This window comes from Physcomitrium patens, chromosome 22 (assembly GCF_059467195.1).
Source record: "Physcomitrium patens ecotype Gransden chromosome 22, ASM5946719v1, whole genome shotgun sequence".
Lineage (NCBI taxonomy): Eukaryota > Viridiplantae > Streptophyta > Bryopsida > Funariales > Funariaceae > Physcomitrium > Physcomitrium patens.
The window spans coordinates 12685816-12810980 of NC_143431.1; the positions used below are offsets into that span (position 1 = coordinate 12685816).

The 125165-nt window shown below is 35.6% G+C and overlaps 3 protein-coding genes and 1 pseudogene across 8 annotated transcripts; 2 read left to right on the forward strand and 2 right to left on the reverse strand.

The window, feature by feature from the left end:
- Positions 1 to 11731: 11731 nt before the first annotated feature.
- Positions 11732 to 14262, reverse strand: LOC112274879 (galactan beta-1,4-galactosyltransferase GALS1). Its single transcript, XM_024504711.3, has 2 exons — positions 12686 to 14262; positions 11732 to 12545 (listed from the first exon to the last, which is right to left on the reverse strand). Exons 1-2 carry the CDS (start codon positions 13957 to 13959, stop codon positions 12191 to 12193), a joined length of 1629 nt encoding a protein of 542 aa, XP_024360479.1. The 5' UTR covers positions 13960 to 14262; the 3' UTR covers positions 11732 to 12190.
- A 3594-nt stretch (positions 14263 to 17856) lies between these two features.
- Positions 17857 to 73973, reverse strand: LOC112275009 (zinc protease PQQL-like; annotated as a pseudogene). Its single transcript, XR_016500033.1, has 15 exons — positions 73749 to 73973; positions 23900 to 23937; positions 23525 to 23766; positions 23159 to 23272; positions 22647 to 22785; positions 22244 to 22387; positions 21903 to 22080; positions 21466 to 21600; positions 21086 to 21155; positions 20713 to 20923; positions 20342 to 20447; positions 19957 to 20190; positions 19686 to 19811; positions 19325 to 19519; positions 17857 to 18920 (listed from the first exon to the last, which is right to left on the reverse strand). The product of XR_016500033.1 is annotated as a zinc protease PQQL-like (transcript).
- Positions 73974 to 74092: 119 nt separating this feature from the next.
- LOC112275048 (uncharacterized) lies at positions 74093 to 107680 on the forward strand. Of its 5 annotated transcripts, none has more exons than XR_002967630.3 (69): positions 74093 to 74536; positions 75241 to 75344; positions 75619 to 75753; positions 76455 to 76514; positions 76787 to 76884; positions 77137 to 77254; positions 77810 to 77911; positions 78092 to 78295; positions 78563 to 78723; positions 79200 to 79370; positions 79565 to 79651; positions 79913 to 80240; positions 80461 to 80565; positions 80767 to 80862; positions 81066 to 81133; positions 81416 to 81539; positions 81722 to 82114; positions 82360 to 82569; positions 82757 to 82866; positions 83053 to 83149; positions 83270 to 83368; positions 83781 to 83951; positions 84222 to 84296; positions 84613 to 85257; positions 85449 to 85985; positions 86204 to 86347; positions 86822 to 86935; positions 87107 to 87291; positions 87420 to 87528; positions 87694 to 87837; positions 88403 to 88756; positions 88941 to 89191; positions 89520 to 89943; positions 90127 to 90327; positions 90871 to 90974; positions 91384 to 91676; positions 91892 to 91985; positions 92089 to 92481; positions 92756 to 92973; positions 93355 to 93541; positions 93665 to 93998; positions 94220 to 94381; positions 94771 to 94934; positions 95184 to 95367; positions 95626 to 95922; positions 96141 to 96338; positions 96549 to 96591; positions 96750 to 96886; positions 97080 to 97613; positions 98125 to 98433; positions 98709 to 99185; positions 99471 to 99538; positions 99893 to 100229; positions 100630 to 100728; positions 100841 to 100996; positions 101192 to 101373; positions 101719 to 101968; positions 102301 to 102599; positions 102716 to 102890; positions 103151 to 103287; positions 103465 to 103591; positions 103907 to 104128; positions 104307 to 104666; positions 104775 to 104933; positions 105216 to 105509; positions 106162 to 106286; positions 106475 to 106536; positions 106812 to 106923; positions 107116 to 107680. XR_002967630.3 is itself a non-coding variant. In XM_024504993.3 (69 exons), exons 1-69 carry the CDS (start codon positions 74440 to 74442, stop codon positions 107425 to 107427), a joined length of 14043 nt encoding a protein of 4680 aa, XP_024360761.1. In that variant the 5' UTR covers positions 74287 to 74439; the 3' UTR covers positions 107428 to 107680. The 5 variants fall into 5 exon arrangements, 3 of the variants coding, with proteins under 3 accessions (XP_024360761.1, XP_090102425.1, XP_024360762.1); XR_002967631.3 differs by having other exon boundaries at positions 74287 to 74536; positions 106028 to 106286; XM_024504993.3 differs by having other exon boundaries at positions 74287 to 74536; positions 106044 to 106286.
- Positions 107681 to 118416: 10736 nt separating this feature from the next.
- Positions 118417 to 119203, forward strand: LOC112274641 (small ribosomal subunit protein uS9). Its single transcript, XM_024504295.3, has one exon. The coding sequence runs from the start codon at positions 118470 to 118472 to the stop codon at positions 118902 to 118904; it is 435 nt and encodes a 144-aa protein (XP_024360063.1). The 5' UTR covers positions 118417 to 118469; the 3' UTR covers positions 118905 to 119203.
- The last annotated feature ends 5962 nt before the right edge of the window (positions 119204 to 125165 follow it).

Consider the following 125165-nt stretch of genomic DNA (forward strand, 5'->3'; position numbering starts at 1 on the left):
GCAAGTGGCAGGGTATTATAGCTGAGTTGACTAAGATCCAAGTCATTTATCATGGATTGGAGCTTCTTTATGCTTTTGGCATACAAATAATTAAGTCATTGATACCAAATTTCAAACTTCTTTTGATCTTGTGAAAAATTAGCAAATGCTACCACTTCAACTTCATTCACCTTTTTATAGTTGATGAAGTAGAGATTTTTATATCTTAAGCCTTTGGTAATATTTAGTCTATCTAATATCTTTATAAAATATCCATTCATGTCAAATTGAAACTTATAACCATGTGATACAAGTTTTCTCATCAAAAAGAACTTCTTTTTTATTTAGGCACATGTAAGATTTATCTCAATTTGATCTTCTTGATTTGGTCCTTCACAACAATCTCCACCAAAATGGACCTAGATCTAATGGCTTGTACCATGTTCTTGTCTTTCAACCAAACTTTTATTTCTGAAATTGCTTCATTAGTGTTAGATGAATACTTGTATGGTGTCATGTGCTTAGTAGTACATGAATCTATAATCCACTTAGACATGGAAATCATAGAGGCTCCTTCACATGCCATGAAAGCATAGTCATTTCTATCAAAATAATCACGAGTATTGTTTGTATTCTTCCTATCTCTATTCTTAGCTATATAGTAATTTTTAGAAAAGTGACATAATTTTTTATAAATATAGTAATTTTTTATGTTGATTTCTAAATTATTTTTTTAGTTAAAATAGCTATATTTGCCTTATCTTGAAAATAGAATCAAAACATCACTTTAAAACTTCTTTTCTTTCTTTTTAGTCACTTCATGGACAAGTCTTTACATGACATAATTCATAGTAAGTTCTTTCATGTTGAAAGATTCTAATGCCATAATGAGATAGTTCTAAGACTTCACTATTGTTTTACGTGAAGTCTTGCATGAGAATATGCCAAGCCCTTGGCTATAGAAGGTAAAAAAAATATTTTCAATAAAAAATCTTGATAACTCTAATAGAATCATATATAAATTTTAATTAAGTTTTAATAATTATAAATGGATATTGATCAAATTTAATTAAAATTTTAAAGAAATTATAAAAAAATACAAAAAAATCTTAAAGAAAATTTTAAAAAATCATAAATAATTAATAAAAAAATACTCAAGAAATACTAGAATTTTTTTAAAGAAATCATAAATAAATTTAAAAGAAATCCATAAAAACCTTAAAAAAATCCTGAAGAAATTTCAAAAAAATCTATAAGAATCTTAAAGAATCTTTATAAAATTCTAAAAAAATCTTAATTAGATCCTATATCCTAAATCAACCGTAAGTAGATTCTAAATCCTAAACCAAATTCTAATCAAATCTTAAATTATATTATAATTAAATCCTAATCTTAAATTAAATTTTAATTAAATCCTAAATAAATTCTAACTAAAATCTAACCAATTTAAATTAAGCCTAAGATAGTTTAGAACCTTAGTATCTATTGACTAAATTTTTGATCTTGCTTAATTTTATATACCTCTCAATCTCTTAGTTAATAACAAACACATCAAATTTGAAGAAAATTAAACTTATAAAATGAGAGAAAAACGTTATAATCTACTAAAGTGTTGGCTGGCCTCCATCTTTGACCTTAATGCTGATCTTTTAGCAACAATAACTCCTAGTTGAACTATTAACTTGCTCTCAAATTTTGAATTAGTATTAGAAGTCAAATCAACTATCAGTTCTAATAAAAATCACATCAATCCAATTAGTAGATTGTTGCAAATCTTAGATGACCTTGTTGGGCTTGATAATCTAATTTTGAAGACCCTAATCCACTTGATCTTCAATAAACTCCAATCCAAACGTCGAATTAAGCTCAAATTCACAACATGAATTCAACACAATTATATTCACAATTCTACAAAATTTCATCCATAGATTTGCTTCCAAATTCATGAAACTTTTCAAATTATAAATTCTATTTTATTTTATAAGATCTAAAATCATCTAAAACAATCTTAAATTTGTAAAGTTCTTACAAAGTCATTACAAACTCAAATTTCTTGAAAATAATGCTTTAAAAAACTTTATTAAGTCTTCTTCTAAACCTCATTCTTCAATTTATAAAAGAATCCTAGAGTCATTGTAGGTACATGATTTTATACTTAAGAATCTAATTTTGATCCTAGTTGACAATTGGTTCTTTTTAAATATCAAATCTTATTTTCTTAAAGAAATTTCTATAATCAAGTATTAATTTCTTTATATATATATATATATGCCTATATTCTTAATTTTTTATTATATCTTATTGTACTTTATTTATAGTCCTACAAAATAAGTAGAAGCCTATTTTATAAATAGTAGTATTTATATTTTTAGTTTTATTATCTTTTGATTATTATTTATATTTTTAAGATAATTTATTATAATATTATGAAATAAGATCTTCTAAAGTATGATATTTTCTTTACTCTTTTACCTATTAGCTATATTTCATCACAAAATTAGAAGGCTCATGAGCAATGTCAACACAATTTATTATCATCAATTGGCTTATCAAGAATTGTTAGTCATTTTACAAGTGCTTTTACCTTATTGACATGAGCCATGAGATCATCTCCTTCTTCCATCTTTATCTTTAAGGACTTTCTTTTTGTCTATAGAATGTTAGTAAGGTTTCTACTTTCATATATATTACAAAAAATCTTCTATGCTTCTACAAGTCTATTACAAGCAATTACATGAAAAAAAATTGAGATCATCAAGATTTGTTGCAATCATCTCAAAGGCCTCTTTTTTGCAATATTTATATTCTTTTTTCATCTTGACATTAGCATCATGTCTTGGAGGCTCTTCACTTTTATTGATAATATTTGATAAGTCCAATGAAGCCAACAAAAGCTCCATTTTCTTCTCCCAATAGTAGAAGTTGTCACCTCTAAAATTCTCAATTACTCTCAAACTCTCTCTCTCACTTAATATTATGAGTTATAAAGGGATTTATAAAAAAAAAACCAAAGAAAGAAAAGACAATATTCTTAAAATTAATAAGAATGTATTATTGCTTTAGAAACCCAGAATGCCTTCTTTGTAAATAAACTTATGATTTCACTCTTTAATCATTTTCAACTTTACTTATAAGTATCTTTATAAGTCTTATATTCTATCTAAACCTCTTGAATATTCTTTGCCACTCTTCAATCATTTCTCTTCTTTCATAAAATACTTCTAACTTCATAAAATACTTCTTATGATTATAAGTAGATCTCTTGAAAAGTTTATCACATAAAAGTACAATGTTAGATCATAAATGATATGACTTAGCAAAGAAATACAACATTAGTATTCTAAAACATCATTTTAAGTAATCTAACAACCTTCAAGATCATGAATGTACTTAACAACAAATAAGAACAAAATTAGATGTAAGAATGAAGTTAAATGATACCAAATCCTAATATCAGCAAAAATCATAAGATCTACTCCTTACAACAAGAAAGACTTCAAAGAACTTCAAAATTCACAATTAAAGGTGAGTGGGATCATAACTTATTGAATAAAAAATACCTTGAAGACACAATACTTAGTATTAGTAAAGTTGTACATAAAGAGAGTATGGAATAAAATGTCTCTCACTTCTAACACTTATAGATAGTGGTTGTTGCTTTTAAAGACAACTTCCATTTTCAAAATTTTACTTACATGGTCATAAGATTTTTTGGCATCTTACTAACCATGATAGTATCCTATGTCAAATATTAATTATTCTTATCTAATCTTTGGATAATTCCTAGTTAATATTTTTTCTTCTTGACTTTGATTCTTGATCCTTGACTTCGTCCTATATCCATAAAATTTTCTTTCCATATACCAAGTAGTAATCCTTTGATCATCTATAACTTATTTAAGATAATATTTTTTATAAAGTAACTTATTTTATTTTTAATTTTATTTATTTATTTTAATAATATAATGAGATTGACCACTTCTTTAAATACAAAGACTTTAAATCCAATATATGAGAATATAATTTATATAAAAGAACAAAAAATCATAACATTGCCTTACTAACTCTCTACATAGATAATCTACTTATACTTAGGAATTCAATTGTGGTGATCAAAGATTTGAAATTATAACTGAATCTAAGGTTTTTTATGACAAAGCTTTTGAAAAAGAATATTATGATGAATCTAAAAGAAAAATGCATCCACATGCAAAGAGAATTTTTTTTTCACCTAAAAGATGTATGCTAAAAAAATATTTACAAGTTATAGCATGAAATATTTTTAGCTTGCTACTATATTAATAAATGAACAATGCAAGCTTATTATTAACAAAGCAGAGGGAGAATGCAATCCAACACTCTACTAAGGTCTAATAAGTTCATTGCTTCATTTAATAACCACAAAATTTGACATAAAAGTTTGTATAGGAGTTTGTAGTAGATTCATACAAAAGCTTCAATTATTATATTTTCTTGCTACAAAAAAGATCCTAAGATATATTAGACATATAAAAGACTTTAAAATTTTGTTTACAAATAAAAGAAATAATAACTTCCATAGCTACATTGACTTTGATTGTGCCAGTAACTATCAAAATACAAAATCAATTATTTGATTCATCTTCAAGCTAAGTTCTCGTCCAATCATATGGCATTCAAAGAATAAGCCACAATGGCCTTGTCATCTTTCAAAGCAAAGTATTAAGCATTAGTAGAAGCCTCCAAAACCACAACATGATTTCTTAAATTTTTTGAAGATTTTCAGTTTGTAATACAAAAATTGATTCATCTCTACTATGACAATCTTAGCAATATTATTGTAATGGAATATAGATAAGATATTTGCATTGTCGACATATAGAGGTAGGAATTGAAGCTATATTTGAGAAGTTTTCAAGAAGTTTTTAGAAGTTTTTAGAATTAAAACTAAGTTGGTGGTTTATGTGAGATTCATTGTAGAATATTTTAAAAAAGGCTTAAGGCAATTATCTAGGTAGAGCCTACTATTATAAATATTCTAAAAAAAGTTATGGGATGGTTGAACAAAGTATAAATAGGACTAGCTATGGATATTTGGATATTTGGTCAAATATGACTTTGGTTCTTTTTTCTTAGTAAAGTTTGATTTAACACTTTCTTGTTTGATTTTATTCTATTTTCTTTTACTTTTTTTGACCTTTTATGTTCCATAATATTTAATTTTATTCTAATCTATGTTGTCTTGCATTGTGATGTGATTTATATTCCTATTATTTAAAAGGATTTTAAATCTTAGAGATAATTCAATCGTATTTCATTGGTATCAGAGCAAATGTAAGTGTGTTCTTTGGTAGTGAGTTGATAGCCATTGTCTTATTAGAAGTCAATTGTTATAGCTATATAAGGTATTATTTTGATGCTATTATAAGATAATTTTAAGAAGTCAATTAGAAGAAGATAAGATATTATAGTAGCAAAATTAAGTAAAGAAATTATAGCACGGGAGATATAGCAAAGCAATCCCAAATAGAGATTCAAATACAACACCTTTTAAGTGTGATAGCTACTTTGTAAGGACAAATAGAAGCCTGTAGAATAAGAGAGTTAACATCTACTAGGCTGAAATTAAGTAAGTCCGATACATATTCTAAGACTTCAAGACAAGAAGATATATATCAATGGCTCTTTAATATGCAACAATACCTCCAATTATCTGAGGCAAAAACTATTGAAGGAATTTGAGAGGTGTCGTAACCATTTGGTGGCAACATCAAGTTCAAAGCTATAGAGCTTAAGATCGAATTTATGATTGGAAGGAGTTTGAGACCAAGTATAGGAATCAATTTTGGTCTATTAATATAGAGAAGATAACATGCAATCAATTGGCCAACCTTATGTAATTTAGTTCAATGGAAGATTATGTCATCTAATTTAAGTCTTTATCTCTTTAAATTGGCAATATTTTAAAGGCAAAGGTGATTGATTGGTTTATACGAGGGTTAAAATTTGTTGTCCAATAAGAAGTAGAATTAAAGGATCTACAAATATTTGAGGAAATAATTAGGATTATAGAAAGGATCAATGCTATAGATTTCAAAAATTATCAAGTACAACTTTTAGCACAAAGTCCTATGCTGCTATCTAGTATTATGGCACAACAACCAACATCAATGGAGATTGATGCCCTATAAAGATCATTGATACTATAGAAATGATAAATATTCACATAAAAGAGATTATGTTTTTATTGTCAGGAATCAAGCTAGTAAATCAAAGGTTGTTTAAAATATCAAAATCTATGGAGAAACAATTCAAGGTAGATTTATAATCTTGAAATTCACCAAATTGATAAAAAAAAAATGGAATAGAAAAATGGGGCTTCTTAGTAATAGCATTGAGGGTCAGTATTGGAAGTAGCTATTGTCTCTTAGAAATAAATGGCATGACTTCAAATAACTATTAAAAAAATTAATTAGTGTATCTAATGAATTAACTAAAAAGACAATTATGTTAAGTCCTTGTGGATTGCGGTTCTACAAAAAATTACAGCTTGAGTGGGATTACCAATTGACTTGGAATTAAAACCAAGGTGATTAAAGGAGAGAATATATACCTAGCAAATTACTAAGAGAATGTATTGAATGAGATTTGTGAGAAAGAAATTTTGAGGTTAAGTGATACTTATATCTCAAGAGAGAAGTTCAGGGTAACAAAGCTTAGATATGATATTATCCTTGGTATGCTATGGCTAGAGGTAGAAAATAAATAAGTTGATTGACAAGCAAGGACAATCTCCTTCAAAGATGGTAGATGCAAGATGAATCTTCATACCTTTGCATTGAGTGAAGTAGAAAAATATTCTACAAATAAAGGCTTACATGTAGAAATAATCTTTATGAAGAAGCAAATATAGCATAAATAATCAATATATAAGATAGTTCCAAAGCTTGCTTCAATGGTAGAAAAGACAACCAAAAGAATAGAATGAATAAAGCAATTCATACATGAATATCAAAATGTCTTTTCAACCGACCTACCTAGTAGTATGCTACTTGATTGAGGTGCCTCCTTCCAAATAGAACTATTGTTGGGAGCCAAACCAGTAAGTTGGCAAATTTATTGCCTAATATCAAATGAACTTGAAAATTTGTAAAAGATATAAGATGAACTCCTAGAAAAGGGCCTCATTTGAAAAAGCATGTCACTATAGAAAGCACTTGTACTCTTTACACCTAAAAAAAATAGTGGACTTTAGCTTTGAATTGACTATTGAGGCTTCAATAAGCAAACTATTAAGAATGCATATCCACTTCTATGTGTGGATAATCTTCTTGACCAACTTTGAGGTGCAACCATCTTTAGCAAATTGGACCTTTGGAGTGGCTATTGATAGATACCTATTTTAAGAGAGGATAGAAAAAATACAATCTTTTATATGCACTATGGATATTCTGAATGGCTTATTTTATCGTTTGGCCTCACCAATGTTTCAACCTCCTTCATAGGTTATATTAACAAATTATTTTGAAATCTTTTGGACAAGTATGTAGTTGTTTTAATCAATGATATCTTAATCTATAGTAAAATCGTTAAAGAGCATGAATAACATCTATAAAAAATACTATGTCGGCTATAAGATAGTCACTTTTATTATAAGCAATCAAAGTATAAACTTTGAAAGTTGGAGGTTATCTTTTTGAAGCATGTCATGTCCTCCAAAGACATGCACATGGAGTAGAATAAAGTGAAAGTGGTGGAAGATTGGCCAACTTCCAAAGATGCTTCTAAAGTTTACTTATCCTTAGGCCTTGCTAGATATTATTGCCATTTTGTTTGACAACTTACATACATTGTTGCCTCATTGATAAGCCTATTAAAGAAGAATATTCTATTTAAATAGAAAATAGAGCACAAAAGGACCTTTAATAAGTTGAAAGAGACACTCATTACTACTCTAATATCACAATTGTATGATTCCAACCTTCTCTATATACTTGATATTAATGTGTCTAAATTTATTAGTTGTATACTCTTTTAATAAGACTTTGGTAGGAGCCTTTAATGTGTAGCATATGAATCATGCAAATCCAAAAGAGCAAAGTGCAATTATTTTGTTTGTGATTGAGAGCAATTAGTAATTGTATATGCCACAAAGATGTGGCAATGCTATCTGTTAGAGAAGCTAATGACTATTTGGACTCACCATTGGTCCCTACTACATAATTTATATTTGAAAAATTTGAAATCATAACATCATCTTTGAAAAGATCAATTGCAACTCTTCAATATTCAGCTTGAATAGAAGCAAGAATGATAATATATTGTGCCAAATATCTTATTGCACAAATCAAACTTAAAGCTTAAATGAGAAGACAAGGCAAAAATTGCTACCATTTGTAGTGTTGTTTCAAATCTAATTAGAGGAGTAAAATAAAAAAAAGCTATGGATGAAGATGCTTATTTTAAGTTGATTATTGATTGGTTGAAAGTAAACAATGTACAATATCAAGATTACTATCTTAGTGATGGCTTGCTCTATTTTAAGAAGAATATATATATATATATATATATATATATATATATATGACAATGCTATACTTTGGACATGTATTTTTCAAGAAGGATATATATTCTAATATCTGGACATCTAAGGCGTGAGAAGACTCTATAATGGATCTCAAGCATATAATTTTGGACAAGTTTAGATTATGATGTTTGAGCTTTTGTGAGCTCTTGCGAGTCATGCCAATGAAATAGAGCATACAATACAATATCTTCTAGACTATTGTAGCCAATTCCAACACTTATACGTTAGAAGCAAGTAATTATGGATATGATTATGTATTTGTCCTAGATGCCTCACAATCATACAATAGTTGCTATCTTTATGGATCAACTCTTAAAGCAACTTCACTTAGTTGCAATGCACTTAAATATTGATGCTTTAATACTTCCAAGGATCTTCTTTGATATTATTTTTTGTCACCATAGATTACATCATGTTATCATTTTAGATTAAAATCCATGCTTCATGAGAAATTTTTAGCAAGCTTTGTTTAAGCTATTGGGCACACGGCTTGCCATATCCATAGCTTATTATATCCATAACCTTCCATCTTCAAATAATTGGAAAAATAGAACTTGAAAATTATACCTTAGAAGATATATTATAGACATTTATGGCGATTCATCATAATGACTAAGATAAATATTTGATGCCTTTGGAGTTTACTTACTTTGATGGTAGTATTCAAGCAAATACCACTCATTCACTATTCTTTCTTAATATTCGTCAACATCTTATTATGCTAGCAACTTTCCATCCTCCCATTGATACCAACAATCCAAAAATGGAAGAATTTATATAATGACTTACAATAGCCCTATAGGAGGTACAACATTGCCTTTTTATTACATAGAATTGATAGAAGTAGTATGTGGATAACCACCGACAACATAAGATCTTCCAAGATGGTTATTGGGTGTTACTTTTCAGTGCCAACTTTCTACTTGTTATATCAATCCAATTTCGTAAGTTGGCACTTTAGTGACTTGGATCTTTTTGTATTTTTGTAGTGATTTTTGATGTTGCATATTGCCTTGAACTTCCACCATATATTTGAATTCATTTGGTCTTTTATGTTTTACAATTCAAAGAATTTCATATTGAGGCAAGGCACTTTTTGGATCAATATCAACCACTACTACTACCTCTAGTTGTAATTGATAACTAACAAGTTTATGAAGTAGATAGAATTTTGGACCATTGCTTTTTTTGTCATCACAATGGATATCTTCAACTTTAGAATAAAGTCCTCTAATAAGATTATCCTATCTATGATGCAATGTGGGAACCTGCACAAAACCTCATCTATTGTTAAGAAACACTTTAGAAATACCATTGGGAGCAAAACAAAGACATTTTGCATTAGTAGACAGAGATTAATTGTAATGAAGTATAGATAAGATATTTACATTGTCAACACATAAAGATAGGTAGTTGGAGCCATGTTTAAAAAAATTCTAAAAGTTTTTAGAAGTTTCTAAAATTAGGACTAAGTTGGTGGTTTATATAAGATCTATCATGGAACATTCTAAAAAGAACTTAAGGTAATTATCTAAATAAGGTCCACCATTAGAAACATTTTAGAAAGTTCGAGGATGGTTGGACAAAGTATAAATAGGATTGGCCATAGCTATTTGGATATCTGATCATCTATGGCTTTGGTCCTTTTTTCCTAGTAAAGTTTGATTTTGTACTTTTCTGTTTAATTTTGTTTTATTCTCTTTTGCTCTATTTTGCCTTTCATGTCCTATCTTTTTAGTTTTATTTTGGTCTATACTATCCTATGTTGTGGCTAGATTTATATTACTATAGTTTAGAAGGGTCTTAGAGCTTAGAAATAATCCAGTCTCATTTCAATTCCTATGGCAATTAATCTAAGAGTAAATCCTCGCAATCGCCATATAGCCATCTATTACCATTTTACTTGTAAAAAAATAGGAAGTGGCAACATTGAACTTGAATATATTCCTTTTCTTGTACAATTGGTAGATATCTTTGCAAAACCTATAAGAAAAAAAGTTCAAGAATAAACTTAAACTAATGGATATTAAAAAAATAGTTAAAAAATTCTAATCTTCCTTCTTTTTCCTACTCAATATCTTTTTTTTTTTATAATAAATATCTTTGATCACAACAATATATCCAAAGATGATTGTTTAAATTTATACTTGAATAATATTGGCAAAACATAATAGATCACAATATTATTCTATATTTATCAATAATTATACAAATAAAGATTTTAGATCCACTAAATTATAAACTAACTTCCTTGCTTAACATTATCAAGCCTCTATATCATAAAATATTACAAGACAATCAAAAGAAATCATTATTAGAAAAATATCACACTTGTATGTTTCAACTAGAAGGAAAACATGATAATATGATGAAGATTATAATTATTTTTGATTTAAATAATTATTCTTACAACATAGATATATAAATCCAATTAATTCAATTCTATAAAGTTTTGATCTATAAGATTAAGAATTTTGGTGCATCTTTTTAATAAACATGGAAGTTGGAGTCTATAGTATAGCAAGCTCAAGTAGATGAAACTTTGTTGATTGCTATTCAAATTAGTCCACTAGCACTAATTCTTCCATATCATTATTTTGTCAAATTTTCAAATCTATTTGATGATAGTGTATTAAAAAGTTATCCTGTCTATTACAACAACTATAATCAAGTTGAATTAGATGATATAAAGGTATAAAATCTTATAGAGGTAGTGATACATAAATCCAACTTTGTCTTTTAATGTTGTAGTATGAATAAAGTAAGATCTTGTATCGGATATTATATGGAGTCAAAATCTTTTGCAATTTAAACAAGCCAAGGCAAGAAAGTTGATCCCTTCCTGAATCTTTGGCATTGCCTCAACTATCTATTTATTACTTTGTAGATGAAATGAAATATTAGATTCTTTTTTACCTCTCAAAATTAAATAAGAACTCTCAACTTTACATGCTTGCAACAAAACCCTTGATTATACTAAAATACAAAACATCCTTGTAGGCAAGGCCAACCAACTTCTTGGCCTTGCCAACTTGCAAGGGATCACTAGAATTTGATATATTAGTGGAACTCTTTAAATGTCTCTTCAACAAATGAGTTGTGGATAAGTTTTGCTCACTTATATTTGCAAAGAAAAGGTGTGTTGCTCATGAACTCTCTAAGCCTTGCTTTGATACCATGTAGAAATTCACTTGCGTAATAAGAGAGAGTTGTTTTTATCCAAGTTGAGAAAACATTTATACATTCTGAACACAATACGTTTGAGAAAGTTCACATGCATTCTATTCTTGTAAATATGCTGAGTCCATCCTCGAACATATCTCACTTACTGTGTTGATCACTGTAGGTATTAAGTTCATCCTTGTATCAGCTAGGTATCCGCCAAGTATCAGCCCTAGTATGGGGGAAACCCTAGGCGCTTATTTCGCCAACACCTTGATCATCACGACTGCTTTGGTATTCCCATCTCATATGAACACCTCGTCCATACAGAAATAAACACTGTTAGTTCCTCAATCTGAACTTTGCCGGGCCACCGAGGAAGGGTCCCCTGAGCTTCTTCTGATCGGAGGTCAGGCAGTGACAAGCTCAGCCAATTTCCAGAAATAAAGACAGTAAGGATGTGTGGTAGAAATGGATTCTAGATTACAAGATGAATGGTAGCTTTCCCACCATGGCTTGTTCAAACTGTTTGATGTCCTTGGCAAGGCGAGCAATGGTGTAGTCGCCGGAGTATTGGCTCTTGCCGACAGCGATTGCCTTGTTCTCCGACGCTTCAACGAAGTCGCGGCACCCCTCGGCGCGGTTGATTATGAATCCATGGAAGTGATGGAACCAGATGTGGTCTCTGTATTGCAGGAGCCGATTCTGGCCACGCCTAGCCAAGACAGCGTTATGAATCTCCACCGCCCACATGTGTCTTGCCTGGACGGCATACTTGGGGTCCCTTGGGCCATGCTCCCAGTGCCAGTGGAGGAGAAATTTCTCGAAGCCCCACAATCTAAGGCCAGTTCAAAGAACCGCGAAAAACAATCAGGACTTCGTGCTCCATTTAAATCCAAGTTCCAAGGACTCTATGACCAGTCTAAGTGTGTGCGAAAACAGAAAAGGAGAAACAAAGTGATCAGAAACTAAACCGACTTGGAATTGATCGCATCGCGAGTGGCGTTATCGACATTTGCTTTGGGCAGGCTGCACATCGAAGTTGACATCCGCTTTCCAGTGTATCTGATCACGGAGACATCCTGCTGGGTTTTTTCCTCGAGTAACTTGGTGATGGAGTGAGGAGGTTCCACGAACAAATACTCGTCCATGTCGAAGAAGAAGGTCCAGTTGGCCAGGAACTGGGACTTCATCAGGCAGTCGTTGACGACCGTGTGTTGGTGGTGGTAGTAAGCGGGATACATTTCGATCTGCTGAATATTCTGCACAGTGACGCGGCCCAGCTTCACCCATGGCTCCAACACCTTCTGCACGTCATCGTGGAATCCACCTGCATCGTACAAGATAAAGTGGGAGCGATTGCCAAAGACGTAGGTGTGGTAAGCCACCCACTCGCGAACTCGTTGCGGACTAATGTCTCCGTAAATGGGAGAGCCGCAATAGACAATGTCGTATGCAAACGGAGGCTCAAACATGCTAGCGTTGTATTCGGAAGGAGCTTCGACGAGAGCCAGAAAGGTCTCGGGAGTTCGGTACTTGTCGACTTGGTGCCAGTACTTCATGTAGAGCTTGCCTCCAAGCCCATCTGTTCCCACGTCTTCATCGAAATGGCAGATGATGATGAGGGAATCGTAGAAACCTTTAAAGGATTGTGCTGGTCTAATCTTTTTTGCCTCTTTAGCCCTTACCGCTGTCCCATTACTGCCGATCCACTCGCACTGAAACCGAGGTTTAAACCAGTCTTCAAAACTTCGTTGAATGCTCCCGGCGGTGGAGAACGCTCTTGGGCTGCTCCGGTACGTCCCAAGTTGCAAAAAGAAATGCGCCGCCACTCCATGTGGTCGGTAGGCACGAATCTCTCCCCGTCTAAGGTCGAACTTGCTAGCATTAATGTTACTCTCCCGTAAAAATACAGTTGACATAACAGTTTTCGGATTCAGAGGGCGCTGCAGTGGATAAGTTTCATCTGATAACCTCTTCGGATTTTGACCATGCGCTCGACTGAGGAATTTTCTTGCTGTTTCTGAAGACTCGCGTGGACCTTGAGCCTGAGACCGTGAGGTGGAAAGCCAGATGCCTGTGCGGAGCCCCGAAAGTTCATGTAATAAAGTCACAAGCAATACCAGTGGGAGAATCACGAGGAATAAGGTAGCAGTCGCTCTCTTAAGCGAAAAGCCGGTCGTTTTCGAGTTAAGACTGAATCTACCCAAAAATTTCCGGAGCCGACATTGTGTAAAATCTGGCTTGACCATCGTGCAATCCCGGTCACTCTCGCCGTCGGCTGCACCGCGACCCTCGATCCACACAGATCTAACCGGACGTCCACTAAAATATGATCAAACATGTGAAGAGATCCTCACAGATTGCGCATCCACTGAATCGCAATAAGACAACAATTTCAGTCCTGGCTTGTGCATGTATATCAGCTAGGCATCCTGTGGCATGGGCCCAACTTTTGCATCAAGGCTTCGATTCTCTCTCATCACCAGAATTTATACGCACCTTCAGCTCGCTTCTGCAGCTAACCCAAAGAGAGCAACAGAGAGAGATAGAGAGAGAGAGAGAGAGAGAGGCTCATTTCTCAGCTTGTTCTATGACATTGTGTTGTCATATACACCGCAAGTCACAAGCATTTGCGTTAGAGGATAGTAAGTTCGGGGACTGCAAGAGGGGCATTGTGCTCGACGAGCCTCGCACGTCTCATGCCCACGATCTATCAGTTGAACTGGATCACACCTAACGCTACACCAGTTCATCACGTCTGTGTGATGACCGCAGCATTACGTCTCACTAAGCAGCAGTGACTGAGCTTGAATTCGCAGCTAGATACGGTTCATTAGCCTCCCAGGAAACCCAGCTTTCAAGTCATCTCTGTGAGCCACTGCGTGGCTTCTCCGGTGACCATATTGCCAACACTTGTTGCTGTCAAGTTGCTCTCAGGCATTGAGTGCTCTCTTTTAAGGGGTTCTGAGCATTTGACTCTCTTGACGTATCCAGTTCATAAATGTTGCATCATTCATGAGCTTCTTTCAATCTATATATATTTGTTTAAATATTTGTCGGTATCGTGTCTCAACATACCCTGCAACACAAGGAAGGCTTGACTGAAGGTGTTCGAATATGTTTTGGTGGGTCACGTTCAGTTGATAACTGTTGCTACATTTATAGCTACCAATATCGATGGCTCTTGTCATGGGTGTTTCAATACAAAACATGATAATTATAATAATAATTTCATATTTATCATTCTTGACCATGTTCCTAAACCAGTTCGTTTTATACTTTTCATAATACAATGGTGATAGGTGAACAAAACCCCAAATAAATGGAATAAAAACCGTAGCATTATAAACTCTATTTTCTGCTTTTCCTGGATGCATTCAATGTTCACTACCTAATGGTTCTGGAACTTCAGGAAGATTCCATGCCATCATACACATCTCAGTATTCACATATTTATAGAAAAAGAAAATAAATAAATAACTTAAAGCATAAACAAATCCATAAGGATTCATTCATAGAATATTCAAAATATAATAATATTAATAAGAATAATCGAAATGTAGTAGTAGGACATTACTCCTAGTAATGACAACCTTTATATAAAAATGCAAAGAAAGAGTTTCTTTTTCTATCAAATACAACTTTTATTTGCTATATTCATCACCTTGATCTATACAGCTCTCATTCCCAATTGCTATTGACAATATTATCCCTTAGATTTTGTACACCAATATCATATGTTAGCTTTAGATTTTGTACACAAATATAATTTATTGATTGCAATCTCTATAGTTCTTGAACTTTAGGTTATTGTTCCCACCTACCAATTTAAATCTAAAAGGGTCTCAACTTCTAAGAGATTGTCTATAATTGTGAATTTGTACTAGATCAAAGATTTTGCACACACTTTATATTAATTTGTTAGTGAGATAGTAAGCTCTTGTATCTTTCAACAATTTTGCTAAAAAACTCTTGTTTATTAATCTATATTTGTTGTTTCGAATTGTCTTTGTTTAATAGAATTAGAAACATTAAGAACAAATTTATGTTTTTTACTATTAATATATTTGAAGGGTATTAGATATAGATCCTATAATCTTTTGATAAGATATTGTTAGAAGATTTACTTCTTGTATCTTCTAAGACCATTGAAGAAGCTCAAAAGACAATGGAACACTTTCCAAAAGAAAAATGATACATGGTTCAAAAGTAACAATTTGAAAAAAAAATATATATATATATATATATATATATATATACATATATATCTATATGAAGAACTAAAAATAATAGACTTTGTTTGCATATAGAGTAAGAAGCTTGCAATAAGATAGTAATAATTGAAGAATACAAATAGTATAAGAATAGACTCTTCTTTTAAATAATTCTTTAATTTTTTTTTAAAATAGATCATCATTGGGATGTCAATCATGGGCTACTTATTTTCAACGCAGGCTACTTATTTTCAATTTTGTTACCAATCCAATTGAAAATAAGTAGCCTAAGTTGTTGCCAAGAAGATAAATGCCAACTAGAAGCACATAATAAACTATATTATTGAAAGTTGATATTGCTTCTAAGGTCATTGCAAAAACCCTCTACCTTACCAATTGTCCAATGGTATATAAAGACATCTATGACTAAAGATACAAATTGAAGGTAGAAACTATTACAAGTTGACAACCAATCAAAGTTTTGGTAGATATACTTATCAAGAAAGAGATAAGTATGACATCAAAATTAATAAAAATGACAAGGTCATGCAATTCTTTTTATACCAAAAATTGTTCATAAGATTGCCAAAAGAAATTCATCAAATTCTATCAATCTTCTCAATTACACTTACAAAACAAACCTTTAATTTTCTTAATTCTAAAAGATGGTGACATATCAATTGTGTATAAGAAATTATTATTTACTTTTGATTGTTGTTTTTTTGAATAAGTATCAAATATTGTTCCTATATGAAATGGATTTTCTTTTGCCAATGTCATTTTCACTATTTTATTGATTCATAGGTGGTGAAGAAGAATTTCACTATAGATGGACTTTGGAGCAAGTGAAAAAATTATTTTGAAACTACCTTCTTTAAGACAACTTGATTTTTCTTACAAATCAAGAACTAGCTTTGATAATTGTCATTTTAGAGTGCTTCCAAATGCAAAAGTGTTGCTATGTATTTGACATATGTAAAAAGAACATCCTTACAAATTTAAAATCTATCAATACATCAAATGATGAATTTGATGAGTTCATGAAGATATAGCTAGCATTATACTACAATAAGAGAAAGAAAAATTATATAGCTATTTGAACCAAATTTATAACATTAATGGTACTATTTGTGTGGAAATAAATTTAAAAATCATGGCTATTTTACAAGAAAAAAAATTATGGGAGCTTAAATGAAGAACAATTTTATTTGGGCCACATCACAATATCTTGATTTGAAGGAGAGCATGCTATTGTGAAAGCGTGGATTAAGGTATTGACATAGGTTCTTCTTGTTATATAAGAAAAACTAGAACTTGTAAACTTTCAATAATAACATGCTACTACTAAGAAAGTTTTGAGACTTAAATCATACATCTTATCTTAGCAAAAAATAAATCTATTTTTGATCAAGTGTTGCTAAGAGTGTTTCATTTTGTATTCAATGAGGTATAATTAGAACTTTTTTTTGTTATGCATTTCCAATTAGATTGTAAGATTTTAACTACTAAAATGCTCTAAAATACCTTCTAATTGATTCTATGATAATAATACCATAAATCCCCATTTCTTGACTAATAGATTATTGTATTAATATATTGTCAAAAAATACTTGGCATACCTTGTGTACATGCTATCAAGCAAAGTTATAAGCAGAAACAAAAGCCTGTGGTGATGGACTTTCTCTAATATTGGTGGCTATATAAACCTATTTTTGATGTTTCAAATTTCATAGAACAAAGACAACTACAAATGATGAATTCAAGCTTATGAAAGCTTTTTAATAGAATTATATAAAAACATAAGAATTTGATTCTTTTCTAGCAAGTTAATCTAAAGTAGGCAATTCTAGCACTAGATTTTGACATTGTTGACAAAATCCTTAATCGAGCATAAACTTGCTCTTTGAATTAACCTTTGGAAGTTCAATATATAGAGATCATTTTGAATTCAAATTGATAAAATGGGACAATCCAAAGAATAAAAAGTGTGGAGCTTGTAATCAAATTGTTACCCACAATGTTTGCACTTGTCTTGTTTATGGAGTCTCTCTAGCAAGCATGCAAAATCTAACACCAATATCATTGCAAAATTCAATACTATTGGATGATACTAACAATAACAATAAAAAATGAGAATAGTGTAGTAGAGAAAAGTGAAAAATTAGTAAATAAGAGTTACATTCAATCAAAAAAGAAATTATTTTTGTGCATTTATATGTAAATGCAATCATTATTGGAAGTAATGTCTAATTTATGTGCAGAAGGCCACCTTCCTATCCAATGTTATATGGATGTTATATATCTTTAAATCCACAGATAGTGACAAGAAGAAAAAACCTTGAAACTCAAGAAACTAAGGCAGTGAAGCAGAAAGATGTTTTGCAGAATCTTAACACATTTTTCCCGTCTTGCGAAAACAATGTACCAAACAGATAAAATGCAGGAAAGAACACCAGCAGCCATGAACATAGCAGATTGACGACCCTCGAATCTTCAACTCTGGTACAATAATTCTACTGGTACAGCTAATTGTTATTACAAATGTGTTGTAAAAAAAAAACGATGAGGATACAGCTGCTAAATTTCCAGAAGAGACGTGACTTTCACAGCAAATAGATTTGCAAAAGAATTAAGTTAAGCCGGACGCTACATTTAAGGGGACAGCTTTTTTATCCTAATACACGTTGATCTTCTAATCGAAAACAGAAATCAGCCCCGAAACCCCTTCAATGTGTAAGACTTTACAGAGATACAGCTAAGTGAAACAAATTGGCATAACTACAAATTACAAACTCTAGAATTTTACAGTTTAAAGCGTCTGATTCCAATGTCAGCGGAGAAGAGTGGACAGATACCGACTTCGGAGTCAGCGGTTAAGTGGCACAGATAGTGAACAGCTCGGCGTACAAGGCTCGTTGTTATTAACTTCATCGTCGAACAGTATATCTCCAAATGGCTGTTCCAATAACAACAACACCAGCTGTCGCTATTGCTACCTGAAAGACAAATAAGACTTTAGCTACTGTTCTTCATACTAGAATTCAAGCAGGCAGAACGGGCAAAATTTATAACGGCTTGCTTAGAAAATATGCTAAGTCTCGATTACGTACGCTCAGTGCACAGATATTTCACTTCTACAAAAGGAACCAATTCATACGGAAAGTAACAAGCAGGGATTCATGAACTACCAGTAGATACAAATATGAGTCCTGTATAGAACCAATCATCTCAAAATAGAACATACTGAATGAAAGCAAAATAAATAAATAAACAAATAAAGGAACAAGTTTGGACACGTCATGTATTGACAAAGAAAGATCCACCTACGTGACATAATTGCACCTGACACAACCTACCACATCAAAATAACTTAGGAAATAATAGATCGTCCTTAGTTTACCTTACTCTCTTTACTTAGGTTCTGCTCCAATCTGGCGAGGTTTGCAAGTATCAGTTGCAGCCGTGGAGCCCTAGGAATCAACGCAACTGCGGTGTAATGTTCTTTGCATGGGACTGAGAGAATACGAGAAAGAGCATCTTTCATAGTCACAGCCGTTGCTTTAGACCTTGCTGAAATTCTCCATTGTTCTTGAGCCTGCAGACCAAATCTTCAGCATGACTTGCACAATCTACGCTTTCTATCCTCAAGTGTTCGACTCTCCTACCCGATTGAAGGAACAAAGCAAATTATTTACTTAGAATTATCTAGCAATTTAGATATTATGTTCAGAATATGAATTTCCATAATTGAGCTCACGAACTCTATTCGCATATGCTGTGAATGGATCTCGTTCTTGTGCTTTGATCCCTTCAAGAAACATTTGCATCACAAATTGCACTTCCTCATTGGAAGGCACTACTTCCGCCACAAAGTGTTGGTAGACAAGCTGCGAAAAGCAAGCATGAATGTCAAGCTATACATTTTGAGAGAACTTTATTAGTACTGTAACCATACTAAATTATCAGATGAAAAGAATCAACTAGTTGATCCCCTGAACCAACCACAAGGGTTCACAATTAACACAACAATACCTGAAGAGCTCTATCCAGATCAGTTGGCGAACATTCTCCAGAAAAAGTGCGCACATAGGCACCTACTTTGGTGCCTACTTCAGCACGTTTGCGTGCTAGAATTTCCAGCAGAACTGCTGGCTTGTGTCCGAAAACACCAATTTCACCTGCAATGATTGAGCCCATGGAACAAGAGATAAAATCACTTTCGTCGACCTCAGAGAGACCGCCATAGGCATAATCAATTATGAGCACCTGAGATCACCAGAAACCACTTGAAAGTCATGAAAAATTATATCAAAACAATCGTAGAACGGAAAAAAATTTAGAAAATGTCCACGAAATGCCTGAGTTGTCAAAAGCAAATACGAGACGACAATTTATTCATTGGGAAGAGGTCAATGACCTGATCTTCGAGAAACTCTGTGCATTTGTAGCAAACACGCATCCAGTTGCTTAAAATTAGTTCTGTTGCTCGAATGTCTTGAAACTGTTCAGAATGAACCATTACACTGCACACACAAGTACAAGAACTTGATGTTATCAGCATGAAATTTGATTCTGCTCTACTGAAGGACCGAGAGACCTGACAGAAAGCAGCAATATCTAATACATTGATACGCTTAGTATTCTTGAAAGGTCAATGCAATCCCCATAAATCATCTTTTGCCAGATGCCTCGAGACACCCAACAATATGTTAAGGTGTACAAAAAAACATCTGGAATCATGAATAATCTATTAATGAAGCTTGTGTACTGAAAGAGAAAGAGTTATACCCTGGTGTAGGTAACTTATCCACAATAGAGTCAGGGATATGTTCTTCGTCCCATGGGGCAATGTCTCCACCCTCGAGAGCCTGTATCTTGGCCACCATGGCCCTCAAATTCCTTTCAGTTGCACGTGCACGCGGTTCTAGCGTTTTGATAACACAGTTGCACTTGGTGTGGTAGTACTCAGCAATTTTTGTAACTTCAGCCACTGAGATGTCTGGCCAATGAAAAATTCAAATATTGAGCGCACTCACATTCACTCAATAATACCCAGTCTGGCATGCAATTACAGTAAATCTCTGTTAATTAGGATTGATTGCTTCAGTGCGGTAAGATATGAATGTTTTGATCAGCTGCCAACAGGCGAATAAACACAGACCTGGTATCAGAGTCTTCTGAAGCTGAGCCTCATATTCAATGCCAAGCACTGGCTCGCCGCGCAGAAAGTGCTGTTGAGTGAGTTCATCAATTCAATTCAAGTATCATTGCGAGAGCAATATTCTCACAACATCTACAACATGCAAAGAACGAAACTCCAGCTACCCTCTGTACAAGTTTTACTTTTTGGTATTTAGCATGTCAAAAAGCAGATAAATCGTCAAAATAATCACAAGCGCTCGGTATGGAGCGACCGAGCCACAAGTACTGAACCTCAATGTTCTTACTATTGAAGAGCATGAATGTAGCAAACAGGTAGCAGCCAGCACAAAATACAGTAAACCGGCAAGAGAATTCCTAAAATTACAGAGTTACTGATACCTGTAAATACTCGCGCAAACTTGTGGACTGCATCTGGTCCCTTTCTACATATTCCGATTCAATGTCTGCCATTATGATTTCACGAACAAAAGCTATTTCAGGCTCAGAGAACCCATGCCGGCGAACTCTTGCAACCTTATAATATTCCCACAAATCACATAGCTAAGACTATGGGATACTACGAGCAAAAATAATTGCTTAACTTAAACTTAACCGGTAAATTTCTTCAACAATATATTTGAGCTGTTATCTTTCAATAGAAAGATTTAATCATAAAAAACAAGATTTTTGTGGAGGTGAGTATCTCAAATGAGCTCATGCATGCACATTGAGCGTATGTGGACCGGAGTGCTCTACCTCTGTAAGCATCTGTTCGAGTGCTTGTAACGTTCCACGCTCTTGACAGTTAGCCGACATGATGTAAGCTTTCACGGGACGAACCGGTTCGAGCTAGATGAGATGAATGAGAAAAATGGGGGGTTCTTTTGCCTGGAGATTTTAAAAAAACCTCAGTTTTAAAGCACTATGGAACATCTGCTCAGCGATTAGAAACGGATAATCTTTAATTTTTGTGTCCTGTTTTGCAGGAACCTTGCTGCTTATCATAACGGTGGACTGATCACAGGTGAATAGACAAAGTCAGCGGCCCAGTTAACGTTTCAGATCGCTTAACAAGGAGCGGTTTAAGTGGTAGGCAGCTAATCAAACAAGCAAATTCAAAGATCAATAAAATGGGTTCATGAATTAACACAAGAAACAAAATGAAGTTGACACTTACACCATCAGCTTCTGCTTCAGCAAAGCATGAGAAGTGAGGCTCGTTGTGTGAGGGGACAGGGAACAGTGGTATCGTAGACAGAACATTGCCTCTATCATGCGGTTTCCTATCACCGAAGTGGTGTTTGATGAGCTCCACAACACTCTGCAATTCATCATACAAAAAACACTATACTCAGAATGCGAAGTAAAGCCAAGAGCTGGCAAAACAAGCTTCACACGTACACAACAATGTTCAACAAAGGCAGGCAGCTTGCACACATATGATAATGACACCTAATTTCTCAAAATCACCATACAATCGTCAACCATAACCTGGACACATTAAAAAAATTAAAGTAAAGTAAAGTAAAAATGTTTCCAGATCTTACAACTAAACAGAGAGGTAAGCTACGAGAGAGTACCTCAGTATCTGGGAAATCTCCAACTGCTACAATGGCCATATGTTCAGGTCTATACCAGAGGTGAAAAAAATCTTTGACTCGTGACGCCGAAACATTTTTTTATAGCTTTCTCTAATCCAATTGGTTGCCGATTGGCATACTGCAAGAATACCACTAAGTCATCAGAGCTCTCTGTAGTTGGAAGAGCCGTAATTGATGTCTAGTGTTTGGAAAGCGATCTCTGAAAGAAAGGTCATGCAACGAATTGAGACGGTGACCCACTTCTACTGGTGAGGATTTACCCTCTAATCCATCTTTTGAATCTGATCTATCCTCTCTTCTCATCATGAAGACGTCACATTTGAACATGGAAAAACTCTCCAACTTAGAAGGACTAAGACCCCCTAAATTTTATTTGGATTGGTCGACGCAATTCAAAGTGCTCAAAGATGCATTTAGTAGTGAATTTGTGGTGATTGTAAGGTCGAATTAACAGACAAAAAAAATGAAAGAATGTAAGCATACCTGAGAACGTTTAATAACATCCAGTGAGCTTCTTGAATGCGACCCATTGCATTTCTCCCTCCCCTCAATTCCTCTAAGACAGCGCCTCTTTCCTTCTCTAGATCCTCATCAGATATTCGGATCTACACGTGCAAACCACATAAATGAGCTGCATGCAATTGCAACACGGGTAAAGCCTGAAAACCCCACTACGGGACTTCTAAGACACTTAGAGAGAATTACCGATCGCTTCAGACACGTTCGCCTTTTGATCGGAGAACTCTATGGCAAGACGATTATTCATACATGGTTTAGTTACCACCGAAAAACGAGGAAAAGAGAGAGAGAGAGAGAGAGAGAGAAGCCGGTCGCAGTCAAGTTCGGGAATCACCAACCTCAGTACTGAACTCAGCCAGGATATTAAGAGCTTGAGATAGTATTTCGGGCTCATCGATAGGAACCATGAGTTCGTATATAGTCTCACCAGGTGATGTCGACGCATTTTGCTCCAAACTCAGCGCCGATGCTTTCCAAAAAGCGAATGATGTCATGATTTGTAAGTTTCAGAGTAACTCTAAAAACCAAGTGCTCCACTATGTGTGCAACGCCTCGTTCTTCCTCTTCCTCCAATATGGATCTGTGACACAGGCATCGAATCCTCAAAGGCTGAAACAGGAATAAAGTTCATAGACGTTCCACTGTTGTTAGCCCATTTGAGTAGAGCTTATATCAGCATTAGATCATCACCACTTCCAACTTCCCTGGCTCACTTTCTAAGTCGACGCATACTGATATCTAATCGTGCTCCCTGGGGAGATCAGTGATAATGTAGATTACAATGCACAAATCACAAAAATAATTCATCTTCATGGAAGCAGCGCAAGCTCAATTCCGCCTTTTTACGCAAGAAACGAGCTGAGCATACACGTCGAGTACTTCTCTGCTCGTCTTCAATAAGTACATGTGCCATTTGATAGCATTACTAGAGTTCTCAAGTCATTGACTTCGATTTCGAATTTCCAATCATCGCTGCTCTTTAAGCAACACTACATAATAATTAACATAAAAAATAATCACATACTCATCGGTTGAAGAAATGCAGCTAAGGAAACAAAGAAATCATTGCAAGAGTCAACAATATTTCCTAAACCGCTTATCCAACTTTGACACCGAGAGCCAAAGAGGCACAATGTTGTGACTTCATAGTTGTTACCAAGTGTTGTGACTTCATAGTAATTGTTCTTCAATATTTAGTTGGGAGTAATGAGTGTTCAAAATTTGAAGAGCATGCTATTTTGGAGATTAAGCATTTGGTTTGGTTTGGTGTCAGGGTCTATGTGCAATATCGAAATCCAGCTTCTGAAATTGTAATGACAATGAGATAATGACCGTTGGTCAACTTGAGTTGGGACAGGAACTTAAATTGGAGTAGGAGTCCAAGGTTGAAAAACAGACTATGAAGTCACAACATTGTGCCATTTTTTTGAAAAAATTATATGTAATTTTTACTTATTTACTTTAACAACTTTAACATTCCTATTTTACTATCAGTCAAAGGTTTTCAATCCTAATGTCTTTATCAACATGTGATGTCTATCTTTTACTAATGCCTTTGCCAACAAATCAGTAAGCATGTCTTCCATTGCACAATACTTTATATCAATCACTTCCATTTCAATCTTCTCTCTTATGAAGTGATGTTGAATGTCAATATTCTTGGTCTTTGAATGATGCTTTGGATTCTTTGCAAATGCAAGACATCTTTGATTGTCACACTCTATTGGATTTCCTTCTATTAGTACAACCATTTGTCCTCCAAAAGTTGTCTTAACCATATTGCTTCTATTGCACTATGACTTGCTGTCATATATTTTGTTTCCATTATTGACCTTATAATTGTTGGTTACCTCTTTCAATTCTATGAAATAGGTCCTACTCCAACAAAGAATACATATCCTATTGTTGATCTTCTATCATTTGTATTTCCAATCCAAACTGCATCATAATAACCATACAAATTAATATTATCATATCCAAGGTACAATTTGAAATGCAAAGTACCTTTTAAGTATCTCATGATCATTTTGATAGTTGCCTAATGGATTGATCTAGCCTTTGACAAGTATTAGTTCATAATATTCACCACATATGCAAGATCCACCTTTGTACCAATTATTGTATACATAAATAAGCCTATTATTGCCTTATATGGAACACCTTACATTTAACCTTCAACTTCAATCAACTCTTCTTCTATAAACTTCATCAACTTCAAATTGGCCTCCAAATGTGTACCTATAAGCTTACACTCTTCCATACTGAATCATTTTAACACTTCTTCAATGTACTTGCTTTGGTTCATTGTAATGGTCTTCTTAGTATGATCTCTTACAAATTCTTCTCTTAAACAATAGTAAAGTTCTCTCAAATTATTCATCTCATATTTCTTTTCTAACTTTGCCTTCAACCAATCCATCATCTTCATAGTATTGGTTAAGATGATTAAATTATCAATATAGAGGATGACAATCAATATGAACTTATTTGATTGTATAATCTACAAAGAATGATCACATTTACTCTTTTGAAATCCTTCATTCACAAAGAATGTATCAATATGTTAGTATCATGTCTTTGGAGATTGATTGAGTCCATATAAAGATTTTTTTAACTTATAAATAAGATGTTGTTTGTCTTCTTCTACAAATCCTTGAAGTTGCTCTATGTAAATGACTTCTTTTAGATTTTGATTCAAAAAAGCCATTTTTACATCCATTTGATGCATCTTCAAGTCTATTGCTGCTTTAATTGCAATAATGGTTCAAATAGTGGTGAATTTGGCCACAAAAACAAATATTTCATTGAAATCCACACTAACAACTTGTGAATAGCCTTTGACAATTAATCTAAATGTATATCTCATAATATTATGTATTGCATTTTTTTTGATTCTAAATACCCACTTACAACCAATCAAAGATCGATTTGATGGAAGTATAGTCAATTTTCATGTTTCATTGTCTATGAGTGATTTGTATTCTTTTTCCATGGCATTCTGCTATTTCATAGCATCTGTGGACTTCATTGTATTACACAAATTCAATGGATCAGCAAGGAGTGCAATATTGACATATTTTTCATTTATTTGAGGAAAGATGTGATTCTTCCATCATGCACCAAGTTATTTTCTATCTCTCAAAAGATATCTCGTTTCACTTGATGAAGCTTCACCTTCTTTCATTCCAAGGTTTTCTGTAAGTTTTTTCTTTCTTAAAACTAGCTCCTTAACATTCAAAAATTGGTATTCTTCATCATCATCATCTTCAATATCCTCATTATCTTCAAAACTCGTTTTAGCAATTGTAGGAATACAATGGCCTAACTTCTTTGGCTCTTTATCTTAATTTGAATTTCCACCATCATCAATGTCATCATCTTCTTCTTCTTGCTTTATTAAATTGAAGATGTATCCACAAACACACTATTACTCCTACTTGGATACATTTCTAAGTATTCATAAGCTCTCTTATGCTCCAAAATTCTACATAATAACTCTTAATGGTCTTCTTGGTTTCTAAATATATAAACCTATATGCCTTGGTACCTTCACAATATCCAACAAAGACATATTTTGTAGCTTTTGTATTAAATTTGGACTTCATACAATTTGATACCTTTGTATAGGCAATGCATCTAAAAATCCTTATGTGTGAAAGATAAGGTTTTTTGCTACTCGAAGCTTCTTTTGGAGTCATTGATGTGAGTGCACTTATTGCATTTACCACTGCTTCGACTGAATATTCATCCCAAGATTTTGTGCATGAAGCGTATTCCTTGCCATCTTTACAATAGTGTGATTTGCTCTTTCAGCAACTCCAATTTGTTGTAGAGTGTAAGGAATAGAGGATTGTCTTGCAATACCTTGAATCTTCAAGAATTCATGAAAATATTTTAACAAGTATTCACCTCCATTATCCATATACAACATTTTCACCTTGCATTCATATTATTTCTCTACAAGAGCCTTAAATTCTTTAAAACTTGAGAAATATTGACTATTGCCTTTAATTATGTAAATTCATACTTTTTTTAAAAAATCATCAATAAATGTGACAAAGTACCTTGTTCTTCTAATTGATGGTGTCTTTATTGGTCCACAAATATGAAAATGCATAATTTCCAACAATTTGGTAGCACGTATTGCAACTCCTCTTAGAAATAAAGCTTTTTTTTCTTTGCCTTATATACATCCTTTACAAGCAATTGTCAAAATATTGTGACTGATTTGACTAAGATCCAAGCCATTTATTATGGATTGAAGCTCCTTCATAATTTTGGCATTCAAATGACCAAGTCATTAATGCCAAATTCTAAATTTATTTTAAACTTGTGAAAAATCAATAAATGCTGCAACTTCTACTCTATTCACCTTCTTATAATTGATGAAGTAGAGGTTGCCAACTCTAAGGCCTTCGGTAACATGTTTTCCATCCAATGTCTTCATAAAACATCTATTCTTATCAAATTGAACCTTACAACCATGTGATACAAGTTTGTTCACTGAAAGGAGGTTCTTCTTCATCTTTGGCACATGTAAGATCTCATTCAACATAATTTTCTTGATTTGGTCCTTCACAACTATGTGTCAAGGACAAGAACTCGATGAAAGCTAAAGAGTAAGTGAGACTTTTCTCAAAAAAGAAATAGGACAAAATAGAAATATGTATATTAAGAAAGAAACTGGAATGGCTATTGCCAAAATACAAGAAAACTAGAGACCCTTGAAACTAGACTAGAAGCAAGAAAGGAGTTGACAAGAGTGAAGAGGGCTTCACTCTTGCCTCTATATATACTATCTAACTAGAAGCCACATGGCGATGTTCTATAAGACCTCCAATATATGTTGACTTTCTAGGCCACATGCCTTTGCTTACAAGGCAAGTTTTCTATGGATGGACCACGTAGTTAGCTTCTTCTTTAAGCTTCCAACATGTGTGGCACATGGCTAACTTGTTGACCAAGTTTCTAGCCTAAAAGTCAACTATAGACTCCTATAAAATCAAAGCAGCATCTATGAAGCTTCTAAGAAGCTTCTCTAGAAGATATTACACAATTAACCTACTTTTATCTACTTTTACATAATTTTATCTATTCATATAGGTAATTATATATATGTCCGTGACATTACCCCCCCTTCTAGGGACGAGTTCCACGAGGAGCGGTGATTATATATTGAGAAAATCTAATATGCGGCGAATTGTATTTGCTACATACTCTGATCTTTGTTCTCTTCGAAGATAGTTGATGGGTCCTCTTAGCCATCGATAGTGTCCCATTCCAGGGCGAGAAGACCACCCTGTTATTTGATCACTGTTGAGGCCTTCATAACTTCCTTCAAATAATACATTTGAAATACCATCAGGAGTCGTTCCTATCTCCAATAATATCACCAAACATCGAGAATCTCTTCCAAGGTCGTGATACCAAATGCGTTGTATCTCACCATCTATTCGAGGAAGAACATGTCGTTCTTGAGGGTCTTCATCTCGGTTGCGTCGTCTTGAAGGTTGTGACAATCGCAATGTCTCATCCGATAAGTCAGCAAACGAAGGTTCTTGAGTTGAATCCGCTGGTTGTTGGCTCTCCATCTAATTAGCGTCACAAATGCAAAGAAGTTACAAACAAGGATAGGAAATTGAATGTTATCTTGCCTCAATCTTGTCTCTTTTATAAGAGAGGTTTTCATCTTGGTTTTGATGGATGTCGTTGATGAAAAACTTTGACTTTAGCTGATGCATTTGCTAGATTCCTGGATGGCTCCCATGTGCGCTCACTAATATCATATCCGCGCCAATGAACAAGATATTCCAGCTTATTTCGGCGCCGCCTTGAGTCTAATATCTCTTCCACCTCAAATTCTTCATTATTATCTACTTCTATAGGAGGCGGTGGCATTTGTCTTCTTCCTTGTATATCCACTGTCTTATATGGTTCAAGAAGAGACACGTGGAATACAGGATGGATCTTCATTGACTCCGGTAGATGTAACCGATATGCAACTGGGTTGATCTGTTCAGAAACAGAAAAGGGGCCAAGCCTACGATAGTCCAATTTGTCACAAGGTCGAGTGGTCTTGATATTGCGACGAAGTAGCCATACCTTATCACCCACGTTGAGTTGTGGTTGCTCTTTACGATATACATCTACATTTATCTTTTGTCGTTCTTGAGCTTTCTTCAACTGCGCCTTCATTATTGCATGTAACTCTGACAACCGATTTGCCATATCTTCTGCTGCAGGATTATCAACTTTTGAAAAATCAAAAGTATCAAGTCGTGGATGATAGCCATAATTGGCAAAGAAAGGTGTTTGTTGCGTGGAAGAATGTACTGTATTATTATAAGCAAACTCTGCCAATGGCAGAAGGATTGTCCAATCATCTTGTTGGTAGTTGATGGTACACCTTAAATACTGTTCCAAGACTTGGTTTACGCGCTCTGTTTGTCCATTAGTTTGAGGATGGAAAGCTGAAGATAGTTTTATGTCCACTTTTAAAATCTTGAAAAGAGTCCTCCAGAATCTCGACACAAATTGAGTTCCCCTATCCGATATGATATCTTTAGGTAATCCATGATAGCAATAGATATTATCAATGAAAAGCTTAGCTGTTTCTTCACCTGTGATAGATTTTGTACATGGCATAAAATGTGCCATCTTGGTGAAACGATCTACTATCACAAATATAGAATCATAAGATCTTGAGTTTGGAAGATCTGTGATGAAATCCATAGAAACAGAAGACCATGGTTGTTCTGGTATAGGTAATGGCTGAAGAAGTCCGTAAGGTCGATGTCGAGGAATTTTTGATCTTGAACAAATATCACATGATTGTACAAAGTCTTTGACTGACTTTCACATTTGTGGCCACCAAAAATCTCTTGATATGAGTTCCAGAGTCTTATTATATCCAAAGTGACCTGCTGCTGGAAAGTCATGACGTGCTTGAAGAACACGCAAACGTGCTTTTCCTTCTGGAACATATAGGCGTCCTTCAAAATATAATAGATTATTCTTGAACTCGAACTTAGAAGAATCATGAGACTTGGAAGAATTATTCTTGATATCAGGAACAAGAGGGTCTGAGGACATACTGGACTGGATTTGCTTGAGAAAAGTTGAATCAACAGTCAGTGTTGAATTCACTGCTCGGAGATGAAATTGCTCCGGTTTCAAGAGGACCGTTCTTTGTTGCTCAAAAGCTGCATCTCCTTCTTTTGGTGCAAAATAAGAACGTCTAGACAGGGCATCGGACAAACCTTGTTGTTTTCCTGGCCGATAAGTGATAATGAACTCGAATCTTGACAAAGACATACTCCAACGAGCTTGACGACGATTCAACACGCGTGCTGACATGAAATACTCGAGGTTCTTGTGATCTGTATACACAGTGACTGGACTAGAAGCACCTTCTAGATAATGACGCCATTCATGAAAGGAATCCACGATCGCAAGAAGTTCTTTATCGTGGATCTCATAATTGATCTCGGCTGCTGAGAATTTTCTTGAATGAAAAGCTATCGGATGAAGTTTGTCATCTGTTCCCATTTGTGATAAAACTGCACCCAAGGCAAAATCCGATGCGTCTGTTTCCATAAAAAATGCCTTGGAAAAATCAACACGATATAAGACTGGTGCAGAGACAAACGATGTCTTCAAGGCTTCAAATGCTGCTTCCGCTTCTTGATTCCATTGGAATTTATCTTTACTAGTCAAGCGTGTAAGTGGAGCTGCAACTCGTGAGAAGTCTTTGATGAAGATCCGATAGTAATTGGCAAATCCCAAGAAACATTGGACATCTCTCACAGTCTTTGGAATCTTCCAATCCATGATTATCTGGACTTTCTTAGAATCCATCATAAGACCATCATTTGAAATGATGTATCCTAAAAAGTCAACTTGAGTAGTGTGAAATACACACTTTTCTATCTTGGCGTACAATCCTGCATCTCTAAGTTTTTGTAATACTTGACGAACATGTATTTCATGTTCTTCAACATTCTTAGAATAAATCAGGATATCGTCTAGGTAGCAGACGACAAAATTGTCTAAGAATTCACGAAATACATCATTCATGAGATGTTGAAAAGCAGCTGGTGCATTCGTGAGTCCAAAAGGCATGACATTATATTCAAAATGTCCGTACCTGGTTCGAAACGTAGTCTTTCATTCATCTCCTTCTTTGATTCGTACTAGATTATATGCTCCTCTTAGATCTATTTTTGTATAGATCTTAGCTTGATTTAACTGGTCAAGGAGTCCTGATATCAAAGGTAATGGATACCTGTTCTTGATTGTGATCTTGTTGAGTCCTCGATAGTCAACACACATTCGTAAAGATCCATCTTTTTTCTTTACGAATAAAATTGGAGCTCCTGCTGGAGATTTTGAATGGCGTATGAAATTCTTCGCTAAATTCTCGTCAATATATGTCTTGAGTTCAGCCAACTCATCTTGCGATAAACTGTAAATTGGTCCAAATGGTGGCTGAGTTCCTTCCTTGAGATCGATTGAACAATCGTATGGGCGATGCTCAGGAAGAATATCTGCATTCTTTTTCTCAAAAACGTCTTGATAATCCTGATATTGACTTGGAATGCCACTTGAAGTCTTTACGCTTTCAGAAATAGGTGCAGCATAAATAGCAAAAGTTGATCCTTCTTTTGCTGCGTGTATAAATGCTTTTGCACCTATAGGTGTGAGTTTTACTATACTAGACTCATGGTTTTTTACTTGGTTAATAGAACTGTTACTAATGCTCTGAGGAAAATCAAGTTTACGAGAAATCCAATCTATTCGAGGATTATACTTTTCTAACCATGATAAGCCTAAAATTACTGGATTAGAGGGAGATCTAATTATATTAAAATTTACGCAACTACTATGACCATTTATTACTACATCTACAGGAAGTGTTTCGTGAGTTACATCTCCAGAAGACAACGGACGACCATCTATGACTTCTACGTGTACATGTTTAGTTTTTTGTATTAATGATATTCTATGACATCTAGCAAATTCTTCATCTAAAAAACAAGCTGAGGCTCCTGAATCTATCAAGGCAGAGGCTTTGTAATTATTAGGTCCTAAACGCACATCTATTATAAAACAAGGAGATGGTTCTGAGGAGAGGATAGGACCTTCATTAGAAGTTGTACAAGATTCCAGCCGCACGGTCCCTATTGTAGCTGGACGTACTCGTTTTCTGACATATTGTCTTCTTTGACAGCCGTACTCCTCATTTTGTAGTTACGTCGCTTCTTTGGACAATGTTGAGCAGTGTGCTTGGGTTCTCCACAATATAAGCACAATCCTTCTTGTCGACGACGAGACTTTTCTTGCTCAGTAAGAGGTTTGAAACGTACCGCATCAATTTGCATATCCTCTATTTCCGAAGGTATGTGTTGAGGAGACGTCGGTGTTGCCATTGAATTGTAGTAACGTTGAGGCCCACTTGTGCGACTCTCGGATCAAAATTCAAAAAGTCGATTGTCGCACTTCACAGCAAAGTCAATTGCTTGACTCAATGTTTGAGGATCAGGTAAATTAAGCATCAATTTCTTTACCTCATATTGTAATCCGTAGAGAAATTGACTCACAAGTGCGGCATCATCCCACTTGATATCAGTTGCAAGTTGTCGAAATTGCGAAGCATATAATGTTACTGATCGATTGCCTTGTCGCAAAATACGGATCTTGTTGGTTGCAACACGAATTGCATCATGTTCTCCAAACATGGATCGAAACTCCGCCAAAAAAGCCTCCAGATTATCCAATATTGGATCTCGTCGTTCAAGAAAAGATGAAAACCATGACAATGCTGAACCTGAAAGAAGTGTACCAATGAATCTAACTTGTGACCCTGGAGTTGGATAGCTCTGGGGTTGAAGTTCAATCACTAGTTGGACCTGATTGATGAATCCTCGAAACTTGGATCTGGTACCATCAAACTTCTCGGGCAAGGCAACTCTCGGTTCTCTAACACTCGAAGGGTGTTCCATTCTGGGAGAAGGGACATGGTTTGGTGCAGATGTTGAAGCAGCCCCAATCATCTCTATATCTTCACTTCCTACCATTCTTGTTGCTCCTTGTGGTGGTAAATTGAGTTGATGCATCGCAAGCATTAACTCCCTCAATTGTTCTTGCATCTGTGCCATTGTACTCTTCATTTCAACAAGCTCTGCCATAGTAGCACTTAGAAAAGAGAAGATGTCTAATAACGCTCAAAACAAATAGAAGAGAGGAATTGATAACAAAGAAAATACTAAGAACAATATCAGTTTAAAAGAGGGTAATCCGCAACTTCTAATGCGCTTATGTCTTATCAAGAAAAAGGGGTAATCCACTCTTAATCAAGAAAAGACAAAGCTCTGATATTGTAAGTGTACTCTTGTCAATCTGTCAAGGACAAGAACTCGATGAAAGCTAAAGAGTAAGTGAGACTTTTCTCAAAAAAGAAATAGGACAAAATAGAAATATGTATATTAAGAAAGAAACTGGAATGGCTATTGCCAAAATACAAGAAAACTAGAGACCCTTGAAACTAGACTAGAAGCAAGAAAGGAGTTGACAAGAGTGAAGAGGGCTTCACTCTTGCCTCTATATATACTATCTAACTAGAAGCCACATGGCGATGTTCTATAAGACCTCCAATATATGTTGACTTTCTAGGCCACATGCCTTTGCTTACAAGGCAAGTTTTCTATGGATGGACCACGTAGTTAGCTTCTTCTTTAAGCTTCCAACATGTGTGGCACATGGCTAACTTGTTGACCAAGTTTCTAGCCTAAAAGTCAACTATAGACTCCTATAAAATCAAAGCAGCGTCTATGAAGCTTCTAAGAAGCTTCTCTAGAAGATATTACACAATTAACCTACTTTTATCTACTTTTACATACTTTTATCTATTCATATAGGTAATTATATATATGTCCGTGACACTATGTCTACAATAATAGATCCAATTTTAATGGCTTGTACCATGCCATTGTCTCTCAAGCAAACTTTGATTGCTAAAATTTCTTTATAAGTATTAAATAAACTTTTATATGGTGTCATATGCTTAGTAGCACTCAAACCTATAATCCACTTAGACATAGTAGCTATAAAAGCTCTTTCACTTGCCATGAAAGTATAGTCATCTCCATCAAAGTTATTACAAGCATTGTTAGCCTTCTCTTTATTTCTTTTCTTAGCTTTATAGTAATTCCTAATAAAGTGACTTGATTTTCTACAAATATAGTAATTTTTCATATTTCTTTTGGAATTATCACATTGATAAGAATAGCTAATTTTGCCTAGTTTTGAAAATAGAGCCAAATCATCACTTTGAAGCTCTTTTTCTTTCTTCTTGATTACTTCATAAGTAGAAGTCTTTTTTTTTTTCACAATTTTCCTTTTTTTTGTAGAAATATTATTTTTTATCACTTCATACGTAGAATTTTTTTATTTTTGTACTTTTTCTTTTCTTATAATTTTTTTTATGGCCTTTTGTTATTTTAATTTTTTATTCATTTTTCTTCTATTAATACTTCATATTGATTCGTTTCAATACAAGCATGCATCAATATTCTATCTACTAGATCATTCCATGTGATAATTTGTCAAATATTATTGCCAACATGTTTTAAATTATTTGTAGAAATATTTTCTTTTTTAGCATAATTTATTGTACTTAACTACAAAGAACTAGATTTTTCTGAAAATTTAAGATTTATGCTTAAAATTTGCTTGAATTTTCTTCCATCTAATATGCTAATGCTTCATTGCTTGAGATTTTAAATGCTTTCTTTATAAACATCTTCATCCCTTTTTTACTAATATTTGTCTTCAATTTTTTTCTATTCTCTTTTAAACGTATCTTACTATCTTTAAAAAAAACAACTCCTATTAAAGGTCATTTAATTAAATAAAGTATCAAACATCGGGAGTCTCTTCCAAGGTCATGATACCAAATACATTATATCTCGCCATCTATTCAAGAAAAAACATGTTGTCTTGAAGATCTTTATCTTGATTGCATCATCTTAAAGGTTATGACAATCGTAATGTCTCATCTAGCATATTAGCAAACGAAGGCTCTTCAATCGAATCCATTAGTTTTTGATTCTCCATCTCTTTAGCCTCACAACTACAAAGAAGCTACAAACAAGGATTGAAAGTAGAATGTTATCTTTTCTAGATATATTTTTTTTTATATAGAGGGTTTTCATCTTGATTTTGATGGATGTTGTCAATGAAAAGGCTCCACTACCTTTGATGCATTTGCAAGATTCTTTATTGGCTCCCATATATGTTCATTAATATCATATTCACACCAATGGACAAGATATTCTAATTTATTTCGATGCTACCTTGAATCTAGGACTTTGTCCTCTTTGAACTCTTCATTATTGTCCACTTCTATAGGAGGAGGTAGAGCTTGTCTTCTTTTTGGTATGTCCATTGTCTTGTATGGTTCAAGAAGAGACATGTGAAATACTGGATGGATTTTTATTGACTCCGATAGGTATAAACGATATGCAACTAGATTAATTTGTATAAAAATAGGAAATGGTGTAAGCCTACAATAGTCCAACTTGTCACAAGGACAAGTGGTCTTGATATTATGACAAAGTAACCATATGTTGTCACCTATGTAGAATAGTGGTTGCTCCTTTCGATAGACATCCACATTGATCTTTTGTTGTTTTTGAGCTTCTATTAATTGTACCTTTATTGTTGCATGTAGCTTTGATAAATGATTTTCTAAATCTTTCGTCGTAGGATTATCAGCTTTTAAAAAGTCAAAAGTATCAAGTTGTAGATGATAACCATAATTGATAAAGAAAGGTGTTTGTTTTGTAGAAGAATGTACTGTATTATTGTAAACAAACTCTGCCAATGGTAAAAGAATTATCTAATCATCTTGTTGGTAGTTGATATTACATCTTAAACACTATTCCAAGACTTGATTAACACACTCCATTTATCAATCAGTTTGAGATTGGAATATAGAAGATAGTTTTATATCCACTTTTAAAATCTTAAAAATAGTCCATGAAAATCTTGATACAAATTGAGTTCTCTTATCAAATATAATATCCTTGGATTATCTATGATAGCGATAGATGTTGTCAAGAAAGAGTTTAGCTGTTTCTTCACATGTGATAGATTTTGTATATAATACTAAATGTGCCATCTTGATAAAATGATCTACTATCACGAATATAGAATCATAAAAACTTGAGATTGGAAGATCTGTAATAAAATCCATATAAACAAAAGACCATGGTTATTCTGGAATAAGTAATGGTTGAAGAAGTCTATAAGGTCGATGACAAGGAGTTTTTGACCTCAAACAAATATTGCATGATTGAATAAAGTCTTTCACACTCTTTTACATCTATGGCCACTAAAAATCTTTAGATATAAGCTCTAAAGTCTTATTGTATACAAAATATCTTATTGCTGGAAAGTTGTAACATGCTTAAAGAACACGTAATCATACTTCTCCTTTTGGAACATATAATCGACCTTCAAAATAGAATAGGTTGTTTTTGAACTCAAACTTAGAAGTATCTTGGGACTTAGAAGAAGGATTCTTAATATTGTGAACAAAAGAATCAGAAGACATACTTGATTGGATTTGTTTTACAAGAGTTGAATCAATAGTCAATGTTGATTTCATTACTCAAAGATGAAAATGCTTTCGCTTCAAGAGAATTTTTCTTTGCTAATGAAAAGATGCATTTCCTTCTTTTGGTGTAAGATAAGAATATCTAAAAAGGGCGTTTGAAAAACCTTGTTGTTTTCTAGATTGATATGTGATCTTGAAATCAAATCTTAATAAAGACATGCTCCAACAGACTTGGCGACGATTTAAAATACATGTTGACAAGAAGTACTCAAGATTCTTATGATTCGAATATATAGTGACTGGATTAAAAGTACCTTCTAGATGATAATATCATTCTTGCAAGAAGTTCTTTGTCGTGGATTTCATAGTTAATCTTGGTTGCTAAAAAAATTTTAGAATGAAAAGCTATTGGGTGAAGTTTATCATCTACTTCCATTTGTGGTAATATGGCATTCAAAGAAAAGTCTAATACATCTATTTTTATAAAAAAATGCCTTAGAAAAGTTAACACGTTACAAGATTGGTGCAGAAATAAAAGCTGACTTCAAAGTTTCAAAAGATACTTCAGCTTCTTTGCTCCACTCAAGTTTTTCTTTGCAAGTCAAACATGTAAGTAGAGCTACAACTCAAGAGAAGTCTTTGATGAAGATCTGATAATAGTTGGCAAAATCCAAAAAATATTAGACATCTCTTATCATTTTTGAAATCTTCCAATCCATAATTGTTTGAACTTTCTTAGAATCCATCATAAGTCCATCATTTGAAATGATATATCCTAAAAAGTTGACTTAATAGTATAAGATATACAATTTTTTATCTTGGCATAGAGTCTCGCATCTCTTAATTTTTGTATCACATGACAAACATGAAGTTCATGTTCATCTGTGTTCTTAGAATAGATCAAGATATCATCCAGATAAGAGACAACAAAATCGTCTAAAAACTCTCAAAACACATCATTTATTAATTGTTGAAAAGTTACTAGTGTCATGATGTAACATGATTAGTAGGTGAAAGAGTGTAGAAATTATTATAATGTAGGAGATCTTACTTCAAAGTATTAGAATAAATTATCTTAGAAATATAGTTAATAGCCAAAAAAGTAGTAAAACTAAAAGATACCAATGCTGCCTTTTTAAAAAGGTGACTTCTACTTACTTTGTAAGACCATAAATAAAGAAAAACAAAGAAGATTGGAAAAATAAATGATACATGCATCTTAAGAAGGAAGTTAAGAGTAAATTCTAACAAAATTTACTTAGAAAAATTAGATATTGATATCCAGAGAGGATCGGTTATGAACCAGGGTTGAAATCAGACCTTGAGGCACAGAACCGAGTCTCAACAACGACTTCAGGGTTCTTTTGTATATTGAAGAGTGGGATTTGATAGCAAACTAAATAGAGTTTTTATAAGCATTAGTTTTGAGCAATTTGGAGTTGTTATGACTCGATAAGAGCTTTACAAAGTCAAGATTATTTTTAGATGACTTGGATTTTATGAAATAAAATAGGGTTGACATTTTTAAGGATTTCAAGAGTTTTGTAAATAAATGTTCATAGTTGTGCTTAATATGTATTGTGAATCTTAGCCCAATCTAACAATTGAATTGAGGATTTTTGAGGTTTAAGTGGATCAAGGTCTCAAAAAGTAGAATTTTAGGTCTAGTAAGAGTTTTTAAGTTTTCTTGTAATCTACTAGTTGGATTAGAGTGAAATTTATGTAAAAAGATATTAGACTTTTTTTTCTATGTGTATGAAAATTTTGAAATCAATCGAATGGCAAAACGGAGAGATATTCGCTCTAAGAGATTGGTATCAAGCTTGGAGAAGGAGGTCGACCAATATCCAAGCGCATTTTTGAAGTTATTGTCTATTTGGTAATTTTGGTCGTTTTAAAATTATTTTTTCTTGTTTTCAACTTATTATTTAAGAAGTGTGTAAAATTTGACTTAAAATCAATGCTTCATTCATTAGTTATTGAGGTTTAAATCTATTATAGAAATTACTAAGGTTTGGTTAGGATTTGGTTTAGGATTTAGGATTTGCTTAGAATTTGAATTAGGATTAGAGTTTGGTTAGAATTTGATTTAGAATTAAGGTTTGGTTAGGGTTTAATTTAAGATTAGGATTTGGTTGAGGTTTAGTTTAGGATTTAGGATTTGATTTAGGATTTAGTGTTTGGTTTAGAGTTTAGGATTTGATTTAGGATTTAAGAATTGATTAGGATTTGGTTAAGGATTTAGGATTTGATTGAGATTTGATTTAGGATTAGAGTTTGGTTAGGATTTGATTTAGGATTAGGATTTGGTTTAAGATTTAGGATTTGGTTAGGATTTGATTTAGGATTTAGGATTTAAGATTTAGTTAATTTTTGGCCTAAAGTTTGAATGAAGTCCAATACGATTTTAATTAGGATTAAATTAAGATTGAATTGAGATATATTTGAGATATATTTGTGATAATTCTAATATTTCTTTAATATTTCTTTAATATTTCTTATTTTTTCTTTGTAATTCCTTTGAAGTTTCTTTGAATTTGATTAAAGCTTGCTTAGCATTGTTATGGTCTAATTAGAGTTTAGTTAGTATTCTATTAGAGTTAAGATTTTATTGCTGCAATTTTTATTCTACCTTCCACAACCAAGTGCCTCGAGCATTCTCAAGCAAGACTTCACGTATTACAAAACTAATACATTTGCAAGTCCAAAAGGCATGACATTGTATTCAAAATGTCCATACCTAGTTTGAAACACAATCTTCCATTCATCTCTTTTCTTCATACATACTAGATTGTATACTCCTCGTAGATCTATTTTTATATAGATCTTAACTTGATTTAATTGATCAAGAAGTCCAGATATCAAAGGTAGAGGGTACCTATTTTTGATGGTGATCATGTTGAGTCCTTGATAATCAACACACATCTGCAATGATTCAGCTTTCTTCTTCACAAATAAGATTGGAGCTCCTAGTAGTGATTTAGAATGGCATATGAAATTCTTGGCCACATTTTCTTCAATATATTCCTTCAATTCAGCTAATTCATTTTGTGATAAACTATAGATTGGTCCAAATGGTGATTGTGCTCCTTCTAAAAGGTCAATTGAGTAATCATAGGGACGATGTTTTGAAAGAGTATTTGCATTATTCTTCTCAAGTACATCTTAAAATTCTTGATATTAGCTAGAAATGCTACTTAAAGTCTTCGCATCATTAGAAAAATAGGTGTGGTGTAAATGACATAAGGTGGTTCTTCTTTTGTAATATGCAAGAAAGTTCTTGCACCTACAAATATAGGTTTAATTGCACTAGACTTATAACTTTCTATTGGATTAATTTTACTCTTAATTATGCTTTTAGAGAAGTCAAGGGTACAAGAAATCCAATCTATGCAAGGATTATACTTTTTAAACGATGATAAACCTAAAATAATTAGATTAGAAGAAGATCTAATTATATTAAAGATTACGCAATGACTATGACCATTTATTGCTACATCTATAGGAAGTGTTTCATGAGTAACATCTTCAAAAGATAATGGACGACCATCTATAACTTTTACATGAATAAGTTTGGTTTTTTGTACTAATGGTATTTTATGACTTTTAACAAATTCTACGTCTAAAAAATAAGCTGAGGCTCTTGAATTTATCAAGGTATAGGCTTTATAATTATTAGGTCCTAAACGCACATCTATTATAAAATAAGAAGAGGGTTCTGAGGAGAGGATAGGACCTCTATTAAAAATTGTACAAGATTCCAACCGCACGGTTCTTATTGTAGCTGGTGTCATAAATTTAGAATACTGACTGGAAATCTAAACAAAAAGTTCAAGAACAATCAACAAGAACAAGATTAATCAGATGAGTACAAAAATAACACTAGAGAAATGAGCTAGAGCTCCAAGAGGTGTGTTGTCGAGACTGAGGATCCTCTCAGTCTTGGCTCTTATATATATTACAAGCTAGAAAGCTTCTCCAGTAGCTTCCACAAACTAGGAAGCTTTTCAAGCAACTTCTACAAGTTAAGAAGCTTTTCAAGCAGCTTCCACAAGCTTGAAAACTTTTCAAGTAGCTTCTACAAACTACAAAGCTTCTCTAGAATCTTCTAAAATCTTCTACAACTTCATAGTGTATGTCCTTGACATTACCTCCTTTTTTAGCTTCAAGGTCTATGAGAAGTACTCCTATTACGAGTTAGTACTAATGTAAGAAGTTAAAAAATTTTCGCATAGTTTCTGCAATATACTCTAATTGTTGTTCACGCGACAAGTAGTTTATTGGTCCTTGTAACCAATGATAGTGTCCTATGCCTTCGATTTCCGACCACGCATGAACTTCCGTGTCTTCATTATAAAAATGCCCTACAAACACTCTTTCGAGAACATCACCATAGGTAGGTTCTACCTCAAACACAATCACTAGCAACTTGTTATTAGGTATCCTTCGTAGTCTTCATAGTACATGCGGTTCTTCATCTCAAGGCCATCTTCGTGAGATACTTGGTTGAGAAGACATGACTCGTATGGTATCTATCTCTTGGCTATCCATATCAGACCAAAAAAATAAGCACTAAACATAGAAGAATCGGCTCAAGTTACAGATTTATAGTCTCTAACTATGTCTTTTAGAGGTTCTTTCTCTCCCTTCTTCATAAGGCCGAGGATTAAGAGGCTTCAAGGAGAACAGACTTCACTGAAAAACTTTCATTAAAAGGGCTTAGATTTCTAAAGATAGCATCGATGAAACTCTTGTACCTTTTACGACGTATTGATAAGATTTTCTGCTGGTTCCCATGTGCGCTCATTGATATCATAGCCGCTCCAATATACTAGGTATTCCAATTTCTCCCACTTATGCCATAAATCTAATATCTTTTCCACCTTGTATTCCTCATGGTTCTCAATTTCAATACTAGGTGGTGGACATTGTACTCTTCTAGAAAAAGACGACTCTTGATAAGGCTCCAATAAAGAAACATGAAAGACTTGGTATACCTTCATAATAGCTGGTAATCTTAGACGGTACGCCACTAGATTGATTTGCTTCTAGATAACAAATGGTCTTAATCTCCTATAGTCCAACTTATCACATGGCCGCTTAGTTTTGATATTCTATCGAAGAAGCCATAGTTTATCACCAATTTTGAAAGTAGGTACTTAATTCTGAAATTTATCTATGGATGCCTTGTAAGCTTCTTGGGCGATTTACAATTGAAACTTCAATATAGTTTGAAGCTTTGATAGTTGTTTTGCAAATTCTTCAACTGTGGGATTGTTATTAGTTGACGGACTCAACAAATCAAGCTTCGAATGATATCCATAGTTGGAAAAGAATGGTGTTTGTTGAATTGACGCATGAAAGGTGTTGTTATATGTAAATTCAACTGACGATAGATATGCCGTCCAATCATCTTAATGATAGTTGATGTTGCATCGTAAATAGTGCTTCAAAGTTTGATTCATTCGTTTGGTTTGGCCATCAGTTTGTGGATAGAAAGCCAAAGAAAGCTTGATATCCACCTTCAATATTTCAAAGAGAGATTTCTAGAACTTTGATACAAACTGGGTTCCTTGATCCGACATGAAATCATCTGGTAAATCATGATATCGATACACACTATCAAGGAAGAGCCTTACTGTGTTTTTGCTTGACGATGTTTTCTTGCAAGGGATTAAGTGTGCCATCTTTATAAGCCGATCTACTACAACAAAGATGTTGTCAAATGAATTTGATGGCAGTAGATCCTTAATGAAGTCCATGGAAACTAAAGACCATGGCCGACGTGAAATAGGCAATGGCTGAAGAAGACTATAAGGATAATGCCCAGGGTTCTTGGATCTTGAACAAATATCACAGGAGAAGACAAAATCTTTAACATCCTTCTACATTTGAGGCCACCAAAAATCTCAAAAAATAAGTTCTAAAGTCTTATTGAATCCAAAATGTCCCACACTTGGAAAATTGTGTCAAGATTAGAGAACTTCGAGTCGTGCTAGTCCCTTTGGAATATACAATCGCTCCTCAAAGTATAAAAGATCTCTTTTCACCTTGAACTTGTTATTATTGACATGTTGTGTGATATCAAGGGCTACAAAATCTCCAATAGTCGTAGTACATATCTAGTTGAAGAAGTCAGCGTCAATTGGTACTAAAGCAAAGCAAAGCTTGAATTACTCCGACTTTAATAATGTTGTACGTTGTTGCTTAAATATTGTTTCTCCAACCTTTGGCGCTAGATATAATCTTTTTGATTATGCATTGGATAGTCCTTGTTGCTTCTCAGGTCGATAAGTAATAACAAAGTCAAACCTGGATAATAACATATTCTATCAAGCTTAATGACAATTTAGAAGCAGAGCTAACATGAAGTATTCGAAATTCTTGTGATCCATATATATGGTCACCGGATGTGCACCTCCTTTGAGAAAGTGACACTATTCTTGGAAAGAATCCACTATTACAAGAAGTTCTTTATCATGGATTTCATAGTTGATCTTAACAGTAAAAAACTTCCGAGTGTAGAACACAACGAAATGAAGCTTCTCGTCTACGCCTATCTACAAAAGTACAACTCTCATAGCAAAATTTGAAGCATCAAACTCCAAATAGAATGCCTTTGCAAAGTTCGGATGTACCAAGATTGGAGCAATAGTAAATGCAGTCTTAAGATCTCAAAATATTTTTTTTGCTAGAGGTCCTCATTCGAGCTTGTCTTTACATATCAATCGAGTGAGCGAAGAAGCAACTTGAGAATAATTCTTGATGAAGATCCGATAGAAGTTAACAAAGCCAAGAAAGCATTGTACATCTCTAATCGTCTTTTGAACTTCACATGATACAATTGCTTCTACCTTCTTAGGATCCATCTTCAAGCCTTCCGTAGTTGCAATGAATCCCAAAAATTCCATCTCAGTTTGCTTAAACAAGCACTTCTCCAACTTGGCGTAAAGTCCTCCCTCGCAGAGTTTTTCAATGACCAGACGAAAGTGTTTCTCATGCTCTTCTACATTCTTGGAAAATATCAAAATATTATCTAGATAGATGACAACAAAATCATCAAGGTGCTCCCAAAAGATATCATTCATTATGTGTTGAAAGACCGCCGGAGCATTGGTAAGACTGAAAGGCATGACATTATATTCAAAATGGCCATACTTTGTATGGAAAGCTGTCTTCCATTTGTCTTCTTCCTTGATTTGCACGAGGTTGTAAGCTCCTCCTAAATCAAACTTTGTAAAGATCCTTGCACGACCAAGTTGCTCTATAAGATCTGATATCAAGGGTAATGGATAACAATTCATCTTTGTTACCTTGTTGAGACCTTGATAATCCACACACATCCGCAGCGAGCCATCTTTCTTCTTCACAAATAAGATTGGTGCTCCAGCTGGCAACTTCAAATGACGAATGAAATTCTTGGCTAGATTCTTGTCAATGTACTTCCACAACTCCGCTAATTCCATCTGTGTCAAATTGTAGATTGGACCAAAAAGTAGTTGTCTTCCTTCTTGCAAGTGTATGGCACAATCATATGGTCGAGGCTCTAGTAGTATGTTGGTATTTTTCTTCTGAAACACGTCTTCAAAATCCTTATATTGCTCCGGTATATTTGTTGTCAAAATCTTTTCTGTGCTAGTTAAAGTCGCATAAATGACAAACGGTGTACCTTCCTTGGACAATGCTACAAACGCTCTTGCTCTAATAAATAAGGATTTTTTGATTCGAGATCTTCTAATAAGTTTACTTTTGGAATGTTCTATAGGAAATGTCATCCTTTGTAACCTCCAATCTATGGATAGATTATGCATTTCTAACCAAGAAAGACCAAGAATAACAGGGTTTGATGGGGTTTTAATAATATTAAAAATAATATAACTACTATTGTCTTTAAACGTCACCTCTATAGGCTTTGATTCATGGGTGATACTACCAGACAATAAAAGTCATCCATCTATTACTTCTACATGAACGGATTTAGATTTTCATACTAGAAGAATCTCGTGACGCTCAATAAATTCTTTGTTTAAAAAGTAAGCAGATGCTCTTAAATCTAATAACACTAAAGTTTTTAGTCTCTGAGGACCAAAAGATAGAGGAATAGTAAAGCAATCGGCAGGCTGAGCGGAAAGAGAGGAACTTGATTGTTATTGTGGTATTGAATTGTTCAGCCGCACGGTCCATATTATAGTTGGACATCTTTGTTTTCTTCAACAAACGCGCTTCTAGTCATGACAATGTGTCAATTTTGCTTCTTTGAGCAGTTTCCAACTCTGTGGCCTTCTTCACTGCAATACAAGCATAGTCCTTCCTCCATACGCTATTTTTTTTCTTCTAGAGTTAGAGATTTGATACGTATCATGTCAATTTATACGTCTTCCACTTGTGAATGTGAATTCAGGCTGCTTGCTGACATAATTGAAGTGTGGTGAGCCGTATGTTGTCTTAAGCATTGAACTTTGCAACGTTGAAACAGGCGATTATCACACTTCTTAACTTGACTAATGGCTTTGTTGAGCATTCACGAATTGGAAAGAGATAATAACAAATCCTTCATGTCGTCCCTCAAGTCTCAATAAAATTGACTCATCAATGCTTCCTCATTCCAGTTGATGTCGCACGCTAATTATCTAAAATCTAATGCATAGATTGACACAGAATGTGCCCCTTGTTATAGCAACCAGATCTTTATTGTAGCCCATCGCGCCTTGTCATGTTCACCAAATGCTTTCGTAAATGCCTCCAAAAAAGTTTCAAAAATGTTCAAAATTGACAATCTTTTCTCAAATAAAAGAGCAAATCATGATAGAGCTTGTTCCATGAGCAAAGTTCCAATCGGTCCAACACATGAGTCCTCCGTCGAATAGCGTTCGAGCTGTAAAGTTGTTATCAATCTAATTTGATTGACAAAACCTTAAAACTTGGAACACGTACTATCAAACTTGTTTGAAAGGCTAATTTGGAGCTCTTTTCAGTGTAAGATTAACGGTCCTTGTTGAACTAGAGGCAAAGCTACTTCTCTTTGTGCTGAAGCTTGACGCTAGTGAATCTTCAATTAAACCATTCCAAATGCTCCAACATTATGAAGTCTTGCAATGATTCGTTCAATCTCTACAGTTTTTTGTGATAACGTAGCAAGAGCATTCATAATGGCATCTAACTTAGACTCCGGACTTTCAATCATATTAATATCTTGACCTCTGGCCATTCTAAGAGAAGGAAAGAAATGACTCTACAAGAAGGCAGTATTGGTTTAGAGGAGGATGCTCTGCAACTTCTAAAACGTCTTAAAACCTTCAAGAAGAGGAGTAATCCACCCTCTCCAAGAAAGATAAGACTTCAATATTATAATAAAAGAAATATAAGTTTAGAGGAGGGTAATCCGCAACCTCTAAAATACCAGTTCCTTCAAGTAGAGGAATAATGCACACTCTAATAAGAAGGAACTAGCTCTGATGTGAAAGATAAGTGTAATCTCGACAAATTGTCACGAATTTAGAATATTGATTGAAAATCTAAACAAGAAGTTCAAAAAGAATTGACAAGAACTAGATTAATTAAATGAGTACAAAAACAACACTAGAGAGGTGAGCTAGAGCTCTAAGAGGTGTATTGTCGAGATTGAGGATCCCCTTAGTCTTGGCTCTTATATATACTACAAGCTAGGTGTCACGGCCATAATCATGTAAGCTAATAATTACATATAGAAATAGGTAGAAGTAAGTAAAAGTAGATAAAAGTAAGTTAATTATATAATATTTAATATAGAAGCTTCCTAGAAACTTCCTAGACGCTGCTTTGACTTCATAGGTGTCTTTAATTGACTTTTTGGATTAGAAACGTGGTCAACAAGTTGGCCATGTGCCACACATATTGTTAGCTTGAAGATCAAGCTAACTATGTGGCCCACACGTAGAAAAACTTGCCTTGTAAGTCAAGGCATGTGTCCTACAAAGTCAATACATATTGGAGGTCCTATAGAACGTCGCCACGTAGCCCCTAGTTAGATAGTATATATAGAGACAAGAGTGAAGGCTTCTTCACTCTTGTCAACTCCTTTCTTGCTTCTAGTCCAGGTTCAAGAGTCTTTAGTTTCTTGTCTTGTGGCAATAGCCATTCCAGTTTCCTTTTAATATACCTACTTGTTTATATTTTGACTTATTATATCGAGATAGGCTTTTGGTGTATATTTTTCCTCATCGAGTCTTTGTCCTTTGACAGATTGACAAGAGTACACTTACAATATCAGAGCTTTGTTTTTTCTTGAGTAAGAGTGGATTACCCTTTCTCTTGACAAGACATAAGCGTATTAGAAGTTTGCGGATTACCCACTTCTAAACTGATATTGTTCTTAGTATCTTCTTTGTTATCAAGTCTTTCTTTTCTTTTGTCTTGAGCAATATCAAACAAATTTTTCTTCTTAGTGTCATTATGGCAGAACTTGTTGAAATGAAGAGTGCAATGGCACAAATGCATGAGCAAATGAGGGAGTTAATGCTTGCGATGCATCAACTCAATTCACCAACACATGAAAGAACAAGAATAGCAGAAAGTGGAGATATAGAGATGATCGGAGCTGCTTCAACATCTACAACAAATCACGTTCCTTCTCCAATTGTACAACACCCTATAAGCACTAGAGAACCAAGAATTGCCTTACCTGAGAAATTTGATGGTACGAGATCAAAGTTTCGAGGGTTCATCAATCAAGTACAATTGGCAATTGAACTTCAACCGCAAAGCTATCCAACTCCAGGATCACAAGTCAGGTTTATTGGCACTCTACTTTCTGGTTCTGCATTATCGTAGTTTTCGTCTTTTCTTGAACAACGAAATCCAATATTGGACAATTTGGAAGCTTTTTTGGCAGAGTTTCGATCTATGTATGGTGAACACGATGCAACTCGTGTTGCAACAAATAAGATCCGAATTCTGCGACAAGGAAATCGCTCAGTAACAGTATATGCTTCACAATTTCGACAACTTACAATTGACATCAAGTGGGATGATGCTGCACTCATCAGTCAATTTCTTTATGGATTGCAATACGAAGTAAAGAAATTGATGCTCAACTTACCTGATCCTCAAACTTTGAGTCAAGCAATCGATTTTGCGGTAAAATGTGATAATCGACTTTTTGAATTTCGATCTGAGAATCATTCACGGGAACCTCAACGTTATTACTCAATGGCAACATCAACATCTTTGCCAAACGTACATTCGAAAGTAGAAGACATGCAAATTGACGCGGTACGTTTTAAACCCCTAACTGAGCAAGAAAAGATTCGTCGTCGTCAAGAAGGATTATGTTTATATTGCGGAGAACCTAAGCACACTGCTCAACATTGTCCAAAGAAACGACGCAACTATAAAATGAGGGATACGACGGTCAAAGAAGACAACATGTCGGAAAACGGATTCGTCCAGCTACAATAGGGACCGTGCAGCTGGAACCTTGTACAATTCCTAATGAAGGTCCTATCCTCTCCTCAGAACCCTCTCCTTGTTTTATAATAGACTTATATTTAGGACCTAAGAATTACAAAGCCTCTGCTTTATTAGATTCGGGAGCCTCAGCATGTTTTTTAGATGAACAATTTGTTAAAAGTCGTAAAATACCCTTTGTACAGAAACCTAAACCAGTACATGTAGAAGTCATAGATGGTCGTCCCTTGTCTTCTGGAGATGTCACTCATGAAACTCATCCTATAAAAGTAACAATAGACGGTCATGATAGCTACATAGCTTTTAACATAATTAAATCCCCGTCTAATCCAGCTATTTTAGGTTTATCCTGGCTAGAAAAATATAACCCTCGAATAGATTGGAATTCGCGTAAACTTGACTTTTCCAAAAGCGTTATTAATAGTGCTATGAACCAAGTAAAAAATTATAAGTCTAGTACAGTAAAACCCGTACTGATAGGTGCAAAAGCATTTATACACGCAGCAAAAGAAGGATCAACTTTTGCTATTTATGCTGCACCTATTTCTGAAAACGTAAAGACTTCAAGTGGCATTCCAAGTCAATATCAGGAGTATCAAGACGTTTTTGAGAAAAAGAATGCAGATATTCTTCCTGAGCATCGCCCATATGATTGTTCAATCGACCTCAAGGAAGGAACTCAGCCACCATTTGGACCAATTTACAGTTTATCGCAAGATGAGATGGCTGAACTCAAGACATATATTGACGAGAATTTAGCGAAGAATTTCATACGCCATTCAAAATCTCCAGCAGGAGCTCCAATTCTATTCGTAAAGAAAAAAGATGGATCTTTACGAATGTGTGTTGATTATCGAGGATTCAACAAGATCACAATCAAGAACAGGTATCCATTACCTTTGATATCAGGACTCCTTGACCAGTTGAATCAAGCTAAGATCTATACAAAAATAGATCTAAGAGGAGCATATAATCTAGTACGGATCAAAGAAGGAGATGAATGGAAGACTGCGTTTCGAACCAGGTATGGACATTTCGAATATAATGTCATGCCCTTTGGACTCACGAATGCACCAGCTGCTTTTCAACATCTCATGAATGATATATTTCGTGAATTCTTAGACAATTTTGTCGTCTGCTATCTAGACGATATCCTGATCTATTCCAAGAACGTCGAAGAACATGAAATACATGTTCGTCAAGTATTACAAAAACTTAGAGATGCAGGATTGTACGCCAAGATGGAAAAGTGTGTATTTCACACTACTCAAGTTGACTTTTTAGGATACATCATTTCAAATGATGGTCTTATGATGGATTCTAAGAAAGTCCAAACAATCGTGGATTGGAAGATTCCAAGGACGGTAAGAGATGTCCAATGTTTCTTGGGATTTGCCAATTACTATCGGATCTTCATCAAAGATTTCTCACGAGTTGCAGCTCCACTTACACGCTTGACTAGTAAAGATAAATTCCAATGGAATCAAGAAGCGGAAGCAGCATTTGAAGCCTTGAAGACATCGTTTGTCTCTGCACCAGTCTTATATCGTGTTGACTTTTCCAAGGCATTTTTTATGGAAACAGATGCATCAGATTTTGCCTTGGGTGCAGTTTTATCACAAATGGGAACAGATGACAAACTCCATCCGATAGCTTTTCATTCAAGAAAATTCTCAGCAGCCGAGATCAATTATGAGATCCACGATAAAGAACTTCTTGCGATCGTGGATTCCTTTCAAGAATGGCGTCATTATCTAGAAGGCGCTTCTAGTCCAGTCACTGTGTATACAGATCACAAGAACCTCGAGTATTTCATGTCAGCACGCGTGTTGAATCGTCGTCAAGCTCGTTGGAGTATGTCTTTGTCAAGATTCGAGTTCATTATCACTTATCGGCCAGGAAAACAACAAGGTTTATCCGATGCCCTATCTAGACGTTCTTATTTTGCACCAAAAGAAGGAGATGCAGCTTTTGAGCAACAAAGAACGGTCCTCTTGAAACCGGAGCAATTTCATCTCCGAGCAATGAAATCAACATTGACTGTTGATTCAACTTTTCTCAAGCAAATCCAGTCCAGTATGTCCTCAGACCCTCTTGTTTATGATATCGAGAATAATTCTTCCAAGTCTCATGATCCTTCTAAGTTTGAGTTCAAGAATAATCTATTATATTTTGAAGGACGCCTATATGTTCCAGAAGGAAAAGCATGTTTGCGTGTTCTTCAAGCACGTCATGACTTTCCAGGAGCAGGGCACTTTGGATATAATAAGACTTTGGAACTCATATCAAGAGATTTTTGGTGGCCACAAATGTGGAAGTCAGTCAAAGACTTTGTACAATCATGTGATATTTGTTCAAGATCAAAAATTCCTCGACATCGACCTTACGGACTTCTTCAGCCATTACCTATACCAGAACAACCATGGTCTTCTGTTTCTATGGATTTCATCACAGATCTTCCAAGCTCAAGATCTTATGATTCTATATTTGTGATAGTAGATCGTTTCACCAAGATGGCACATTTTGTGCCATGTACAAAATCTATCACAGGTGAAGAAACAGCTAAGCTTTTCATTGATAATATCTATCGCTATCATGGATTACCTAAAGATATCATATCGGATAGGGAAACTCAATTTGTGTCAAGATTTTGGAGGACCCTTTTCAAGATTTTAAAAGTGGACATAAAGCTATCTTCGGCTTTCCATCCTCAAACTGATGGACAAACAGAGCGCGTAAACCAAGTCTTGGAGCAATATTTAAGGTGTACTATCAACTACCAACAAGATGATTGGACAACCCTTCTGCCATTGGCAGAGTTTGCTTATAATAATACGGTACATTCTTCCACGCAACAAACACCTTTCTTTGCCAATTATGGCTATCATCCACGACTTGATACTTTTGATTTTTCAAAAGTTGATAATCCTGCAGCAGAAGATATGGCAAATCGGTTGTCAGAGTTACATGCAATAATGAAGACACAATTGAAGGAAGCTCAAGAACGACAAAAAATAAACGCAGATCTATATCGTAAAGAGCAACCATAACTCAACGTGGGTGATAAGGTATGGCTACTTCGTCGCAATATCAAGACCACTCGACCTTGTGACAAGTTGGACTATCGTAGGCTTGGCCCCTTTTCTGTTTCTGAACAGATCAACCCAGTTGCATATCGGTTACATCTACCGGAGTCAATGAAGATCCATCCTGTATTCCACGTATCTCTTCTTGAACCATATAAGACAGTGGATATACAAGGAAGAAGACAAATGCCATCGCCTCCTATAGAAGTAGATAATAATGAAGAATTTGAGGTGGAAGAGATATTAGACTCAAGGCGACGCCGAAATAAGCTGGAATATCTTGTTCATTGGCGCGGATATGATATTAGTGAACGCACATGGGAGCCATCCAGGAATCTAGCAAATGCATCAGCTAAAGTCAAAGTTTTTCATCAACGACATCCATCAAAACCAAGATGAAAATCTCTCTTATAAAAGAGACAAGATTGAGGCAAGATAACATTCAATTTCCTATCCTTGTTTGTAACTTCTTTACATTTGTGATGCTAATTAGATGGAGAGCCAACAACCAGCGGATTCAACTTAAGAACCTTCGTTTGCTGACCTGCCGGACGAGACATTACGATTGTCACAACCTTCAAGACGACGCAATCGAGATGAAGATCTTCAAGAACGACATGTTCTTCCTCGAACAGATGGTGAGATACAACGCGTTTGGTATCATGATTTGGGAAGGGACTCCCGATGTTTGGTGATTTTGCTAGAGGTAGGAACAACTCCTGATGGTGTTCCGAATATTCTATTCGAAGGAAGTTATGAAGGCCTCAATAATGATCAAATAACTGGGTGGTCTTCCCGCCCTGGTATGGGACACTACCGATGGTTGAGAGGCCCTATCAATCATCTTCGAAGAGAACAGAGATCAGAGTATGTGGCGAATACAATTCGTCGCATCATAGATTTCCTCAACATATGATGACCGCTCCTCGTGGAACTCGTCTCTAGAAGGGGGGGTAATGTCACGGCCATAATCATGTAAGCTAATAATTACATATAGAAATAGGTAGAAGTAAGTAAAAGTAGATAAAAGTAAGTTAATTATATAATATTTAATATAGAAGCTTCCTAGAAACTTCCTAGACGCTGCTTTGACTTCATAGGTGTCTTTAATTGACTTTTTGGATTAGAAACGTGGTCAACAAGTTGGCCATGTGCCACACATGTTGTTAGCTTGAAGATCAAGCTAACTATGTGGCCCACACGTAGAAAAACTTGCCTTGTAAGTCAAGGCATGTGTCCTACAAAGTCAATACATATTGGAGGTCCTATAGAACGTCGCCACGTAGCCCCTAGTTAGATAGTATATATAGAGACAAGAGTGAAGGCTTCTTCACTCTTGTCAACTCCTTTCTTGCTTCTAGTCCAGGTTCAAGAGTCTTTAGTTTCTTGTCTTGTGGCAATAGCCATTCCAGTTTCCTTTTAATATACCTACTTGTTTATATTTTGACTTATTATATCGAGATAGGCTTTTGGTGTATATTTTTCCTCATCGAGTCTTTGTCCTTTGACACTAGGAAGCTTCTCAAGCAGCTTCTTTAAGCTAGGAAGCTTCTCAAGAAGCTTCTATGAGCTTGAAAACTTCTCAAGTAGCTTCTATAAACTACAAAGCTTCTCTAGAACCTTCTAGAATCTTCTACAACTTCCTAGTCTATGTCCTTGACAACTGGACAAATTTATTCTTCGACACATTGTCTTCTTTAATAGATGTACTCTTCATTTTGTGATTTTGTCATTTCTTTGGATAATATTGAGTAGTGTATTTAGGTTCTCCATAATATAAGTGGGATCCTTCTTGACAGCGATAAATCTTTTCTTGCTCAATAAAAGGTTTAAAACATACCACATCAATTTGCATATCCTCCACTTTTGAATGTATGTATTGAGGAGATGTTGGTCTTACCATCAAATTACAGTAACGTTGAGGCCCATTTGTATGATTTTTAGATCAAAATTCAAAAAGTCAATTATCACATTTCACAGCAAAGTCAATTGCTTGACTCAATGTTTGAGGATCAGGTAGGTTGAGTATCAATTTTTTTACTTCATATTATAATCCATAGAAAAATTGGCTAATAAGTGCAACATCATCCCATTTGATATCAGTTACAAGTTGTCAAAATTATGAAGCATATAACGTTACATATCAATTGGCTTGTCGCAAAATATAAATCTTATTGATTGCAACATGAGTTGCATCACATTCTCCATATATGGATTGGAATTCTGCCAAAAATGCCTCCAGATTATCCAATATTGGATCTCATCATTCAAGAAAAGATGAAAATGGCAATAGTGCTAAACTTGAAAGAAGTATACCAATAAATCTAACTTGTGATCCTAGAGTTGGATAGCTTTGAGATTGAAGTTCAATCACAAATTGTACTTGATTGATAAATCCACAAAATTTGGATCTTGTACCATCAAAATTCTTGGGTAGGTCAACTCTTGGTTCTTTAACACTTGAAAGATGTTCTATCGTGGATGGAGAGATATGATTTCGTACAAATGTTGAAGCAACTCTAATCATTTCTATATCCTCACTTCCTACCATTCTTCTTGATCCTTGTGGTGGTAAGCTAAGTTGATGCATCATAAACATCAACTCCTTCAATTGCTCATGCATTTGTACCATTGCACTCTTGATTTCAATAAGCTCTGCTATAATAACATTCAAAAAAATATCTAATATCACTCAAGTCCAATAGAAGAAAGGACATGAAGACAAAGAAAATACTAAGAATAATATCAGTTTAGAAGAAAGTAATCCACAACTTCTAATATGCTTATGTCTTATCATGAGAAAGGAGTAATCTATTCTTAATCAAAATAAGAATAGATACTTTTAATGTATACTTACAAATTCTTATTGTAAGTATACTCTTATCAATCTGTCAAGGACATGAACTAAAAGATGATGTATAAACCATTGAAATTCATGTCAAAGAAAGAGTAACAAAATAGAAATAAGGAAGTACGTATATTAAAAAGAAATTGAAATGGCTTATTTTCAAAAGACAAGGAAACTTAAGACTCTTGAAACTAGATTAGAAGCAAGAAAAGAATTAACAAGAGTGAAGAAGGCTTTATTCTTATCTCTATATATACTATCTAACTAATGGCTATGTGGTGATGTTTTATAGGACCTCTAATATGTGTTGACTTTGTAGGACACATGCCTTGACTTACAAGGAAAGGTTTTTTACGTGTGAGCCACATAGTTAGCTTGGTCTTCAAACTAATAAAATGTGTGGCACATGGCCAACTTATTGACTATTTTTTGAACTCAAAAAGTCAATTATAGACACTTATAAAGTCAAAGAAGTATCTATAAAGCTTTTAGGAAGCTTTCTTAAAAGATATTATAGAATTAATTACTTTTACTAACTTTTACTTACTTCTATCTATTTATATAGATAATTATTGGCTTACATGTGTATGTCTGTGATAGATAAATTGAAAGAGAATCTATTGCCAAAAATTATTGAAGAATTTAAAGATTCAAATATATATTAAAAAAGAATTATATAGATTATAGATATTAAAAGATGATAAAAAGATTTTTGATATTTATGAAAAAAGTGGATTGGAAGATTTTTTGAAATTAATTACATTTATTGAATTAAGAGATGATGATAAGATTGTAGAAATTCATTCAAAAGAGTATTATTCTATACTTGAATCTTTTCAAGGTCCAAAAGTTATTGTAGAGACAAAATATAAAACAGTAGATAAAAAGATAAAATTTGTTGTCGAAATTTTGCCAAAAAATTCTATACAACAAATAAAAGAAGCACCAATGAAAGAAAATTTAAGTAATTCAAAGAATATTTGACATTAAATTAATAAGAGAGACTTTTGAAGAATTAAAGATTAGATGCAATGGTTCCTTATTATTAGCAAAAATTAAATATTTCAAAGAAATTCTTGCAAAATGTAATAAATCATTTATCTATAAACCTCATGAGATAGGATATGTAGATCTTAATATTATTGTTCTTATGATTATCTTTACTATACCACATGTACTTTGAAACTTAAGGCTAATTCCTATACCAAAGGTATAATTATCTAAATTGGTAGAATTATTAAAAGAAAAGATATAAATAAAGATTTTAGAGCCTTTTTTTACTTCATATTCATATCATTAATTTACAGTGCTTAAAAAAATAGATTATTATATTTTATTCAAGATATGCAATTATTGAATGTAATAACTATTAAAAATATAAATATAGGATCTTTAATAGATGAGTTTGTTGAAGTATTTGCAAGAAAGGTAATTTATTCAATAGATGAGTTATATTTGGGCTATGATCAATTTCAACTTGCATATAGAAGTAGAAATCTAATAACAATGAGAATGCCACTTGGATTGCTTAAAATGTATATTCTTCCACAAGATATTATAAAGTCAATTGTATATATGATAAATAAAATGAACAAGGTATTGAGAGACTTCATTCTTGAAAAAACTATACATTTTTTAGATAATGTTCCTATCAAAGGATATAAAAAAGAAGAAAAAAAAAAAAAAACTTAAGATAAAACGAGGCGTTGCAAGTATGTCGTTGATTGTATACAAGATTTTGAAAGGATTTAATTTCAACTTGAAGAAGTTCATCTTACACTTTTGGAAGAAAAATCTATATATGAAATATAAGAAGTTATTATTATTGGATATTTGTGTAGATTTTATAGGAAAAAATCACATCTAAGCAAAGTTGATGCAATTAGAAGGATAAAGGATATATATGACTTTTTAATAGAAGTACTTAAGTTTTTAGAAGCTTATATATTTTATTATATATGGATGCTTTATTATGCTCATATAGCAAATCCATTGTATGAATTATTCCGTAAAGGTTTTTGATTCAAATGAAAAAGAAAGCATATTGAAGCAATGCAAAAGCTAAAGGTGTTATTATTGATACCTCCAATTTTAAGAAGAATTGATGATGAATGTAATAGATAAGCAATAGTTACTGTAGATACTACTTCTATTATTATTTGGTGGATTGTGGATTAAAAAAATTCAAGTGAAAATAAATTTGCAGTTTGATTTGGAGCTAAAATTTTAAGTACTTTTCAATGTGCATATTTGCTAATAAAAACTATAGAGGGTCATTTCGACTATGACAGCTGAAAAAAATCATTTGATTAGTGTAGTAGTAATAATTGAAATAGATTACTTGTCATTGCTTAAAATAATTACTAATTTTTTAATACCAAATATTTTAATACTAAGATAGATTGCTTGTATCAAATCATTAAATTGAGAATTTAGGCATGTTGGTATAAAAAACAATTTGATAGCAAACATATTGTTGTGAGCAAGATATGAAAGAAAAGATGAGATAATTGAAAACAATAATGATGTAGGATCAAAATTCTATTCAATATCAAACCTTAAGAAAAAAAAATAAGTTGTTTCTTGAAGAATTTTATGAAGGAGAATTATTGAATATTGGTTATTATTTGAGTAACTTGACTAAACAAAGAAATTGATCTATGGAAAAATTTAAATAAATAAGAAAAATAACATATGGATTTTGTTTTAAGAATGGTTTTTGTGGAAGAGACCAAAAAAAGACATTGAAATGCCATAACATGTGATAGGTAATAAAGAATAGTAAAAAATATTATTAAAGAAATTTCATGATACTTTATAAACAAGACATAAGAAAATTTGGGCTACTTTTGTTAAATTTAAAAAATGATATTGGTAGAAAAATATGTATTGAGATGTACTTTTATTTGTAGAATCATATGAAATTTTTCAAGCATATTCTAACATACAACATTGTAATCACTTATATCTAATATATCCTTTGTTTATTTATTTTTAATGGATCGTTGATTTGATTATTATGTCAATTTGACTATTAAAAATGAGATATTTTGTCTTAGCTTATGAAGATTAATTAAACCAAGTAGAAGGTAGAGCATTGAGAACAAAGTCTACAAAAAGAATTTGTAGAGTTTTGCTTGAAGATATTATTTGTTAATATGGATGTGCAAAAAATATTATTGTAAATTGTAGAGAATTAAATGCACAAGAAGATCATGAATTCTTTGACAAATGTTGAATTAAATTATCAATGAATATTTCATTTAATCTTGAAAGAAATACAAAAAATAAACATTATCATCAGCTAATTATAAAATCATTAATTAAAGCTTATAATAAAAAGATTAGAAAATGGCCTTGACTTTCACTATTTGCATTGTAGGTAGATTAAATTCTTTATAATTGAATAATGAAATATATACCAATTGAGCTCATGATAGGTCAAAAATCTATTATGTCAATCAAAGAAAAAATACTTACATAAAGTATACTTCCATAAAAAGATGAATTTATAAGAAAAAAAACTTTTAGCCATTAAAATTTAATAATTTGAATAAAGACTAGAAGATGTGCAAATAGCATTAGAAAGGTTAAAAATGACAAGATTACAAAATAAGGCATGATTTTATAAGCAACATTAATTGAAATCTACTTCAATTGAAGAAGGTGATTGGATTTTGGTCTATAATAGTAGCTTAGACAATTAACATAGTACTTTAAAGAGGTTTTTTAAACAATGGTTTGGTCCATATGACGTTGTTGAGGTAGAGAGAGTTTGCCTCAAGAAAGCACTAGGCTTTTGGCTACCACTAAATGCTCAATCAAGTCTAAGATATAAAAGTACCAAGTTTATATATATATATATATATATATATATATATATATTATTTTCCCTTTTTAGGATAATTATATCAATACATAAGCCCAAGTATCAAAAAAAATATCTAAATGTATGATAAGGTATCTTAAAAATATATATATCCTTGTGAAAAATATTTTTTAAACTTCAACAGCTTATATCTCACGATCGGACCATCCAAAAAACCTAAAAAATTACATGAAGTATTGATACATACTTTCAAAAACTACTACAAAAAAATTCAACTACAAATTCATTACGGATCTTGAGATATCACCAAAACCCTAACAATAGCTTTAAATTCTAACTTACATATATCCACGTGCTATTTTCTTCATATCTCACAAAATAAGTACTCAAATACCATGAAACTTTGATCTATAGCTTTTTAACCTAATAACTCACACTTAAAGAAATTTAAAGCTAAAAATTCGTCCAAAAACTCAAGATATGGCTCCAACCATTACTATATACAAAATGACTCACTGTTAGGGATATAGTCCTTAGAACCTTCTAGAGACAAGTTTCTAGAACCTTTTAGAAGCAAGTCTCTGGAACCTTCTAGAAGCATCCGAATTAATGGAAATTGCTTGAGAAGCTTCTTAGTTGGTAGAAGATGTTAGGGACATAGTCCTTAGAACCTTCTAGAGACAAGTTTCTAGAACCTTCTATAAGCAAGTCTCTGGAACCTTCTAGAAGCTTTCTAGTTAGTAGAAGTTGCTTAAGAAGCTTCCTAAATAGGAGTATATATTGGAATCGAGGCTAAAGAGTTCTTTAGTCTCGACAACACATCTCTTGGAGCTCTAACTCACTTCTGTGGTGTTGTTCTTGTATTCATCTGATTAATCTAGTTCTTGCCAATTCTTCTTGAACTTCTTGTTAGATCTCGAGTCTGTATTTCTGTATCCATGATAGTTTGTTGAGACTTCACTCACCTCAGATATCAGAGCTAATTTCTTCTTCGTTAGAATGTGGATTACCCCTCTGCTTGGAAGTGTACTAGCATTTTAGAGGTTGCAGATTACCCTCCTCTAAACTGATACTTCTTTTGTTACAATATTGGAGTCTTATTCTTCTTGGAGAGAGTGGATTATCCCTTTTCTTGAAGCTCTTAAGGCATTTTAGAGGTTGCGGAGTACCCTCCTCTAAACCAATATTATCTTCTTGTAGAATCATTTCTGTCCTTCTCTTAAAATGGCCGGAGGCCAAGACATTAGTATGACGAAAAGTTCAGAGTCCAAGTTGGATGCTATCATGAATGTCCTCGCTACATTATCGCAAAGAACTGCAAAGATTGAAGGAGTCGTGGCAAGGCTTCATAATGATGAAGCATCTAGGATGGCACAATCTAGGTTGTACTAGCCCCAAACTTCTGCACTTGGAGAAGCAACTTTACCTCAGGTTCGACAAGCACCACTGGTTCTACAATATAAGGAGCCCCGAGTTAGCCTTCCGGACAAGTTCGATAGTACGCGTTCCAAGTTTTAAGGATTCGTCAACCAAATCAGATTGATAATACTTTTAAATCCCAAACGCTATCCAATGGAGGAATCACGTGTTGGGCTTGTTGAAACCTTACTTATAGGGCAAGTTCTATCATGGTTTGCTCCTTTGTTTGAGAAACGATCGTCCATACTAAACAACTTTGAAACCTTTTTGGAGGCATTTACGGAAGCATTTGGTAAACATGACAAGATTTGATGGGCTATAACAAAGATCAGGTCACTACGACAAGGGATGCGCTCTACATCAGTCTATGCATTGGACTTCAGGCAATTAGCATGCGACATCAATTGAGACAAAGAAGCATTGATGAGTCAATTCTATTGGGATTTAAGGGACGATGTGAAGGATTTGCTACTAACTCTTCCTGATCCACAAACACTCAACGAAGCTATTAGCCAAGCTGTGAAGTGCAATAACTGCCTATTCCAACGCCGCCAAGACCAACGTTCAAGACAACATATAGTTTGCCACGCCCCAACTATGACGGCAAGCAGTGTGAATTCACATTTAGAGGTAGAAGATATGCAAATTGATGCGGTACGTATCAAATCCCTTACTCTAGAAGAAAAAAAGTGGCATATGGAGGAAGGTCTATGCTTGTATTACGGTGAAGAAGGCCACAAAGTTGGAAACTGCCCCAAGAAGCAAAATCGACGTATTGTCAAGACTAGGGGCATCTTTGTTTAGGAAAACGAGGATGCCCAGCCATAATAGGAACCGTGCGGCTGGATAGTGAAATATCGCAACAACAACCAGGTTCCTTTCTTTCTGCTCAACCTGCCCTTCGCTTTACAATCCCTTTGCTTATTGGCCCTCAGAAACTGAGAACCTTAGCATTATTAGATTCAGGAGCATCTGCTTGTTTCTTAGACGAAGAATTTGTGAAGCGTCATAAGATCCCTTTAGTACAAAAATCCAAACTTGTTCACGTTGAGGTCATAAATAGACGACCTTTATTATCTGGTAGTATCATCCATGAATCAAAACCTATAGAAGTGACGTTTAAGGGCCATAGTAGTCATATTATTTTCAATATTAACAGAAACCCATCAAATCTTCTTATTCTTGGTCTTTCTTGGTTGGAAAAGCATAATCCATCCATAAATTGGAGGTTGCAGAAGATGACCTTTCCCACAAAACCACCCAAGAGCAAGCCTAGTAGAAAACCTTGAATAGAGAAATCCTTATTCATTGGACTAAGAGCGTTTATAAGATCGTCTAAAGAAGGCACACCGTTTGTCATTTATGCAACTTCAACTATCGGGGAGAAGATCTCGATAGCAAGTATACTTGAGTAATATAAGGATTTTAAAGACGTGTTTCAAAAGAAGAATGCTGACATGCCACCGGAACACCAACCATATAATTGCGCCATAGACTTGCAAGAAGGAGCACAACCGCCTTTTGGCCCAATCTACAATCTATCGCAGACAGAGTTGGCAGAGTTGCGGAAGTATATCAACGAGAATCTAGCCAAGAACTTCATCCGTCATTCAAAATCGTCAACTGGAGCACCCATCTTATTTGTGAAGAAGAAAGATGGCTCATTGTAGATGTGCGTGGACTATCGAGGCCTCAACAAGGTAACAAAGAAGAATCGTTATCCATTACCCTTGATTTCTGGTCTCTTAGAATAACTTGGACGTGCAAGGATCTTTACAAAAATTGATCTAAGGGGAGCTTACAACCTCGTACGAATGAAGGAAGGAGATGAGTGGAAGACAGCGTTCCATACAAGGTATGGCCATTTTGAGTATAATGTCATGCCCTTTGGTCTTATCAATGCTCCAGCCGTCTTTCAACATATGATGAATGATATTTTTTGAGAGTACCTTGACGATTTTGTTGTCATCTATATGGATGATATTTTGATATTCTCCAAAAATGAGGAAGAGCATGTAAAGCACGTTTGTTTGGTCTTCGAGAAACTACACGAGCGAGGATTATATGCCAAGTTGGAGAAGTGTTTATTTCACTAAATAGAGATGGAGTTTTTGGGGTTCGTTGCGACTACGAAAGGCTTGAAGATGGACCCCAAGAAGGTGGAAGCAATCGTGTCTTGAGAGGTTCCGAAGACGGTTAGAGACGTACAATGCTTTCTTGGTTTACTCAACTTCTATCGGATCTTCATCAAGAATTACTCTCAAGTTGTTGCTCTTCTCACTCGGTTGACATGCAAGGATAAGCTGGAAAGGGGACCTCTAGTGGAGAAGGCGTTTCAAGACCTGAAGACCGCATTTAGTACGGCTCCAATCTTAGTACATCCAGACTTTACAAAGGCCTTTTATTTAGAAACTGATGCTTCGGATTTTGCTTTGGGAGTTGTACTTTTATAAATGGAAGAAGACAAGAAGCTCCATCCGGTTGCATTCTATTCTCGAAAGTTCTCTGCTGCTGAAATCAATTATGAGATCCACGATAAGGAACTTCTTGCTATAATGGATTCTTTTCAAAAATGGCGTCACTTTCTTGAAGGAGTTGCACATACAGTGACCATATACACAGATCACAAGAATTTGGAGTATTTCATGTCGGTTCAAGTTCTAAATCGACGTCAAGCTCGGTGGAGTATGTCACTATCTAGGTTTAATTTTGTTATCACTTATCGACCTGAAAAGCAACAAGGACTATCTGATGCCTTATCGAGGAGATCGTATCTTGTATCAAAGGCTAGAGAAGTAGCGTTTGATCAATAATGTATGACATTGTTGAAGCCAGAGCAATTTCGGCTTTGCACTACTATTGTGCCAATTGATGCTGACTTCCTGAATCAAGTACGTGGCGTGACCATTGAAGATTCAGTAGCCATTGATATCAAGGAGCGTGCCAATGATGACAAGTTCAAGGTAGAGGGAGATCTTTTATACTTTGAGGAGTAGTTATATATCCCAAAAGGACCAGCACAACTCCGAGTTCTTCAATCTCGCCATGATTTTCCAGCTGTGGGACATTTTGGATTCAACAAGACGTTAGAGCTTATTTCTCGAGATTTTTGGTGCCCTCAAATGTGGAAGGATGTGAAAGTTTTTGTACTCTCCTGCCACATCTGTTCAAGATCCAAGAATCCTCGATATCGCCCTTATGGACTCCTACAGCCATTGCCAATCCGATGTCGACCATGGTCTTTAGTTTCCATGGAATTCATCACGGACCTGCCATCATTGAACTCATTTGACAGCATCTTTGTCATGGTAGATTGGCTTACAAAGATGGCGCACTTTGTTCTTTGCAAGAAGACATCGTCCAGGGAAGTCACAGCAAGGCTCTTTCTCGATAATGTGTATAGATATCATGGACTACCAGATGATATCGTATCAGATCGAGGAACCCAGTTTGTATCAAAGTTTTGGAGATCTCTCTTTGAGATACTGAAGGTGGATATCAAGCTTTCTTTGGCTTTTCATCTTCAAACTGACGACCAAACGGAACGGGTGAACCAAGTCTTGGAACAATACTTACGATACGACATCAACTATCAGCAAGACGATTGGACCACATATCTGCTGCTAGCCGAGTTTGCATATAACAACACCCTCCATGCGTCGACTCAATACACACCATTCTTTTCTAACTATGGGTATCATCCGAAGCTTGATTTATTGAGTCCGTTGTCGTGTTGTAACACGAGTATATTGTGAGAATATAAAGAAAGATGACTTTTATTAATGTTCAGTTACCTCGAATATTGGGAGCAACGACGAATTCCAGTGCAAATACTGAGTGGCCAGGTTCATTCACCCCGTTATAGTCAGTCGGGGCATACTGAAATGCTCCGTTCGATTCCAATAACGGGAGTTAGAAGAAAGGGAAAGAACCAATTCAATGACGGGTGAGCCTGGTTCGAAGAGCCAATTGGATCCAATTTCAAGACATCCAATCCAGGTCCTCTTACCCAATATGAGACCTGAATTGGTCGGGCAATCCAATGCAATCTAATTACGGGAAAATCTAGGTCTTACTAAGGGCCTCAGCCAATCTGACGCGAAGGACCAATTTGATCCAATTTCAGGAACATCCGAGTCTTACTACTGGACTCTTAGCCAATATGAGACCTGAATTGGTCGGGCGACTCAATGTGGTCCCGATTACGGGGTTTCGATCATGTTTCAGGCTGTCCTGTTCTCTGTGCCGTTTCAGAGAACGTTGTTTTCGGTAAAAAGAACTCTTAAAGGTAAAAACGAAGGAGAAAGCTCTGATGACGAGAGCCAATTCCGGATCTAAGACGGAAGGAGCCAATTCCGGATCCAAGACGGAAGGAGCCAATTCCGGATCCAAGACGAAAGATTGAAGAAATTCAGAGGCTAGGGTTTGAAAGAGGGGAGAATTAGGATTAAAGGGGAGGAAGGTTAAGAAAAGGGGAATTTTTTCAGATCAAGTTTTTTGGATCAAAGAGCTAGCTTCAAGCTCTTTTCAAGGTCACTAGTTTGGTTTCATTAGGGTTTGTGAGGAGAGAGCAATCGCTGCTCAAAGTCAGTGTTTATTTTGGTGTTTCGGATTTTATATAAAACATTGATGGTTTGCATTCTCAATCGGTTTGTGCAAGTCGTGTAGCATCTATGGATCAAAATATGGTATTGTTTGGATAGTTGGATGTCCTAAATGTATACAAAAATTTGTGTTAATCTAACAATGCAATCAAGAGATATCTGGGTTTTAGTACAAAGAGTTGTCGGAAGTTGGCAGTCTAGGGTTGGATAGGGTTTCTGTGATATCTGAAGATCTACTAGTTGGATCGACGTAATTTTTGGCTTGGTAGTAGAAGATTTGGAGATCAAGCGGTTATTCAATTTTGAGCTGGAGTTAACGATTGACAAAGGAGAAATCACTTCTGGAGTTTTTACATCAAATTTCAAGGTTGCAGCCGAGTGTCATCAGTGCGGTTTTTGGGCGTTTTCTTGCAATCTATAAGTTGAGTTGGGCTGAAATTTTTTGAGCATATAGAAGGCTTATATTGGTATTTGGGTGCAAAATTTCACACTAAGTGGACAGTTGGATCAAAAGTTTCATCTTGTCAAAGCTCACTGGCTAGGATTAGGGCTTATTAAGAAAAACAAAAACAACTTAATTATAAAAGAAATAAAGCAATTGGAATATTGTATGGTTAAAATGACTATGAGGAGTGTTTTTAAATACTTAGAAATTGATATTTCAATTATATTCTTCATACATGGATAAAATCTATTAGGATTTCTTTGTTATTTACAAAAACAACTATACCTTCCACAGCCAGATACCCAGTGTATTCCCAAACAAGACAACACGTAATACGACACCGTCAACAAATAATAATCCAGCAGTTGAAGGATTTGCGAAACAACTATCAGAGCTTCAAAATACGTTGAAGCTTCAATTACAAACCGCTCAAGAATCCTACAAGGCATCTGCAGATAGATTTCGGAATCAAGCACCTACTTTTAAAATTGGAGATAAAGTATGGCTTCTTCGACGGAATATCAAGACCAAGCGACCATGTGATAAGTTGGACTATCGAAGATTGGGACCATTTATCATTCAGAAGCAAATCAATCCAGTGGCGTACCGTCTGGAATTACCGGCTTTTATGAAGGTACATCCAATCTTTCATGTTTCTCTGTTGGAGTCTTATTGAGAGTTGTCTTTTCCTCGAAGAGTGCAATGTTTGCCACCTAGTATTGAGATCGAGAACCACAAGGAATACAAGGTTTAAAAGGTATTGGATTCACGACGAAGGTGGGGCAAGTTGGAGTATCTTGTTTATTGGTGCGGCTACGACATTAATGAGCGAACGTGGGAGCCAACTGAAAATCTCGCCAATGTGCCACAAAAGGTACAGGAGTTTCATCAACAACATCCTCATAAACCTAAGCCGGTTCGATAATAGCTTCCTTCTAAAGCTTGGTCACCCAAGAATATAAGAAAGGGAGAGAGCACCACCATAATTCGTAGTTGATGTAGTTATTTTCTCTAAAATAAAGTAGAATTTTTTCAGTAGCCATAGTTTGGTCTTCTGATATGGATAGCCAAGACATAGATACTATGCCAATCAGATTATCCCAACCAACTAGCTCACAAAGACGACCCCGAGATGAAGAACTGCCTACACCACGACGACGATGGAGGATACCGAATAACCAATCATTGGTGATTGTATTTGAGTTTGGGCCTTCTTACAATGGTTAGCCAGAATGCGTGTTTGCAAGACAATTTCACAATGAGGACATGGAAGTTCATGCTTGGTCAGAAGTTGAAGGCGTGGGCCACTACCGTTGGCTTCAAGGACCAATGAACCACTTGCCTCGTGAACAACAGTTGGAGTTTATAGCAGACATTATGCGACAGATCTTCATTTTCTTGTGTTGGTACTGATTAACAATAACATTGCTTCTCAGAGACCTCGAAGCTAAAGGAGGGGGTGATGTTAGGGACATAGTCATTAGAACCTTCTAGAGACAAGTTTCTAGAACCTTCTAAAAGCAATTTCTAGAACCTTCTAGAAGCTTCTTAGTTGGTAGAAGTTGCTTGAGAAGCTTCCTAAATAGGAGTATATATTGGAATCGAGGCTGAAGAGTTCTTCAGTCTCGACAATACATCTCTTGGAGCTCTAGCTCACTTCTCTGGTGTTGTTCTTGTATTCATCTGATTAATCTAGTTCTTGCCAGTTCTTCTTGAACTTCTTGTTAGATCTCGAGTCTGTATTTCTGTGTCTGTGACATCACTTACTACCTTTAAATTACATATGCTATCTTCAATGCCCTATAACTCCTTCATCCAAACTTACAATTTGTCAAATAGTATATGTAAAATATAGCCAAGTGTTCTCTCCAACTCCAGTCTTCAATCTTTCATTGCTCTCCGTACGCATATGTTATGCTTCAAAGAGTGAGAGTAGGTACAAATTAGACACCTTAACTTTGAGCACCTATATCTCGTTCACAAAAATTCGAAATCACAAAAATTCTTCATCCAAATTATATTCAAAACCTTGCATTTGTTGACCTTAGCCTCTAAAGCTCAAATGACCTTGAAAAAGAAACCCTAATTCCTAATAAGGCCTTGGGTAGCCTCTTTGAATCCATTAGACATGACCTTTGACCAATAGGAATGAAGTTTTCCATTCCTTGCCTTCATCCAACTATGCCTTGCTTTCATCCCTCCCAATAAGCCTCCTATTAGTTAAGATTTTCTTTTTTAGGCTCTAATCTCTTCTCAAGGCTTTATACTAAACATTTAGGTCTTACAATTTTTTTAAATACTATTGTCAAAAAAAATAAAACTCAAAATAAATTTTCTTAAATCCACTCTCTTTAAATCAATCTATTAACCATTCTAACACACACCAAGACTTATAAACATATTATATATTCTAACTAATTTTTACATATTATAAGCATTTATAGTATGACAATGTAATAATTGTTTAAATTAATGTTACTTATTCATTATGAGAGCTAGATGGAATAATGTTAAAAATATTAGTTGCAAAGAAGTAAGTAGAGATATTCAAACAAAGACAATTGGAAATAAATATAAAAGATCTTATTTAAGATAAAAATCTTTCAAGATAAGAAGATAATTTTAATTTAGATAGAAAAAATAATAAAAAAGAATTAGATGAAGACATGAATAATATAATATTAATCAAACAAGATTTGAATTATTTGGTGCATATTAGAAGATACAAAAGTTTAAAAGGGGTGGATGTCATATAGTAACATGACTATATGGTGAAAAATAAAAAAATTGATGTTATTATAGAAGAGCCTAGTAAAAATATATAATAAAAAAATAATGATAAATTACAGAAAAATCATAAAAAAATTAGTCTTAATACTAATTTTTATAGAAGGAACTTATAATTATTTTGTAAAGCCATAAGTGAACCAAATCAAAGTAAATGAAATAAGAAATTGATATAGGCATATTTAAAAGAAATTTAATAATAGATTAAAATAAAACTTACATCAAATTACTAAAATTTGATATCCAAAGATGACTAGTTGTCAACCTAAATCAAAATAAGACCTTGAGGTATAAAACCATATATTTATGGCGAGTACAAGGTTCTTTTGCAAATTAGAGAGTAAAATTTAAGAACAAATTTGAAAAAAAAAAACTTATTAGTATATGTTTCATGTCATTTAGATCAATATTGAGAGTTTAAAGGATATTCAAAGTTAGTGATGTTTTTAGTGGATTTAAGAAATAAAAATATGTATAAAAATTTGAAGGTTTCTTCAGTTTTGTGGCATATATATAGGTGAAATTTGGATAAGTTGTTCTTGTGCTTATTATTACTATGTATCCAAAATTTGAGGTTAATTGAGCAGTTAGATTGAAGCATATGAGGATTTTTGTGGTTTATGGTCTCAAAAATTTGAAATTTAAGATCAATGAGTGAATTTGAGATTTAATAATATTTGCTACTTGGATTCAAGCAAAATTTAAAGACTCTACTTAAGCCTTAAATATTTATACACAATATAATTTTTAGAGTAATTGAATGCTTCAAAAATTAGAAATTAGTATTAAAAGATCAGCATTTAAATTAGAGATGGAAGGCAACCAATAACCAAGAGGTTTTGGGAGCTTTTCTTGCAATTGATAAATCCAATTCTTTTCAAACTTTGTGTGGTTATTAATTATTTATTATTTGAAGTCTAATTAAAATTTTAGTCCTGATCTATAGTTCAATTAATATTTATTGGAGTTTCAAATAGTTCAAGTAATTAATTGAAATTTAATTGGAATTTTTCTGGAATTATTTAAGATTTCGGATTTCATTAAGATTTGATTTAAGATTAGGATTTAGGATTTTTTAGAGTTTAGAATCTATTTAGGATTTATGATTTCATTAAGATTTAATCTAGGATTTAATTAAAATTCATTAAGTTTTTAATTAGGATTTCAATTAGAGTTTGACTTTGAATTTGATTAAGATTCATTAGAATTTTGATTAAGATTAAATTAAAATTGATTAGGATTTATATAATATTTATTCAAAGTCTTTATTTTTAGTATCTTTTTAAAATTCTTGATAGTTTTTTTATATAATTTATATTTTTAGAATTTTTTTAATTTTTTAGAATTTCTTTAATTTTATTTTCATATTTTATTAAGGTTTTTTATTTTATTTCTTTAAAGTTAAATTATGACTTCTTTGAAATTCTTTTATAACTTCTTTGAAACTTATTTGAATTGATTAATGTCAAATTGAGGTTATTAAGGATTATTTGAAGTATATTTAGGACTATATTAGATTTGGTAGAATTATTGTTGTATTTCTACTTATCTTTGATAGTTAAATATTTGGTGCATTCTCAAACAAGAACACATGTGATATGACCACAATAATTGGATTAAAAGTTCTTTCTAAATAATGATGCCATTTTTGAAATGAATCCACAATTACAAAAAGCTCTTTGTTGTAGATCTCATAGGTAATCTCAGTTACTAAAAATTTCTCAGAATGAAAAGCTTCCAGGTAGAACTTGTCATCTACTTCCATTTCTAACAAAATAACACCTATATCAAATTTTGATGTATTTATTTCTATAAATATTACTTTTCAAAAGTCAATACAAAAAAATATTGGTGTATAAATATATGTTGTCTTTAAGACTTCAAAAGATAGTTCAATTTCTTTACTCCACTTTAGTTTGTCTTTACATGTCAAGCATTAAAGAGAAGTTGTAACTTGAGAAAAGTTCTTAATGAAGATCTGGTAATAATTGGCAAATTCCAAAAAACATTATACATCTTTAATTGTTTTTGGAATCTTCCAATCTATGATAGTTTGGACTTTCTTAGAATCCATTATAAGACCATTGTTTGAAATGATATATTCTAGGAAGTCAACTTGAGTAATGTGAAGTATAAACTTTTCTATCTTTTTATATAATCTTATATCTCTTAGTTTTTGTAAAAAAAAATAAATATAAATTTTACACTCTTCTATGTTCTTAGAGTAGATGAAGATGTCATCTAAATAACAGATGATAAAATTGTCAAGAAATTCACAAACAACATTATTTATTAGATATTAAAAAGAAGTTAGCACATTCGTAAGTTCAAAAGACATGACATTATATTCAAAATGCCCATATTTGATTCAAAATGTAATTTATTTTTTTTATTTTTTTTAGTATATATTAAATTAATAAAATTTGCAGAACTATTTTTATATAGATCTTTGCTTGATTTAATTAATCAAAAATTCTTAAAATCAATGATAGAAGATACTTATTCTTGATGGTAATTTTGCTAAGTCTTTGATAGTCAATATATATCCACACAAATCCATTTTTTTCTTCACAAATAAAATAAGAGCTCCAATTAGAAATTTAAAATAGCATATAACGTTATTAGGTACATTTTTATTAATGCATTCCTTGAATGCAACCAATTCATTCTATGATATGCTATCGATTAGTTCAAATGGTAGTTGATCTCTTTCTTTAAGATCAATGAAACAATCATAATGATAATGTTCTTGAAGAATATCTACATTCTTCTTTTTAAAGATGTTTTTGTTTGTTTCATCATCTAGAATGAGACATGTTTTATTAATAAAAACTACAGCTTGACCTTCATTTGTTGAAGAATCAACTTATAGAAGATTGTATTTTAATGCCAACATATAAAGAACTTTTCTCAAGTTTATTTTTCTAAAACTAGTATTTATATTTGAAGATCCAACTATTCCAACTTAGAAAATTTCATTATTTGTAATTTTCACATTTTAATTAGATAATCCTTTTTCTAAATTATGTAAGTTTCTTCTTTATTTAATTACATAGTTTGACATGCCAAAGTCCATAGATCAATATTGATTTTGGTATTCTATCAAGTCAACATTTAACAACTATTCTAAAATTCTTTTTTAATTCTCTTCATAATAATTATTTCTAATGTAATGTGTCCTTATAGCAATGAAGTGGACTTTATCCAAAACCTTATCAATTGAAAATTCCACAAAAATAGCTATTCTATTCTAAGATTTCTTTTTTTTGTCTAAATAAAGTTTTCTAAAATTAATCAATTAAATCTTTTTTATATCATAGTTTTTGTTCTTAAATTGCCATACAATGTATTTCAATAAGTAACTTATCTATAAATCTTAAATTATAAACTTCTAAATTCTAAATCCTAAATCTGGTCATCAGACTCAAATACACCTTCTAATATTGTTTGTAAATTTTTTAGGTCATTGTATGCTGCTACAAATCCTATAAAATTGTTTGCATTTGATATGATAAGACCAAACTATGCTCTTAGCTTAGCTTTGTTAATCTTAACTTCTACATAAGATATTGCTACTATGAGTATTAGAAATACTACTAGTCATTGTTTTGTCTCAACTAATAGCTATAGATCATTTCTTTTCAAAACCACTATCATTTTGATCCTCCAAATATTATAGTTCAAGGCCCTTATCAACTAGTTGAAATATCCTACCTTACAATTCAATGACTTATTATTTTCAATTATTGTGACAAATTTCTTTGAACTACTTTGATCTTGTCTCCAACTTCTTCTAAAGTACTAAGAAGCAATATTCACTTGAGCTTAAGTATACCTCAACTAAGCTCTAATACTATGAAGATTGAAAAATACAAATTTTGATTTTTAGAATGAACAAAGCTCAACTACAACTATATGGATACAATACCTTATATAGTATAAGTATATATTATATACTATAGTATAAGTCAAAAATTTATATATAAATTAACCATCTTAAGTATGACTTATTTTATAAATGAGACAATGTAAGATAAATACTACAAGCAAAGTGATATATTGTAAATAAACTAATATAATATATGTATTGTGGGCAAAGTGATATAGAGTATCGTGAAATGAAATCACTCTATGGAGGTACTTGGGAGTTTTATCAACTCAAATGAGATTCTTGCAAAGTGCATTCTTGTAAAAAATTCTAGGAATGATCTAATATTAATTTTACTTCAAACTTAAAATCCAAATTTAAATAGACCTATTTTTAATATCTTATGAAGATTTCTTACTTTGCTAAAAATTATTTTTTCTTTCAAAAATCTTGACATTTGAAAATAGTTCAAAGTCAAACAATACCTTAATAAATCAAATTATTCTTTTATTATAATTTTTGATATGAAAACTTAAATCTTGATTATAAAAATTATTAAAATCACAAAAATATATATATAATTCATATATTCTAATAACTAATTGGACACAAATTCTTAATTTTTTATTAAATTTATTTCTTGAAGGTGGACCTAGTACAATACCAGAGAAATAACACTGTTCATTGTCTGTAGAAAATAAATGCATTTTACTTCATCTTTATCCTCTTGGTTGATTTTTATAATACAAAGCCAATTGAGACAAGCTTCCCAATTTCAACTTAGCACAAGTTAAAAAAGTTATAACCTCTCATATTCTTCCCTTAAAATTCTAACATTTATTAGATGTTCATATTTATAAAAAGAACATTTTTCTGCATTTTTATCCAAAAACAATAAGTGGTTGAAATTGATATTTAAAATTTAAGATAATATTTTAAAAACAGAGCTATTTGATTGAAATTTAATTTTGTATAATTTAAAATTTCTTATATTTCTTATATTAGTAAGCATCTTCTGATTAATAACCACAATCAAAATTTTATTAATTTCTTAAATTAATAAATTCAATTTATCTCCATTGTTTCATAGTTTTTCTTGTTTTTGTTAAATATTACATATGAGATATTCTTTGAATTCTAAAATTTGTATGTAATGATTACTATTTATGTGGAGACCAATTGGAAATCCTTGTAACAAGAACTTCTACCAAGCCTATTAAAAATTTTCTATTAAACCGAAATAATTACAAAATTCCTATTTTGCACAAAATCAAAATTGATATTTTGTTATAAATTTTTAAATATTATCTTCAAAGTAGCAGAGTGATGTTTATGGTTCGTATTATTAAAGATTATTATTTTGAAAACATACTGTGAAATTTCTTTTCAAGTGAAGGCTTATAATTCTTTTTTGATAAAATAAAAAATTACAAAACCATATATTGAGTTGTATATCCTTAAGCTATAATTACATATTTTTTTGGTGTTTTGATGTATTATTTCTGTGTTTTTGACAATACTTTGTGCCAATTATCAAAATTTCATTCTATAGTTATTTTAGTTAACATTTTAATTAAAATCCTTATTAAGGCATAAAACTTGACATTTTTCTTGTATACGCACTTCACTTTTATTTATTTAGATAGTTAGTTTTAGCAACAACTACAAATGTATTATAATTATTAAAATATTGTAAAATTTTAATCAATGTATTTGAATGTAAATTATTCATAAAATTGTGAAGGTCTTATGAGGTTGATACAGACCCATATATAATTTCATTGATTTATTTATATTATTCAATATTTTGTTTAATAATTTAGCATTTAAAGAATAATGAACATATCTGCAAAGGTGGAGACATTTTAGATGGATTTAATATGATCTCTGACACAAGAATTATGCAACACACTTTCAAGTGTAGGCAATGATAAATGTGATGGGGACAATTTAGTGTCACAGAATTGGTGCATGTCAATTCAACAAAGCATGTATTGCTTTCAATAAGAAAGACAAACGCACATGTGCAAACAAAGTAAAAGTGTGCTGGATGTGGTGAAGAGGGATTCAACATGAGGCTTGGAAACATGCCACTTTACTTCAAGACAAGATCATGGACCTCCCTTTTTGTTTTTTTAATCATTCTCCTCCGTCTCCTCCTCCTGCGCTAACCCGGAATCAACTACGACGCCGTGGGATGGGGTTATAGCACCCTACAACAGGGGAAAGGGGGGGGGGGGGTCTGGCAGTGCAACCAACCTCCCTTAGCAAGTGGAGACGAAATGAATCTATCTAACTTATCTGTCTATCTGTATGTCTTCTCCCCACGCCCCCCTGCTGGCTGGCTGGCTGGCTGGCTGGTTGTCTCTCTGCCTACCTACCTACCACGCGGACCACCTACTTCGCCGTCGCCATGTTGTGCCAAATCCACCAGCAGTAGCAATCTTCCTTCCGGGGGGTGGGGGGTACTATGCACCGTCGGGAGTGAAGCGGAAGAAAACAATGGAAGAAGGGCAAAGCGGGGGGAGGCGGGGGCGAGGGTGTGGGAGTGTGGGAAGGGCAGGCAAGGAAGCAAGGTGGTCTGGGTCCCGGATGAATGATGATGGTTGATACCTGCTCCAGCTGCTCCGCCCCCTTCGTTCGCCCATTCGTTGATTCCTCCGTAGATTCGTTCGTTTCGTTGCATGGTGCGAGGGGAGGGGTTTTGCTCCAGCACGCACTCTTGCAAGCCCAGGCGGAATCCGCTTCTACCTCTGAGCCAGCCACGCGTCGGCAGCATACATGATCCAATGAGGCGCCAACAGGTGCCTGGTCAGCATAGCCCAGTGCCCACGCCATTTTACAAATTCAGAATGATCCCCCGTCCTCTCCCTCCCCCCCAGCCCTCCACCTCTCACTGTCATGGTGCTTTTCCATTTCCTACCTCTGCCGAGCTTACGTCACCCTCTTCTCAATTTTGCCTTTGTTTTCCTCAAGAGCTTTGCAATCGTTGACGTGGTAGATGTTTCGTTCCTGGAGCACGTCGAGGCTTTTTGATCCGTTGCAAGAAGGCTCTTCTCAATTTTGTCTTTATTTCTCTGTGCCGGTGTGGTTTCCTTGTACATTATCCCTTGTGTAGTTGAATTGGCGCCGAAGTTGGAGGATTAGTGCTTTGAGCGGTTTTTTGGAGTGTGAAGATTGAAGAGGAAGAGGAGGCACAGGAACAAGAGAAGGAGGAGTAGTGGTGATTGGTTGTAGGGGAGTAGTCGCATGGATGCTGGTGGAGACTTGAGGGGCAAGCAGGGGCAAGTGTGAGGAAGGAAAGATGTTGGAAGAGCAGCTTGCGTTTTACTTGGATCGGTACCTTGGCGAGTATGTCAAGGGACTCTCCAAGGAAGCGCTCAAGGTTTCCGTCTGGAATGGTCCGTTTTCTGCTTTATTATCTCCCGCGATCATTACTTTTGTGTTTGTATGGTAGTGCTGTTTTGATTTCCTGTTTGTAAGTTTCAGTCGCTGAATTGTTCAACGATCCATTAATACTACAATTCAAGATCTTGGTAGAGATCCTTGTAGTAATTCAGCACATCCCTTTCACAATCCGGAATGCGATTCTGTTGCTTTCGCCTTTTCCTTGAGTGAATGCAGGGACAAACATTCTTTTCGACGTTTTATATTAAACCCTGAACCCTGTTTTTTTCCCCATCAATACGAAACTACCCTTGTACTGTAACCATTCCAAGTGTAGAAAACTTCTAATCCTATCCTCTTTGGGAGGTTTCTAGCACCGTTGTTTAGTAGTACTGCGACTATTGAACGCACTGAGAATTTTACGTCGTTTTTAATAGTTGAGTTTTGAAACTGATTCGGACCGTGGATTGTTTGTTCTGCATCATGACTGTCTGTTCGCTTTCTTCGATCAGTTTATTTACGAACCTTTCATAAACTGATGAAATTTACTGAACATTTAGAGATTACGTAATTTAAGCAATTGTGGAATTTATTTCGATGTTGTACAATCATTCACGTGAGGTTGCTTTTTATTTATTATTTATTATTTTTATTGCATTCATTATCAATTACCGTCTCCAAGTTCCACTAATATTAGCTTGTTCTATTTTGAGTGCAGGAGATGTGGAGCTCACGAATATGCAGCTGAAACCAGAGGCTCTCAATGCTTTGAAGCTGCCTATTAAAGTCAAGGCTGGGTTCCTTGGGTCCGTGAAGCTAAAGGTTGGTAGTCACTCTATCTAATTTCAGGGTTGTCCTAATTTAATTTAACGGGGTAGGATTACAGACTTGTTGTGGGTCGCACTGATTGAAATCAAATTGGAAGCGTATGTTTCTGTACATCTTCATCGAAGGCTTGGAAAGTGCTCTCGTTTGAAATGAGTCGGTTGTGAAAGAATTTACATACACCATGTACAAGACTGTATGTTACCAAGACCTTTCCTTATATTCTGTGTTACCTTCATCGAGATGTAACTAATAAGTGTGCGAAATATAGGTACCGTGGAGTCGTCTCGGACAAGAACCAGTGGTAGTTGAGCTTGACCGCATTTTTATACTAGCCGAGCCGGCGACAAACGTGGAAGGAGGTGACGCTGATTCAGTTCAAGAAGCAAAGAATCGTCGAGTGCGGGTATGGCTCATCATATTGACTTGGATCTTCAGACCTATTGGCCATGTACTGTTTGTTAGGTTGCAAGCGCTCTTCTTGGGGTCAAATACGTCATATTTTCGTAATTAGTTTCATCAGTTCTACACGAGGTTTTGAGTGGGTGCTTATTTCAGATAGGCCATCAAGCAATTGGATTCTGGTACGACACAGACTGCTTCAGTAAAGAAAAATAAGCTGATTTGCACAGCTCGTTCACTTTACTGATGCAGTCTATTTCTTTCATTCACAATTAGCTGATCCACATTTGCAGATGGCTGCTTTGTAGGATTGAATGTAAAAAAGCAAGATCATGACATACCTTGTTTTTCAAGTTCAAAAGTGTTTTAGCATGATCAAAGCTATGAGTTTATTTCATGTTATCCTATGAAATCGTCGCACAGTTGACAAGATTCTTCGACGTTCGTAATGCGGCGCTTTAGAATTTGGTTCTTTTATCCATGAACATGCGGAAATGCTGATAATGTGTTAGATCGATGTATAGCTCAAAGTTAACAGAGCTCAAATTTTGCGTTGACGTGTATACGATTGTAGGTTAGCTAGGGGCTGTTACTTCTTTGACGGAGAGTTTGGTACATGGATTTAATCTTTATAACCATTAAAGGTGGGAACTATGTGGTATTCGAAGCACGGCGGAATTCTTATGCAGGATGTGGGATCTGCAGGGAGAGGAAGATAAGCTGGTGACAAGTAGGACAGAAAACAGTCAGAAATCTGAAGAAGCGGTTCACTCTTAACTCTCTGTGTTATTTTAAAAATTGTGGGACTAGATGTTGTTTTTTCTGGAGTCCACTTGGAATATCCTGATTTGTTTTCGAGAGATTTGTTTTGTTGTGTTTTGCTTTAATTTTTTTTTTACCGAATATAATTGGCTGTATGATTTGAATTTCATCAATCGAGTCTGTCACAGTTCGTTTCCACGTAAGATTGCGATGTGGCTCGAGCTGTCTGTTTTCGAGGTTGATGTTGATTCAAAATGTGGGATTGTGTCTCGCAGAACAACTCCTCATGGCTGGGTTCATTAATTACGACTGTCATTGGTAACTTGAAGCTGTCCATCACCAACATTCATATTCGGTACGAGGACGAAGAGAGGTATGGATATCGTAGCATCTAAACTTCTGACCCTTTAGCCAATCAACGCGTCGAATGATTTTGTCATACTTTAAAACAGTTGGAAATAAAATTCTTACCACTGTGCTATTTTCCCTTTATCTAGATACTTGGTAATAGAGGATACCAAGTAACTTTAATTGGTTCTGGGTCCTTTCCTGCGGAGTAATTTGCTGTGAGGCCTGTCTTGAAAGATGTGTTGTATTAACAAGTCAACGAAACCTTTAATCGCAGCAATGCTGGGCACCCGTTTGCTGCGGGATTGACACTAGCTAAACTAGCTGCTGTCACTGTGGATGAAGATGGCAACGAGACATTTGTCACTGGTGGAGCACTTGACCGTGTACAAAAGGCAAGTGGAACTTGTGATTTGAAGTATATTATTATAACAAGTCTTCGTATTAGGAAGGATAGAGTAGCTATGTTGGACCTGGAAGGTTTACGCGAAACCATTGTAGAGTTTTATCTATAGCGTATTTGACCGTTGTGGACCACCTACGTCAACTGTTATTTAATCGCTCATTTTCATCTAGGTCTGTCGTTTACCTACGTTTGATATTCGACTGCATGCTATGTTGATTGTCTTTCAAGTCTGAATCCCCTTGTTATGTTTTCCATTACTTTGAACATCCTGCAAAGGATTACTAACATATGAGAATTTTGAAAATGAAACTCTTTTCCTTTACAAATGGGGAATACGTTGTTAATCGACATGACGCGTACTCTCTAACATGCGTATTAGGAATTTTGAGAAGTAAAACCTTGCGAGTTTTCTAAGTTGCATCTAAATTTATGAGATCTGTGTATTTGAGTACTTTCAAAGGTAATGTGAGTTGAATTCATGAGCAATATGCAGAAGTTACCTTCCATTCATTGGGGCATTATCTCATCATACTTAACCTAGCAGGCTGGGGAGCTGAATCGATTATCCTTTTATTTCGACACGGACACTAAACCGTGGCCCAAGGAAAAATCATGGGAGGATCTTGCGCCGAAGGATTGGAGTCAGGTACTAAACTCGTTTTACATACTTTCAAGTAGTTGATTTGTTCTACATCAACAGCCGCTTTACTAAAAATATTTTCATTAACTAATAATTGATGTAGCACATTTGATCCAATTTCAACAAAATAAGAGTTGTCACGCTGGTGTATGAAGTAAGCTAACGTGATTGTATTTCCTGCCTCAGGTATTCTTACCGGGAATTAAGGAGGAGCCATCTGCTTACAAAGGAGGTAAGCCTCCATGGATCAAAGACCACACTTATGTGCTTGAACCAGTTGGTGGCATTGCCAGATATTTCAAACTTGGACAGAAAGATACACGCAGCCCTGACAAGCCTGCTCAAAAAGCTCTCGCTATTCTTGACGATGTTACGATCAGCTTGAATGAGGTATGGATATGCTTAACATACCTTTCACCTTAAACCCGACTTGGGTTAAATCTTATTTAAACTATTTGTGTCCGTTTTGCGTGAGCTGGTCTAAGTGTGTCGCTATGATAATATCTACTTGCAGTGCGTTAGAGTTTGACATTCATCCTTGTACCACTATTTTTGAAGCCAATTTGTGTGTGTTTTGGTCAGTTATCATGTGATCTTTCTGAATACTTTTTCCAGAGTAGTGTGGTACAATATTCTAATGGCGCTTTGGTAACGCAGAAACAATATCGAGATGCATTGAAATTGGCTGAAAATATTTCGATGTTTAGTAAACGAGTTCAATACGCACACTACCGTCCCAACAGAAGCATTAAGGAAGACAGGAAAGCTTGGTGGAAATATTTATGTACTGTTGTGTCGGAGGACCAAAAGAAGGCCAGGTGTGTCCATGTTCAGATTCTTTTATTTTAGTTGGCTGAATGAACGATTTTTGTTTTGAAGCTTGCTATTACGGAAATGATCATATTCTAAAGTTGATAATTCCGAAGCTCATCAGTGTATTTTAGGCACCTTATCATAGCGGCTGCAGATCTTTGATGTTTATGAAGGATCTTTGTTCTTTCTACAGATTGTAACACTGCTCTTCCTATCCTGAGCTGACATGCATTTAAAATTATTGCATTTTTAATTTTGATTTTTATTATTTTATTTTATTTTATTTTTTGCATTTAAGTTAAGGCTTAGTAAATAGGCGGATTTAGAATCGAAGTCCTGTAATTGTGATCAGTCTATCCGATCCCTTGAGGCGGCTTCTGTGAAGTTCAGAATTATGCACACAATTGAGACTATTATCTTCATCAACATATGATTGCCGCGAACCAGTTCCAAATAACTCTTTGTTATATTGTTTTTACAGTGGCCGCCTTTCATGGAATCAAATATTGTCATACTCCAGAATGCGCAAAGAATACGTGTCAAAATACATTGCAGCTCTTAAAGCAAATCCAAAGGCAACGTCTATTAATGACAACAAGGAAATCAAGGATTTGGATCGGCAGCTTGATTCTGATATCATTGTTCAATGGAGGTGATTGGTTTCTCTATGTGAATGCGATGTAGGGTTTGGTAAACTGCAATTGTCTTTGATGATGTTGGTCTTGTAAGTTCCGCTGCTCTGGATTCCTTGCTCTTTGAGAGTCATGTTGATCAGCTTAGTATTCGAATTAGCTTGCCAAGCATGCATTATTGCAGGCAAATTTACTTTATTTTTGGTGTTTTTAGAATGTTGGCTCATACATATGTGGATGAGGAGGTAAAAAAGGGCGAGGAAAGACGTCAAGCTCAACGAAGCTGGTGGTCATTCGGGTGGTAAGTACTGTTGAATTAATTTACTTTTCTGATTATGACACCTAACTTTCCAGTCTAATCTACATTAGAACGAAGGTTACTTACTTTGGTTATCTTTGTGAATTGCGTGTCAGAAATCTACTTTAAATGACCATAAATATGCATGTTATGGTTGGATTTTAGTAAGAATGCTCGAAAAGAGTACGGGTCAACGTAATGAGCCTATTCAGTGTTGGTAGACGACTTTGTTATTTTTCTGAGATAATTATCCTGTGTGCACAGGGGTGGTAGTGGTGGTGGTGGTAGTGATGCAAGCAGCAAAGAATTTTCAGATGATGACTGGAAAAGAGTGAATCAAATCATTGGTTATGAGGAAGGCAAACCATCTCCTATGGTCCCTAGCGAGGGTCAACCCAATATGCTACATACTTTGGTGGAAATCCAAATGAGACACAATGGAACAAAGTTGATCTCCTCAAATGGAGAAATTATCTTAGCGCTCACAGCTGAAGGTCTTGGGTGTGGGGTCAAACTCTACCCTGAAACTCAGATCTTCAATGTGGGGTTGGATTCCTATAAGATTTCTACTCCGGAAGGACTTTTGGGAGAGGTACCTGTGCAACCATCAATTGAAATCATCGTAGACGAGATTTACTGACGCTCTTTTTAAATGCCGATTCTTGTTTTGAAGAAATTTCGAAATAGTTTTGATTTGAGTTTCCATTTAAACACATTAATGTTTGCACGTGTGCATATACATATATTGTTATTTCCTCCGTCATTTGTAAAGAAAACCTGAACAGAAGTGTTCGCTCTGTATTATATTGCAGAGTGCTCATGATGAGAAATCTTTGTATGGGACATTCAAATTAAACCCATGGGACACCGAATTGGATTGGTCGTTGGAGGCTAAGGCTGCTCCCTGCTATGTAACCGTATGTAGTCTAACTTTCTCTGCCTGTATCTTTGTGCTTATCTGCAAGATTTGCCGCTTGTCCTTGCAATGAGTGTATTCGTCTAGTTTACTGGTATGGGAGTTCTATCTCTAGTACATTGTATCCTGTATACTCGTAAACGCTCCTCGCATCATCAAAGGTTGTTCATTTATTTACTAGGCAATTGTGGGTGTTTTACAGGTGCGAATGCAAAGTATACGTAGGATCACGCAGTTCTTTTCGAGTAAAGAAGCTGTGAGCCGGGATGTTGCTCTTCAGACAGCAGCAGCCTTGCAGGTTTGTAGTACTCCCAGCACACTAAGTTAGTGTCAAGTGAAAGTTGCTTTATTTTGGTTCCAATAACGATATCTGAAAATGGCGCGTTCGAATATGAATCCCGAACATATTATTCAAGTTTCTCTCCCTTATCTTTATCGGTTTTTTGGAGTTCAACTCCTGGTACATCATCATTAGTTCTCAAGAGTTGTTAAAATGTGCAGTCAACTGTGAATGAAGTCTCCAAGAACGCCCAACAACAACTGAATGACGCTTTGAAGAACAAGCCTAAGTAAGGAAATCCTCTTAATAGTGTTCTCATACGATTGAGTCATCAACGTGGGTGCAAGGTTGTTGGAATTTAATTTTAGAAAATTATCAATTTTTTCATTGTCTTAGTTGGGCATCAAACCAACTGATTCTTGTATTCAGTCTGTTAGCTTGGCCTTTGCAAAGTGCACGTAGTTTGTTGCAGTACAGTAGATGTACTGCATGATCTTAAATAGCAGATGCATCTTTCATGTGCAGTGTTGCATTTGTTACTCTTTGTGACCTAAAATGCGACATTTTTCAGGTTTTTATTGGACTTGGACATTGCTGCTCCTAAGGTTACTATACCGACAGATTTCTATCCTGATGGCCAGCATCAGTGCAAAATGTTGCTCGACTTGGGTTATCTCAGCATCAAAACTTTGCCTGTACGTCTGTGCTCTTCTGTTGATTTATTTTTTCGATTTTTATTTTACCCCTTCAGTAGTAATGTTCTGATAGTACTCTTCTATGTTGACGCAGCGTTCTAGTTTCTTTGAATGATTACATTTGCTTGTAGGCAATGGGAGCTTTTGAATTGTTGAATGACTCAATTTTATTTTGGTTGTAGACTGATGGCTCCATTGATGACTCGTCGGAAGAAAATCAACTGTACATGCGCTTCCGCATTGGTCTAAAAGACATTTCAGCTTTCTTAGTAGATGGTGATTTTGATTGGCGGAAGCAGTATATTGTGAATTCTGCGACTGGCAAGCTTCGCGCTGTAAATGATAATTCGTCACGTCTGCCTGAAAGGTCTGAAAGTTCTGAGAACAGTGAAAATAAAGGAACGATTGATTTTGAAGGAAAAGAAGATGGTGCTAGTAATAATGTTGAAGAGGTGACTACGGGCTCAAACGACAGTCAGTCGAACGAGAGTTTTCGAAAAGTTGGTTCTGATGATGGAGACCTATTTTTCTTGCCTATGCTGGAGAAAACTGGAATGATAGTTGCGCTTGAACAGGTGAATCCTACATTTATTCATGAACAGCGATGTACGTTGCAAATGGGAATTTTTTCGAGTTAAGTTGCGCTGCAGATCATGTGTTAGCTCATTGCACAATGTAATTGATAGCAACATATTGGATCTTCAGTTCTATTAGTCTGACATCTAACGCCGTTACATTGCTGTATATTGATTTTATTTTATTGCTAACAAAATCTATCTTGTTACTAAAAATTTTGATGCTTAAAATTTTGGTGGTACAGATCTGTGTGCCACATCCGAAATACCCAACGACAAGGGTGGCAATAAGGGTGCAGTCTGTTGGATTCCAGTTCTCTCCTGCGCGATACCATCGAATAATGCAAGTAGTTGAGGTATTTTCTGGTGGTCCTGATGTCGATGCTACCCAGTCAGCGTTTCGACCATGGGATTCTCCAGATTTTGATGGGAAAATGATGGTTCTTTCCTGGAAGGTAAGTTTATGTTCGTCAATACTGTACTGTTGCCTTTTTTCGCTGTTGATATTTACAGTATACTTACACGTATTCACTGCAACATTGCTTTGTCACGATTCATGCACTTGTTGAGGCGATTCATCGTTCGTAATTACTAACAATTCTAAATGCAGGCTGCTATCTTACACTTCTATTGTGCATGTAGGGGGTGGGACACAGAGAAGCTAAATGGGAGGATCGCTATGGTGCGTTAGCGGGGCCTTTTCTTTACTTATTAGAATCCGACACATCACTAAGTTACAAAACTTATCACTCGTAAGTTACTTTTCAACATCTCAATATGAGTATGCAGTGCCTTGAGTTAAAGATTTAATTCTTCAAAATTATTTCTCTTTGATGTTTTTTTTTAAAGTCAAAGCCTGCGCACTTTGTTTATATCAGGATTGATGGTTGAAGTGTGCACTCTGTCTCATATCAACTGACATTGTTTTGTATGTGTAGCCTGTTGGCTAAGAAGGTCTTCAATGTTCCTAAGGAATCTTTGGGCGGTTTGGAAAATGTCATTGCGATTTGTGATGCTGGTCAACTAGAAAATAAGGTACCTAATTTCGTGTAACTACCTGGCATGGATGGCTTGTTAGCAGTAACTAGGCTATCGCTGGATTTGCAGAGTTCTGTTAATGTACTAAATTTGCTTGTTGCCTGCATTTGAACTCAGGTGACCGAATCTGCAGGAGCTCTTCTGCTGCGTTTTGAGGATGAAAATTCAAGAAACACCTGGCAAGGAAGATTTGCAGGGGCCATATATCGTGCATCAGTAAGTCATGGTTCTTGGTTTTAAATGGCCATTTAGAATTTTAATCGTGTGTGTACATTCAGAGATGACTGCATACGTAACACTGTATTTTCCTATAACATCTTTTCACTTACCTTTTTGCAGAGCCAGAGACTAGATGTCTTCCATTAGAGAGGGTCTAGCTCTAATAGTTTACGTTTTCTTAATGCTTCGCTGAAAAAATTTCGAGTGATGTTTCTCGTCTAATTCGAGGTCTAGAATATGGAAGGTGGACTCTTGTTTCGTCAGGCGAAGCATCATATGCTCGTATTGTTGGGCGACTAGGAAATTGTCAAAAGTTGCGAAGTCCATTTTCCGCTGGACGATGTCAGGATGAAGATGTTTTGCTCAGTCGGAAGCTCGTACTAACGCACGTTTGTTTCCGGGATTTTAGTCCCCTGGTGCAGTTACAGGGCTTCAAAGTGGAAAGGGTGAAAGTAATGATTCAGTGGGAGATGGCTCTGAATCGGAAGATGTTGACCACGTAGAGCGGGCTGAGCAAGAAACGATCTTTTTGACTGGAGTTCTCAATGAATTGAAAATTGTCATAAGCAACAGTCGTGATGTAAGATGATTTTTTCACCTAAAGTTTCTTTAACGTTGAGTTGTGTCATTAACCTTATTGCTGGAATTTATGATTACTCTTGGTAAACCGTTTTGTTTTAGTATTGGAATGAACTCACGTGTATTTGAAGGAAAACTGTTGCAAATACCACTTCCAAAACTGAGAAAATTCATGTATTATGTCTTTTATATCGTCTTGTTCTCGATTGTATCATTATGAAAAGAAGAAAACTACTAATAAATTCAATTATGGTAACGTGGTCTTTTGCAGATTGATTACACGTCACCAAAGCTGTTGCTTGTACCCGAAAAGCCACTATTGGAGCTCCGCGCTATTGGAACGAAGGTAATAAATATCTAGTTTTCTTTAATAGAATCGGCTGTGATTGACTTTCATGCAGATTCGCTGTATCTGTTCTTCCTTCAAATTTAAGCCTTTTATCCCCATTGTACCTAGTTTGCTGCATTGAATCGGAGCATCTTGAGATGTGGCAGCTGCGTAGCAAGTATATTATGCTACCAAAGATGAGAATAAAATGATTGCGTCTTACATTTGACGGTGGTTCTATTGAGGAGTTTAACCGTATAATACTTTCGCCCAGAATACATGCATGGCCTTCAGTACTGAAATAATAGCAACACACTTAACGCTTTTCCTGCAGGTGCAATTTGTTATGAGAAAAAATGACATGTTAGTCGGAGCTGTACTACAAGCTTTAGAGATTGAGGACAAATTCCATGGTCACGTTTCACATTCGTGCCGTTTCTTGGCTCGGTCCTATATCAAGCAAGAAAGAGACCTAAAAGAGAAGGATGACAACCAAAAGGTCAAATCATCGTCTTCACACCATTCAGACCAGAATACTTTAGAAAATCGTAAGCTTCAGAGCATTGGAAGCAATGGAGGTAAGAAGAAGCTTGCAAATAGTTCAGGTAACAATTCAAGAAAATCAGGCCATTCAAGGTCGAAACATAGTCATCATGGTATATCTGGAGATGAACGATTCTTTGATGCTAATGATGAAAGCGGTTATGAAAGTAGCTCAAGCAACTTTAGTTCACACAAACTTCAGAGCAGTAGTTCCGATGCTGCGTCAAAGTTCTATGATGTTGAAGACGGTGAGGATGATCATGGTGAACCTCCAAGTTTTAAGAGAGAGGTAGGCCTTTTGCCGGGATCTGCTTCACCACAGCCAGGTAAAGATGGTCAAGACGTGACTGAAAAAGAAGAGCTTCAGAGTTTTGTGAAGGCCCAAATCATTATGACTTCTCCAGATTCACCTACGTATGCCTCAATTGATAAAGAGGTTGGCTATGAATTAAATATGGTTTTCTTATCCAGTTCTGCGTATATGTTTATGTTGTGTTCAGTATACCTTTTCTAATACATTCTGGGGCAGTTTATGAACTTAGAATTCCATGTTGTATATTTTTCTTGTTTTGGTATCTAATCGTCATACTTGTAGATTTTCTGAGCGCTTTACGTTTGTCTTAACAGGTGCGGCTGTCATTGTCTGCTCTAACATTCTACTGCAATCGGCCGACAGTTATTGCTGCTTTGGATCTTGTGACAGCCATTACTGCGGATGTCCAACCTAAGCGGGATGACGAGTCGCCTCCGCAGGTTGCAGATGCCAACGAAGGTTCTCAAAAGTCTACAGAAAAAGATGCCAAAAACAGTCCTGATGCATCAGGTAACGTTGGGAAAGTTGGGAAAGATGAAGATGCAGTGGACGGAGGGGGTGATAAAATTGAGGGTGATGATAAGGAAAATCCTCAGGCCTCTTCTGCAGATAATGACGGGGTTGTAACTACGATTAATCCGAAAGTGGTGGAAGATGTGGATGAGCTGGGCAATCCCAAGATTGCACCCAAGAGAAAAGACTCTGTTGTCAAAGGACTTTTGGGTAAAGGAAAAGACAGGGTGGTATTTTTGTTGGTGTTAGACATGGAGCTTGCTGAAATCGTCTTGAACAACGAAGATGGCTCTCAGCTATCAACTCTTTCTCAAGATAATTTTCATACTGATGTGAAGGTACTATTGAATTTTCATGAATATTCCATTGACAATTTGTTTCGTTTATTCTCGTATCTCTTTGCCAATGCACATCTGAAGTTTTTTTTTCACGGGGTATCTTTTAGTTTATTCCAGTAGTTACTTTTGCTCGTCTGGTTCTTCCAAGGTTGAAATCTATTGAAAGAAGTCGAGGTTTTATATATGAATGACCTGGCGTAATTTGCGATTTTGAACAGATTTATCCAGCTTCATGGGGAGTCAAGGTCACTTTAGGTAATCTTCGCATAAGCGATGATAACGTGAAGGACAATCATTATAGAGACATCCCTTATCAATACATTTGTGACATGAGAGATCCAGGCGGTTCTTCTTTCATTGAGGTTAAAATCAGATCCACTAAAGTTCCTCTTTTGAGTTATTTGTTATTCACTCCGTGATCCAATTTCTTATTTGTTGAAAAGACGAGATTTGCCATAGGTGGATGGACTGTGGATGGTTTCGTCTTTCTCCCTCAACATGTGATTACAGAATTGCTTCATGTTTATCTGCAGGAATAATACTCTTCTAAGAATCGCTCTATTTTAAACTACTGTTAAGATTTTAGCTAGCTCCGTACAAGCTATGCACTCGTTAAAGCATAATCTATGGTTATACTTTGTGATAAACTTTCAGTCCATTACACTGCAACTAATCGGCCTTTATTCGGATCTGCTTTTTTGTTGACATTTCGAACAAAGAGTTCTCAACATTTTATTGTGAGCTAAATACTCTACATACAACAAGGCATTTATGCAAGTTTTAGATATTATGATTCAATAATTTAAATTATCTTTTTTTGGAATGTATGTGGACAGCTGGAATTTGAGTCTTTTAACGAAGATGACCTTGACTATGAGGGTTACGAATTCAGTGTTGCCGGTAAACTATCTGAAGTGCGGCTCGTTTATCTCAACCGCTTCATTCAGGAGGTGAGTTCCAGATATTTGTCCCCAAAATATGCCTTGCTACGTTTCATAGTTGTATTTTGATGGTCCAACTATCTGGTGGGTAACAGTAAAACTGAAGTTTGTATTTTTTATAGTTAAAAGGCAAATGCATAATCCTGTTTGCAAAGCCTTAAATGTTAATGCTGCTTGCAGATAACTGCTTATTTCATGGGCCTTGTACCTCCAAGTTCGGACTATGTAATGAAGCTGAAAGATCACGCATCTGACTACGAAAAGCTTTTCTCTCAGTCAGAGATTCAGGGACAACCATCAGTGAAGCTGGATCTTTCTCTATCTAAGCCCATCATCATAATGCCTCGTGGAACTTATAGTACTGAGTGAGTTCAATCTGTTCTTAGTCAACATGTTGTTGATTTTCTAGTTTATGATCAATTTTTTGTTCACTGTTCTCTTGTTACCTGGTTACAGTATGCAGTTCTTATGAGTTCTATTTGCTGATCAACAGTTTTATGGAGCTTGATATTCTGCATATCAACATACGTAGCAGTTCTGAATGGTTTGGCGGAAGGAAGGAGCAGCTCGAAGCTATTCGCTTAGAAACAATCACGCTCGATGTAACAAGTTCACCCTTGATGCAGTGATGTTGAATGGATGTTTTCTTTTTGAGTACAAGATAATAAATAGGAACTTGAGATGAAAAGGGTCAGAAAAACTTGAGTATTGATGTCGATGCATGAGCAATTTAACCTAGATGATCGATTTTGAACTCGGACATGCAGATTGAGGATGTCAGTCTAACTGTTGGACTTGGAGGCGAAGTCGGGAGTGAGATTTTTGATCGAGCAAGAGGGTTTGGGCTTGTGGTCAGGCGCTCCCTACGAGATCTTTGGCATAAGGTGCCAGTTATTGAAGCAACAGTCAAGGTATAATTTTATGATCCGTACTTTTTCAGCTCTTCTGTGTGAACCCAGATATAACGCCGTACACGCCTTGTTGCATCAAAATATTAATAATGCGTCTGTCTGTGCTTTAATTTCTTTACTCGAATGATCCAATTCGAAGTATTGCCTACTTGTATTGCCAGTCACTTCGACATGAGCTCTTGGTTATGTGGATCGAGCTCGGTATCTGGTTACCATTGACGCGGTTTTTAAGCTGCTGTCCAATCTTGTTCACGTTTGTTAAAGTTTCAGAGTTGAATATCGGCCTCAAGTATAAGTGTGCCCTGAAGTTGATAAGTATGGCCTGAACTCGTTGAATTCCTTGCTTGTAAGGATTTTCGAAATAGATCTGAGGTGAGAGTTTTATGGATCTAAATTTGTATCAAACCGTATCTTCATTGCTCGGGTAACAATGTAAACATTTTAACCTCGAATATCAGTGGTATTTGAACATGAACGCGAAAACCTCTAATTTTACGCATCGACCATGAGGATGCTAATGAAGGCGCTACCTTGTTTTAATATTTAAACATGTCTTCGCCGGCAGGTTGAAGAGCTTCGGGCATCGCTTTCAGACAAGGAATATCAAGTGATAACTGAGTGCGTGACACAGAACATGGCTGAAACACCAGACTTACCTCCTACACTCTATGATAAAACTCCTTCAGCCCAGGAAAAGCTCATGGCCGAGGATGAAGCTCAAAAGCTGGATAGAGAAGGAGCTAGTAGTAGAGACATTGTTGCTGAGGAGCCACAAGCAGCGAATGATCAAGTTCAAGAAGGGAATGGCTCGTCATCTGAGAAGCCATACACTACGATCAAAGTTGGAGTGGGGATTGATCTGGTTGAACTGCGCTTATTTGTTGGTGGCACCAGAGATGCATCTCTTGCGACTGTCCAGGTTAGGCTTCAAAGAGAGATCGAGGTTATTAAAAAAGAAGTAAATCATGCTTGAGAATCTCCAGTTCACATCGTGTGAGCTGCTAGAGGAACTTGTGTGGAATTTTCGCTAAAAATAATTCTTCGATTTTTTGATATAGTTAGCTATTTTGTTCAACATCTTATGTTTTGTTTACTCTTTGCAGATAATTGGCGTGTGGGCGTCATATAAGTCAAACAACGTTGGAGCTTCAGTTGTGATGGCATCACTAGAAAGGCTTAGTCTGAAAGATGAACGTGAAGGAACCGATCCAGAGATGCAATACATGATTGGCCATGCAGATGATAAAGCACCGAACACGTTGGAAGGTGACCCTGGTCTTGCTAAAAGAAACAGAAAAGAGAAAAAAGCGAATGACACTGCAGTTGGAACTTCACAGTCACCACGTGGATGGGGGTATGATACTGCTATCTATATATGACTTATATTCGCCGCTTGACATGGTTTCGTTTTCCTAAAATATTTTAGCAATCATGTGAAACTGGAAACATTTTACAGTTTTTCGGTCAAATAAACAGCAGCGATCCAAATCAATCCCGGTTTTCTTATGGTATTTAGTGTTGATAATCTTGAAAACAATGGACGTCCTAAATGCTTAATATAGATGTGTGTCTTGTCGATATACTCAATCTTTCTCCAACAAAATAGATACCTGCTTTTAATTCGTCGTGCAGTTACCATCTCTGGTTGAAAAATTTCTGAACAATGAAGTCGTAATCTGCAGATCCGGATTGACAATGCTTGTGGTTGATGCCAAACTTAGTCCAACCCAACAACAGGTTTCTCTCCGTATTCAGCGTCCTCGGTTAGTGGTTGCCTTTGATTTTCTATTAGCAGTTGGGGAATTTTTCGTCCCATCAATGCACGAAACGCTGGCGGAGAAGGGTGACGAAAATCCACTTGACATGAAGAATGGGATGTTTCTTAATGACCACATATACAAACAAACGACGAAGGAAATTCGAATTTCACCGAAAAGACCTCTGGTTGCTGACCATGAAGGTGTGCATGAGTATGTATATGACGGTCAAGGAAACAAATTGCGGCTTTTAAACCGACATGGTGAAGATTTGTCTATGTTTTCTCCAGAGGCCATAATCTTCGTCGGAGATGGTAAAAGATTGCGGTTTAGGAATGTGATCATTCAGGTATTTTCCTGGCTATCTCTTTAGGCGTTGTCGTGATCTTTTGTCTCAATCCTATCTCAAGCTTTAGCAATACAGTGCATGCAGTAATTGCATCCTAACTTCACATGATGGCTTTTTTGGATTGAACTATAAATTAGATACTCAAAGGTCAGCAATTCATCTTGAATATTACTTTTGTGATAGAATGGCAACTACTTGGATTCTTCTCTTTATCTCGGCAGCAACAGCAGCTATTCAGCATCAAAAGAAGATGGAGTTTACATAGAAGGACCTCCTGAGGATTCTGATGCATCGAGCACCGTTTCATCACATGTAGAGGATAAAAAGGATACTGAGAAAAAAGCTGATGACAAGCCACCTGTGGAGATTGTTTTTGACTTACAGGTACTGTGTCTTCAAGAACATGGAATAATGCTGGGGTCTCTCTTTTTTTTCAATTTCCTAAGAATACCCCTCTCATTAACGTAAATTAGAACTAATGTATTCAATTTATGATGTTACTTATGGCTCGGAAGGAATCGCTAACACCTGCCAGTGTCATACATGAAGATGGTTATCGTTTTTTTTTTTTTAACTACGATGTTTTTCGGGATTGCCTAAATTGAGAAATCAATTTGATTAAGATTTACTAAGTAGATAATTGATGAATAATTTGGAACTTCGATGATCTTTTTGGTGTGCTACATTCGGTTGTTTGCAAATTTAAATTAATCATTTATTTTGTATCTTGGATTAGACATGTCAGGAGAGTGAAACTCTATAAACGAGCAGGTTGACATAAGCGTGATTGTTAATGTGGATTGAATTGTTGCCGTCTGTCGATTTGGCCCCAGCTCCTTTGTCTCTTACTCTTGAAAATCTCACTCCAGAATAGTGTTTATGCTTGCCATTTAGTTGAAGTATTGACAGGCTCTAAATGCATGACAGGCAATTGGCCCAGACCTTACCCTTTATGACAGTATTGGTCGAAAAGCCGAAACTTTGGTCCTTCCTGAGCGACATCTCCGTGCCAGTATGAATGTTTTTGCCAGGTATTCTTTTTATGACCTCAGGTTGTTGTGCAATCAAGTATTGGCTTAATTATCTTGCGCTCGGGCATATGACTAGTAGTTTAATCAAGAGTACAAAAGAAATTCTCTGACATTTGTAGGTTCCATCGTCATTGTGTTCTTACTTTCTTGATTTTGAAGATGTTCTATGTATGGTATATGTCTAATCTTCTGTTAAAGAGTGTCACGTGACGTAGTGTGGTGATCTCAAGCATTATCCGTTTTCTGAGTTCTTGAGATTTATGTAGCGTCTTCAATATCTGCGTGATGAACGTGTATAAATACATTTCCTTATCTCTTGTTAAGTTCTTAACTGTAATCCTGTTATGACATGTATGGAACTTTGGAGGACCAGTTTAGTGGATAATTTCGCTTTCATCTGTTACTGCAGGTTTTCAATGAAGGGAGATGATATGGAACTTGCAGCAAATTTGAATGGTTTGACGGTGGAGTCAACAAGTGGTGTGAGTGTTTTGGAGCCTTTTGATGCTTGTTTAAGCTATTCAAAGGTGGAAGGGAAACAAAACATTCACGTCAGCATGACAGAGATCTATATGAACTTCTCCTTCAGTATTCTCCAGCTCATTTTACGCCTACAGGATGATGTCATGTCTATTATGCGCATCACATCTGAACAGGTCACTATTGAGTGTTCAGAATTTGAAAAGATATGGGGAGATGATGGTAAGGCTGTTCCTACGCATTTCAAAGTTGGTTTATATATATATACATAAATATATATTTTTCTGAGAAAAATCTCGAAAAACAGAAACTCTCTAGGTAGATACTAAAATGTCTACCCTGTGCTCCAAATAATTAGTCGTAAACTGCTCGGTCGTTGTTATTGTGGTCACCTTTGTGATTAAATAAAGGGTTTAACTCTGAAGCGTGTCTTGTAGACTCTGAAATTGCAGCAGGTGGGTCGCACCTTGCTTTTTGGCGCCCTAGACCACCGCCTGGATTTGCGGTACTTGGTGACTGTGTAACACCCTTGTAAGTTTACTAAAGAAAAAATCTCATGATTTTCAGAAGTTATTTTAAGTGCTTTCTGTATGAAAATTATTATCTATTGACATATGATGTTGTCAAATTTCAGGGATGAGCCCCCATCGAAGGGCGTCTTAACAATCAACATGGCCTTAGCGAGAGGGAAGAGACCTACAGGATTTAAATGTGTATGGACTTCAATGGGCCTTGCCTCTGACGATTCCGTGAAGTCTCGCGTGGATGGAAGGTCTTCTCACTTGAGTGAGCGTAGTATTAAACAAGAACTGGATGATGCTGCCATCAGCATATCTGATGACGAGGACACGCTGAAGAAAGGCTGTTGTGTCTGGTTGCCAATTCCACCAGAAGGTTATGTGGCTCTTGGCTGTGTGGTTTGGAAAGGACAGGAACAACCTCCTCCATCAGCAACTATCTGCGTTTTGAATGCACTTATATCACCATGTTCAATGCGAGATTGTATCAACATTAAGGGACATCGTAGGTGAGTTGATTTCCTTCTAACAACTGAACATATTTAATGTGTCTACTGTCGATTAGAAGCAGATGTTGTTGATGTTAAAAGAGACAGTAGTTAAACGTTGCAGATTAACTCTTTTAGCATTCTTGTCATCACAGTAACTTCAAATCGTGTTGGTGAGGCATTTCGCAATTGGTTAATTAATATGGAGTTGTAATCGAGGAAACTGTAGATGCTGAGACTCTTCTTCACAATTTCAAATGCTCATGAAATGTCCTCATTAAGTTTGGGATTGCAGGTCTGCTGATGTGGATTCACATAATAAGTGGGCATTTTGGCGTGCCGATAACTCAATTGGCACTTTCTTTCTAGAAAACGATCCGAAGGAATTTATTCCACCCCAGGCTTATGATCTTCGTCTTGCTATCTCAAAATATGGTCTTTTCACTGTCAAAGAAACAGTTCCAAGCTCAGACCATCCACAAACAAGATTGTCGCGTACATTAATGCCCATTGGTGCGTCATTTAGAAACTCTAAGAATTTGACTAAATTCTATGACATGTGTCGCACATTAGCAGGTTATGGAAAACGATATTTCATGTTGTCACCTTAACGACGATGTGGTTAGCATAAAATATCTTTGTGTTGCTCTTATGAATGAAGGTATATGTTTTTGTTGATTCAGTCTTTGACTAGGTTGTGCTGGGAGGAAGTCCTGCACAAAGATAACCGCTTGGTGTTCTGTTTTGTCACCGTTCTTTACCTGTCTAGATTGGGATTAACGGCAACTCGCCTTTGATTTGAACGTCTGTTTTCAGTTTCTTCTCATGCTTACTAGTACCTTTTCAAAGATTCCTGTGTCAATTTCTTCTAACGATTTCTCTATGTCATTGCAGACGAAGAGGGAGCTTGCACCACTGGGTTACTAACAGCGGTAGTCTCATCGGGTAGGATATACGAGAATGTGGGGAGGTTCAGATTGGTTTGGTGGAACAAGGGCAATGGATCAAAAGATGGTATCTCCATTTGGCGACCCATCGTGCCATCGGGGTGTGCCATGCTTGGTGACATAGTCGTGGAGGGGTAATGCCTGGTCTTCTTTTGCTTATTGCATATTATAACAGCCCTTCCCCACGAATTTAATCTGCATAGATTGTAAAAGCTTGAAAGGAATGTCCTTAATATCGTTTCTATATTTTTATGCAGATACGAACCTCCAGGTACAGGGCTTGTGCTTCGTGACACAGACGAAGGGGGTTTGATTAGCAAGCCAGAACGTTTCCAGGAATTGGCTCACATTTCTAAACAAAAACACTTCGATGGTGTTTACTTCTGGATTCCAGTTCCTCCACCAGGGTATTCAGTAATTGGCTGCATAGCTGGCAAGAACTCCCGCCCTGATGAAGATGTCATGCAGAGTATCCGTTGTGTACGGAATGATCTTGTCAGCAGTGCTAATTTTGCGGAATCTAGTCTGTGGACCACGAGGTCGTTGAAACCAGGACAGCAACAGCTGAGTATCTGGCCTGTAGAGAACGAGGTGAGAGGAACAATTCTATTATTTTTTTCTTGGAGATTGTGCCTTCAAGTATTGTATCTGTTCTTTAATTACTGCACATCATGATGCAATACTCTTTTTCTGCACTTCGAAGCGTGGTTGATGCGTCCATAAGATTTGCTTAACTATCCTAGTTGCTTGTACAATCGTTAAAAACTAGAGTAGTATATTACGATCGTCAGACATTATATTGCTTGTTGCAGGCAAAAACTTTTTTTGTTAAGCCTGGAAGTTATGGAAGACCTCCAACACAAAGTGCCCTTGGGTTGGCGAATTTAGGAAGACAATCACAGCCGGACAATTTGTCTGTGGCTCTGGAAGTCAAGAGTATCTCTGCGACTTTCTATGATGATTTCGGCGGTTTTGTAAGCACAAATTTTTGTATTCTCTGGGGATGCTGCATTGATATGATTGTATCAAGAACGTTTTTAAACTGATTTGTTTGCACTGGTTGTGATTTTATGCTCAAAATTAAGCTTCTGGTATGTTGCAATAAACGTTTGCGCCTTTTCAGTTTATTTCCACTCTACTAAGTGTTTAAGTAATCATTCAAATTTCCTAGGAGCACACATGCCTCTGAAACTTTTTTTCTTTTTTCTACATCGTGTGTTCATTTAATGGTTGCACTTCCTAAACGAGGACTTTTGGCGTGGTTTATTACGAAGAATATGACGTGCTCATCCCTTTTTTTTTTATAAGAGCAGCTATGGCCTCTCACATTCCAAAGCAATGAAACATTGGTTTGTGATTGTAGATGGCACCTCTGCTGGACGTATCGATTACAGGCGTTCAAGCAAGCTTGCATGGTCGAATGGAGGCGTTTAGCACAGTTCTCAATTTCTCTTTGACAACTACTACGTACAACAGCAAGTTTGACGTTTGGGAGCCTCTTGTTGAACCCTGTGTTGCGATTGTCAGGTGTGACTTCATATTTGCATTAACAAATTCTTTATTAATTCAACTGCTACTGTTATTGCAAACTGAACATAGGAAATTTCTACTCTCTATGTACAAACCCAGGTTAGAAAATGGAACTTGTTGAGTACTAGTTCATTAATGTGAACTTTGCCCATTCCTTCTTAGGAAGGCTCTCGCGTAGAGGTGAGGGTTGTGATTTTTGAAGATAGATCTCCAGCCTGAATGGATTTCTTGTGATGGGTGATTCAGATACGAGTATGACAGTGATCCACAAGACAAAGTACGACCTACAGTTTCCAGAGTTCGCATCAACACTGAAAGTGATTTCAATGTTAATATTTCTGTCGCCAATGCAAACATGTTGTTGGAAGCTTACTCAAGTTGGATGAAGTTAAATAAACTTGAAGAATCCAATAAGAAACAGGAATTTCAGGTGATTTGTTTATTACATCTCTAGAAATCACGAATTCCTAGTAATTTCTTGTTCTCTTTCATCTGTTGTGAAAACAAGCTACATCAATGTGCATTTGAATCACCTTATCAATATAACATTTTCTTGAACGTGACTACAAGTTTTCCTAAGAGTAAGTTATTGTCTAGAATTTCATACGCACTACTTTGATTTCAATGATTTGATTTCGAGTTTCGTAATGTTCCTGCTCAATAAACTTCTCGTTCTGGTAATGTGCAGGATAAGAGTGCAAGTTCGAATAACCTTAGTCGAAGGTTGTCGAAACTCAGTACAGATACTTCCGTGGATAATGAAAGCAACAAGAATTCTTTCATAATGGCACACAATGAGATTGGAGAGAAAGTCTGGCTAAGAACGGTTGAGGGCAGTGGAAAAGTTCAAGTAGCGCCATTATTATCAAACGGGACTGTCACCATTAAGTTGCCAGTTACTCGTTGTTTTAATAACTCTATTCACCACGATACAGTGCAGGGGCGCTCTGCGAAATTTTTGGCAATCCGGATTGGTGATGCCGTGGTAAGATTGTTTGATGTACGATTTGCTGCATGATATTTTCAAAGCTGTGTGAGTTCATCAGTAATATTTTTTTTTCACTCATACCGCCTTACTACGCAACGTTTTATTAAATGTTGTAGTAATTCATCCAGCTAGAAGATGATGCAATTGTGCGAAAAGGTTTGATTGTCAGTAGATACAGCGTCTTTCAGTTTTATAATAAACACTTTTGGTTTCAGTTGCCAGCGGATCACGGTGTCGGAGGGAGGGAATATATGGCAGCACTCCGTATAGTGCCTATAAATGCAACATCTAATAGCAAGCAGCCACAGTTCCAGAGTGCTCGTACTCGATGTGTGAATCCCTGTAAAGACGACAACACTGATCAAGCACATGTCTTCTGGGAGGAACTCTTTGTCTTTGAAGTTAGATCAGGGGTACGTTTTCATCTGCTTTCATCTGTTTATTTTTCAGATTGTTACTGATACACTTTGGCAAATTGAAGCATTGAAAATGTTTTTCTATTTCCAGCTTTATTGTTGTGTCCCTTTGAAAGAAAAAGCACATAACGTAATGAAAGACTTTGTCCGGAGCTCAATTCTCAGTTGACATAGTATCTTTTTCGATGATGGCAATACACCTACCAGGAAGCGAATCGTGCCGAGATTGTTGTTACCGACCTCGCCATTGGTATGTTTACTATGAAATTTTACTGTTATTCACAAAAACAACTAACGTTAGAACTCAGGTTCCGTAAGCTTCCAAATAGTTGCAATTACAATAGTGTATCCTACATATGTCTATCTTTAGTATTGACATGGATATTGTGATTTATCTGTCACTCGCAGGATCACCTGTTGGGTATTGCTCATTCAATATTACTGATAAAGGGATGGATGAATGGAGAGAAGATAAAAGTGACTCTGCCACTTCCTCTTCCCTTGCTCTTAGATCTGTAACTCTTCAGCCACCTAAAAGGAAGCAGGTAATTTATGATCTTTTGAAGATTTGGTTGCCCAGTCTCGTAACACTTGGATGTGCCCTTTTCGAAGTGAACATAGATCTGCTGCACAATTTTTGGTTATTGTGCATTTGTTCATCGATTTATTTGCGAGTTTTTATGCTGCCCGGTAGTGGTTTTTTTTCTGATTTGAGATGGTGATTTGTGCAAACTACAGAACGAGGATAAAGAGCCCCTTGATGAAGGATGTCAAAATGGTTTTATAAATTTGGCTGCACAAGTTTTTACCGCGAATGGAGAGGAAGCTGATGACGAAGATTCTGATGATGTAGAGTCTCAGCAAAATGAAAGCTCACAGAAATTTGGGGCAATTGAAGTGTCGGTCACCAAAAACGGGCCCTGGTCTCCAGTAAGACTAAATTACGGACTTGGTCCAGCACCATGGCACTTAGGGAGGGATTATTTGGCCAGTGAAATGGTTGTCCACGACGGAGTGAAGCATCTTTTTGTGCGAACTCTGGTGACGGTCGTGAATGAAACGGAATATCAACTTGAAGCTCGTTTGTGTCCAGATTTTCTTCTTGGTTCTGAAAAAGACGGTAATGAATTGGATGTCAACGGTTCCGAAAATGCTGTAGAGGAAGAAGTTTTTGAGAATCAAAGGAAACAACCTGGAAAAGCATGGAGTCATCCGACGTTGCCTACTGATCCAGGCCATTTTGGCACTCGAGACCTTTCTGGATCTTCCAAGGTACAAACCTTTGAGAATTTCTCAGGATTTTGATCTTGGTACTTATGAGGCTGTGCAAAGTTATTTATATAATGCATTTACAAAAAAAAACTTTTTTACTTAGAATTTAGTGTATTACTTACTATTCTTTGCATGTTTTTGAAATTTATGATCAGTAGTGCGCATGAATGATAATATGGATTATGTAGGAACGCTAGTAGTAGAGCTGCAGTGGCATATATGGCGAAGTGTCGAAGTGCTATTTTGATATGTGGAAGTGCCGTATTTCGTTTCTTTTATTTATTAATTGAAAATATGTACAAACTAGTGCAATAAGAAACGTCAAATTAATTGTTACATAATGGTAATGTATAAAATTTAGAAAATCTTCTAAATTATGCCTCAGTCATGGTTTTCAATCTCTGGTGTTATGTCGATATTATCTTAGTGGAGGCAACAACGACTGATCTATGTGTTCAAGATTAGTACAAGTAAAATCCTCACTTTTTGAGCCTCTTCCCTGTCTGCGCAGGAATTCCCGCAACTTCCACTTCCGGATGGTTGGGTTTGGATGACTGACTGGCAAGTCGACAAAACTGAAGTTGTTGATTACGATGGATGGGCTTACTCCAATGATTTTCATGCGCTTAGGGATTGGCCACCAACTAGTACCTGTGACAAAAACACATCATTCGTAAGACGTCGCCGGTGGGTTCGTTCGAGGCAACGCAAGGATAGTAGCAAGAATTTGTTGATATCGCTTGGAGTTTTAGAACCTCACAGTTCTGTTGCCTGTCCAATTGAAACTCTACGTACAGGAGGACCAGACTATGTTGTTCAGGTAAGATCTTACATGATTGTGATTTATGATGCTGGAGACTGCTCTACGGTTGGTGCGTGATTGAAGTTTTACAGTAAATTCTTAATACAACTCTACGTTATTGTTGTAGAGTGTGTGTAGTAGTGATTATTGTAAGTAGGAGCCTTCAAGATCAGGGCTCTCAACGGTTTGAAATTTTTTCACATTCAATCCGAAAATGTTGCTTATGAGGAAGTTGCTGATAACAAGTTTTGATTATCGTGGCTAACATTCTGAGTGATTGTCACATTCTACAGGTAAAGCCTCGTATAGGATCGGTGTCTTCAGGCGTTGTGCGTAGCTGGAGTTCTGTTGTATCACATAGAGGTAAACTGGAGCAGGGTAGAGTCAAGCAACCTTCGAAAGAGCTTCGTATTCGTGAGCTTCAGAATACCGAAGTGCTTTTAAGTTGCGCAGTCAAAGAACGTGACAGTAACTCGAATGACAATGATGTCTGGCTTTGTCTCGAGTGCAAAGCAACGGAGGTGGGGAAAAGCAGTCAGTTGGTTCCTATTAAGGATTGGCGCTTAACCATCTCTGCACCACTGGAGCTAATGAACTTCTTGCCTGTGGCATGCAAGTTTACAGTCTCAGAAAAGGCCAATGGAAAGGAATTTTTGGAGATACAAAGTGAGTCAGTCGAGCCTGGGGGGTCGAAGGCTATCATACTTGCTGATTTGCGGAAAGCTCTCTATCTGAAGTGGGTTCCACAGAGTGGCTGGCAACCCCAGGGAGTAAGTACTTTTAATTCAACTTAGACGTTAATATTTTTTAACTGATTTGTGGTGTTTCATCTCGAAAAAATAGTGAACAAATCTGAATATTGTTAAAATATAGTACTTATTACTAGAAGGTTTATCCATCAACGCCTCACAATTTCCAAATATGCTCCTGCTATACTTTAAGTGAGTTTCCACTGTTATATTCTGTGAGAGGTTCGATTTTTCTCAAAGTTGAAGCAGATCTTGAACTTTCTGCGCCTGATATAATCGTATATGTTTTGTGCTTGTGATGTGCAGGACGATTGTTTGATCTCACAACCGGGAAAAGACCCAGCCAAGGAAGTAGTTGTCACTAATGGAGTCAGGTAAAATACGTCACTTTCATAAACTTTATTTTTTCATTATGCTTAAAAGCCCTCTTAGATTAGATCCCTCTCTGTGAAAGCTTAGCATATTTTTCTTATACATTAGGATGATTTTCTTGTAAGAATGATTTAATCATTATCGTTTTATTAAATCTTTTGGTTTTTGGCTTAAGAATTCAATTTTAAATTGGTAATGTGCACATTCGGCAGTTCTTGCCTTCTCCCAGTTCTTTGAAAGGATTATTGGGCCAAAGAATTTGCTGACAATGTCCAAATATGCACTGCACTACTCTAGAAAAAACATTTAGCAGAAATAATAATTTGGTTAGCAATTATCTGTTCATCATACTGCAGGGATCTGGCCATTCACATGCAATACTGCCATGGCAACAATGACATCTCAGCAAGAGTTATACAATTTTACGTTCCATGCTGGTTAGATAGTACTGGTTGTCCTCCCATGAAGTGCAAATTGGTTGGTGCTGCCCATCTCGGGCGAAAAAAGTTCAAAAGCGACAAAAGTCGGGTCAGCAAAAAGCACATTCAGGAGATCGACGAAGAGGATATGCACCAGTTTCCTAGAATGCTATCCAATTATGACTCCAAGGTTATGGGACTAGCGGTGGCTTTGTCAGGATCTGAAAGCACTGCGTTTGGCCCTGTTTCACCCTTACAGCCTCTAGAGGATCCAGTAAGTTCTCACTTGTCATCTTGAGAAGGCTAACTTAGAATGCTTCAACTGTAAACTTGGGATGCAAATTATGATTTAAGGAACTTTCAAGCAATAACAATGATAATATGTAAACAATAATTAGGGATGCGTTGCCTTCTAGGCGGAAGAAATGACCAGATTATTCAACATTATCTGCACATTCAGAGGATTCTGAAAATTGCAAGAACTTAAACCTAAGCAGCCTCTGGAAGTAATACTTTTGGAAATAGATTATCTCTTAAATTTATATTTATGTGCATAAATTTTTATATTTTTTAAAGTTTGCAAGCAGATGCGCAGCTTGGTGAATCATTTTTCTTCGTGTAAGATTTATGAGAGGATATTAATGTGGTATTTTGAATTATTTCATTTTTCGCAGATTGGGAATGTGGATCTCCGAGTTGCTGATAATCAAAATTTGCAATTCAGATTCCTTGTTACAACAACGTTACATCCATACGGGTTTGCACAAACACAGGTACTTCTTTTCATAAGTATATGGAATCATTAGAGAAATTTAATCGTGTTGTACGTTTGCGTCATAAATTTGTATTCTAGAACCTACTTTAACCCGTGCAATTATGGAATAGGTGGTCCGCTTACGTCCGTATACGCTTTTCACAAATCGTCTTGGACGACCTCTTGAGCTGAGGCAGGCGGGCACTGATCAATCGGTGACTTTGCATCCTTGGGACTGGCGGACCACGTTTGGATTTCCAGCAATCCAGGATTCCCTTCAATTGCAGGTGAATGTGCACATTGTGGATTGAAGTATTATATACAGCCTTCTCTTTTCAACATTTTCCCCTTGACTTCCATGAGGCTTTTAAGAGAGCTGATTCTAGATTTAGCTAGCATTTATTAATATTTCGTTCAATATGGCCTTTTATTTGACGTCGAGGTCGCAAAAATTAACACGCCTGAGTCCTTTTTACTTGCAGATTAGATTGGAAGGATCAGAATGGTCCTTTCCATTTTCTGTTGATGACGAGGAGATTATCGACGTAATCGTTTGTCATATTGATGGGCGAAGGCAATCAGTCAGGCTTGATGTTCATGGCCACGTGGATGGATCTCGATTTCATGGCATTTTTCAGTTGGGATCCTCTCGTGGTCCTTACAGGTATGTGTTGATTTAACTTCTGAAACTATTCAACGATTGTTTTCATTTTTTTGTGTGAGCTTTGTTGTGAATGATGAAAGCTAAACTTCTCTCATATTCGGAACATCCTTCTCCTGTTGTGAAGTGTGGGCTCAATGATTGAATTTCTCTGTTGGCTAGTTTTTCCAATATGAGAGTAAAAATAAGTCACGATGCATCCCTGGGGTAAAGTTTCTACACTGCAGAGGCAATTTCTGTAGACGAAATTTTTCCATATGCTGTAAATTTTACGGTTTAGATGACGTGGATATGTGTTTCCAGCCATGCCTTGGAAACAATAATGATAGGGTGTGGTGTTTATTACAGGGTTGAAAATCGGACGCATAAGGAAACGATAAAATTTCGTCAGAAGGGTCTACACGAGAATGCTTGGAGGAGTGTAAGACCACATTCTTCGGCTATCTTCGCATGGGAGAATCTGCAGGGTGAAAAGCTCTTGGAGGTTGTTCAAGTCCGCGGGGATGTTCCCCGAAGTGCTGAGATAGATATTAACAAAATGGGTGATCATCCCCCGCTATCTGGAGACAGATCTGGATCCTTCAACATTTGTGTTCGGGTGTGCAAAACCTACCTTATTTACTACTTTTTCAATTAACAGTAGTGTGTATGAGAAGTATATTTCTGTACTCTAAGTATGTAACAGTTTCGTTTCGGTATGAAATTTTTGTGTGATGCAATCCAATTTGGGGTTCTGATGTGTGTTATTTTTTCTAAATTTGTTGGAGAGTGAAATGAAGTTTACTTGATTCGCGTATTACTGGCCAAACACAGTGAGGAAATAGCACAAACCACACGTGTGCACGCATTCCAGCAGATTTAGATGTCATGCACGAGTATATTACCCATTCCTATTATGCGAAACACTGATAGGACATTTTTTATACTCAGGTGTTGGATGCTCCAGAAGCCAAAATAGTGAGGTTTTTCAATTCAGAGGTAGAGATTCAAGACAAAGACCATGCACAGGGAGACGAAATTGAACAATCGGTTCCAAGTCAAGGTGCAACAGAACCCATGCAAGATGAACATGAAACACGCCCTGAGGCCCCTTCCCAAATGGAGATAGTTTTACGGGTTCACAAATTTGGTCTGTCCGTTGTTGACCAGTACCCACGGGAGTTAATTTTCTTCGTTATGGAAAAGGTGGACGTTATCTATGCGATGGGACTAGGCGACAATGTTAGTAGGTGAGTGCTAGGTTTATGATGCTATTGAGTAATTGAGACAAGAATCACGTGTCTTGCATTATCTTTAGTTTCTTCCTGTTGTTAATCTCTGTTATGGTTTTGGTGAGGTGGTGCAGGTTTACTGTAACTGTGGGCTATATGCAAGTAGATAATCAACTTCCTCTTACGCCTATGCCTGTATTACTAGCTCCTGAACTTCAAGAAGGTGAGGACTTTGTTGTCAAAGCCATTGCATCCATGAAAGCGGAGACCAACGAAGCGGATAAGGTTTATCCATATCTCAGTTTGAAGGTGCGTCGTTCTATCAGATTACCATATTGATCATGCGTTAATTTTTATGCTAATATGCTCAGGCACTGGTTTTGTGTATCATACGAAGTCCTCTGGTACTCACATTTTATTTTTATCTAAAAAGGCTTTCTCAGGAATGCTGCTAAAATTTTACGTGTGATAATCTAGGTGACTTTCTAATGAGGTATATTGATGATGCTCACTTTTTTTGTATATATATATTATTAAGCGGCCATAGCGAATGAATGGATCAATTGCAGGTTACTGAAAATGCGTGGCGTATCTGTGTTCATGAAGCATTAATATGGGCATTCTTGGAGATGTATAACAATCTGCATCTTGATCGTCTTTCATCTGATTCACCAGTTGTTCAAGTTGACCCAGAAATCCGCATAGAGTATGCTAACTCCTCCTTCCTCTATTCTTGCTAGGGTATTAAGCTATGATTAATGCTTTGATCATAGTATAGTTGACAGAAGCAATGTTCAACCATGCTTCTTAGAACATTGGAAGTATTGTCTAATTAGATGTTCATTGTTTTAAGTCAGCTCTACTGATTTGTGACTATTTTCAGGATCTTGGATGTTAGTGAAGTACGATTAAAGCTCTCAGTAGAAGCAAGTCCAGATCAACGGCCTGAAGGAAAGCTTGGCATCTGGGGTCCTGCGGTTACCACATTAGGCAACATCTCAAAAATGCCGGTCAGTGTTTCCATCCGAATGTAATTTACTGATGTTTGTTTGTACCATATGTTTTTATGACAACTATCGTATAGTGTTATTTTTCGCAATTGAGTTATAGAGACTCCCAGAATCTCCACAGAATGTCGTGAGTGAAAGCATTTGGGTATTTGATGACCAAACTGATTTAATCTGTGTAAAGTCGACCGCGATCACAGGAATGTTTACCACCTGCGAGTTTTGAAGTTAGAATACAATAGTTTAGAGGTCAACAGCGTTAAATCTTTCCGACTTCTGCATCAAAACTGATCGAATGCTTTCATATTTTGACGTCAGATTACCTTTCGCCCTGTATTTCGGGAGAACCGGCGCATGCGGAACAGCCAGGTGCAAGCCCAGGTATTGAACCGAGTGAAACGGGACCTTGTTCATCAACCTCTTCAGCTTCTAACAGGTGTGAACGTTCTTGGCATGACAAGTTCTACTTTCGGAACAATGAGCCGAGGCGCCGCAAGTTTGTCAAGAGATGATGAATTCATGCGCGTCAGAACCAATCAGGTCAGTATATAGACCCATGTCAAGTTTTCAAATCAATTTTCAATCTTGAAGCTGCCATTTAAGGATAAGTGAGAGCACTCTTAAATGGCTTCAAAACGTCGATAGTTATCCTTTGAGCTCCATTTATATCTGCAATCCTCATGTTATTTGAGATTGCTGAAGAAACTTCGCGGTGCAGGAGAACTCACGAAAAATAGAAGGCGTTAAAGATGGCATGGTCCAAGGAACTACATCTTTGGCTCGGGGGGTGGGTTATGGAGTAAAAGGAATTGTATCAAAGCCAGTTGATGGTGTTCGAGATGGGGGAGCCCCGGGATGCATCCAAGGTGTTGTTAAGGCCTTGATTGGGGTTGTTGCACAACCTCTAAGTGGGTGTCTGGACTTCATGTCTTTAAGTGTTAGTGGCATAGGCACCAGCTGCTCGAACTGCTTCGAACGTTTTGAACACGATCGAAAGTTTGAACGATATCGCCTTCCTCGTGCTATCAAAGGAGATGGCGTTCTTACTCCTTACGACTCTCATGCTGCCCATGGCCAGGTATTTCTCTTGTATTTTATGAGTCAGCAACTTAAAAACTTGTTAAAGTCTTTTCGTGACATTATTTTAAAAATAGAAAATTTAAAGTTTTTACGTTGGTGAATGCAGGCCATTTTGCGGCTAGCACAAAGCAGTCGTGCGATTGGAAGCATGGATGTTTTTAAAACTGCAGGAGTTTTTGCTTTCTCTGACTTTTATCAAGAGCATTTCTATCTTCCCAAAGATTACATTCTCATGCTGACAAATCGAAGAGTTTCGATGCTGCTGGTAAACTATCTTGACTTCTGCGATTTAATTTAATATCTCATGTCAAGAGCCTAGCATTTGTCGTTTTTATCTAATTGTACTCTATTAAATGGCACGAAATTCCTAGTTGAGAAAGGTTGCTTTTAGGAATCACTATTTTTCTCAAACGGATTTCTTGAACTTAAGTGGACGACGTGCACTAGCACTGCAGGTGGTTTGTCAATCATCGGCTCTTCTCTGCAATGTTCTTGATTGTTGGTTAGATTTTACAGTCTCATAAGTGATATAAATATCTTATGACAGAGCCCCTCGTCACATGAGCGGGACCCGAGGAAGGAGCTGACAGACCCTTGTACGATAAAGTGGGAAATTGAATGGAGTAACCTATTGTCCATGGAGGAGTCGAGTGAGTCCAGCGAATTGGGAATAACTCAGGTCCTGCTTCACCTGAAACATTCCTCAAAGGACTTCACCCAAGTTATATCGTGCTACCCCCCAAATGATTCAGAGATCCCTCAAGCCACCAAAATATACAGATCTGTTCATCAACAATGGCGATCATTTTGCCCAGCTCCCCAAGACCCATCGAAAGCCAAGGTAAAAATACTGTACTAAATAATTGAATCCATCGAAGTCTACATTTCCGATTCTCCTGCTCAACGTGTCGTCCGCCCATATTGCGCAGCATGTTAGTCACCATGCGCTCTTATCGATTTAGACATATCGATTGATGTCAGTTGTACATATGTGAATAATATCCGTGTGCAATTAATCTAAATTGATATGAATATACACCAACCAATTCATCTAAATGTATCAATTCAGATTAACCATACGTAAATATATAAACTGATTATTAATGTGATCGTTCTCTTACAAATCCTAATTTTAGGCACAAAGTACATGTTAATAGTCACACGAATTTAAGAAGAGCATATTCCCTTCAGGTCATTGTCTCTCTTGTTCTCAGTGGGACCTTGTAGTAGACGGTGGTCTAGTTCTAAGTGTACGCGTTAGTAATACATATCAAATTCTAAAGTAATTAATTCCTAAAGTAATTAATTCAGTCTTGGGATATTTGCATACTTGCTTAACTTATTGAAGAAGAATGTAAGATGCCACAAATGACAGAAGCCCAGAAGGTTAGGAAGACGTCCAAAAGCAGGATCAGTATGGGATAATAGCAAGAGAAGCAAGAATACCCAGGAGAATTCTGGCCGTTCACATCCTGAGCATTCTGATGCTTCAGAATCTTCTGGACAACGATGGGAGGTACAGGGAGCTCCAAAGACTTTGGGAGATGACGAGTTTCGGTGCGAAACTTCTTTAGGCAACCCAATTTGGAGTTTCAACAAAAATAAAGGATCTTGTCTGGTAGGAACTACCCTTTTCTACACCCGATCATTCTTTACAATATAGATAACTTGAAGTGCCATCGCATTGTAAAGGTTGTATTAAGTGCTTTTCGAAGTCCTTACTGAGGTAGCCTTTGCATGTTCTTTGCACTGTGTGTCCATGCCCTTACTTTTATGCTCATTGATCTGTCCTTCCCTGTGTTGTAGGGATCTGATTGTGTTACAGCGACGGATAGTATTTCATTTTGGCGTCCCGATCCGCCACCTGAGTAAGTTCCTTCATTTTTGGTCCTAATAAAACAGTAAGCAAGTAGTTTTGGAACACTGGAAACTCTTACTTGTTTTACTAATAATAGAAATAACTGTAGTTCGTAGATGTTCAGTATAGGCCAATGAATGAACAAATCAAGTCTCTTAACATTGAGTGACGAACATCCTAGTTCATTATTGTCACCATATTCAACAATATTATGTAGTCACTGAGTTGGTTAAAGCTTTTTGGTGACCGCTGACCTCTTCTATTTCGAATTAATCTTCTTTGTAGGTACATATCCCTTGGAGATGTTGCGTTCGTTGGAGATTATCCAGACAACCAGACTGTGATAACCTACAGATACGATGATGACAAATTCGAGAGGCCTTTGGACTTCGTTCTGGTACGGTTGTGGTACTTGATTATATTTTCCGTTAAGAAAATCTTTTTTGTTGAATATTTCGGAGTCCCTCAAGACTATAGAGACGCTAAACCCCTTCCTCTGATGCAATCTTTTGTAAGTGCCTTACATCGACTTGTTAAGGAAGCTTTGGAACTTGGAGCAACAAAACTAAGTCTGGTTGTTTTTTTACAGGTGTGGAGAAACTGGAGAGATGGATCTGGGAGTCCAATTTCCATATGGATGCCAAAGGCTCCAAATGGTTATGTGTCACTAGGATGCGTAGTGTGTGCTGATTTTGAAAAACCCGACCTGGACGTCGTGTGGTGTGTACACAGTGACATGACTGAAGAGACTACCTTGGAGGATAATCCAATCTGGAAGGCCCCAAGCGAAGCTCCTTGGCATTGTTTTGTCTACCCTGTGATTAGTGAAGTAAAAACTTTCGTTGCACTGCGAGAGGAAAAGAGTGAGAACACGCCTAAACCTAGAAAAGTAATTCTTTAAACGTAAGGTCAAGCCACATTCATGGCGTTGTCAACGCAACGTATTTGTAAACTAGTTCCTGTTTCTGGTGTAGGTTTGCGTGATAGTTACCTTCGTGTAGAAAATTATTAAATGTGTACATATATGGAAGTGAGTAGGTGCTTAAGTATTCTTCAGAATACTCGAGAGTATTCTAGAAGCTCAAAGTATGCCAAGTTTTGTAACCAATGTTAACATATGTAATATTCTTAATAAATTGCTGCGTTAATTTTAAGCTGATGTTACTGTGCTGTTTATGATTGAGTAAAACTGTTCATGAGAGTTTGTTGTGTCTCAAAACGTCCGGATTTACTAGGAGTCTTGTGCTGAAATTGAGAATTGTTTAATTTGTAAAACTGTGCAAGTTGTCCATGTAACTGTAGTGAAAAAGTAGATTAAACATTCTTTTCACTTTGAAGAACAGATGTTTGCCGTCATAGCACCTTACCCAAAATGATCTTCTGAATACTGTTGGAATATTTACAATGCATTATTTTGATCTGAAAGCGTGTTCAGGCAATCACAGTAACCCAAAGCTGGAGTAAATGCCGAATTTGCATGGTTGTGTTATCTAATGCATGAAACATCGTTTCGTTGTTAAATCTATGAAAACTGTGAACTCTAGTCTTCTTAAAGAAATTAGTGTGGTGATATCAGATGTATAAATTAATTAGTAAAGAAACTGTTGACTTGATATAAAATTCCTTAGTTTAAAAATGATTATATGTAGATATATTTGTATGTGTACATGTGATACATGTGTGTCTAGAGATATATATATATATATAGAGAGAGAGAGAGAGAGAGAGAGATACATACCATATATAAGAATAATATAAAATGATAAATCATTATTGTTGTTACAAATTTTTTTAAACTTAATGCCACATTCAATTTTTGTATCTTCTAATGCTATATTTTTTAGAATATATATTGATACAAATATATGCAGATAAAAAATAAAAGAAAAAAAATAATAGTAGAAGAAGATCATAATAACATTATATGTAATAAAACGTATTTATATTGATTTGAATTAAATAAAAAAATAATTAGATTTATGTTTTTCAACTATTATATTAAATAAATATATATAATCTTGTAAAAATAATTTTTAGTTTTTTTAAGATCTAAAACAGAAAATTATTAGAATATCTTTGATGTTTCAATAATAATAATAATAATAATGATAATTTAATTTAATTGGTTGAAGACATGATTTTAAAAAGAACAAAAAATAAAACAAAACAATAAGAAAGACAACCAAAATCAACCAAACTACATAAGAAAAAGATGGAATAAAAAAAAATCTCACTTTCAACACCTTCAACTTGTGAGTAAGAAATTCATGTTGATATAATTAAAACACATCTATTGAATATTCCTAGATTGATTCTTTCAAATTCCAAGAGCCATTAATCTTAATTACTACACAAATTTTACCTATTATTAGACCTAGTTGTTATTTTATTATTTGTTGTTCTTTAATTACTACCAATAATGAAGGATATGTATCACAAATAACCAAAGGATCAATATGCTCTTGTATTATTAGAAAAGAGTAGATAATTACTCAAAGATGGTATAATATCAAGGCTAGAATGGCTATTGTCAAAGACAAAAAGACTAGAGACTCTTGAAATAAGAGTAATAATAAGAAATTTGTTGATAAGAATGAAGAAGGCTTTACTTTTGCCTCCATATATATTATCTAATTAAAAACTACGTGTCACTGTTCTAAAGGACCTCCAACACATGTCCAACTTGTGAGACATATGTCTAACTTGCAAGATAAGTTTTCTACATAAGTACGACAAGTTACCAACATGAATGACACATGACCAACTTGTTGGCTAAGTTTTCAATATATCAATTACCTACAAATATGTGTAAAGTCATATCAGAATCCAACTAAGTATTCTTCTAATCTTGTTTTCTATTATTTCCAATAGTTGCATTATCCACCAATTTCATTACAAATAAATATGTTGTAATTAATTTATATAAAATATATCCAAATACTTTAGAATGGAATTTTGGATTTTATTTTTTCAATAAAATGAAAAAATATATATTAATACTTTTTAAAAAGATAAACATGGTTATCAAAAAAACATCATAACAAATTACAATATTACCAATGATTTGATAAACCTTCAAAAAAGAAAAAAAGAAAAAAAGAATAATCATTATATATTAGCTAAGATTTATATCCAAAAAATAGACATAAGTTCATAACAAGACATCTGTCACAGACATAGAAATACAGACTCGAAATCTAACAAGAAGTTCAAGAAGAACTGGCAAGAATTAGATTAATTAGATGAATACAAGAACAAAACCAGAGAAGTGAGCTAGAGCTCCAAGAGATGTATTGTCGAGACTGAAAAACTCTTCAGCCTCGATTCCAATATATATTCCTATTTAGGAAGCTTCTCAAGTAACTTCTACCAACTATGAAGCTTCTAGAAGGTTCCAGAGACTTGCTTCTAGAAGGTTCTAGAAACTTGTCTCTAGAAGGTTCTAATGACTATGTCCCTAACATCACCCCCTCCTTTAGCTTCGAGGTCTCTGAGAAGCAATGTTGTTGTTAATCAATACCAACGCAAGAAAATGAAGATCTGTCGCATAATGTCTGTTATGAACTCCAACTGTTGTTCACGAAGTAAGTGGTTCATTGGCCCTTGAAGCCAATGGTAGTGGCCCACACCTTCAACTTCTGACCAAGCGTGAACTTCTATGTCCTCATTGTAAAATTGTCTTGCAAACATGCCTTCTGGCTGACCATCGTAAGCAGACTCGAACTCAAATACAATCACCAATGATCAGTTACTCGGTATCCTCCGTCGTCGTCATGGTGTAGGCAGTTCTTAATCTTAGGATCGTCTTCGTGAGCTAGTTGGTTGAGATAATCTGACTGGCATAGTATCTATCTCTTCGCTATCCATATCAGAAGACGAAACTATGGCTACTGTAAAAATTCTACTTTATCTTGTAAAAAATAACTACATCAACTACGAATTTTGGTGGTGCTCTCCCCCTTTCTTATATTCTTGGGTGAGCAAGCTTCAGAAGAAAGCTATCGTCGAACAGGCTTAGGTTTATGAGGATATTGTTGATAAAACTCATGTACCTTTTGCGGCGCATTGGCGAGATTTTCAGCTGGCTCCTACGTTCACTCATTAATGTTGTAGCCGCACCAATAAACAAGATACTCCAACTTGCCCCACCTTCGTCGTAAATCTAGTACCTTTTCAACCTCGTATTCCTCATGGTTCTCGATCTCAATACTAGGTGGCAAATATTGCACTCTTCCAGGAAAAGACGACTCTCGATAAGGCTCCAATAGAGAAATATGAAAGACTGGATGTACTTTCATAGAAGCCGGTAATTCTAGACGGTATGCCACTAGATTGATTTGCTTCTGAATGATAAATGGTCCCAATCTTCGATAGTCCAACTTATCACATGGTCGCTTGGTCTTGATATTTCATTGAAGAAGCCATGCTTTATCTCCAATTTTAAAAGTAGGTGCTTGAGTCCGAAATCTATCTGCAATCGCCTTATAGGATTCTTGAGCGGATTGCAATTGAAGCTTCAACGTATTTTGAAGCTCTGATAGTTGTTTCACAAAATCCTGTTGGATTGTTAATTGTTGACGAACTCAATAAATCAAGCTTCGGATGATATCCATAGTTAGAAAAGAATGGTGTGTATTGAGTCGACGCATGGAGGGTGTTGTTATATGCAAACTCGACTAGCGGCAGATATGTGGTCCAATCGTCTTGCTGATAATTGATGCTGCATCATAAATATTATTCCAAGACTTGGTTCACTTGTTCCGTTTGGTCATCAGTTTGAGGATGAAAAGCCAAAGAAAGCTTGATATCCACCTTCAGTATCTCAAAGAGAGATCTCCAAAACTTTGATACAAATTGGGTTCCTCGATCTGATACGATATGATCTGGTAGTCCATGATATCGATACACATTATCGAGAAAGAGCCTTGTTGTGACTTCCCTGGATGATGTTTTTTTGCAAGGAACAAAGTACGCCATCTTTGTAAGCCGATCTACTACGACAAAGATGCTGTCAAATGAGTTCGATGATGGCAGGTCCGTGATGAAGTCCATGGAAACTAAAGACCATCGTCGACGTGGGATTGGCAATGGCTGTAGGAGTCCATAAGGGCGATATCGAGGATTCTTGGATCTTGAACAGATGTCACAAGAGAAGACAAAAACTTTCACATCCTTTCACATTTGAAGCCACCAAAAATCTCGAGAAATAAGCTCCAATGTCTTGTTGAATCCAAAATGTCCTGCAGCTGGAAAATCATGGCGAGATTGAAGAACTCGGAGTCGTGCTGGTTCTTTTGGAATATACAACCGCTCCTCAAAGTATAAAAGATCTCCCTCTACCTTGAACTTCTCGTCATTGGAACGCTCCTTGATATCAATGGCTACTGAATCTTCAATAGTCACGGCACGTACTTAATTCAAGAAGTCAACATCAATTAGCACAATAGTAGCGCAAAGTCGAAGTTGCTCTGGCTTCAACAACGTCGTACATTGTTGATCAAACGCTACTTCTTCAGACTTTGGTACAAGATATGATCTCCTCGATAAGGCATCAGATAGTCCTTGTTGCTTTCCAGGTCCATAAGTGATAACAAAATCGAACCTAGATAGTGACATACTCCACTGAGCTTGACATCGATTTAGAACTCGAACCGACATGAAATACTCCAAATTCTTGTGATCTGTGTATACGGTCACTGTATGTGCAACTCCTTCAAGAAAGTGACGCCATTTTTGGAAAGAATCCATTATAGCAAGAAGTTCCTTATCGTGGATCTTATAATTGATTTCAGCAGCAGAGAAATTTCGAGAATAGAATGCAACCGGATGGAGCTTCTTGTCTTCTTCCATTTGTAAAAGTACAACTCCCAAAGCAAAATCTGAAGCATCAATTTCTAAATAAAAGGCCTTTGTAAAGTCTGGATGTAATAAGATTGGAGCCGTACTAAATGCGGACTTCAGGTCTTGAAACGCCTTCTCCACTAGAGGTCCCCATTCCAGCTTATCCTTGCATGTCAACCAAGTGAGAGGAGCAACAACTTGAGAGTAATTCTTGATGAAGATCCGATAGAAGTTGAGTAAACCAAGAAAGCATTGTACGTCTCTAACCGTCTTCGGAACCTCTCAAGACACAATTGCTTCCACCTTCTTGGGGTCCATCTTCAAGCCTTTCGTAGTCGCAACGAACCCCAAAAACTCCATCTCTATTTGGTGAAATAAACACTTCTACAACTTGGCATATAGTCCTCGCTCGCGTAGTTTCTCGAAGACCAAACGAACGTGCTTTTCATGCTCTTCCTCGTTTCTGGAAAATATCAAAATATCATCCATATAGATGACAACAAAATCGTCAAGGTGCTCTCGAAAAATGTCATTCATCATATGTTGAAAGACCGCTGGAGCATTGATAAGACCAAAGGGCATGACATTATACTCAAAATGGCCATACCTTGTATGGAACGCTGTCTTCCAGTCATCTCCTTCTTTCATTCGTACGAGGTTGTAAGCTCCCCTTAGATCAATTTTTGTAAAGATCCTTGCACGTCCAAGTTATTCTAAGAGACCAGAAATCAAGGGTAACGGATAACGATTCTTCTTTGTTACCTTGTTGAGGCCTCGATAGTCCACGCACATCCACAATGAGCCATCTTTCTTCTTCACAAATAAGATGGGTGCTCCAGTTGATGATTTTGAATGACGGATGAAGTTCTTGGCTAGATTCTCGTTGATATACTTCCGCAACTCCGCCAACTCTGTCTGCGATAGATTGTAGATTGGGCCAAAAGGCGGTTGTGTTCTTTCTTGCAAGTCTATGGCGCAATTATGTGGTTGGTGTTCCGGTGGCATGTCGGCATTCTTCTTTTGAAACACGTCTTTAAAATCCTTATATTACTCAAGTGTACTTGCTATCGAGATCTTCTCCCCGATAGTTGAAGTTGCATAAATGACAAATGGTGTGCCTTCCTTGGACGATCTTATAAATGCTCTTACTCCAATGAATAAGGATTTCTCTATTCAAGGTTTTCTACTAGGCTTGCTCTTGGGTGGTTTTGTGGGAAAGGTCATCTTCTGCAACCTCCAATCTATAGATGGATTATGCTTTTCCAACCAAGAAAGACCAAGAATAAGAAGATTTGATGGGTTTCTAATAATATTGAAAATAATATGACTACTATGGCCCTTAAACGTCACTTCTATAGGTTCTGATTCATGGATGACACTACCAGATAATAAAGGTCGTCCATTTATGACCTCAATGTGAACAGATTTGGATTTTTGTACTAAAGGGATCTTATGATGCTTCACAAATTCTTCGTCTAAGAAACAAGCAGATGCTCCTGAATCTAATAATGCTAAGGTTCTCAGTTTCTGAGGGCCAATAAGCAAAGGGATTGTAAAGCGAAGGGCAGGTTGAGCAGAAAGAAAGGAACCTGGTTGTTGTTGCGATATTTCACTATCCAGCCGCACGGTTCCTATTATGGCTGGGCATCCTCGTTTTCCTAAACAAAGACGCCCCTAGTCCTGACAATATGTCGATTTTGCTTCTTGGGGCAGTTTCCAACTTTGTGGCCTTCTTCACCGTAATACAAGCATAGACCTTCCTCCATATGCCGCTTTTTTTCTTCTAGAGTAAGGGATTTGATACGTACCGCATCAATTTGCATATCTTCTACCTCTAAATGTGAATTCACACTGCTTGCCGTCATAGTTGGGGCGTGGCAAACTATATGTTGTCTTGAACGTTGGTCTTGGCGACGTTGGAATAGGCAGTTATCACACTTCACAACTTAGCTAATAGCTTCGTTGAGCATTTGCGGATCAGGAAGAGTTAACAGCAAATCCTTCACATCGTCCCTTAACTCCCAATAGAATTGACTCATCAACGCTTCTTTATTCCAATTGATGTTGCATGCTAATTGCTTGAATTCCGATGCATAGACTGATGTAGAGCGCATCCCTTGTCGTAGTGACCGGATCTTTGTTGTAGCCCATCCAATCTTGTTGTGTTCACCAAATGCTTTTGCAAACGCCTCCAAAAAGGTTTCTAAGTTATTTAGTATGGACGATCGTTTCTCAAACAAAGGAGCAATCATGATAGAGCTTGTCTTGTAAATAAGGTTCCAACAAGCCCAACATGTGACTCCTCTGTTGGATAGTGTTCGGGCTATAAAACTGTTATCAACTTGATTTGGTTGACGAATCCTTGAAACTTGGAACAAGTACCATCGAACTTATCCGGAAGGCTAACTCGGGGCTCCTTATATTGTAGAACCAGTGGTGCTTGTCGAACCTAAGGCAAAGTTGCTTCTCCAAGTGTAGAAGTTTGAGGCTGGTGCAACCTAGATTGTGCCATCCTAGATGCTCCATTATTATGAAGCCTTGCCACGACTCCTTCAATCTGTGCAGTTCTTTGCGATAATGTAGCGAGGGCATTCATGATAGCATCCAACTTGGACTCCAAACTTTTCGTCATACTAATGTCTTAGCCTCCAGCCATTCTAAGAGAAAGACAGAAATGACTCTACATGAAGACAATATTGGTTTAGAGGAGGGTACTCCGCAACCTCTAAAATGCCTTAAGAGCTTCAAGAAAAGGAGTAATCCACTCTCTCCAAGAAGAATAAGACTACAATATTGTAACAAAAGAAGTATCAGTTTAGAGGAAGGTAATCCGCAACCTCTAAAATGCTAGTACACTTCCAAGCAGAGGAGTAATCCACACTCTAAGAAGGAAGAAACTAGCTCTGATATCTGAGGTGAGTGAAGTCTCGACAAACTATCATCGACATAGAAATACAGACTCGAGATTTAACAAGAAGTTCAAGAAGAATTGGCAAGAACTAGATTAATCAGATGAATACAAGAACAACACCACAGAAGTGAGTTAGAGCTCCAAGAGATGTGTTGTCGAGACTGAAGAACTCTTCAGCCTCGATTCCAATATATACTCCTATTTAGGAAGCTTCTCAAGCAACTTCTACCAACTAGGAAGCTTCTAGAAGGTTTTAGAGACTTGCTTATAGAAGGTTCTAGAAACTTGTCTCTAGAAGGTTCTAATGACTATGTCCCTAACAACATCATCTAAATTAAAGACATAAATCTTCTTTTAAAATTAATTTTTATTTTAGATTGGAACTATATTTAGAGCCAATATAATATAATGGTTGAATAATTTATTTTACAAACTATATTAATAAATAAATATGTATGTATGTATATATATATATATATATATATATATATATATATTATAGTTTTCTTATAATTTTTTGTAACCACCAATTAGCATAAACTATGTATATCAATAAATACATTTTTTATAATTTTTTTTGTTATTTAATTTGATTCCATAATAATTTAGTATATTTTACTAAGAACTTTAAACTTGATCATTTTATTTTATTCTTTTTTCTACTTCATTATATTTTATTTCTTTTTTTCTTTAAGAGTCCTTTAGAAGAAATTTAGAGTAAAATTTAGAACAAGGTTTAAGTCCAATTATTAGAGTTTAATCTAGGTCAAAGATCCATTAGTATTCTAATTTAAATTTATAACCAAGTTTAAATCTAAGATTAAAGAATTATTTGAACAAGTAAAATCTATATTTTATTGAATTTTATGTTAATACAGCTAAGAACTATTAAAAGGGAGAATGATTGTATATTTTGGGTGATATTTTATTTATAAAAAATATTATGTATTTAGTGGTCAAAATTGTACAATATTATTTAGTTTTTAATGATACAAATTATTAAGTGGAAGAGATTATTGAGTGGAAATGACTATCTAGTTAGTACTAATTAATAAATAATTGTAAAGACAAAATTTTAGTTTACAAAACCTTGTGTAAATGTATCACTTTTATGTGAAAGAAGAATATCTTTCTTACATAAAATTACATATATAAACTAAAAGACAAGTTGCCATTTAAAGCAATATGCTAGTAAAATATTGTATTTATTTAAAATAGAAAAAAATAATAATAATACTTTTGCAAAATATATATATAATTGAAGAGATTTGATTGAAGATAAAAACTTGAAAATGAACTTTAAAAAAATACTCACTAACAGTTTCACTACTTAAGGAAAAGTTATCATCTTAAAGTGCAGGTTAACATTATTGAAATAATGCATATTTTTTTTTGCTTAAAATTAAATAAAATTCATTAGTTTTGATAAAAATATATTTTGTATCTTTGTAAAAGAAAAAATGTATGTATAAATAAAAACTTTATGAAATTGATACTACCTGACTTTGAATAGACTCAAGATATAATTGCATCCACCAAGACATGAATTATTCTCTTGATTTGATTTACATTCATGAAAAAGACCAAGCTTATGTCTAAAATTATATTTTTATGAATTTTTTATTAATTTTATATAAATTTGATATTAATTTTAAATATATTTCAACGATATTTTTAAACATATTTAGAATTTTTAAAATACATTGAGATTAATTTGAAGATACTGGATTAATTTATATATATATATATATATATATATATATATATTTTTCAAAGTTTTAAAAAAAATAAACAAATAAAATCTAAACACATCATCATGTGGTGGAGGCTTTTATTTCATTTTATTTATAGAAATGTATATATACATATATATATATATATATATATATATATTTTTTTAATTTAATACTATGTAATTTAAAAATAGTATGTGATTTTTATATAATTGGCTGAATCCAACCAAATGGTTAAAACAATGGTTAGATAGTTTTACTATTCAACTTAATATTATTTATTAATTATTTTTGAATTTAAACTAGAAGTTGCTATAATTTTATAATTTTTTTGAGATTTTAGGTATATCATAACAAGTTTTAAAAAATTTAAAAAAATTAATCGATATTTAAATGAAATTGCGTATGATTTCACTGTATTTCTGTTTACTTAATTAAAAGATGGTATTAGGATCATTTTTAATATATTAAAAAAATCACATAGTTTTGCAGCAAATTTTTGAAATAGAAAAAATTAAAATAATTATATATTTGATTGCTACATCAATTGCTTCACTCATTTATGACAAAAAATCTAAAAATAATTTTTAATGATAGTGCAAAATTCCATTCAATAATTTCAATAATTATTTATCAAAACTGTAATTCGTATATAATCGTCACGTAACACTAATTGTTAGAAAAATTATATTTTATATTTTCAAACTAATAAATAACCATAATATTAAATTTCAATGAGCAAAGTTTCCAGAAATATATTGTTGTTTCAGTTGGTTGATTCAGAAGTGTCCTGAACTTTGATTTCAGCATTCAGACATTACGAACAAAACACATCCTAAAACTGATTTTTGGAATTCAAAACTTTCCAATCTCATAAAACCAATTAGCACAAGAATTCGAAATACAAACAGTAACAAGAAAAATGTAACTAATATGTTTTAATCAATTCTGTACAAAAATTTGTACTTATATTCTTCAGTTTTTTATCCGCGGCTTTCTACAAAATATTTGCACGTCATTTTATGATATGCTTTAATCATCTCATGTGAGTATTCAGTCTTATATATGACACAACATTTTGTCACTCAGCTTTTATAGCATTTTTCAGACTTCCTATCTTTGAATCAATTCCCATATAATAATAAACAAAAATAAAAATAAATTATGGAAATGGAGTGATGCCAAGTAACTTAGGAAGCCATAGGATTGCCTTCACAATCAGAATCATATACCCGCCTCTCAAGGTTCTCAACTGAGGCTGATACTGAGCCTCGCATGGTGCTCAACTGAGGCTGATACCCTGGAAAAGGAAACCCTAATCCGGGCGCGGCGCGTGAAGCAAGCTCGGGCGAGAGAGAGAGCTTCAATGGAGGCAAGCTGCACCTCGCAGATTCCTCTTACTCATTGCGCCTCGTCGTCGTGTCGCAGCGTTGGTCTCGAAGGAGGGCTATCGTCGCCATGGCGTCCACTACGGAGTCAGTGCAGTGCTTCGGCCGGAAGAAGACAGCCGTGGCTGTGACCTACTGTAAGAAGGGTCGAGGTCTGATCAAGATCAACGGGTGCCCCATTGAGCTCGTGGAGCCCGAGATTCTGCGTTACAAGGCCTTCGAGCCCGTGCTGCTCCTTGGCAGGCAGAAGTTCGCTGGCGTAGACATGCGCATCCGCGTTAAGGGTGGAGGTCACACTTCGCAGATTTACGCCATCAGGCAGAGCATTGCTAAGGCGCTTGTAGCGTACTTCCAGAAGTATGTCGACGAGCAGTCGAAGAAAGAGATCAAGGATGTGCTCTTGAGATACGATAGGACTTTGCTTGTGGCCGATCCCCGTCGGTGCGAGCCCAAGAAGTTCGGAGGTCGTGGTGCCCGCTCTCGTTTCCAGAAGTCTTATCGTTAAATGGCGAGGCCAGCAGTTGTTACGTGGTGGTTGCTGCGGATTATGTTGTGCAGAGGTACTCGAGTTTTTTAGGTTTAAGTGACCAAAAAATTAGGGCTGTGGATTCGAGGTTATCTGGATTCTCTTATCTGCGAAGGTGCTTATATATGTTAGAACTAGCGGCACATTACAGGATTTTCTCCAATTTGGGGCTGGTTTTTGTTCAGAATGGTTTGCTCACTCATCGGTGACGTCTCGTTGAGGTGTTCGGTGATTGCTTGTAGCTTAACAATGTTCGAAGGCACATTACTCTTTCATTAGTGAGTGGTATATCAGTCAATTGTGTTTGGCGTCTTGTGTTTGGGCTATCGTGCTGACACTTTCGCTCCTTTTTCTATTTCTTAATTCTGGTCATGTTTCAGTTTTGATTAATTCGTCATGGCTAGTTTCCCCCTCTGCCACCTCTACATTTTACAGGCATCCTTTATTTGATTATGATATTGACTGCGGGAGTAAAGCAGACGGTGACCGTCTTCTCAGCGTCCATATTAATCTTTCTAGAAAACTAATGCGTGCGTAATTTAGTATGCTTCTGTGTAACGTTTAGTGAGAAAGTGAAGGGTTTGTACCCAGTTGCATCCTCCCACTCAAGTTATTACTACGCTCCGTTCAATTTTTCCACTAATGTTGAGAACATCGTTCAAGTTAGGGTACTTGAATACGATTGTCCTTTTGTAAACTGAGGTTTCGTATTTTAGTCTTAAATATAATTGTTGAGTAAGTTTATTACAGTTTAGGCTGTCTTGTCCGCTCGGGTCTATCATCTTGTATTATCGTGCTCATAATTTTTATCACTTCGTTACAATATTTTTGTCATTGCACATTTTGGTAGCATGTTGTCAGCATTTTGTAGGCAGCGCTCTTTCAGTTTAGATTAACTAATTTTTTCATGTTTTCATGTGATAACTTGTGGACATCACAAAGCGTCAATTCACAGAATACAACCTGGGATTAGAAAATGTAGTTCAGAATACTCCCATCTAAGATGGATACCCTTGGAGGACTTTGAGCACTTAAGCGTTGCCTCATGAAGGTCCACATTTGGCAAAGTGTTATGTCTGTTCTACTTTCATTTCGATACAGGTGCTTCTGCATAGGGCCAATTGGATGCAACATCTAGCACTCAGTCCTAGTTCCGAGAAGAATTAAAACCCATTGATTAGAGCTGCTTCGAAAACATCTCAGACAATGGCCATTTAGACTCCTTTCAGACTTTTCCAGCAATACATGCTGCCCATCATCAGAGTGTCTCTGGATCCTTTTCAACTAGTAATCTCTTCAACACAACATTAATCTATTAAGTAAAACTTCTTGCTGTTACGAGCTCTAACCCCATTATCTAGAATACAACTATGTGTGAAGTCAGAGTTCCGACCTCATTAACAAGGTACATACTTGTATGTTAGTATTAATCTTGTTTTGATAAGCAAAAATGAACAGAAAAAGTATACGTTGAAAAAATTGATACAATGACTTCATAATAATCAACAATACATTTATTCATATATATATTTATATATATAAATATATATTAAAATAAGTAAATATAAATTCGTAATGGATGCATAAAGAGCAAGGATTCATGTTTTCTGACTTCGAAATAAATATTTTGGACTGCAAAAGGATTAAAATTATTCAACTCTTAAATTAATAGGTGAAAAATGTTTAGTGTGAATTTAGTATAATTCTGTGACATTTTGTGTAATTGTAGTTTGTGATAGTTAAACAATCTGATGGAATAGAAGTCTTGCAAATTATATTTTATTAGAATTCTAACATTAATATTACTTTATACCGAAACATGTTTGTTTATTATTGATTTATATTGTAAATAATCCATAATTTATATGTAACTATGTTAAAAAAATCAATAATCATGTCAAAACAATCATCTTGAAATAATCAAAAATTATTTTGAAGCAAGTTGCATCAAAAGAAACATTTTATTACTTATTATTTAATAAAACAATTTGCAAATTTCAAAGACACCAATTTTTATAAAAAAAAATAACAAATAATCATATATAGAATCTCGTATAATTAAAAATCATATGATTATTTCTAAGGTTCAAGACAACTCATTGGAAGAATCACTGTCGTGAAGATTAATCTTCACTTAACGTTATTCACCTTATTTCAAATGTAGGATCATAGTTAGATAATCAAGCACTATAGCTCACCCTGAATATTCATTTTCTCAAAACAATTGGCATAGCAAGTATTAATGCTTCTAAAAAGTTACATGATTACATCAACTTATAGGAAACCCTCTATTTTACACTTGTAAATAACATAGGTTTGATAATAGATAAAAAATTGGATTATAATAGCATGTTTAGAAAACAAATCAATCAATTGCTATAAAGACTTATTTAATATGGAATTATCTATAGAAGATGGTTTAAAAAGTTATTTCAATCTCTAGTATTACTTCTCTTTAAAGTATTTAATTAAATTTTCTGGGAACAATAATAAAAATAGAGTCAGATTTTTGGCTCAATTGCTTAGTTTTTATACACCTTCACGTGTATTTTCTTAAAAAAATGTGTTGAAAAAAAAGAAGGAAGGATGAGGAAAAGGAGGTGAGAAGATGGAGAAAATAATTTTTTATTTTATTTTTATTAATAGATGATATAAAAGAGCCAAGTCTTCTTTAATTCAATATCATTTCACTAATTCTAAACTAAATCCTAGATATTTGGAAGAAAGCATGATAAAAGAATCAAGACAAAATATATAGAGATACCTTTGAGAAATCTCATTTACAATAACATTCAAGAAAACTATTAAATTCTATTATCTCTTTTGTTGTAGTAAAAAAAATTAAATAACGAAGAAGAACTTGAATAGAAGAAACATTTAGAAGAAACTTGTATCAAGTTGTAAGTAGATTCTTAGAAATTTATGGTATAATATAAATTGAAGCATTAATAGGATGTATTAACAATCTTTGACCAACAAAAAAATAAATAATGAGCAAGCTAGAGCTAAAATAAAATGGATAGATAAAAGAGACATATGTACTAAAAAGTATATTAGGATGTAAGAAAAAAATTCTAAAAAGTAGAGTATTTAGTCTTAGAGATTAAATTTGGGATGTACACAAAGAGAAAGAAACAATACAAATAGGACTTGTTTGTTTGTTTGTTTGTTCGTTTGTTTGTTTGTTAGTTCGTTTGTTTTTGTTTTTGTTTTGATTTTTTGTTCTTACTAAGAGAAAATACTTCTAATAAATAAAACACTCACTAGAAGTAAACTCATTAAGATAATAAAAATGCTATTTATTGACCTTGAAGCTGATTTTAGCATTAATGGTTGGAAATCCTCTAATTTTTTAATTGGTTGAGGTGTTAGAAAAGGATATCCTTTGGCTCTATATCTATTCTAAATTGTAAGGGAGATTCTCAACTTCAACCAAAAATTTGCAAAGAAACTCAATAAAATTGAAAGACTCACTTAGTTCCAAAATAATAAACACATAATTACTCGTTAATATGCAAAAAATTAAACTATTTTTCTTATTGGTAAAGAAACTAATATTGATGATGCTATTTCCATCACCAATTCTTTTAACAAGGCTACATATAAATTGGAAAAAAGCTTGCTGCATCATGTTTGCACCAATTCTTGCCAATTTCAATAGATAAAAAAATACATATAAAATTGGGCACTCCAAGAGAAAGATAAAGATTAACACAATTAAATAAGATAAGACAATCAAATTACAAAAAACTGGTTTCCACCAAATCTAGAACTTATAGAGTAAACAAGATATTAGATGAATATATGGTATGCATTGAATAAATCACATAGGATTGTCGACCAGATCATGTGCCACTTGCTTGTGGGACTTGCCATTGAGCAATCCATATTCTATGCTCTAAGATTAATATTCTAAGGAGGTATTATTCCATGTCTTGAATAATTCCAGGCTTGATTCAATTAGTGAATGATCTATTCCAGGTTAGCTTTCCAAATTTGGGACATTAAAAAAATGGACGCAGTATTGTTTCAAAATATTCGCGGTTGACTGCTTTCGAGTTAAATCTATGCTGACGTTTAGTTGGCAAAATCTATGCTGCAAACAACAACAACAACAACAACAACAAGACTCTCCGTGGCTATCCACAAACTTCAAGTTTGACGTCATAGATCCCATTAGGGTCCCAAGCCTTGCACAGTTTCATAAACAATCCATGAGGGTACTCGTCTGGTTCCATACCATGAAGCAGGAACTCTGCAGAGTGCTCGATTGCTTTCGATCCGGTGAGTTAGCTCGAGATTGCGGTGCTCTGCAGATCCTACTGATGGCGATGACGGGAGCCAGAGCTGTTGCGATCGTCGCACTCGTCCTCGCTTTGGTGGCAATCGAGGCACCGACGGTATGTGCCACCAGAGCGACCAACAGTGTGGCGCTGCAGTGGAACCTACTCTTTAATGTGATCCACTGCAGGACACCAGGAGGAATTACTGAAAGCAACATCGTCCTTGTGCAACTGCACCTGGCATAATGGCACGCGCTCCTAGCGCTCAAGCGATTGAAGCATCCCGGCACCACTGGTGACATCGTGGTGGCATATGCGAGTCACAAGGTGTTGTCGAACTATTTCCCCTTCGAGCAGGTGACCTCCATTGACCCGCTGCTTCATCTGCAGCTCCAGGAGCTTGGTTCAACTCATTCTCAGTATATGCTGGGAAAGCGGATAGGTGAGGCTGTTGCGATCTCAGTCATCGATAGTAGACGCCCGGGAAGAGAGTTTTCGTTGCAAGCGGTGAAGGATGCTTTGAATTCAGACGCAAATAGCCCTGATCCGGGAGTGTATCGCTATTTGAACAATACTCCGGCGGGTCGCGCTGCTACGACTTTCGTGTATTATGACGTAGTGTCTAGGAAGCCATATGTGTTGCCGGCGCCGATTAGATTCATCGACGCTTATCTAAGTAACCTGAGGCCCCCAAGGTGACGTCTTCAGAGTGGCACAAAGAGTATGATCAGGTGATAGATGTGGGCAGGGCTGGCTGGGAGGGACGGACGGCTGAAATGAACTTTACGGCAGCTATGATCGGATGTTCGAAGGTGGGCTCCACAAGATGCTTTCCCGAGCATATTTGGAGTGCAGCGGCCAGAGCTTCCTTAAGCGGTGAGACGCTCTACGACACAGTGATCACCCTCGCAAAGATGGCAGTAGCATTGCACGACGCCCAAATTATCCTGTCCACTTTGCAATACGGCTTCTGGTTCTGGCGTCCCGAGATGGCAATGAAGGCTGGCGACGCTGATCACGTGCCCATCCCCGACTGGACCCCGTGGTTCAGAACCCCGCCGCATGCAGAGTACCCTAGCGGCACTTTGACTACCTCCGCGGGTGCCGCAGCTACGTTGCAAAAATATTAGTATTTGGTCCGGCGCTCATTTTCACAAATCCGTAGTGGATGTTGTCACCGTCGGTGAGACTGTTTCCAAGTACATCGAGGAGCATTGGGACGACACCACACCGACGGGGGTGTTGCCGCACTCGACTTACCTGAATGTGGAGGCGAAGCTCCCAAGACGATCAGGAGACTGGAGTCCCATCGTAATGAAATACTAACAATTCGTGGTCTAAGAAGGCAACATAGAGATCAGCTTCAAGTTACTTTGATTGTTTAATGAGTATACTGAGGTCTCGGGTAACAGGGCCCGAGATATTTTCAACAGTAGAAGAGAAACATATCGTCAATTACTGTTGAACATAATAAAAACAGTACACCTTTGAACTGTTGAACAGATGTCTGTGCAATACATTGTCGAGAGAATTTGTTGTGAAACAAGTATAGAATGTGTCGATCTCCGGGATGTGAAGTTCTCAGTTAGCAAGTAGCACAAAATCAATCTGGTGATCATCTCCACATGCTAGCACACAACGGACAAGTCTCAGTAAGATTTCGCCAGCAACACCTCAGAGAACACGGGAGCAAGTGAGAAATCTGACGATCTGGGGGTTCCCCTCAGATGAAACGGCCCATAATCTCCAACAGCAGATTCTTCGTAGCAATTAATTGTAAATAGTTGTAAAGAACGAATGTAGTGTTTTTTTGATGGCAGGGGGTAAAGGTTCCTTTTATGTTCGACTAGTATAATTGTGCAATTACAGTAACTGGTACATGGAAGATTACTGTTTTTATCCCTAAATGTCCCTACTAATCACCTAGACTATATCTGCCTCTCAAACTTCACCAGTA

What these genes read in the sequence shown, in the direction of transcription:
- LOC112274879 (XM_024504711.3), bottom strand. Translation starts at nt 13,959, where the DNA reads ATGGTCAAGCCAGATTTTACACAATGTCGGCTCCGGAAATTTTTGGGT. An exon ending in CGCGATGCGATCAATTCCAA is followed by an intron (nt 12,546 to 12,685) that starts GTCGGTTTAGTT and finishes AACTGGCCTTAG; the next exon opens with ATTGTGGGGCTTCGAGAAAT.
- LOC112275048 (XM_024504993.3), top strand. Translation starts at nt 74,440, where the DNA reads ATGTTGGAAGAGCAGCTTGCGTTTTACTTGGATCGGTACCTTGGCGAG. An exon ending in CGTGGAACTTATAGTACTGA is followed by an intron (nt 87,292 to 87,419) that starts GTGAGTTCAATC and finishes GCTGATCAACAG; the next exon opens with TTTTATGGAGCTTGATATTC. An exon ending in GACCCAGAAATCCGCATAGA is followed by an intron (nt 103,288 to 103,464) that starts GTATGCTAACTC and finishes GACTATTTTCAG; the next exon opens with GATCTTGGATGTTAGTGAAG.
- LOC112274641 (XM_024504295.3), top strand. Translation starts at nt 118,470, where the DNA reads ATGGCGTCCACTACGGAGTCAGTGCAGTGCTTCGGCCGGAAGAAGACA.